The sequence below is a fragment of the Drosophila navojoa genome, chromosome 2 (genome assembly GCF_054131105.1).
Source record: "Drosophila navojoa isolate 15081-1374.11 chromosome 2, UAZ_NAV_1.0, whole genome shotgun sequence".
Taxonomy (NCBI): Eukaryota; Metazoa; Arthropoda; class Insecta; order Diptera; family Drosophilidae; genus Drosophila; species Drosophila navojoa.
The window spans coordinates 2,903,548-3,026,893 of record NC_142890.1 but is presented as its reverse complement, the minus strand read 5'-3'; the positions used below and the strand labels follow the sequence as shown (position 1 = coordinate 3,026,893).

The 123,346-nt window shown below is 39.3% G+C and overlaps 19 protein-coding genes and 1 non-coding gene across 32 annotated transcripts; 7 read left to right on the top strand and 13 right to left on the bottom strand.

The window, feature by feature from the left end:
- Positions 1-1,733: 1,733 nt before the first annotated feature.
- PK2-R2 (Pyrokinin 2 receptor 2) lies at positions 1,734-6,961 on the bottom strand. Of its 2 annotated transcripts, none has more exons than XM_089260650.1 (7): positions 5,812-6,961; positions 5,582-5,747; positions 5,377-5,515; positions 3,386-3,584; positions 3,069-3,283; positions 2,893-3,003; positions 1,734-2,820 (listed from the first exon to the last, which is right to left on the bottom strand). In XM_089260650.1, the coding sequence occupies exons 1-7, from the start codon at positions 6,191-6,193 to the stop codon at positions 2,014-2,016; spliced, it is 2,019 nt and encodes a 672-aa protein (XP_089116776.1). In that variant the 5' UTR covers positions 6,194-6,961; the 3' UTR covers positions 1,734-2,013. The 2 variants fall into 2 exon arrangements, with proteins under 2 accessions (XP_089116776.1, XP_030241994.1); XM_030386134.2 differs by having other exon boundaries at positions 5,383-5,515.
- Positions 6,962-13,479: 6,518 nt separating this feature from the next.
- On the top strand, positions 13,480-21,476 carry PK2-R1 (Pyrokinin 2 receptor 1). 3 transcript variants are annotated; one of them, XM_018111580.3, is made up of 8 exons: positions 13,480-13,721; positions 15,944-16,655; positions 16,756-16,921; positions 18,621-18,753; positions 18,818-19,016; positions 19,523-19,555; positions 20,066-20,289; positions 20,346-21,476. In XM_018111580.3, exons 2-8 carry the CDS (start codon positions 16,190-16,192, stop codon positions 21,129-21,131), a joined length of 2,007 nt encoding a protein of 668 aa, XP_017967069.1. In that variant the 5' UTR covers positions 13,480-13,721; positions 15,944-16,189; the 3' UTR covers positions 21,132-21,476. The 3 variants fall into 3 exon arrangements, with proteins under 3 accessions (XP_017967069.1, XP_089116799.1, XP_089116797.1); XM_089260673.1 differs by lacking the exon at positions 19,523-19,555 and having other exon boundaries at positions 20,069-20,289; XM_089260671.1 differs by lacking the exon at positions 19,523-19,555.
- A 21,420-nt stretch (positions 21,477-42,896) lies between these two features.
- Positions 42,897-48,411, bottom strand: Elp6 (Elongator complex protein 6). Of its 2 annotated transcripts, none has more exons than XM_018112652.3 (2): positions 48,250-48,411; positions 42,897-43,798 (listed from the first exon to the last, which is right to left on the bottom strand). In XM_018112652.3, exon 2 carries the CDS (start codon positions 43,770-43,772, stop codon positions 43,014-43,016), a length of 759 nt encoding a protein of 252 aa, XP_017968141.1. In that variant the 5' UTR covers positions 43,773-43,798; positions 48,250-48,411; the 3' UTR covers positions 42,897-43,013. The 2 variants fall into 2 exon arrangements, with proteins under 2 accessions (XP_017968141.1, XP_017968142.1); XM_018112653.3 differs by lacking the exon at positions 48,250-48,411 and adding an exon at positions 45,425-45,612.
- TRNAI-AAU (transfer RNA isoleucine (anticodon AAU)) lies at positions 44,141-44,214 on the bottom strand. The gene has a single exon. It is a non-coding gene; the product is annotated as a tRNA-Ile (tRNA).
- On the top strand, positions 45,757-49,805 carry Dic1 (Dicarboxylate carrier 1). Of its 2 annotated transcripts, none has more exons than XM_018112650.3 (3): positions 45,757-45,881; positions 48,711-49,136; positions 49,206-49,805. In XM_018112650.3, exons 2-3 carry the CDS (start codon positions 48,739-48,741, stop codon positions 49,648-49,650), a joined length of 843 nt encoding a protein of 280 aa, XP_017968139.1. In that variant the 5' UTR covers positions 45,757-45,881; positions 48,711-48,738; the 3' UTR covers positions 49,651-49,805. The 2 variants fall into 2 exon arrangements, with proteins under 2 accessions (XP_017968139.1, XP_017968138.1); XM_018112649.3 differs by having other exon boundaries at positions 45,785-46,102.
- Positions 49,806-49,949: 144 nt separating this feature from the next.
- CheA87a (Chemosensory protein A 87a) lies at positions 49,950-50,947 on the top strand. The gene is made up of 2 exons (XM_018112575.3): positions 49,950-50,219; positions 50,558-50,947. The coding sequence occupies exons 1-2, from the start codon at positions 49,998-50,000 to the stop codon at positions 50,873-50,875; spliced, it is 540 nt and encodes a 179-aa protein (XP_017968064.1). The 5' UTR covers positions 49,950-49,997; the 3' UTR covers positions 50,876-50,947.
- Lip3 (Lipase 3) lies at positions 50,868-52,268 on the bottom strand. The gene is made up of 3 exons (XM_018112572.3): positions 52,149-52,268; positions 51,367-52,086; positions 50,868-51,299 (listed from the first exon to the last, which is right to left on the bottom strand). Exons 1-3 carry the CDS (start codon positions 52,230-52,232, stop codon positions 50,919-50,921), a joined length of 1,185 nt encoding a protein of 394 aa, XP_017968061.1. The 5' UTR covers positions 52,233-52,268; the 3' UTR covers positions 50,868-50,918.
- Positions 52,269-54,206: 1,938 nt separating this feature from the next.
- LOC108659582 (uncharacterized) lies at positions 54,207-54,924 on the top strand. Its single transcript, XM_018112574.3, has 2 exons — positions 54,207-54,573; positions 54,633-54,924. Exons 1-2 carry the CDS (start codon positions 54,233-54,235, stop codon positions 54,847-54,849), a joined length of 558 nt encoding a protein of 185 aa, XP_017968063.3. The 5' UTR covers positions 54,207-54,232; the 3' UTR covers positions 54,850-54,924.
- A 731-nt stretch (positions 54,925-55,655) lies between these two features.
- LOC108659573 (uncharacterized) lies at positions 55,656-58,613 on the bottom strand. 3 transcript variants are annotated; one of them, XM_018112565.3, is made up of 8 exons: positions 58,506-58,613; positions 58,059-58,441; positions 57,519-57,944; positions 57,220-57,348; positions 56,622-56,931; positions 56,464-56,561; positions 56,262-56,391; positions 55,656-56,197 (listed from the first exon to the last, which is right to left on the bottom strand). In XM_018112565.3, the coding sequence occupies exons 1-8, from the start codon at positions 58,591-58,593 to the stop codon at positions 56,079-56,081; spliced, it is 1,683 nt and encodes a 560-aa protein (XP_017968054.1). In that variant the 5' UTR covers positions 58,594-58,613; the 3' UTR covers positions 55,656-56,078. The 3 variants fall into 3 exon arrangements, with proteins under 3 accessions (XP_017968054.1, XP_017968055.1, XP_017968056.1); XM_018112566.3 differs by having other exon boundaries at positions 57,519-57,911; XM_018112567.3 differs by lacking the exon at positions 57,519-57,944.
- Positions 58,614-60,379: 1,766 nt separating this feature from the next.
- mRpS21 (mitochondrial ribosomal protein S21) lies at positions 60,380-60,918 on the bottom strand. The gene is made up of 2 exons (XM_018112579.3): positions 60,622-60,918; positions 60,380-60,560 (listed from the first exon to the last, which is right to left on the bottom strand). Exons 1-2 carry the CDS (start codon positions 60,766-60,768, stop codon positions 60,444-60,446), a joined length of 264 nt encoding a protein of 87 aa, XP_017968068.1. The 5' UTR covers positions 60,769-60,918; the 3' UTR covers positions 60,380-60,443.
- Positions 60,919-60,978: 60 nt separating this feature from the next.
- Droj2 (DnaJ heat shock protein family (Hsp40) member A4-like) lies at positions 60,979-63,758 on the top strand. Its single transcript, XM_018112571.3, has 3 exons — positions 60,979-61,196; positions 62,110-63,245; positions 63,338-63,758. The coding sequence occupies exons 2-3, from the start codon at positions 62,145-62,147 to the stop codon at positions 63,446-63,448; spliced, it is 1,212 nt and encodes a 403-aa protein (XP_017968060.1). The 5' UTR covers positions 60,979-61,196; positions 62,110-62,144; the 3' UTR covers positions 63,449-63,758.
- Positions 63,759-64,640: 882 nt separating this feature from the next.
- On the bottom strand, positions 64,641-67,767 carry LOC108659572 (WD repeat-containing protein 36). Its single transcript, XM_018112564.3, has 3 exons — positions 66,472-67,767; positions 65,967-66,404; positions 64,641-65,899 (listed from the first exon to the last, which is right to left on the bottom strand). The coding sequence occupies exons 1-3, from the start codon at positions 67,634-67,636 to the stop codon at positions 64,716-64,718; spliced, it is 2,787 nt and encodes a 928-aa protein (XP_017968053.1). The 5' UTR covers positions 67,637-67,767; the 3' UTR covers positions 64,641-64,715.
- Positions 67,768-68,362: 595 nt separating this feature from the next.
- On the bottom strand, positions 68,363-75,454 carry CCHa2 (neuropeptide CCHamide-2). Of its 4 annotated transcripts, none has more exons than XM_018112576.3 (4): positions 75,229-75,454; positions 71,309-71,389; positions 68,833-69,068; positions 68,363-68,769 (listed from the first exon to the last, which is right to left on the bottom strand). In XM_018112576.3, exons 2-4 carry the CDS (start codon positions 71,382-71,384, stop codon positions 68,662-68,664), a joined length of 420 nt encoding a protein of 139 aa, XP_017968065.1. In that variant the 5' UTR covers positions 71,385-71,389; positions 75,229-75,454; the 3' UTR covers positions 68,363-68,661. The 4 variants fall into 4 exon arrangements, with proteins under 4 accessions (XP_017968065.1, XP_017968066.1, XP_089121831.1 ...); XM_018112577.3 differs by lacking the exon at positions 75,229-75,454 and adding an exon at positions 71,966-72,317; XM_089265705.1 differs by lacking the exon at positions 75,229-75,454 and adding an exon at positions 71,853-71,929.
- A 1,832-nt stretch (positions 75,455-77,286) lies between these two features.
- GILT1 (Gamma-interferon-inducible lysosomal thiol reductase 1) lies at positions 77,287-80,343 on the bottom strand. Its single transcript, XM_018112573.3, has 4 exons — positions 80,141-80,343; positions 78,226-78,360; positions 77,779-78,138; positions 77,287-77,704 (listed from the first exon to the last, which is right to left on the bottom strand). The coding sequence occupies exons 1-4, from the start codon at positions 80,198-80,200 to the stop codon at positions 77,522-77,524; spliced, it is 738 nt and encodes a 245-aa protein (XP_017968062.1). The 5' UTR covers positions 80,201-80,343; the 3' UTR covers positions 77,287-77,521.
- Positions 80,344-80,727: 384 nt separating this feature from the next.
- Dpm3 (Dolichyl-phosphate mannosyltransferase subunit 3) lies at positions 80,728-81,304 on the bottom strand. Its single transcript, XM_018112578.3, has 2 exons — positions 81,038-81,304; positions 80,728-80,977 (listed from the first exon to the last, which is right to left on the bottom strand). The coding sequence occupies exons 1-2, from the start codon at positions 81,185-81,187 to the stop codon at positions 80,843-80,845; spliced, it is 285 nt and encodes a 94-aa protein (XP_017968067.1). The 5' UTR covers positions 81,188-81,304; the 3' UTR covers positions 80,728-80,842.
- Positions 81,305-81,453: 149 nt separating this feature from the next.
- On the bottom strand, positions 81,454-82,798 carry yellow-e3 (L-dopachrome tautomerase yellow-e3). The gene is made up of 3 exons (XM_018112570.3): positions 82,427-82,798; positions 81,994-82,369; positions 81,454-81,932 (listed from the first exon to the last, which is right to left on the bottom strand). Exons 1-3 carry the CDS (start codon positions 82,796-82,798, stop codon positions 81,454-81,456), a joined length of 1,227 nt encoding a protein of 408 aa, XP_017968059.1.
- A 2,768-nt stretch (positions 82,799-85,566) lies between these two features.
- Positions 85,567-93,386, bottom strand: yellow-e (L-dopachrome tautomerase yellow-e). The gene is made up of 4 exons (XM_030386131.2): positions 93,254-93,386; positions 86,814-87,507; positions 86,622-86,754; positions 85,567-86,554 (listed from the first exon to the last, which is right to left on the bottom strand). The coding sequence occupies exons 1-4, from the start codon at positions 93,263-93,265 to the stop codon at positions 85,768-85,770; spliced, it is 1,626 nt and encodes a 541-aa protein (XP_030241991.1). The 5' UTR covers positions 93,266-93,386; the 3' UTR covers positions 85,567-85,767.
- A 7,653-nt stretch (positions 93,387-101,039) lies between these two features.
- Ir87a (Ionotropic receptor 87a) lies at positions 101,040-104,128 on the top strand. The gene is made up of 3 exons (XM_030386133.2): positions 101,040-102,568; positions 102,628-103,156; positions 103,215-104,128. The coding sequence occupies exons 1-3, from the start codon at positions 101,223-101,225 to the stop codon at positions 103,731-103,733; spliced, it is 2,394 nt and encodes a 797-aa protein (XP_030241993.1). The 5' UTR covers positions 101,040-101,222; the 3' UTR covers positions 103,734-104,128.
- A 2,118-nt stretch (positions 104,129-106,246) lies between these two features.
- On the top strand, positions 106,247-108,105 carry Act87E (Actin 87E). Its single transcript, XM_030386146.2, has 2 exons — positions 106,247-106,402; positions 106,621-108,105. Exon 2 carries the CDS (start codon positions 106,642-106,644, stop codon positions 107,770-107,772), a length of 1,131 nt encoding a protein of 376 aa, XP_030242006.1. The 5' UTR covers positions 106,247-106,402; positions 106,621-106,641; the 3' UTR covers positions 107,773-108,105.
- A 587-nt stretch (positions 108,106-108,692) lies between these two features.
- yrt (erythrocyte membrane protein band 4.1-like yurt) lies at positions 108,693-114,876 on the bottom strand. 3 transcript variants are annotated; one of them, XM_030386143.2, is made up of 10 exons: positions 113,908-114,875; positions 113,193-113,340; positions 112,948-113,124; positions 111,693-112,734; positions 111,496-111,630; positions 111,236-111,355; positions 110,997-111,151; positions 110,732-110,934; positions 109,861-110,487; positions 108,693-109,670 (listed from the first exon to the last, which is right to left on the bottom strand). In XM_030386143.2, exons 1-10 carry the CDS (start codon positions 114,136-114,138, stop codon positions 109,512-109,514), a joined length of 2,997 nt encoding a protein of 998 aa, XP_030242003.1. In that variant the 5' UTR covers positions 114,139-114,875; the 3' UTR covers positions 108,693-109,511. The 3 variants fall into 3 exon arrangements, with proteins under 3 accessions (XP_030242003.1, XP_030242004.1, XP_030242005.1); XM_030386144.2 differs by lacking the exon at positions 111,236-111,355 and having other exon boundaries at positions 113,908-114,876; XM_030386145.2 differs by lacking the exon at positions 109,861-110,487.
- Between the last annotated feature and the right edge of the window lie 8,470 nt (positions 114,877-123,346).

The window sequence follows — 123,346 nt, the reverse complement described above, 5'->3', positions numbered from 1 at the left end:
GCTGCGGTCAAAGTGGCTTCTAATGCTGTCAACTATAAAATGTTGCCAGCAACTGTGCCACACGCGCTGCACTTTATGAATTTGCGAAACATTTATTCTGGCTCACACTCGGCGCCAGCCACAGAATTGTGCTCTGTCGCTTAATTAATTCCTCGCTAACAATTAAAACTAAATGTGACACAAAGTGCACAGCTGGCACTTTGTGCATACCTGCACCGGAGGGTCTGAGAGGAGTTGCTAGCTTGATATTAGAATGTAAGGCAAGCAGACAATGACTAAGTATGTTATCTAACTGGATTTCCATTGCGATAGAAACAATTAAATAACGTAATCAATGGAGTTGAGTTGAGTTTTCTTCATAAGGTTTTACCCACTCTTCGTATTGTTTTCTGTTGAATTAATAATCAGCTGAGCTGAACTGCCTCTGCCTTAATATAGAAAGTTTTGATAGGGTATGGTAGTCTTAAATAAAAATAATGGTAAAAATATTATTATTATTTAGTTTTCTCTACTTTCTTTGTAAACGAAGTGAAGGGGACCGTTGCACCTTTCCATGTAAATTGCATTCAAATGACTTTGAGCAACTTTGCAACTCGAGGCAGCCGCTCAAATTTTATTTGTTGGTGCCCCGTCAGGGAGAAGAGGATACGACTATCAACTCTATTGCTTGACACCTGATATTTTCTGTTAGAATATTAAGAATGTAATAAAAAAGCTGGCTCTCATTTCGATTATATATTCGGATAAGTTTCAATTGATTCAAATAACTGATAGATAAATTTTTAAACTTTGTTTAGCAATTTAGTTGAATGTTTATTGAGTTGAATTGAATTATTACTTAATTGAGGTAAATGCTCAGCTCGACTCTTTTTTATATAAATCAGCAATACATACATCCTCACAAACTGTCCTTCCAGGCCAACATGCTGCGTCATAGAAGATGCAAAAGTCTCATGAGTATATTCCCTTTACAATGCCCCCACATCGTACTTCCATATCAGTATTGCAATAGTCCTGCATCTCTGCTAAGAGCCAAATACTTATTCATATATAAACAGAGAAAAAACTAGCACGAGTCACTGCACGGCTACAACAAGCTAGAAAATCCTAAAGAAATGTAAATTTACTAATTAAAACCAAATCCAGCATTAATAAAGCCGCCGAATGGCGAGTGGAAAGCGAGGCAATGCTCTCAGCATAATCACTTATTTAGCCACTAATCTCTTTGCTTCAATTTCACATTAATCTTCACAAATTTTGCTCAATTTTCGTTTCAATTAGTTTAAAGTATTTTGGCTTTATGACTCGCTCGACGCGCCGACTGCAATTTGGCCGCAGTCGAGTGCGGGTATATGAGAGTCGAGTACTCGAACAGCTTGCCTAATGAGTTGTCGTAATTAGTCAAGGGCATGGACATGTCACACACACACACACGCACACGCCCACACATGCACGCCATTTTATAAAAAATGGCTGATGCGCATTTTACAGCTGTCGCTTGGCTAAGCCACTCGAAAAGTCTAGACCCAAAAAAAAAAGAAGTGAAGAAGGAGCGAATTTATGCGTCCGATAGACATCTTAATTACTGAGGATTAAGCTACAGTGGCTGCTGCATTCACAGACTTGCATGAAATTCATTAGTCTGTGGCAGATAATTTGCTTGCTGCTAAGATATAAGAGAGAGAGAGAGAGAGAGAGAGAGAGAGAGAGAGAGAGAGAGAGAGAGAGAGATATGTGAGTTAAAATGCGACTGCTTTATTAAGAGAAATTGAGACACATGCAAGCAGATCAGAAACATAACGAGTATATAGTATACACATATATATATTTATATGACTAAGTATTTGCTAGGAATTGAGTTGGCTCTAAGTTGGCCACAAATTGGAATTATTTAGGTTTGTTGTAGTTGCTGTAGTATTCATGCTGCTGCTGCTGCTGCTGCTGCTGCTGCTCTTATCACAGTTACGAGTACCTGTCCTTTATCTGGAATGGACTGACTGCCTGACTGGCTGACTAATAAACGGCACTTGGCGTTGATGCCGCACTTGTCTGGCCATCAGCAACATGGTTGCTGGCGCCAGCCTCCTCCGCCTGCTGTTCCTCCTGCTCCTCCTTCTTCTTCTGCCTGCCACGCCAATTCAATTTGGCTTTGAGAGCCTTGAGTGTAGTCGAGCGTTTAACCTTCGCCTTGCGCACTTTGCCACTGCCCGTTGACTTGGCCACAGCAGCAGCAGCTGTCGTCGTCGTCGTCGCTGCTATTGTTGTTGCTGCTGCTGCTGCTGCTGCTGGTGTTGAGTCGCTGGTAGTTGTCTGCAGCTGGGGCTGCCGTGTGATGCGCGTGAGCTTAACACGCGGCCGGGACAGCCCCACAGCAGCCGCCCCGCCCACAGCACTTGATTGACAGCTCAGCTCGTCAATGGCGCCCATTGCCGAATGCGAGCCCTTGCCATGCCGGGCAGCCAGCTCGTAATGCTCCTCGGGCCACTGCAGGTCCGCCTCCAGCAGCGAGTGGGCATCGCCCACCGAAGACAATTGTGAGATTTGTGTCTGCAGCGTGCGATGGGGATGTGGATGCATGGCTGCGGCAGTGGCTGCTGCGCCCACTGCCGCCGCCGCTGCTGCGGCTGCCCCTTCCCCTCCTGCCACACGGGCGGCAAACAAGTCCTGTCTGCTGCGGCTCTGCGTGCTCAGCAATGTGGCGTGCGAACTGTTGAGCGACCCTCGCTGCAGGCGCTGCGAGCTGCGTGCGCCGCCAGCGGCAGTCCCGTTGCTGCTGCAGCCGTTCAGTGTGGTCAGCGTTGTGGTTGTGCGCACGCTGTCCTGCAGGGGGATAAAGAGAGCCAATGGCGTTTGACCAACAATAGTGATTAGTGCATTGTAGCGTGTGCTTACTGTGTGCAGACGCAGCGAGCCCGTTTGATTGCGCCGCAGCGCGCTGTAATTGTGCGGCAGGCCGTGACCCTGATGCTTGCCCGAGAGTCGAAATTGACGAGCCAGAGTGACCTGCAGGCCAGAGGGGAGAGTTAAACGCGGGTCCATACACCTGCTGACCGCTGAGCTCCACTCACCTTGAATGCCTCGCGAAACTTGTGGCTCATTATGTTGTACAGCAGCGGGTTGATGCAGGTGGAGAGAAAGTAGAGCACGCCGGATGTATAGTTCAGTACGTTGAACACGTCGTTGAACCACTGCGACTCGACGCCAAAGGTGGACCCATACACGGCCATCAGGCGCTGGGCATGGAAGGGCGCCCAGCAGATGAAGAAGGCAACTGCCACAGCCACTGCAAAGCCACCAAAAATAAAAGTATGAATGAATTTGTTAGTTGTCAATGAGTTGATGGCCACGCAACAGCAGCAGCATCCATAGACACCCACTCACTCACCCAGCATCCGGATGACGCGCGTCTGGGCGCTGATGCCGCGATTAACATCGTAGCTGCGACGCGGCAGCGCCTGGAGCAGACGGCTGCGCTTCAGCTTGATCCCGATGAGCACGTACAGCACACAGATGGCCGTCATCGGCCCGCCAAAGAACAGAAAGCCGGACACGGCGAAGACGTGTGCAAAAAAGTCGTTATTCATCTGTCAAAAAGTAATGACAATGTAATGCGATGCATAAGTATCTCTGCATGTCTCTCGGCTTAACAAATATACATATGCGCATGTATGTGTATATATGTAAGCAACAGAGAGACTGGATTAATGAGAAACCAAAAGTTATATGCTGAGTGCCGATAGTTGAATGCCCTTGCAGATAAATACAGTCGACTCTCGTTATTTCAAACCCACGATATATCGAAACTCTCAATTATTTCAAGTTATCACGAAAAAAAAAGACTATGCTCAAGTGGATGAAGATGTTGCTGTTTCAGGATCCCTAACAGATGCGAATGAGAGGAGCAACAATGAAGATGAAGACCATAGATTAGAACCTTTGGAAGAGCTGCAAGAGCCTCGTTGGATAACTTTATAAACTTTTGTCTACAAAATTATTGCAGAGTCTGAACAGCCGCAATGTGCAAAACCCATAGAAATGAGTTCTTTTCAAAGATTAATTAATTTGAGCAAACATAGCAAATATGTAAAATGCCAGCAAATATCGAAGCAAACCCGTATAAATGATTTATTTGCAAAGATTAATTAATTTAGGCAAATATTGCGAATGTGTAAAATATCAGCAGTTAAATGAATTCCCTTGATAACTCGAAGCTTTATTAATTTTTTCTCATGCGATAAGTCGTAATATGTTAAGAGTCCCAGTTTCGGAATAATGAGGGTCGACTGCATAGAATAAGCAATAGAAATATAAATATAATAGAAACATAAATAAAACGAGAAAATAATCTTGAATTATTGAAATTGGAATTCCCTTAGAGTAGGGTAGTGTAGTAAGTGTATGGATATACATATACGCAAATTATATACTATGTATATTAGCTTGGCAAATATAATCGGCTAAAGATGAAAGACTATGTTGAGGAAGCACTCAAATCCTATCCTATATATGTATATTTACACCATTAAATTCTTTCACTCTTCCTCTCCTTATATGATATACTCGTCTCGTTTCGATCAGTTTCTACATTCTTGTGCATGTTTATAAGCTTGATATTGCTTAATTTAGTGACTTTGCATAGTAAACACGTGTCGCCTTGAAGAACTAATTTTAATATAATGCTGTAGAGGTCCAATGCTAATGAACAATAATTTAATAGTTCGCCAGCCGAAACAGAGGGTCATAAATAATGAATTTAATTAGAAATGTAAATAAACTCAAATGATGTTGTAAAGTGGTTCCACTTAAGAGTCTTAAAGAAGATAAAAGAGAGACTTGCTGATATAGTTTATGGAGGCACAATCGTTGATATACAGCTGTCAGTAGCTATAGTGAGTGGTTGTTCATACAAACAAGGAATAAACATCTATCTTTACTTATAAGGGAGTTAAATATGTGATAACTTTTAAGTAACTTTTTCTCGCCCTTATTTGATATCAATCTCAGCTATTCATACTGTTATAAAATATATAGCTATTTAGAAAAGGAAGAGGCAATTATAATCCATAAGTCTTTATATATAGTAGATCTCAAGATCTGTGTATAAATACCAAGCTGTTCAGGATGATTAAGAAGAAGTATTATTGTGAATAGTTTTGAAGCGTTAGCTGTTTACTTCGTATTACTCCTTCCATTAGACATTACGCCCTATGCAAGTAAGACTCTAATCTTTAATCCAACTAAGGTTCAACAATCTTTTGCCTAATTTTATGTTTCCCTATAAGTATTAACGCCTCTTCTTCTTCTCTTGCTTCATCTACCCCAACTCTCTATTAGAGTAGATTGAAATGTCTTTGTAGTAGTAGTAGTAGTACCAACATTTACCGTACATGATGAGCCCGGACTCTGTGTGACCACGGAGAATTGAATGGCCTGCGGCAGGGCGAGCAACAGGGCGGCTATCCAAATGGCAAAGATGAACTTGATGGCACGCGACAGCTTGGACATGGTGTGCTGCCTGGTAGGAGTTGACATCAATCAAGTGGCTAGCAAGCGGGCGGGCGGGCTGGTCAAGGCCACTCACCTGAACGGATGGCAAATGGCAATGTAGCGCTCCACGGTGAACGAGGTGATGGTCAGGACGGTGGCATTGGCCGCCGTCTCGGACAGCACGCTCTCCAATATGCAAATGCCGTCTGAGAAGGGATAGCTGTCTGGGTGCCAGAGGTTGTACAGGTCCTGCGGCATGCCTGCAAGCCAAAGGATTAGCCAGCTAATTACAATCACAATCACAATAGACGGCATGCTACCGACCCGAGCACAGCAGTATGAGATCCGATATGGCCAAATTGAATAGATAGAAATTGGTGGCCGTGTGCATGAAATTGTTCCGCGAGATGACAATGCAGGTGATTAGATTGCCCAGCACGCCCGCAATAAAGATGAGCGCATAGCCAATGCTGAGCGTGGCTAAGAGACCCATGTGGGTGGCCATTGTGTGCGAGCTTTGGTTCGTCAGCAGATCGTGCGGCTCCAGTCCCTGCAGCAGCTCCGTCAGATTGTCCGCTGATATGTTCAGCACTTGGGTTAAATTCAAAAGGAATTTCTCACTGTGAAACAGTTGCAGATCAGACAAAAGGGGCATGGTTGCGCCCATGCTAGACACATTTGCGCTGCCCGGCAACATGGCGGGCATAGCTGTGTCTCTCTCTCGCTCTGTGTTGTGTGTGCGTGTGTGTGTGTGTGCCTGTGTGTGTGCTTGACAGCTAAGATGTCATTTGTATGCTCTATTGGACTGAGTGAATATGCAAAGTAAATATATATATAGATATATGTCAATTGATGTATTAGATATGTAAAATGCAATTTTAGTTAAAGTCAAATCTTTGCATATATATATATATATATATATATGTATGCCAAATGCTGAAACAATTATATTATGTCTGCCAGCTGCAGAGCCAATAACATTTTCATAATGCGCAAAGTTTGCACATTAAATTTTCATTAGGCAGCGGCGCGTGGCAATTTCGTTGATATTCATCAATTAAATATTAGCCAGGTAAGGCTGGAGTGAGTCGAGCAATTCGTAGGATCTACAATATCCCTCAAAGCACATTTCCATAACAAATTGAGATTTGATTGGCTAGCAACGGACAAGGTCGTTGTTGCTAGTGTCCAGAATAGGAGTTAACTTTTTGGTTTTTTGCAAATCAACAACAAAATTTATTTCATTTTTTAAATTTTATGTTACTTTTAACATATTTATTTCTTTGTTTTGCTATGTTTTCAAATGTTATGCGGCAGGCAGGCATACGTTATTTTTCAAGAATGTTGTCGAGTTCGATTTTAGCCATATAAATGTTTGGGCCAGAACAGGTTTCGTTTGTATTAGCGGTTTATTTATTTTTATTATTGTTGTGTTTTATTAATTACTAATATAGCGAGTTGTCGTTATTTATTTCTGATTCGGCATTATTTTGTGTAGCCCATTGATTGGCCGGGCCTTTCAACATGGCCAGAAAGTCATATCATCGCCTCCATAAGTTATGCAGCGACATTTGTATAGTCGATTCACTGGAATTAGGACTTGGATTTTGTTTTTGGAAAGTATTTGCATATGAAATTTTATTATATTTGCTTATTTTTCTTAAATTTGGTTAAATTTGCACTAATGAGTGGACAACTTCAGCTAGATATTTCAGATAATATTGCTTTCCGAAAGACTTCAAGCCAAGCGTTAACAAATGCCAGATGTCAACAAAAAGAAGAACAAAAATGATTTTAAACAAACAAAAATATTAAATGGAAGTTTTTGATTTTTTTTTCTTTTTTTTTAATGAGTATTGTTGCTATTTATATGACTTCTTTATTTATTTTTATGTGTTTCAGAAAGAAAAAAAAAAAACAGAAAATATTTTTAAATATTTTTGTATGTCTTTTAAATTATATTTTTTATATAAATATATATATATTTATATATATACTTTTTTTTTGCTTAATGATGATTTAATGATTTTTTTTTTTTTTCAATTCGATTTGCATTTCTTTCTAATGGCTGCTGCAAATATTTTCGTATTTATTCACTGATTCCCAATTAATTATGAATTCATTTGTTGCTCTTTTGTTGTAGTTCGTTTTTTGGTTGATGCTGGAAATCGTTTGTGCATTTAAAACACGTTTAATTGAAATTTATTAAATGTTGCCTGCCACATTTTTATGCATTCAGCTTTTTGCATTCGTCTTTTGATTATTTTTTATTGCTTTGAACTGCTTTTGATATTGTTTTGAGTAACTCTGCGAGCAATGCACTTTGTTGATCTGTTTCGTCTGCTTCTTCTTCATTTACATACATTATACATATACTTATTCACTTATTTGGAATATGGCCTGTATGCATGTATGTACATATTAGTAACAAATCGCTAAAAGCACGATTATTAACTTATTAACAGGCTTTACGGCCAGACATTAATTAAACAGTTTTGTCTTTCTTTTTAGGTATTGGAATTTGTGCGTAGCAAATTGAAAATTTTCAAGAATTTTGCATCATTTATTTACTTATTTGTTGATTGTTATTACTTGTTGTTTTTCGAATATATAGCGTATACGACGCGTCACGTTTCGTTTGCGTTTCGTAGCCGGGCCACGAGCTGGTCGACAGCGACAGAACAACTGCCCGCAGCATCCGTTTAACAGCGACTGAATTTTGGTTGGCCCCAAATTCTCTGGCGGCAGATGTTAACAGTGCGACGCAACAGTCGCTGCCGACGCTGGCAGCACAGCAAGAACTACCGGTTGCTTTTAGCCAGATTCTGCGACGGCGCTCTCTTGCCCGCACTGCTGCCCTCTCTCTCTCTCTCACACACTGTCCGTCTCTCTCTATATAAAAATGCAAATACTTAATATTGTGGCATGCACTTAATCTTATTTAGGGTCTGCTTTAAGTGTTTGAGCCTGGCTGATTACGTGTTCTCGAGTCCTGGGCGCATCCAGAACCTCACTAATGATGACCTTTAGCCACACTAATGACCACAATTCCAGCCAGCTTGACATAGATTCAATTAACTATAAACGACTTCATACTAAGCTCATAAATGTTTACGCAGTCAGAAGCCCACATTCCTAGCCAATGAGTTGTTAAAGCGAACCGCATTACAAATTTACAAAATTAATTATGCTTCGATTATGGCTGATGCCTTAGAGTGATTATTCATTAAGCGCGTGTATAAATTTGTGGCAATCTATATACATACATATGTATTTTAGTATCTATAATTAATTTTAATTATTTTTCTTTTGCAGAGACGTTCGAATGCTCATTTACCCAAACGGGTATATTGGATTGGATTGGAATATATATGTATCTTATAGCATTTAGATATTTCAGTTATTCAGAGGGGTGGTAAATGGGTAACCCACATAAATATATAAATATATAAATATATATAATCGCCTTGTCAACATGTGTTCGAACACATATAGTCAATACAACGACATATTTTTAATATCCACCAAGCTATAAAAAAATCAACGGTTGAGATCTTACATTTCTTGACTTAAAATTATGTAGATATGCCTCTTGTAAGTTGGTAGAGTTTTCTTTTCCAACTGCATTTGCAGGCTGAGTATTATGCAGTCGATGATACCCGACTGTAACATTCTTGTTTGTTATCATAAATATTTCACTTTCATTACTTTTCTTTTAAGTTGATATGCCAGTGAAAGTCAAACACTTTCCTAAGAATAAACCAAATTCTATGTAACATTCTATTAACATTGTTTAAAATCCACAATTGAAAACAATTAAAATTTTCCAGAATTTTCTACACGAAAATGTGACTGAAAGGTAACTGAGACTTTAAGCGCCGAAAGCAGCAGCAGATCAAGTTTTTAATCTCCTTCGCCAATGGCAGCTATCGAAATTGAAATATAAGAATGCCGTCAGATAGACAGAGAGAAACGAGGGAGAGAGAGCGAGAGATAGGGAGGCTGAATTGTTGGCCAGTTAAATGGCTAACTGAAATTGGCGTGTGCCCATTTTATGGCTTGTAGTTGGTAAGATTTTATGAGCCCGCTGGGCGCTTGTTAGCCCAGTCGGTTTAATGGGCGTGTGCCAGGGAATCTATCATAGCTTTACGGCTCATAAAAGCTAAGGCCTAGTTCCCCTAAACGCATAAATGTTGTTATTTGATGCGATTGAGGAATTGCGTGCGAATGACAAGGGCAAATAAATCAAATTCATTGCCTGCATTCGATATCTCAATCCCTATGCAAATAGTGCATAAACAAGAGAGGTGCGAGGGTGATGGGGCGCTGTCACTTAATCAAAAGAAAAGGCCTAAACAAACAGTAGGCGCTACAACAGTTGAGATAGATGTTTAGCAGCTGACACCATACCCAGCAGACAACGGCATGGCTCCTGCATCCTCTTCAATGCCAAGGCAAACAGCGACACACAGCAGCAGCCCAGCACGTGCCAGGAGACCCACTCAGGCCGCCCGAAAAACAGCAAATTGTCAGCTGTCGCCTTTCAATTTTCAAGTTGTGCTCGGCTTTTCTTGCGCTCAAGTCAAAGAATTCGTTTGTTTTCTTTATGAACAACAGGCATGACATCAGCCGGAGCAACCGAACGGGGTTCACGTCGATGTTTTTCTTATTTCTATTTCTATTTCCATTGTTGTTTTTGTTTTTGTGTTTTTTGTGCTGTTTTCTTTTTGAAGTTTGGCCATTGTCGCTGGGCTCTTGGATCGCAGTTGGTGCAAGTTTCCAATTCATTTAGTTTTATTGCAAGCCAAACCACGGGTCGGGCCAAAAGCCATTCGCAGTTCGACCAACCCGTTGGCCATTGCTCCAGCCAGCTTATCGAGCACGCAACGCACTTAGCAAAGGTATATTAAGATTAGCATAGCCTAAACTATTTACAAGTATAAATTTCATGCGAATTGGGCCAGTTGCTGAAATTGAGTCAGTCCTCCAGATGCGTTGGCCTAGTGTAAACAAGTTCTCAGAACCTATTTGTCTCATTCTGTTTCAATCCTTTTCCAGGAAGTCACAGCTCTAACTTGATGTTGTCCTCTTAGAGATGAAAATGAAGGCAGCTGCTGTTGCTCATTGTGCGCTTTGTCATTTCTTCTGTTTGTTTTCTCTTTAAGTTTCCCATGAAATTAAAATGATATGCATATTCCAGTGGAGTCAAGGGTATTTGGCATGACAGGCAGTTTTAATTGTTTTCTTTTTTTTTTGAGGGGTATAACGTATTTTCCTTTTTCTTATTCATTTTCATTTTGTTATTTTATTTTCGATTTATTTGACCCAGGCACGCGTTGGCAACAAGTCAACGTCTTGGCTTTTTCTGGCTAATTGTACTCTTCGATTAGCCATTGAGCCGCGCATTAGACGGCCTTGCCCAAAACTCAATTCCACAAAAGAAAAAGTCGAACATTCTGACAGCGGCTTCATTTGATTAAAAGCCTTGTCCGCAGCTGGCATTCGGGGCGTATGAGTGATGAGCAGAGAGACAGACTGAAGCAAAACGGAACAGCTGTGGAATTTACAATGCAAAGTTCATTGAGCTCGCACACACGCTCGATTCAATTACAGCTGAAGCTCCTGCGACTGTGCCCAACTTGCTCAAATTATCGTCCCCACTGCACTCGTCCATCAAGATAAGCGCCCCTAGAGCAGCCTCCCGTGCTGTGGTCGACCCTCCTTGATTTAAGCCCAGCCATTTAGGCAGCTCACAGCCCACGCTGCGCCCCCCACATGGGCCACATGCGCCACATGTGCTCTATGCTAATCAGTCTCTGCCCGGCCTGACCACAGACTTTGTCGCAGCAATTACAATTGAATCGCCGGCCAGTGGATGTTGGCCAAGGTGGCGCAATACCCAATTAAATAGTGCGAGCAAATGTGAGCATTTGCTCTGGCTTATCTTATCTGCACATCTCATGAATAATCCATGGCCGAAAAGCAGATTATTGTCTGTGATTATTTGCGCCACATTCAGCTCAGATGTCCTTGATGCGATTATACTTCTGAATATATGTATGCCAGAGCTGTCTGAGAGGGCGTATATGATATGTGATGATATGTGATATGAAAACATGCGTTTGCTAAGAGCATTGTGGTATCATAATTAATTTTTGGCACTAAATATGAAAGAAAATGAAGTTGAGGGTGAAGTTTTATTATGATTTATAAGATAAATAGATAAATATATTTTTAGAAATTTTGTTATATCAATTAAATATTTTAAATATAACTACAGCCAAACTTAAATATAAATGTTATTTTAAATACATATTTAAATTGATGTGTATATATATAAAAAAAATTATCAGTAAAAACTTATTATAATTATCAGTAATCTAGCTAGAAATCTACCTCCAAAATGCTTACACAAAATATCATAAAACCCTTATCGAGTTTTTGCTAAGTTTTATTATGATTTATAATATAAATAGATAAATATATTTTTAGAAATTTAGTTAAATCAATTAAATATTTTAAATATAAGTACAGCTTAACTTAAATATGACTGCAATTTTAAATATATATTTAAATTTATGTGTATTTATTTAAAAATAATTATATATGCATATATGTACTACTGCCCTCAGTAATCTAGCTAGAAATCTACATCCAAGCTTACACGAAAAATCATAAAACCCTTATCGAGTTTTTGCTCTGCCAACTGCAAGGTTTTGCTTCATATCTATGCCTAAATTCGGCTCTATGCGTAAGCGTTAACCGCACCATCTTCAATTTTATTACACCTTTCAGCACTTTTTTTTTATCTGCAGTGGCCCGCCCCTGCCTCTGCTCGCTTTGATCAAATGTTTATTTACATGAGAAAATGGCGTAAAATTTTCATTTGATAAATTTATGCTTGAGCTGTTTGACTCAAACCATATTCGGGGCGTAATTATGAGCCGATGACAAAGTGTTCCACCACGGTATACGCCCTTGGCCATAACCATAAAGCGCATGGCCATAACAGAAGCAGAACAAGAAACTGGCGAAATCCGCTTTAAAGCCGCAAAACGACTTGCCACGCTGCTCAGCGCGGGGGTGGTTGGAGGGGGCGGCGTGGCGCCTAAGTAAATACCAAAAATCTATGGCCGGTCAAAGCCAAAGATTAATATGCGGTCGCCAGTTGTCCTCAAAAGTCCTGCCAAAGTCAAGGGAGAAAAAACAATTGACATTTGTTTTGGTATTTTGCGGACATTCAGACAGACAGACAGACGCTGACGACTGACGACTGACGGCTGTACGATTTAGAAGCCAGCTGCGGCTTGGATTTCGCGTGAGTTTTGATTGTTTCGCTGCGTCTCGAACAGTTGCGGCTGTCTGGCTGGCCCGCCGGAGAACCAGTTGAACGTCAATGGGCGGCGCCTTGGCCAATAAATATTAAAAGTAACTGTTGGCGACTTGGCCCATTTGCCATTTCAATATAATGCTAAATATGTTTGTTCCACTTTGAATTCAATTCCATTCCATTTCATTAAATTACCCACCATTTATGGAGCTGGCGCTAAATTGCGTATACGTCACGTTAGACGAGGGCCTAGCTTACCATCTCTATCGAGGCTAGGTGAAATACATGAATTTATGAATGAAATTATGCTACAAAAGCCATTCAACAACGACGGCGACAGCAACAGCGAGAGCGAGAGAGCAAGAGACGCCTAACAGGACGCGACGCCGCTGTTAGCTAACAGCTGTTAAGCCTTGACAGCCGAGCGTCAACTGCCGTTGCAATAGCCACACGGAAATTCAGTCTAACATTGACTGCGCTGCCAAACGGACGTGTGGCGAGCCGAGAAAGAGTTGAGCTAAAGTAAAGCCGAGTAAAGCCGCGAGTTTTGAATTAACTAAATAATGTAAGAAAACTTCTATACATATTTGTGAATAAGAAAAAACTCATAAAATGAGTTCAAGTCAATTAGCACAATTAGATTAAAACTCTTTAAAAAAAAAAACTTTGAAGTTTGTGATTCTCCCGCACAAAGTCATAAACTGCTTAAGTTATTATCGCGGAAGCTGCCTTTGACTGCAGGCATTGGCAACGAGCGTCTAGCAACAGCGCCGAGTTTGGCTAAGGATGTAAGGTGATATCAACAATTGTTGCCTTCGGGTGCGACTGCTCGCTGATCCAACTTGAGTGACGGCAAATCAAATCAAACCGCTTTTAATGGCCTTTGTCATTTGAACGCATTTGGGTGAGCTGAATTCTCATTTAGACTTAAAGCCAGCGTTTGGGAAACTTTTAAGCCGCAATAGCTGGCATGACCTTGCGCAACAATCAAATGGCTGGCTGAAGACAGGAAATCGACAGACGGACACACAATTATTACAAATCGAACTCAAGTATTTTGGGCAGCAGACAGAGAGAAAGAGCGAGAGAGAGAGAGAGAGAGGGAGGGCAGAAAGAGAGCATTATTTATATTGGGGTTTTTTCGGTTGGCCTAGCCGACATTTACGCCTGATTGGGCTAAACTAAATTATTCCATCAACAAATATTTACAACGTCGCAATATTTCCTCAACAACAAACAGCAAATGTCCTTTTGCATATACATGCATACATATACACATAAACATTTCATGGAACGGGTTCCACAGCAGAACAATCAAATTCCACGAAAGATTTGATTTTGCACATGTGCTAATCAAATTTGCAGTTATGCAAGCGGAAGGCGCTAAGTGATTGTGCTTCATGTGAAATGCATTATAGGTATTTATGACAGATTTTTATTGAATTTTAAGTGAACGACAATGTGTATAATCTCGCTTGATTCCCAGAACGGAGACAGAGAAGCCAAGTAAATGATAATCCAATTGCATTGTTAACAAACTTTGAATATTGAACTATTTCTCTTGGTCAATAAATCAATTAGATATCAAATTAAAGCCGTAGAAAAACTTTACTAATCAAATTTTTCACAAAGTGCAAAGTCAAATTTCTGCACAGTGGAACTTTAGCTATTTTTTGGAATTTTCATTGGAATATTTAAATGGCTTTTGAAAGAAAATCCTTGCAGCTTAAAAATGAATTTTTGCACAGGGCGTTCACAAGGGGCTTCAAGGCTTTTTCTTCAATGGGAGATATGGGAAAGCATGAGCTACGATTTTTTTTAGATATAGATGGCTAAATAAATTGTATTTATTTTTATAAATTTTTTTTTTATTTTAATTAAAATATTTAGTTTAAATTTTTAAATAAAAAAAAATTATTTTCGAAATTGACAATCAAAACGAACAGCTGATTTAACTGAGGTATACTTGAGAGAGATAACAATCTTAAGCCACGAAAAATTATCCTAAAATATAAAAGTTTATAAAAAAAATGTTTGTGAATAAATTGATGAAGAATTATATTTTTAATATACATCTTTCCTTTAATAAAGCAATCAATTGATAATTTCATAACTCATTAAAAATTAAAACAAAGTCTATATAAGTATTTAATAATATTTCCAATCAATAAATCCAACTTCAAAGCATTAGAAAAATTAATTTTTGCGCCGTCTTAAGACTTTAATTAACACCTATCCAAATATATACATATATATAGCAAGCATTAAATATACGAAAATTGTGTATTATTAGCCTAGCCATTGATGATTCCAGGAATCATTTGGCTTCACCCCACTTCAGTTAACATCTTTGCGGTTTTGGTTCGTTTCCAATCTTAGGGGGGATACTTGAAGAAAATGCTACCGGACGTTAGCTAAATGTATGCAAAAGGTATTCCGAAACAAGGCTGGCAAAGAACACGAGCTGTAAATATGATTAATACCAAGAGGCTCGTTGGCGTGTGTGGTTCAAAAGTTCGCTCGACTCCTGTGCTATGGCCATGGCATGGCTGCTGGCAGCTGTTAGATTTACGTATGCATATTGTCAACGTGCCAACGAAAAATAATGAGTGAATTATGAGCTCTAAATGCCATTTATCAGAGATGCTGTAAATTGCGTATACGTATTCGCATTAAGCCCCGGGCTTAAATTCATCATCATCGACCGATCGTATTTTACCTCGTGTTCCGAAAACTTTTGCCTCACTATGCTGACCACAAATACCAGAAAAGTTTTCTCCGTCTGCCAGCAAAGAAAATTGTGTATGGGGGGTGGGGGTGGAGGTCCGAAACTATGCCAACAACTCTTGCCCCACAGCTATGTGAAGTGGATGCTGCCTATTTTTAGTCAAACGAAATTGCGAATAAGCCATAAAATTTCCGCATGAATTTCTATCACTTAAAGTGTCTCGCATATTGCGCAGTTGTGATACAGCCAGAGCCAGGTGGCCAGCCACCTGTTGTAATCGGGTGCGAGTCGAAGCCGCAGGAGTCGCAGATAGGCCGACATGTTCCAAGTATTTTTGGAAAACAATTTAAATTCATGCTTGAGTCTAATGACTTTTAATGTTGTTGTTTGCTTCACAGGCGAATGCACAATTTTTGGCTGTTTTTTGTTTGTGCGGCTTAGGTTGTTGTTTTTATTCGGGGCCTGTCGTCTGGCTGCCGAGCTTATCAGCCATGTGCACAGCCAGCACGTCAAACATAACGATAAGTGCGGACAGCAGCAGCAGCAGCAGCAGCAGCAGCAGCAGCAGCAGACTATATTAATAACAGTGTTGGCAGTCAACACCAAACCAAGGGCCGCGGATTAATTGACACAGCGGCGACAGCATGAAGCAAAGCGTTGACTTTGCACTTGCCAGCAGCAGTGACGACGATGATGGCCTCAATCAATCATTCATGGCTCATACGTTGCCAAATGCCAGGCCCAGTCTCGGTCCGAGTCCCAGCCCCAGCCCGGAGCTGTTGTTGCTGCACAATGACAAATTCCTAACACATGTCGCCCAAATGCTCAACATGACGACCGAGAATCTAACAAATCTGCTAACGGCAAATAGCACAAATGGCACAACGGCAACGGCAGCGGGGACAGCGACCACAACTATCGCAGACAACTGGGAGGAGTCGCCTACGCTGCTCATTTTCCTAACTATTTGCTATGCCCTAATCTTTGTGGCCGGCGTGCTGGGCAACCTGATCACCTGTATTGTCATTTCGCGAAACAATTTCATGCACACGGCCACTAACTTCTATCTGTTCAATTTGGCCGTCTCCGATTTGATTCTGCTCGTCGCAGGTAAGTGCGAGTGGGAGTGGGCGTGGGCGTGGGAGTGGAGTAAATTCTATGTGGCTAACGTTGCGTATGCTTAATGTGCTGCTTCCGGCCATCTCGTTAGGCATACCGCAGGAGCTATACGATCTGTGGTGTCCCGACTCGTACCCCTTCACGGACGGCATCTGCATCATAGAGAGCGTACTCTCCGAAATGGCAGCCAACGCCACGGTGCTAACCATCACGGCGTTCACCGTGGAGCGCTACATAGCCATCTGCCATCCGTTTCGGTAAGTGGGTGTGCGAGTGTGTGAGTGTGCGTGTATTGACCCTAAGATAACAACTAATTAGCTACGGCAACAGTGGCTCATGGCTGTAATTTATATCCCCTAACATAATATAGGCACACTTAATTAATCCCAAAATCTATATATAATATTTATTGCTTTTTACCACTTACAATATTACATGACGAAATTATTTCATTGACTTTTGGTATGCCAGTAATTAAAGCCCAACTAGTCGAGATAGTCGAGGTAGTATCCAGTGCATCATAAATGCCTTTAATATACTCACTTTTTACAGTAGTTATCAAACATAATGAATATTGATATGAGCAGCGCTATCTTCCAGCGATTATTGTTGTTTTCTTTATTAAATGAAAACCAACAGCACATTCAATTTTTTTTTGTCCCTTTTTGTGTTTTTACTCCTATTTTATCTGGGGTGACCTTTGCTGGTTTTCTAGCCGCAGGGGCTTGGAAAACTTTGAAAAGTTTTTCCCCATTTTCATTTGCACATTTCAATTAGAAAGACAAACAATTTGCTATTTTCGTATCTATTTGTAGTTTTTGCATTATATATAAAATTAATTTGTAGTTGATCAGATTGATATAGAAAAGAGATAGGGAAGATATATAGATAGTTAGCTTAAACTAGTGTATGCAGTATATTCTAATGTAATATTCATTACTTCTGCTGCATGCAATATATGTAATTTGATATGAAATATTAAAAAAAAATACCTAAGTATTAAATTAATTTAATAACTCTGTTTTAATCCGAGAGATATTAGACTTAAACAACTTAACAGCTTTACGAATTTTTAAAATGATTTGAACTATTTTTTTTTTTAATATTGTGTATTGTTTACTTGCAGTATAACAAGCCTTAGATATGGAACACAGGTTTTTTTTTTAATTTTTTTTTTTTTAGCTATTTATATGTACATAATTCTGTTAAATGATAGTTCTGAGTATTGTTTACAAGCTTTAATAGAATTTCCCCAAAATGTGAACGCATTAATAGGTCAGGGGCCCCACCCTGTATATTCTGGTCTGTTTGTTAATGGGAATGGGTCTCAGGAAAATAGTAGCAAGCGTGAGCTTTACTTACCATTCCTTTCCTTAACGTCTGTTCCTTTCGCTCGTAGCTCCACAATATGGTGCGTCAAGCTCTACTTCTCTGATTATAAATAGACTTATGTAGGTGTTTATACAATATTTAATATTTAAGTACATGTTAATTACGCCCTTGGTCTTATTATAGTCTGTCGAGGCTTTGTAAAGTGTTCTTACGGAAATTAAAATATATCCAAAAATAAAAAATTTCCTTTGTTGACTTGTTGGTTTTTGATTGTAGACTGGCTTCAATATGTCAAAGGGTTAAGTCTCTGAATATAAAGACAAAGTAAAGATTCAGCTCACTTCAAACATATAAAGATGAACTTGCTTTAAGCTCCTCTCATATTAATTAAATTAATGTAGTATAAAGCTGCCATAATTTAGGAGTGTTTAAGAACTGTAGCGATTGAAGTAACTAAGTACTTTTTCTTTTGACACTTAAAAAGTTTATGTTTTGTACACACACACTCACACACGCACACTCCCACACACACACACACAAGCACTCAAAGTTTCATTAAGTGTACTTCAGTCATGTAACTGTCAGTTCTTGGGAGCATAAATTGAAAAAATGAAACACTTACAGGCAACACACCATGTCCAAGTTATCGCGTGCCATCAAATTCATCTTTGCTATTTGGCTGGCGGCCTTCCTGCTGGCCCTGCCACAGGCCATGCAGTTCTCGGTGGTTAACCAGGGCGATGGCTACTCCTGCACGGTGGGTACAAGGCTGGCTTAATTGCCCATCAAGCCGCAACTTTACTTGCCATTCCGTGTTGCAGATGGAGAACAACTTTTACGCGCATGTTTTCGCCGTCTCGGGCTTTATATTCTTCTGCGGACCCATGACGGCGATCTGTGTGCTCTATGTGCTGATTGGCATGAAGCTGAAGCGTAGCCGTTTGCTGCAGTCGCTGCCGAGGCGCGCCTATGACGCGAATCGTGGCCTAAACGCGCAAAGTCGTGTCATCAGAATGTTGGGTAAGTGCGGGCCAAGTTATCCGTTTGATTGATTGATTGATTGATTGAAATCAGCAGACATTCTGCTCTAAGCACGTTGTCGATTTATTCTTTATGCACTCAGAGAAAATTTGATTATAATATTTTTTGTTTGTTTTTTTTTTTTTGTTTATTGTGTTCAAATTGTTGTAAATAATATGAAATAAAAAATAAAATATATTATTGCAAATTTTATTTTTTTATAATTTTTTTTTTTTTTTAAATTCATTTTGCTATCATTTTCCTTGCATATGTGTAAATATTTATTTGATTTACTGCACTTAATTAATTATTTAAATTTTGAAAGTACAGGAGAAGTATTTATTTTGTACAAAATATCGAACTTTGGGATACATATATTTTATATAATATATTATATAATAATTTTGGGAAATATATATTTTATATAATATATTTTATTATAATTATTATTCGATTTATATTTATGTTGTTTTATGTATTTAATTTATTTTTATATTCATTTTTAGGATTACAATTTTCAAAGTACAAAAAAAAATGTTGTAAGTTAAAAACTTATCAAAATATATTATGTTTATATATCAATATTAAAAAAAATAAATAAAATTTTTTTATTTTGTCAGAAACATTCTAGCAGATAAAGTTCTGGGAATTTTATTATATACATATGTAGTTTTATAGTCATTCATGTGTGAAAAGTTCTTTAGTTGAAAATTAGGAAGAACCCAATCAAACAAATTGACTTCAGAAAAGTGGACAGAAAAACTAACTTTTTCTCTGAGTGTAGCAACGCGCAATAGTCACACACCCTCTCAGACCCTCACACTTGAACCCTCACACACACACACACATACACTGATTACACAGCTAGAAAAGCGAAACAAAGTTGGCGACGCACTTTGAAAACTTTACGCAATGATGCGCATACGCCATGTGTGCCGCCATACACTTAAAACCCTTACCACCATGCGGCACCCGCACGCAGCCGCCCACACCGCAGCGAGACCGAGGCCACCCCAAGTATTTGATAAACCATTCTGCCCTCTTTGCAGTAGCTGTAGCCGTTGCCTTTTTTCTCTGCTGGGCGCCCTTCCACGCCCAGCGCCTGATGGCTGTCTATGGCGTTTCGCTGATTAATGTCTGCCGCTGTCGCGATGCCTTCAACGACTATTATCACATACTTCACTACACATCCGGCGTGCTCTACTTCCTGTCCACGTGCATCAATCCGCTGCTGTACAACATTATGAGCCACAAGTTCCGGGAGGCCTTCAAGGTGAGTGCTGCCGGCAATCTTTGGTGTTTTTCTTTTCCCCCTAATGTGCCTTGCAGATTACATTAACACGTCAATTCGGTCTGGCCCGCAATCACCAGCAGCACCAGTACCACCAGCACAACTACAGTGCTCTGATGCGACTGCAGGGATCGATGCGGCTGCAGCCCGTCAGCTGCAGCAACAACAACAACGCCCTCGAGCCATATGGATCGTATCGTGTGGTGCAGTTCCGCTGTCGCGATGCCAACCACCAGCTGTCGCTGCAGGACAGCATTCGCACGAATACGACAACCACAACAATTAACAGCAGCAGTTTGGCCGCTGTCGGCGGTGCAGGAGCCAGCGGCAGTGGTGGTGCTGGTGGTGCAGCCGCTGCGGCTGGCAGGCGTCTACGCAAACAGGACCTGTACGCGACGTCGACGGGCAGCGCCGTGCCGCACCGCCTGCTGCAGACGCAGAGCTCGCGGCCAAGTGATGCCAATACGCACGCATTGCTGGATCCGGAAGTGGTTGAAGTGGCTCGCAGCCATTGTGCGCCTGCACGTGCCAAACGCACGCTGCTGGCCACAAATAACGGCGCGTTGCTGGTGGCAACCGCCCAGTCCGCAGAGGAGCCGCCGCAGCCCGCCACGCGCCTCAAGCTGACGCGTGTAATCAGCCGGCGGGACGAGCCTGGTCTGCCCGACCAGGAGGCGGCGAGCACGGCTACAATGGGCGGGGGAGGCGGTGGGGCAGAGGTGAGCAAGTTTCCATGGCGCAAGAAGCGCAAGAAGCAAAACGCGGCCAACAACAATGAAACGGTCAATGGCAGAACTGGCTATGCCACGCCCAAGTCGCTGTGATAAATGAAAGGCGCCAGCGCTGCAAGTGTTTAGTTAGCAAATAAATCTTTATAAATAGTTAGTTGCCCGATAGTTATCTATGTATATATATATCGATATAAATGTACAGTGTGTTAATGTTAACTAATAGTTTTATTTAACTATCGTAGCAGAAAAGATCGATTAGGGGCTTCGAGGCTTGGGATTTGCCTTGAAACTTGTTTTCTTACATCTTTCCAGACTTAAGTACAATTCAGATATAAAGTTTAACTTGTCTTACAAAGCGTTATAAATAAATGTTATACATATATTGGACGTTGAAATCTTTGAGGCTCTTGTTTTTATTGCTATTCTTATGGGATTCTTATCAGGGCTGTGCATAGCTTACGAAATTTAGTTTTGGCGTGAATATTTACAGAAATGTTTATATGTGTATGACCTACACTGTTGTTGCTATACATATATCATATGCTAATATATCTGTGTGTATTTTATTTATGACATACATACATTTTAAATCTCACTTAACACTTAATTATGATTATTAGAGCAGCAAAACTGAATTTCACTTATTTTAGCTAGAATTTTAGCCATGTTCTAGTTATTTAATAATTAAATATAAAAAAATTAAATATATCCAAATATTTTTAAAAATACGAAAAAATATTTATATATGAAATAAATATATGAAGGATATAAAAATAAGTGAATTCTTTTATTAAGAGCACATTTATGAAAAAAATATGAAAAATATATTTCTATTTATTTAAAAAAAAATATATATATATAATAATAATATAAATATAAAAAAAAAATATTGAAATAAATTGAAAATACATAAATAACAAAACAGAAAAAAAAATGATTATTATATAGAAAAAAATTTTAAAAGTATATTGAAAATACATAAATAAAAAAACAGAAAAAATATAATAATAATATAAATAAAAATAATAATAATAATAATATAAATATAAAAATATTTTTAAAATATATTGAAGATACATTTTCAATATTTATTCTTTTTTTACCGTTTCTTTAACTCAATTTTTTCTCTCTGACAACTTTACTTGCTGCCATTTATAGAGCAACTCAGGCTAAGGTCAGAAAACTTGTTTGCATGGCAATTTATGGGCCAATAAATGATGGCGACTGCATTAGCTGGGCCCAGACGATTTATGCCCAGCTAATGCGAGACTGCAAGTGACGAACTGACTACGCAACACGCAAGTGCTTAAGCACCACACATAAATTAAGTGTTTAAGCGGCAACAAGTATATATACCACACATAAGGCTCTGCACATGCAACCAAAAGCCAAGCCAAGCCAAAAAGAAATGAAATGAAAGGAAGACAAATGGAAATAAATGAAAAGGCTTTTCCTTTTATTAACCCTAAATACACTGCCAGCAGCAGCAGCAGCAGCAGCAGCATCCAGCTGCAAGCAAAGATTCCTCGAAATCGAAATCGAAAAGAGAACTTCGGTTTTTTAGCTTCTTCTCTTTCAAGAGTTTTTCACTTCAATCGTTTTTTCTTACTTCTTATGCAGCTGGCAGTTACTTTTTGCAAAGTTTCGCTTTGTCTTGCTGCCCTTAGGAAACACATAAAGCAATGGGATAAGCCTTAGTACTTGCACTTGGCAGCTGGCTAAGTGCAGGGCAGCTAAATCAAGTACATCTACACCTTCATCTACTTTACACATTTTATATTTTTTACTGAGAAAACAGCGTACAGGAAATCGTAGGGCAACAATAGCTGCTCTTAAAATAAACATTCACAAATAAAATATTTATAAAGTTTGTGCCTCCAAATGAAAAATGAGTTCAAAATTTAACATATTATCAAATGATAACATCCAAAATTGACATAAAATTTCAATAGCAAATTTATGGCGTCCACTCTCTAGAGAGCCCGGGTCGCGAGACTCCATTTAACAGTTGATTAACTTAACATAAAATCAAATTCAGTTTGCATATTGCCAGAAGCAGTTCGTAAACCTTCTGGCTTCTGCCATCGGCTAGGTCTGTTGGCAACATGTTTTGTCCATTAAATTTATTTTTCACTTTTGACAACCAGTCAAAATGTGAGCGATATTGAATGGCAAGCAAAGTCTTTGAACTGTAAGACATTTTAGCGCACAAAAAAAAATCGCTTTTCCGGTTTGTCGTTGTCGGAATCGCCGCTTGACTGTCTGTGTAATCAATCAAAATGCAGAGGAGTCACAAAAATTAAAGACAAAAACCTTAAAGGCCTCTCTGCTCTTATTTATACCCATTGAAACTGATAGAAGGTGGTTAGATTGATTTTGTTCATGAAATATTATATTTAGAAGAAGATTTCTTGTAAATGAGCGCTTGAGCTAACAAATTGTAGACATCCTTAGTTATCGATAAATATCGATATTAATTATATATGATATAGGCTCTGTTACTTTGCATATTTTCCAAAACAGATCAGTCTAAGGTATCTCTACATAAGATAGACCCTACTACAGCTATTTCATGAAAGCTAGAATGTCTTCAAAGGCAGTTAAGCTTAGTTAAGCTCTGACTCAAGTCAGCAACTCACAAAATGTATTTTACGTGGCGTTTTCCCATTAGGGATTACGGCTATGGTAGGCATATTATACTCTCGGACTCTTGCGACATTGATATTACTTTTAATATATTCCAAGGCAGTCAGACTGAAGATGTCTTCTAGTAGCAACACTCGTCTTATTTCTAATAACTAAAATAATTTCTTAAACATTTCAAGTCAGTTCATCTCTCAGATATTCGCAATATTCGAATTCTACCCATAGGCTAAAATGCTTTAGAATTCAGTTACACTTAGGGTATCTCACAGAAGAATATACCCAACAAGGCCAGGGTATCTGTCAGTCGAGTACACCCCAGCAGCAGGCGCTCTGCTGCTGTAACGGCGATTTGTGTGGCCTGTTCAAGGCATTATGCACAGACAGCCATGGTCTATATGTATGTATGTATATATGATATCTGTATGTAAATGATAAAAAGTCTATTACATTGTTTTCCATTGTCGTCTGGCTGCACGCACGAGTATAAAATTATGAGAGTTTTGTATCTCTTCATAAGCTGACATGCTCAAGTACAGATTTTAATCCCACATCCTGTCAGTTAGTTTATATTTTTGAACAATTTTGCATTTTTTCTACTTTTTCTCTGTGTTTTTATGTTTTTTGTGGCTTTTGTCTGCGCTTAACGAGCAAGAGGGTAGCCGCAGGAAAGGTTTTGAAACTAGTTGAAGGACTCCAGCGACAGAGAAGGGCTCTAGAGTTCATTTCGACCAAATTAAAGTGCTAAGCTAAACAAATTTGGAATATGCTAAGCAACACAAATGGCTGGGCAATTAAAAATTTATACTGAATTTCGTCGGCTTGTGGGTGAGCTCATCAAAACCATATGTATCTGTATGTATGTGTGTGCAATAAAAAATAATAGAAATATATTTTCACATATTTGCACATATCTAAATATAGTATATATGTATGTGTATACTTATTATTCAAGTTTTTATGCACAATAGACAGCGCACAGTATTGATGAACCCAATTGGTTTTTATATTCAGTCAACGAGGTCAACCACTGCCTGCCTGCCTAGGGATATTTACAAAACTATAACGCATATTTCCACCATATTTGAGATGATATCTGTAATAAATATCCCAGCCATTTCGGATGATATCTGTAGTATTTGCCAACACTTCTATTCAACTGCAGTCGACTGACATTTTCTATAGCCTACTTTTCTGCGCATTGTTGCAGCATTTTAATTAAATGGCAATCACAGAGTTTTCAACTAAACTCGACGCTTCAGCCACGGCATTTATTATTTATTAAGCCACAGAGTGCATTGGCATCAACAGTTTGATTGTTTGATCAGCAAGTGCGCAGTGGAAATTGCTTTTGTTGCCGACATGAATGGGAATTTTAATTGAATTTAACAGCTACTTGTTACTATATTAGCTATCAAATATCAAAATTTATTCCATTGAATTGGTAATTATTCTTCATGACAATATATTTATTGTATTATTTTTAAGGGCATTAAGCTAATTATTTTTTGTTTTTTAAATTGTTGGCACTTTGCATAGCAATTTTAATGGAAATTATTAGCTAATTATTTAGCAAGTAATTATAGCATAAGCTCATGAACTTTTATTTATATTGTAATGATGTGCCAATTATTTTATTTGGCAATATATTTATTATATCATTTTTTTAGGGTAGTTAAATATATATTTTATATTATTATTAATATTTTAAACAATTATTAATAAATTTAAATATACGGTTTTAATTGTATATATATTTGTCTTAAAAATTTTAGATATATCATTTTATTTGTATATCAATTTTTTTTGTATATTAATTATTTTATATAAATATTATATTACATTTTAAAAACTATAATTTTTTATATTATTTTATATGAATATTTTTATTTTATTTAAAAACAATATTTTTTTTGCATATATGCGTATATTTCTCTATGCATTACATATATATATTTATATATATTTATTTATTATTATTTTATTTTTTCGACAGCTTATCTTATATTTAAAGCTATTTTAGGATTAAATTTTTTGTAAAGCCTATTATTAACTTTCCCTCTCCATAATATATTTATATACATATATATACAACGAAAAAAAAAGTATTTATTTTTATAAAAAAAAAGACGTGAGCAGTTGAAAACTGAAGAAAAACATTGTTGTCAAGCTGGCAGCTGGCAGCCGCATCAAATTTCGGTAGCAATTTTTGACAACAAATTAAACGCAGCCCTCGGTCACAGTTCAACAAACTAAAAGTGTTTGTTTTATGGCCTCCATGTACTCGACACAACCACAACAACAACAACGAAAGCAGCAGCAGAGGCAGCAGCAGCAGAAGAGGGCGAAACAAAAGGGCGAAATCGCCAAGCAGACAGCTAAAGATTAGCTGCAGCTTGTCACAAATACAAACACACACACATTTATATATATACATATATAGCCACAATCAAGCAGAGGACCAAAAATAACTCGAATGGCTTGTACAATTGCAGCCGTATAATAAAGACTCTTAGCCTTGACCAAGGACCCATGAACTAGCATTCAACAACCATTCAAAAACCCAACCGCTGCTCAGTGTTGCCCGTCAGCTTGATGTCTCTCTCTCACACACACTCTGTCCCTCTCCCTTTCTCGCCGCACATAATAATCTACTTCAGCTTCTGACTGAAGCTTAAAGACTGCCTTTAAACTATCGTTTGACGCACTTGGGAGATCAATGCGTGGCATTCGTAGCGGGACTTTACTGTCCGACTGCCCGGACTGGCGGAACGTGTCTTTTGTAATCCGTTCGAGCTTTGTTTAAGTCCGACGCTGCCATCGACTCGAGCATTCAATTGAAATGCATTAAGCAAATGAACACGGCGCAAAGGATTCTTGATTATTAGCGAATCCTCAGATACATGACAATTCAATTTCAGATTCAGCAAACAACGTGGTCACTGTGCAGCTTTAACAATTGTTTAGCTGGATTAATTAGAGACGGCGGACAATGGTTTCGATAATTTATTGGCTTATTAAAAGTTTATTAATTAGCGCTGCTTTCTCGAGCCGGCCACAAACTTTTCGCACTCACTAATGGCACTGAGTCAACTAGAAAAACCAACTGCAAACATGCCACGAAAAGCAAACAAGCAAATAAAAAGAGTTTTCGCAAACAGTAATAGCTGCAAAATACAATAAAGGGGCACAAACAATATAACCAGAGCAAATAAAACTCGCTAGCAGCAATAATAAATGAGATTAACTGAAAGTTGAACTATGAAGTAAAAGCAAATATGTCGAGTTCTTTTTTATGACCTGTCTAAAAGCACATACACAAATCGAAGTATGCAGCAGCAGAAGCACTCTGAATGTTATAGTCGACTGTAAACAGCTGCGGAATACCCATACTGGGCAGTAAAAAATAAGGTCAATAGCTAGCCTTATGTAGAACTTCTTGATTTTAGCCTGAAAAAGGCTGAACAATGCTGAAATATAAGAGAATGTTATGATTGATCTATCGAATGAGTGAAGTTCTGTGTGACTTACTATAGAGTATATGCATGGAGTTATATTATGGGTTTTCTGCAGATAAAGTATATAGAAGGAGTCAGGGTTAGATCTACTCTACAGATATTTTCATATTTTTCACGAACTCTACAGTTTAAGATTTATTTTATTTATTTTTTATTTTATTTTATTTTGTTGTGGAATACCCTTACTACACGTTAATCTGTAAAGTCAAAGCTAATCTTGGCAGCACCTCCTTCCCAACTCTAACAGACATAGCTCTCGCTTCGCTATCCAACTGTCTCATATTCAAATCTATCTTCCATTATAGAGATACTTTTATGCCGCACAGTTTGAAAATATTTTATATGTCAAATTGCAAGTCATTAGCTATCAGCAGAGCCATAAATAAAAGCGCTTATGTTGTAAGTAATAATGTAATTTCTGTTTTGCCACGCCCCAATGGGCACGTCCGCAAAATGTAAGCACTTTAGTAGATAAGGGTGCCCATAGAAGTATTCACAATATATGCTCCACATTACAAATCTCTCGTAAAGCAGGCAGATGAAGCGACGCATCAATGGGCAAAGGGTCAAACGGACGAAGAAACGGCCCAAAACGGATATTGCACAAAACCAATATACCCCCTAAGCCCACTTGAAATGGAAACTAAGGTTTTGTGAAAGGCAGATGAAGGCGTGGCCATAAAGTATTTACTATAACGAGGAGTTGAGTCGATCTAACCAAGCTCTTGGGTTCATCTATCAATGGATGAGTTGGCTATTAATATTTAGAGAAACTGCGGGTATCTGCTAGTCGTTTACTCCCTACTGGAGCACACTCTCAGCAGTACGAGCATAAGCACTCTCTTGACTACAACTCAATTAAACTGCAGCTGTGGCATTCAGCTGCCAATTCTCTTGAATAGTTGAGCTGCCTTCAATGCAAAATTGTGATGCAATGCGAGCATAATTAAATGCGACAATTTAATTGAAATTGTCAATTAATGTCAACTATTTAATTTAATTGCATTTTTTTGCAGCATAAAAACTTGTTAATTTAATAAAAAAAAATTATTATTATTATTTTTTGTTTTAAATAAAATTTACTCCGAGCACTGCTCTTTAAAGAGTCAGGAAAAATGCTCAACAAAAATTATTTAAATTCATGATTAAGCATAAATTAGGCATTAAATGGGCAGCAATAAAAAATAAATACATCTCTTAATTCAATTGCATAAATAAGCTGAATTTGTCTAAAAGTAAGTTGTGCCCGCATTAACATAAATTTTGAACTATTGACCACAATGTACAGACCCTAATCTAAGTACGTGTGTGTGTGTGTGTGCGTGTGTGTGAGAATAAATTTCACACAAATTGCCATAGAATGGAACAACAAATGCGGCAAAGCATTTGAGTTATTTCGATGGCAGAGGCAGACATGAAAAAAAAAAAAAGAAAAAAGGTTAATACTGTTGAGTCGGATGCCGAGCCGGGAGCGCTCGTTAAAAGCGACATGTGTCTGCAGTTCGCAGGACATGTCTATGTGTATATATATATACATATATGTATGTGTGTGTGTGTGTGTGTGTGTGTTTGTGATGGGAGCCACATCCGTTTTACAAATCGCACAGAAACTGTAATACACGCAAAACGAATTCTGAGCTGACTTCTAATGTGAATGTTGTTGTTTGTCGTTGTCTGTTGTTGTTGTTGTTTGTTGTCGTCTATTACCCAATAGACGTATCTTACGGTCTGCTGGAGCAGCAGAAATGCCCGAGCAGAGGACCACACTATGGGCACTGCGCCTTGGCTCCATTGTAATGCTTAACGTTCAGTTGGCCCAAACGCTGCATGTGGCCCACATTTGCATGGCTGTTAGAGTCGACGCTAATTGAAATGATTTCGGTGCGTTTCGATGCCTCTCGATGCCCTGGCTTGTGGCCAGCCAAGCGAAGGCAGCGCCAGACGTTGCCAAAATTAGCAGCCAAGTGAAATGAAAACGGAAAAGCAAACACGCGTCACACACACACACACACGCACACACACAAATACAAGTAGGCAATTAAATGCCATTTAATTATAGCTGAGGCGCTGACAAACTGATTCAAAGTGATTTCGTGCTGTCTCCACCTTATAACATATATCTATGGCTCTATCGTGTATCGTATATCAAAACCTGAGTTGAAAGTTCACGCCAGTCAACGTGACCTTTCCATCAGCGCCAAGTGCCAGGCGGCCACAAATCAAGTGTCGGCCGGGGAGGGGGGCAAAAACTGGACACGCCCACAAATCGCAGAACAGCAAACACAGCCGGGGCATAAATCAGTGCTGCAAACAGGCAGCCCAAGTGAAACACAAGCAAAAATCGCAGAAAGCGAACGCCTCAAAGTATGCCACGTTTACTGCGCATTATGCATTATTTACCGCACATAAATTGTGATAATAATATGGGAATATGGAATATGGGCACAGGTAGCATGCATAAATTATTTAAAACTGATGTCAACAATAGGCAAATGAGTTCGAACAACAACAAATAGAAAGCCTCAGCATTAAATCAATTGCAAACACAAAAACAAAAAACAAATAAAAAACAAAAATAAAATAAAGGAACTTGATTTATGCAGCAACGACTCCGTCGCGACAAGCAAATCAACCAATGTCGCTGTTGTTGCTGCTGCTTCTCAGATCGATTTATTCCAATTACATTAAGTATATATGGATATACACACATAATTTAAAATATTCTGCCAGTGGGGGACTTAAGCGAAAATATATGTTCTATCATTATTTTGATTTTATTTATCTATTTTCATTTGTTTTCTTTCGCTTTTACGGTTCCCAGTCTGCGTTCCGTCTAACGGTTTCGCTGTTAAAATCGACTTAAAAACTAAAATAAAAAATATATAAAAATATATAAATAAATTAAATAAAAAAATAAAAATATATTAAAAAATTTCTTGGAATAAACTAAAATTGCTTAGAATAAAATAAAAACTAAAATAAAAAAAAATATACAAATAAATTAAATTAAAAAATAAAAATATATTTAAAAATTGCTTAGAATAGAGGATATTAAAATGGAAATAATTAAAAAAAAAAAATCAAAAATAATTCTGTTTTTTTCTTCCGCCTGTTTAAAAACAATCACTGTCTATTGATCTCTTAATATTATCTATTGTCCAATTAAATTATATTATTATATATATTTATATTACATATTTCTTTAGTATTTTTCCTTTCTGATTCTATATATATTTTGAATTTATTCAAATATTTAATTAATATTAAAACGGTCTTTAAGAGAATACAGGTGACTCAAAGATCAAATGATGAAATCAAGTAAATATTGCAATATTACATTATTAATATTATGGGATTTTACTCTTAGCTAACTAGACTAAATGTGTTATTAAATTATGAAATTCATGCATAGATTCTACACTTCATAACAGCTAAAATAATGCATTCTCAAATGTAAACAAATATTTTAACAAAATCTTCAAGTTTCAGAGCTTGATGGATTTTTAAAATCTTAATTTTTTTTTTTTTTCAACAATGAATAAGAGTTTATTATTTTTTTATAACATTTTTTAAATATAATATCTATAATATCACAATTTTTAATTTCCTCATATTTAGTGTTTCAAATTAAATAAATACTAATATTTAAAATACATCATATTCATTGTTTCAAACTGAAATAGATGCTTAAATTGAGAACAATTTAAGCTGAGCAGCTCTCTCTCTCTCTCTCTCTCTCTTGTGTAATTGAATCATTTTCAGGTGCTCGAGCACTCAGCAACTGCTTGGCACTTCAAGTCACACTTCGGCAGTAGCCTGACACCTAGACTGCAGACAAACCACACACACACACACACAGAGACCACACACACGTGCACACACAAACACAGTTACAACTTGCTAAGACAATGCATCATTTGTATTATGAACAGTTCGTAAATTAGGCGTCTAAGCAAGCGCAACGAGACGAACCAAGTAACTCGAGTGCCAATTGGGAGTGAGACAGATAGACCGAGGACAGGTAGATAAGGAAAGACAGGCAGACAGAAGGAGAGAGAGAGGGAGGGAGGGAGATTTGAGGGGTAGATGTGCAACCGCAGCCTGATGAATAGCGCAACTTCGCTTCCCCATTGGCATTGCCAACTTTTGCCTCTGCCTTTTCCTTGGCTCGTCGGGGACTCGTATTGTGCGCGGGAAATTGGAATATAGGTATGCGTTCCGTTACACATACATATATTGAAGTGAATATATTGCAGCTGCTGCCAACTGTGGCATCCACGAAATGAACAGTCTAACTAAGTTTTGCAGCAGCGTTACCAAGCAGTTAGTCCAAGGCTGCGAGGTGGGCCACAAATCTCTGTGGGAAAAAAACGTTAGATGATAGAAAATTCTAAAAGAAGTATGGAAATTGTGTGATAAATTTTGGAATTATAATAAGAACAATAAGTAGTTAGGGTTTCTTTTATTTAAATTCAAAGCAATTTGTAGATATTTTGAAGTAAAAGAAACCTTTCAAAATGTTTTTGGTTTTGTAGAACTTAGGAATCAACCCTTGCATCATTTCAATTTAATTTATCACATTGTCCTCGAGTGCGTTAACATTGCAAGCCATTAGCGTGGCTATTATGTGGGCCAGCTCCCCGCTCCCCAACCATCCAAGTCTCCCCTTCGATGCGGACACACCTCACAACTTGCAAAGTTTACTTTTTATGGCGACGGTATGTAAACTTTGACACTTGAACAATTTTGGACGGCGGGCAGATAGAGCAGCTGCCTGAGGCAGTGCGACTAGCAGAAGGATCATTGGCATCCTAACCAACACACACACACACGCACACAATTTGCATAATTTGGTGTTAATTGAAAAAGTTAGCTTGGCCACAAATCTATGAATGCGGCCAGAACTCAAGCTGCTTAATATACGACTGCAAATGCTCTGATTAATTGTGTAATTGAGCCCACGAAATGTGATACTTGCGCCACGTGGCTAACGGCTGGCGGCTGGCGGCTGACGGGCGATTCGGGATGGAGCTGTTGGAGCAGTTGGCAGGACATTTAAGTTATGTCTGCGTAATGGATACATTTCAACTGTCTGCTAGCGACGGCAGCGTGAGACGGGAGCGCAATGATGATGGCAGGTGAAATTTCGGGCAAGTTCTAGAAGAAAAGTGAAAGAATGTGGAGACGAAGAAGAAGGTGAAACAATTTGTATATAAATAAATGAATATCAAAGGACAAGCGATTTTTTTTAATAAAGATGTAAACAGTGTGTATTTATTATAAATAAAGGAGTATTTATATTTAGGTATAATATACATATATGATCAAATTGGGAATAATATTATAAAAATAATTGCAAATAAAATAAAGAATTAAAATAATTTGTAATTCATAAATAAATGCTGAGTGTGAACGACACAAAAAATATTTAAAAGAAAAAAAAAAAAAACTTAAGTTCAAATTTTTACAGAAAATATATACAACCATTTTCATGCAAAAAAAAAAAAAAAAAAAAAAAAAAAAAAAACACATTAAAATTTAATAATAATACTAGAAAAAAATATAATAATAAAGCAGTAACATTAAATGCTCGATAACAAAATTTAGTAATACATCCTCATAAGGGCACATGCATACAGGATGGTTCATATTCGAAGGACCCAATGGGCAGCTCTATAAGGCTGCCCATTGTTTTATTATTATTTATTTTTTTTTAATGTGGGCGGGTGTGAGAAGCAGTACCCTGCGAGCCAGTAGAAGAACTGGGACTATGTTATTAACAGAATGCTGTTAATAGCATAACATTGTATGGCGCGGGAGGAGCAATTCTTATTAATGGGATCTGGAATTAACAATCCTAATTGGCCGACTTAAGCCTGTACGGCGTATAGTGCCCATCTCTGTAAGAAGATATAGGGTTGCCAGATGTGTCGAATATATACATTTTATACGTATTAACAGAGTCGTGACTGACTTTTGGCCAAACTTGCATCGTGAGTCGTGCTTTGTGCTCAGCCATTTTGATAGCTGTCCATCTATAATATATTTGCTTTTGCTTGTCTGCCCTCTGTGACTGTGTGTGTGTGTGTGTGTGTGTGTATGGAATTAGATGCTAGATGAAGCATGTCATGGCTGTGGCTTTATTTTTCATGTGGTCTGCCAGTAATAACAACAACAGAGCCGACTACAACAACAGCAACAGCAACAACAACAACATTAAATTTGCTTTGCAGTTACATTTAGGCGGCACATTTTGTATAATTTGATAATTTCATTAAATAAATTGCTAGGGGAGACATTTGTTTGCCCAGCTATAAGTGTGTGTGTGTGTGTGCTAGTGTGTTTGTGTCTGTGTATGCATGTATGTATTTGTTGCTTGTGTGGCTACTTGTACATTGGCGTAATGAAAAATGCTCCAAGAAATAATTAAAATTAGTCCAAACAAGTAGAGGAACGGCGCAGCTTGAGGCCAACACCAGCTGGAGGACCTGCCTCAACACGAGGCGAGACGGCGAACACGCTCGTGACTGGCTTACGAAATTTATATTTTCAATGGTGTGTGTGTGTGTGATAAGAGAGTTGAATGGGTCGTTCCCTCTTTTTTTTTTTTTCTGTGTCAATTCCACCTGCTGCCACGTTTGGCTTTAATCTGCTTTAATGTATTCTGCATTAACAATGCGGCTAGGCAAAGTGCGAGAAGCCCTAAAACACTTAAATTCCTTTGTCAAAATGCCAAAAAAAAAGGACATCTAACCTAAAGATACCATGTAGAGAGCTGTAAGCTAAATATTTGCATTGGCTGCTCATAATATGAAATGGTCTATGACACAGGCAATAAAAATATTGGTATTAGAAGCTGCACAGCTGTTTGGGAGCAACCTGACTCAATGCTGCCCTTTAATAATGATTTATTATCTCAAAGATCATGAGAGAACGGAAATAGAAATTTTGGAAAACGATTGCTAAAAACTCAAGAGATTTTGGATATGCAATAATAATAATGCAATAAATATGTATATATAACATATTTTCTAGGAGATAAAGCTGCAATAATTTTACATGAATTTTATACAAAATGAATTACGCATTATAGATTCGATATTGAATATTCTGGAAGACATATGAGTGCATGTTTCATACTCTGCTGTAACTCAACCCATTTTACCAGTCCTATACCTTAATAATAATACAAGACTCTGAAAGAATGTCACTGTTCACTTTAAAGGAAGAGAATAATAGAGTGTGAGAGACAGATAGAGAGAGAGAGAGAGAGAGAGAGAGAGAGCAACAGGAAGAATGAGATATATATAGACTGAGCATTCCGACATGGTTAAAATGCAAACCTACAACCTTCAGAGAGAGAGAGAGAGAGAGAGAGAGAGAGAGAGAGAGAGAGAGAGAGAGAGAGAGAGAGAGAGAGAGAGAGAGAGAGAGAGAGAGAGAGAGAGAGATAGAGAGAGCAACAGGAAGAATGAGATATATGTATATAGACTGAGCATTCCGACATGGTTAAAATTCAAACCTACCACCTTTACAATGATTTTACTATAATATATATAATACCAGAGAATGAGATATATATAGACTGAGCATTCCGACATGGTTAAAATTCATACCTACCATCTCTACAATGCTTTTACTATAATATATATAATAATAGATACCTCGCTACTTCTGTCGCATGCTCATCCTCAATTTCAATATACTCTTCACACTCACCATCAGCTTTAATGAGCATAGCATAAACATGATTCCTGCCAGTAAATCCACAGCAAGTTTATTGATATGTTAATGTGTGTGTGTTGGCTGTGTGTGTGTTTTAGTTTTATGTGTGCATATCAGTCTCTGTTTACCTCTGACCACATATGCTAATGTCTATATACTGTTATCTTGGCTCATTGCCGCCCTTTGCACTGAATTCAACAGGCCAAACTGAGCCAAGCCAAACTAAACCTGGCCAAAAACTGTTGATTTTCACAGAACGTTCAATTTTAGACGCCCACCGACTTCAGCGCTTCGCCTCGAGCCGTGTGCAAAATTTAGTGAAATGGCAAAGTTTTTAGCGAAATTGCAGCCATAAAGTTTGTACGCGGTGTCAGCAGAAGCCAAATTAGCGACTCGTTGAGCTTTCCGAGAATCTTGGAATCTCAGCGTAGGCGTGCGCTAAACAGAGATAGATAGATGAGATGTAATTAAACGCATTTGGTTAGCTAGCAATTTGCACTGAGCCATTGCGGCAAGCCCCAAAATGCAAATCCTCCATGGGTCAGCCCCATAGCCATACCAACCATTGCGGAGCGCCCAGGCAAACGCCTACCAGAAGAAAGCAACTTAACTGGACTCCATGCCCAAGTTATTTTATAAGCAAGTACAAAGCCAGCAAGACAGCCAAAAACTTTCAACTGCTTAAGCGCACGCAAAAGCAATTAAAATTCAAATAAAGTTTATCCAAGAGATTTCACATTTTAAATATGTTCTTAATGTTGATGGGGAATTTACCTTTGGATAGACGTTTGCTATATAATATATGGCAACTATATAGTATTTGAAACCGTTATCTGAATTGGTGAGATCTACATGTATAGGATAGATAGACATCTCTTGAAACTATCATCTGATTCTAAGAGAAATCTGATTTTGAATATGTTCCTTGTGCTTAAGAGGGATTTACCTTTATGGAAAAGTTCTCTATATAATATATATATAGATATATTTAGAAGACATTATCTGAGACTCTACTTTTTAATGTGTTCTTTATGCTGTAGAGGAAGTTACCTTTCAGTATGAGTTGTCTATATAATATATAGATATATTTTTGAAGAGAGAGTTACCATTGAGCTCAAGTTCTATATGATAAAACTATAATTTTCGTGGCGCCTTATCTAAATGGAACTTATTATGAAATGATTGAATTGATTGGGATATCTTTGGTCTAGCTATTTTCTTCGCCTCGCCTCAAACCACCCCCGCCCCTTCCACACGACAAATCCGTCTGGCTGCCACGCGCATTGCCCAACAACAGGTCCAGCACATGCCGTGCGTATGCGTGTGCGTGTGCGTGTGTGTGTGTGTGGTCATACATTTCAATGAGAATGTGCTGTGCCTGGGACGAGTATCAGTTACAGTAAATCCTCTGCATAACATGCCGAACACATTTGGCACGTGGTGCTCGGGCATCGATTTTGGCCTTGCCTTGAATTTTATGCATTTGCTAGAGCAATCAGAGGGACCTGCGCCACTTGTGGCTGTGGCTGTGGCTGCCTGCAAAATGTATTCCCACAAATATAACAAAAACGGGGCCAAACAGCATTTTAATGCAATTCCCCTTGCAAACGAGCGAGCACACACACACACACAGACAATGTAAACGCATCCATATTGTGTCTTTATGATGCTAAGAGGATATTATAAATTTCAACATGAATTGTGCAACGCTTGAAAGAACCTCAGTAAAAATTCCAGATTGTATAAATAGTAAGCATATTGTATTAGTAGTTCTTGATTAGCATCAATTGCTTAGAATTTAAAGCTCTGTTGATGCTGGGATTAGAGATTTGCTAAGCCTTAGAATAAGTGAATTGTATATTTATTTAAAATTGAAAATATTTAGCGAATTTTGTATAGCAATAAAAATATGAATGCCATATTATTAAAATAAAATAAAATGTCAGATAAAATATATAAATAAAAGAAGTGAAATAATATAAAATACAATATTATAGAATAAGATTTTGTATGGTGTTTGACATACAACAAAATTTATCTAATTGATGTTCAAGAATAAAGTTTAATAAAAAAAAAAGAATTTAAAAATTCATAATTTTTATAGCTAAATATATTTCAAGTTTTTTTTATAAAAATATAAATAAATATAATATAAATATAAAATACAATAAAAAATTAAATTGAATATATAAAAAAAAATTTAATAATTTTAAATATAAAAATTATAAAAAAAATAATTTTTATACTTTCATCGTTGCATATATTATTTAAGTAAAATAATATATTAGAACATCAAAGAATATCTAACATATTTAAGCAATTTTTTAAAAAGCATATAAATTTAATTATACATAAATCTTAGAAAATATATTATTAATAATTGCATTAGATCATCAAAGATTATCTAACATATTTAAGCTATTTTCTAAAGTGTATATAAATTTAATTATACATAAATCTTGGAAAATATATTATTAATAATTTCAGCTTAGTAAAAATCTATCTATTGTCTTCAGTATGCTACTGTTAAATTTTACTTCTTCGCAAAGGTATTCAATTTTTGTGGCTTATAAAAACATATTCCCTGTTTGAATTACGAGCCATTTCTGTCAATGGATATTGAAATCCAAAAAATGTGACAAGCCTGGACATGCGTTAGGATTGCGGCGATTGTGGATTGAGGTGAGCAAGCGCTGCTCTACATTATCATGGAAGACTCTTCGCCCACTTGCATACCAAAAATAAAGAAGAAGATGAAATTCCATTACATAGCTGTGCGTAGGTGTAGAAGCACTTAACGCAAACTCCTTCGCATGTGCAGCTAACACACAGCCCGAGCCACAGACCGCAGAGCACTTTGTGCAAGAGCCGCTTGGCAGGCTAAATAGAAATGAGCAAAAAATCGAATATCATTGAAAATTTACGTTCAAGGGCGTAAACAGGCGAAAGTCGACTGTCAAATGTTGAATAACCCACTTTCCCACTTTCTCTCACATTCCCTCCTCACATTCAGTGAGTATTTAAAAGAACAATCATTTCTAAAGTCTATGCACGTTCGAGCGTTAAAGGAACCTACATATAAGTACTAGCATGGCTTTAAAAGCCACATAGACAGGCTGCCAGCACACACACACACACACACACACACACACATACAGCGACACTATGTGTTTTTCCGCTATGCATTTTATAATTGTTGAAACTGTTTTACAGTGTTTTTTTTTTTTTTTTCATTACTTTAATATAATTTGAAACCCTTTTAGGCTTAAGCACTTTGTGCTGGCAAATAAAATAAATAAGAAGCTGCCGTCAAAACCTTTTAGCCCAAACAGCGAACCTTAAAGCGTAAATTGTGGCCGTTAAATAAATATTACGCATACGCCATGCTGTGCCAGCTGAGAAAAATTATGTGGATGTGGATGTGAGCGCGACACAATGGCGATATAAATCGGCAGATGAAAAGACTCATACATAGTCAAAAAAAAAATAAGATAAAATCTAGTTGATGCTGGATATGTGTGTGTGCTGGTGGTTTTTTAAGAGCGAAATATATTCAGCTCTGGACCATACTAATATGCTGTTATTATCAGTGATGAAAGGGTAGACAGCGCACTGGGCCTATACAGCTGAACATTTGACAATCTGTCAAATGTTGCGTATACGCAGCGCAGTTAATTGAAATGAGAGAGAGAAAGGGGGAGGGAGGGGGAGCAACACAGAAAAAGTTGTTTATCAGCTGTGTTTCAGCCGATTAGCGAATTGCCAATCATTCGTTTCGAAGCGAACTTCCATGGAAATGTTTTTGGCCACAGAGCGCACTAAGCAAAGCCGCTAAATTCAATATTAAATTGTGTGCAGAAATCTTGTTGGCAAATGCTAAATTGCTTGACAAAACAGTTTCCCTAATTGTCCGGAACCACCAACGAGCGAGAGAAATAGAAATGTGAAATGTGCAGATCGAGATAGAGAGGACACTGGCAAACGTTCAATGGCAGCACCCAGATGATTATATGAAAATGGCGCAAATTCTCTATTCACTTTTCGCAACTTTTATCCAACTCGCTGATGCCCAAAAAAGAAGATGAAATAGAATTGGCAAATGGGGAAAAAACAAAAATTGAAAAGTAAAAATGTACGTGCTTAATTTCTCAACTTTTCGCCCGAGTCGAATTCAATTAAACAATCAAATGCAAAATGTGAATTTCACTTTGTTTCAAAAGCAATTCGACCATGAAGTGAATTTGTTGGCTTAAAGCAATCCGAGTTGGCTTGAAATACGCAGAGCTGATTTGGTTTGCCTGAAATACTCTAAAGTAAACTGAGTTGATTTAGTTTGCTTGAAATACTCCAAAATAAACTGCCTTCGGCCTGTTTTCGACTTAACTTGTGTTCATATTTTGTCATTTCAAATATCAAATATTTTTGCTTACTTCCTATGAATTTTGCGGTTTGTTCAGACTCTATTTATATTCTTCGTTTTCTCTTGTTGTTGGGATTTACCCGAAATATTTCATTTCCTGACTGGTTCATGCTGCAGGCGTGAATTGCTTATGAAGAAAAAGCAAAGTGGCTTTAAAGCATTTTCTTCACTGTTTGCGAGAAGCAAGCAATTGGTTGACTATAAGATAGCCTACATTTTGAAAATGAAGTTAAAGTTTTATATACATTACGTATTATATTTATATGTATATACATATATCGTTCACTTTATAAATAGTATAAAATATTTGGCTAAGTAACATTATCCAGCTGAATTTTCGGGTATAATATCAGCATATATATTATTGTAATTTTGTAAAACAGAATATTTCTGCATTATAAATATTATCTGAAATTAATTAGAAGTTCTTCTAATTTGAATGTTAGAAATTAATAGGTAAATGGCAAAAAAAATATATATATAAATATATTTATATATATATATAACTTATTTGCCAGAAATTAGGGCCTTACAGCTCTAAAATATTATTGCTTATGTACAAAAGTTTCTATACATTTATTAATTCAATTAATTCAAGTCTCTGAATATCTATATCAATATAATATCAAATTTATTCAAACGATATATCGTATTTCATCAACCCACTTTCTCTCACATTCCCTCCTCACATTCAGTGAGTATTTAAAAGAACAATCATTTCTAAAGTCTATGCACGTTCGAGCGTTAAAGGAACCTACATATAAGTACTAGCATGGCTTTAAAAGCCACATAGACAGGCTGCCAGCACACACACACACACACACACACACCCACATACAGCGACACTATGTGTTTTTCCGCTATGCATTTTATAATTGTTGAAACTGTTTTACAGTGTTTTTTTTTTTTTTTCATTACTTTAATATAATTTGAAACCCTTTTAGGCTTAAGCACTTTGTGCTGGCAAATAAAATAAATAAGAAGCTGCCGTCAAAACCTTTTAGCCCAAACAGCGAACCTTAAAGCGTAAATTGTGGCCGTTAAATAAATATTACGCATACGCCATGCTGTGCCAGCTGAGAAAAATTATGTGGATGTGGATGTGAGCGCGACACAATGGCGATATAAATCGGCAGATGAAAAGACTCATACATAGTCAAAAAAAAAATAAGATAAAATCTAGTTGATGCTGGATATGTGTGTGTGCTGGTGGTTTTTTAAGAGCGAAATATATTCAGCTCTGGACCATACTAATATGCTGTTATTATCAGTGATGAAAGGGTAGACAGCGCACTGGGCCTATACAGCTGAACATAAATTATCGCCTTCTGCTTTTTTCCCGCATGATGATGCCATTGTCGCACAGAGACTCTTTCGCGGAAATATTTTTGTCACTGCCCGAAAGTATGCAACGAAATTTTCCGTTCGCCCATTAAACTCGGCGCTGTCATTAGCTTGGCCCAGACACGCACACACAAATTGATGGCCGTAACGGGTAAACCAAATTTTCCAGTTTTTTCTAAAGTCTAATCAAATTGATGCGAATTGCCGTCGCTGGCGGTCTCTACATATACATACATATATGTATATACAGTATATGTATATATAGTACACCTAGCAGATTTCCAATCAGAATGCCAACTTCCGTTTTGGCTCGCTTCCGTTCTGGTCTGAGCATATTTTGTGATTAAAGTAAAAATCGTTTACAACCTACGTGACTCTCGAGTTGAAAGTTGAAAGCGAACCATAGCCAAGCTCCCGATGCAATTAATTATGTTGCTGACAAAGTTTCTTTTTCTGGCACAGTTCATTGGCAGCATCTGTCGTCGCAGTATTGATTGAGATTAAAAAAAAAGAATGTTTCAAAATACATAAGAAATGAGGCATTTTATTCATGAAACACTTTAGATGTCGAGCAAAAGAATTGAATTACAAGCGAGTTTGTTGTTTTGCAAATTATCATCATTTGGCGGGCAGACAAAATTTCATCAGCTTGTGGGGGCGTTTTGCCCAAATTCAATATTCCGTACACTTGCTGTATACAGCGTACGCAGCGGCAAGATGGGCATATTTGGTTTTACTTGCTTTTTCAGGTTTACCCTCAATGTATTATACCTTAAGAAATATCTGTCATTTGACACTACAGATTAATCAGATATAATAGTTTGGAAGTCAATATGCTTGCTTTTCGGGTTGATTTTCAGTGATAGTTTCAGTATTAGTTTTATGAAAATCATAGGAGTTCAAGTTTCTGATCGACTTTTTTACACAGTAATTGACTTTGCAGTTTTAGAGTCACTTTTCCTAGTACTTAGAAGCTTTAGATACTTCTGCATAACTTGGCAGTCTCATAGGTACTTTCAATACTATAGTTACCTTTAGAGGTTTTAGAGTAATTGTACTTACTGAGTTTTAGAAGAAGTAATAGGCGTTAGCCTTTATAGGTAGTTGCATTTTTATATAGTTACAGTCAGCATAGTCTGAAAGCCATTCCACTTGCAGTTTAGCTTAGTTTGAAAGCCATTGTACTTAGAGTTTAGAAGAAATGCAAAGCAAATTACTTTGTGGTTGCAGTTTTATATAGTTACAGTTGGCACAGTTTGAAGTCATTCAGCTTATGGCTCAGCATAGTTTGGCAGTTACAGTTAAAAGAAATATGTTAATTTCATTTTCATTTAATGTAGTCACAGTCGGCATAGTTTGAAATTCATTCCGTTTATAGCTTTGCATAGTTTGACAGTCACTGTAGTCATACCCAACAGCTAAGCAATTATTTCACTCCAGCTACAATTTGATTCGCTGCTTTTATAGCTATAGTTATACTTACAGTCAGCACAGTTTCAAGGTCATTGCAATTACAGCATGGCCATTCATTGCAGTTATGTTACCACACAAGGTAAATTTGACAGCTACTGTTAACAGTGAACAGTTTAAAAGCTCATAAACTTACAGTTGTCAAGCCTAAACAGTATTTGATTTATTCGCCTCGTCACTCGCACTTTAAGCCGTGACAGTTCATTAACAGTTAACAGATTCATCAGCCAATGACTTTTATACACAGTTTTAGAGTCACACATTTAACAGTTACTGACTCACTGAAGTGACTATGATAAACTGTATATATATATTGAGTTTAAAGAGCGAATAGAGTATTGTGCCGTTGGTTACACCCGCTGGCCAGTCATCCATTTTCACATTGTTTCACATTTCCATCTCCAGCGCATATTGAACAGCGTCCGTTAAATTGTGGGTCCGCTGCTTGGTACAGGATATTTGAACTCTAGTTCGGTTTACATAGTCGCTCGGACCCGCCGTAAAGTCATGTCCAGACACGAATTCATCATATTGTCTGCGTCAAAGCTGAGAGCAGGTCCGGCCGGTCCGGTCGAGCCCGCAGTGACGTCAGCAGTTGCAGAAGAAGAAGACAACGCAATTAGAAGAAACGAACGAACGGACGAAAGTGAAACGGACAAACAACAGATGTTATTGGCACATGACATTCGGACAGAGACGTCTGCCTCGTACGTACGTATATAAACAAATACAGCAAGAGTTGTTGTTGTTGTTGTTGTTTTCTTTTATGTATATGTATGTATATAATATATAGGTATATCAAAATGGGCTTTAATAAATTCCGTACAAAATTGCAGCAATGCGAATTTGGAGGAGCTAAACCTTGACACCGATTTCGCCGGGATTGTATATCTTGACGTTGCGATCGTTGACCTTGTAGAGGACCTCCTTGCGCGTCTGCTCGCAGGAGTAGCTGCCCTCGTCGTCCAGGACACGCTCGATCAGCAGCTTGCCATCGACGTCGCGAAAGACGCCGCTCTTCAGGCGCAGCACCTGGATGCGCACGTTGCCCAGCTTGGCCACGTTGTTGTCCGTGAGCGGGTGGATGTCGCTGTTGCTCAGCTTGGTGATGACGGTCAGATTGTCGTGCGCCTTGGCCAGATCGGCCAGATCCAGGCAGAACTGCTGCACCTGCTGCTTGCTGGCGCCCAGATTGATCAAAATGGATAGATTATCAATCAGTATGGTGTAGCTGCTGCGATTCGGATAGTTCTTCTCCAGCTGCTCGCGTATGTCCTTCACCAGCTGCTCCGTGAGAGTCAAGCCGTCAGGGGAGCGCAGCCACTTTGAGGTGAGGCCAAGTCGCGCCATGTCGCTGAGCACGTCGATCACGTTGAGAGTCTTGCCGAGAAAGATGTTCGAGTTGTAGCCCAGCCGCATGCCCGCATTGAAGTAATGCTGATAGTGATTCTGCAGACAGACGAGCAGCGTGCCCGCATTGGAGATGCGCAGGCGTTGGCCCAGAATGCAGCTAATTAGAAAACTGCCATCGACATTCGATTCCTCGCTGATGTGCACGAATCCTGGCAGCTTCTGTTCGTTCAGACCGCAAGCGAGCAGCAATGAGGTGGCCATAATTCAGATTATGGTTTAGTGGGCAGCTGCAAAGACAAAACACACAAAGGAGCCACTGAAGTGAATATGTTTTTGGTCAATTTATAAATGCCATAAAATGTGTATTCAATTAATTAAATGTGATGCGGGGTCACGTGCTCCGACATGCTTCATGTTGCAGACCAAATGGCCAATTGCCCAAATGGCCAAATGGCCCAGCGGCCAGAATGACCTCCAGACTTTCCTTTTTAATTTATTTACTTTCATTTTGTCACTTCATCATCGCTGTCAGCCGCACACGTGGCCAATAACCCGCCAATCAATGAAAATAATTTATTAAATGTGAAAAAAAAAAAAAAAAATTGAAATACTAACAAAAAATTTCGTCTTGGCCCATGGGGGGATCGAACCCGCGACCTTCGCGTTATTAGCACGACGCTCTAACCAGCTGAGCTAATGGGCCACATGTACCAAGTGCCGACAAAAGCCCATTTCAACGGTAAGTCTAAGACGAATAAAAGCTTTTATTTGAAAGCTCGCACGCGCCCACTCTGCATGTGTAAATATTTTGTAGCAAATTGAATATGGTAAACAAAACTCTGATTGGACTAGAATAGCTAAACGTGTTTCTGCCATTTTTCAGCAAGCAAATAAGAAAAACACATTTGCCTTTGTTATTATATAGGCGACTATTTTGCCATTTCTAGCGTCTAGGCCAATGGTTCGCTTGTTTATCAAGCTAAAAGCGTTAAAAAAAAATTTCTGCAGCAAATTAACGTTCTAATTAGACCTTGGCTATTAATGCGAATGGCTACCTAATAAGAATGCCGTTTGAAATATGAGCTTCGTAATTAATAATAATTATGAATGACAATAAATTTTAAATTAACTCACAGATAAATATTTATTGGGTATATATTATATATATATGTATTTTAATTTATATTTTTTAAAAGGCGCCTAGCAGCTGATTATTACATAAAGGGCATTTCAAATACATAATTTCGACAATAATTTTGCCGCCTAATACATGGACCTTAAAATACCCTGCAGTTCAGAAAACTGTATGTATAATTAATATTATATATTAACAAGTAATATAAGAAATGATTGATTTTCGGCACCTTCTTTATAAATTAGCAACACTTTAATTGATTTTTTGTCTGACGAAATATAGAGTGGAGAATGTTAAAAAACCTTCACCTCCATATGTGATTTCGTCATTTACAGATTTCTAATGAGTATATTTTTACATACACATATATTTGATATCTAATATCCTCATTCACCTCTATTTCCTATTTTCCAAATTCTAATATTATTCATGCCCCTTTACATACATATGCATACAGGGTACAATTGAAAACAAGAGCAAACTTCGCTGCGATAATGAGCTTCAGCCCGACGATGAGCCATTGCAAAGATATGAAAACTTTTCACACACATACAAACATATAGACAACACACTTCTATTGTTTTCAAACATTGTTGTTTCGCTTCGCATCGATTACATTGCAGATAGCTGACATTAACTTTATTATTCTACAATTGTAGAATGGAATCACACACACACATACGCACACACATACACACACTTGCACAGCAGCGCATATACAAAGTGTGAGCGCGTACGTTGGTTATGACAGAAAAGAAAATAAATAAAAAGCTCTCACCAATTTATGTTTAATGAAGGCACACACTGGCGCTCTCTCTCTCTCTCCCTCTCTGTCTCCCACTCCCTCTCTGAAACGCTCGTTAAGTAGGAGTTTGATTGCGACTGCGACTGCCGAAGCGTCTGACAACTGACTAAAGTAAGCCAAGCCCCGCCACACTTCTGAAAAACAGTTGCAAAGTGCCCGCCTTGACCGCTCCGTCACCTCAATAGTGATAAAACAAAATCCAAAAGCCAAACACTAATAAGAGAGAGAGAGAGAGAGAGAGCGCAGAGTGGGAGAGCGCGAGCGACGCTGGACGAAGCTTCGTCTGACGTTCAGTCGACCGTCGACGATACGCTGCTCGATCAGTACGTATTCAGTGCTCAAGCGGCGACGACGTCGTGTTTTGGTGTTGTGTGCGTGGTTAGCGTTCCAGCAGTAAAGCAAGAGAGGGAGAACAGCACTAAGAAACCGGGTAAAGAACGAATCACAATATCCAGACCAGTTTTTCGCCGTCAATTGTGGTAATGATGCGCTGAACTCCCACTCTCTCTCTCTCTCTCTCTCTCTCTCTCTGTCGATTGTGTCGAGTGTGTGTGTGTGTGTGTATTGGTGTTGCCAAAAATATAGAGCTTAAGCAATTTATAGCGGTAAACAACATACGCCGCTACAACATTTGTCTCTCGCGTTTTCAAGGTAAACTTTCAATTAGCTGAGTAGTCAATTTTTTCAATATCAAAATGCAACGATTTCTACTGCATGCAATGAATGTGTGTGTATTTCTGTATATATATATGTGCGTGTGTGTGCTGGAATCTAATTCAATTGCTAACATTTACACAGACATTAGTTTTGATAGCAACAGCGGGAGAAATCATGGCACTATCACGCTACCTGTCGTGATCTACGTCTATGAAAAAATGTGACAATCAGCTGTTTGCAAACACACACATACAATCACACACACGCATACATATATACTATGTACACAGCCGCACACGCCGAGAAATATGTTTCTAGTTGGGAAGGCGCGACTGTTTCCATATTATATGTATAGAAACAAATCTATAAGCATATTTTTCTTATTGGATCATGTGATGTTTTGTTTTGACCTTTGCTCATGGAACATTTCAGTTTATGATCAGATAAACAGCGAAAAGCTCAAAATCTAATACTAATAACGACTTATCAATAGCCGGCAAATCATGTAATCTTTATATCACATAAGGAATGCTAATAAATGTGTTTACATTTACTATGCTGTTAAAAGCTCTTGGATATGTTAACCTCGATACACTGTTATGTATTAAGCTTTCTTTATGGAAGCTGTTTAGATTTCTCACAGAAAACAAACAATGCGTGTTTCCAATCAGAATCCATTTGTTTTTCTTTTTTGGCAACACAAGTGAGGAAAAGAATCGTGTGATTTATTGGCCATTCGCTGCACGTGGCATGGTTCACACGAAATGTCTTATATATACACATACATATGTATATACATATGCATACATACATTCATACAGAAGCTTATGCATATTTGGAATCATTTAGTTTGTTATCACCAGGCGAGTGGGCAACGAGCTGAGAAGTTGATTAGCGTAAAGTCAAACAGGGTCATATTTTGTTGGGTGACTAAGCATGAAAATATGTCAATCGTTAGCTAATAAGTTTTTCGTTAGGCTAAACTTGAAAATATTTGCAACTAAAAAGTTTCCAGTGTAAAAAAAAAAAAAAAAAACAGAATTTCCAATTGCTTTATTAAAGCGGAACAAACAAATGGCAAATTCAAATTGGTTTCATTACAGTAGGCGCTCGCCAATAGGAGTAGTCAGAAAATTTTTTCAGACTTTTAAACGTAAAATAAAATACAGTGTATTTTTTTCAAATTGCGAACACTTATTCGTTTAAAAGTCTTTAATTGTTCCCAACTTAAATATATTACAACTAAAAAACAAAAGAAATTTTTCCATTAAAATTTTAGTTTGGTTACGAAAAATGTTTCGTAATATATTATGAATATTTTTTAAATTAGCGTTATATAATATATTAAATGCAAGCCCCTAATTTTTTTCTGAAGCAATCTAATTAGAAATTGTTTAATATAATCGATACTACATATAATTCCATCTTAAAGCCTGTGCTCTACTTCATTTTAGTTGACATTGTTATTTGGCTTACATATTTCAGAAATTTCAATTTTCACATTTTTTATCAGATTTATATTTATTTATTCGTTTTTGGGAACCAAAATTTGAAAATTTTTAATTTTTTCGAATTTTAAATCGAGCACTTTTAGCTTATTTGACAATATAAAATTATTCGCGCATCGGCAAGTGACGCGTTTGAACTTAGTCCCGCCCACTGTACTTTGCTAGGGTGCGCAGGTCAGTGTGCGTGTGTGTGTGTGTATTCAAAAATGGCTAATCAAGTAGATAAATGCAAACACACACATACAAGGACACACACACGTACACTTAGCTATGCAGCTTGAGGCACTCACACGCACATAAACTATCATACACACACACACACATTGATATCAATTCAATTCAGTTGCGCAAATTGCTTAACTTAAAAGGAAAATCCAATCAAGCTGCTTTGTAAATCGAAATGAAAATAAACAAACACAAATATTCAAATATTCAGAAACTTCCGCCATATGTAGACCAATGTCAATGCCGAAATGAAATATAACCGTTTTTTTCTCGTAATGCGAAATGCATACAGAATTAACTAATTGTACGTCAACAACTTAGCGGAAGCTACGCGCACGTTGTGTGTTTCACGGCATGTAAGCAACTAATATACATATGTTTGTTTCAATATTTATGTAATGTACTTACAAATCGTATGGCACATATGCTGCAAAGCAATTTAATAGATTTGATTGTGGAAAAACTTGCAAATTTGCGCACAAAAAGAAATCAATAAGCGGCACTACACACACACGACTTCACAATGCTTTGGGCAGCATTTAACAGACAGCTGTTCGTGCAGCGTTGCCACTATGTACGCTCAGTTTTCACTGATGTGGCCATTTTGTATGTACGACTAGTGTTGTCAAATGGCTGACGTGATTGAAGGCGCGCGCAACCAATGCTGACGTCATGGCTCAGCTGATTATGCGTATTTTATTATCCTTAGCTTTTATTAATAGTGGCGATGATGTAATATTTTGTAGTTGTTAAGAATGTTGCGCCAACTTGATATTAAAATGAAATCACAATTTCGTTAATAAGTTTAGTGTTAAATTGACAAAAATGTATTTGAATATTTTGCTAATTTGATTGGATTGATTAATTAGCAAAAATTAGAAACAGCAAATCAACAAAATGAGCAGCGACAAGCATGCCCGTTGGTACTTTGGTGGCATTGCCAGCGTTGGAGCGGCATGCGTGACACATCCTCTGGACCTGCTCAAGGTGACGCTGCAGACGCAACAGGGCGATTTGTCCGTGCTGCGGTTGGTGCCAAAAATCATGCAGGAACAGGGTGTCCTGGCCTTCTACAACGGTTTATCTGCCTCGATCCTGCGCCAAATGACATACTCGACGACACGATTCGGCGCCTACGAGGTGGGCAAGGAGTTCGTCAACACGGACACCTTTGCGGGAAAAATCGCTCTGGCCGGCCTCTCGGGCATGATTGGCGGCATCTTTGGCACGCCCGCAGATATGATAAATGTGCGCATGCAAAACGATGTCAAACTGCCGCCCGAGCTGCGTAGAAAGTATGTGGACGAACGAAACAAACTCAATTAACGCCCAATCCAATAATAATCTATATACTCTCTCAACAGCTATCGCTCTGGCGTGGATGGCATTATCAAGGTGTACAAGACGGAGGGCTTCAGGAAGCTATTCTCGGGCGGCTCGACGGCGACGGCTCGTGGCGTCTTCATGACCATTGGCCAGATTGCCTTCTACGACCAGATCAAGTCTACGTTGTTGGCCACGCCCTATTTCCAGGACAATCTGGTCACGCATTTCACCGCCTCCCTCATGGCCGGCGCCATTGCCACGACGTTAACGCAGCCCATGGATGTGCTGAAGACGCGCTCAATGAATGCCAAGCCCGGCGAATATAAGAGTCTCTGGGACATTGTGCTGCATACGGCGAAACTGGGGCCGCTCGGCTTCTTCAAGGGCTACGTGCCGGCATTTGTGCGTCTGGGTCCGCAGACGATATTGACGTTCATGTTCCTAGAGCAGCTGAGATTAAATTTCGGCTACCAGAAGCAGTAACATTCCCGCCTGCAACTAGTCTAAGATGATGTTAATTGCATAAATTGCAGCTGTTGGCCTTTTGTTTTTAATGTATATAATTTGCGACTTTTAGATCAAAATTGAATTTTATGTTATGTAAGCTTTGATCGAATTATAAACAATATTCAAGCTGGGCGGAGTTTCTATCGTTACAAGTCCATTAAAAAAAAAAAATACATAAATTCGTGATTGTTAAAAAACATGCTGGCATTTCCGTTGACACTTTTGATTTCGATCGGGCTACGTGGCGGATGCGCAACGCTCGCATGCAATAGCATCCGTATAAATAGCTCGCTCGCCGCTCGACAATTTTATATCCGATTGCAATGTCTGTGTACTTGGTGCAGCTCTTCGCACTGCTGCTGCTCGGCAGCGGTGTCCCTGTGCAAGGCGGCGAACACAATTCAACCATAGGCGAAATTTCCAAGACTCACGAGGACACGACGATGTTCGTAGCTGACTTAAGAGTCAAATACCAGGAGGAAAACACAAGCGCCGTTTTCAATGGGGAGCTGAAAATGTTGACCAGCCTAGACAACGATTGGAAGGTGAGTTATATGTGTATAAATCAATAAGAATATTTATGCAAAGTATAAATAGGTAAGTGGAAATTCTCATAGTTTTGCAATAAAAGGATCGAGCTTAATGACACTTGCTAACTGCTATAGCACTACATTAGCTTTGATTGTTGGCAACATATAGCTCGCTGATATGACACTGCTTTGACTGCTCATAGCAGGCTGACAACAGCTAGCTGTTATGAAATAATTTAATTTTATACATATAAATTTCATATACAGACATGTACATATGTATATAATTCCGTTTACATATATGTACATATATCTCATCTGAGTAATACATATTTATTAACTTTCATCATCAGGTAAACATAACAATTCTTAAGGCGGATTCACCATCATCGGAGTATAAAGTGCACAAGGACTATCCCGTGATGGGTGTCTGCGATTTGATGGGATCGCTATACAAGAACTTCATATATGACAAGATAAAGGACTATTCCAATGCACCCGATCCAAAGAACTGTCCATTATCTCCCCAAGATTTCCACATTAAGGAGTACACACTGCACGCATCGAAACTGGAGAAGTATTTGTCGACTGGCTTCTATATAGTAGATGCACAACTATTGAATAACGACGAAATCAAATTGGGCTACCAGATGGAAATAGTGATTGCTTAACCAATGCCCTTTAATGCTTGAATCGTTCGATTGAATAAAGAAACTATTCGTAGTTAGACATTTGCTTGAGGACTTCGTCGTACACGTATTTCTTGGCCTCAGTGCCCCAGATAAAGTCCAGATGGGCCCATTTCTCGAACGGCACCAGATAATCGAGCGCCATGTTGGGCAGCTCATCGCGCAGCTTGCGCACATCCTTCAGATCGCACATCCAGTCGTTGGCGCCATAGTACAGTAGGACGGGTGCCTTGGCGTTCTTTAGCTTGTACTCCGGCGGATAGTAGCTGCCGTATTCGTAGGGATTGCGTATCACAGAGTAATCGAACTTGCGGAACTTGCCGGAATTGTGCTCCTGGCAGAAGTGCAGATTCTGATTGACCGAAGCGCCGGCGGGCGATGTAGCCTTGATGTGCTCCAGCAGAGCCTGCAGAGAAATCGAAATGAAGCACGTCATACATCGAGTTATATAGCTGTCCTCTTCTGTCACTTACATAGTCCAATTGCTCGGAGTCGTAGCCGCCGATCAGGAAGATCTCGTTGGCGCACATCTCAGCGTAGGGCGAGGTGGCTTTGCACATCTCAATGCCCATGTCCTGCTTGAACTTGTTGCTGGGCATGAACTCCATGGAGCCGCAGAGCTCGACCATGGCATTCGGCTGGCCCAGAATGGGAGCGAAGGCGCGTGTCAATGGACTCTTCATGTTGCCCATGTAGGCGGCGGGGCCCAGCAGATGGGCGGACTTGATCTTGGCATTGTATTCGGGACGCTCGGACATCATGACCAGGTAGACGGTGGTGCCCTGCGAGTGGCCCACATACTGCAGCTGGCTCTCGCCAGTCACACCCAACACGTAGTCAATCATGGCGGGCACATCGTACATGCCAATCTCGTTCCAGCTAAAGTTCCAGAACAGCTGCCAGGAGGTGGGCCACACTTTGTGCGCCTTGGAGTACGTATTGCCGCGGGCATTGCCCATCCAGACATCGTAGCCGGCATCGGAGAGAATGTAGGCCAAGGCCTTGCCGGGACCCATCAGCACCCAATCGGAGCTGGAGCTCAGCATGCCGTGCATGAGGAACGCAACTGGTCGCTTTCCAGTGTCGCCCGTCTTGGGGGAGTAGGGTATGCGGTGCATGGTCAGAATGTAGTTGTCCTCGGTGACCACGGTATGTCGCTCCATGGGATAGCCATCATCCTTTATGCGTTCGCCCTGAAAGCAGTTGAAATCCAGGAATCACAATTTGACCCAAGCTAACTGTGGATGGGTCTTACGCAATCCGAGATGGGTCTCTTGGCAGCCACAGCCAGAGCAAGCGTGCCCAGGAGCAGGCAAGCGCAAATCAAGTGTCTTCTCATCTTGTTCCTTCGTTCAGTATTGCGCTTAGCCTGGCAAATCGAACGCCTTATATAGGCTGCGCATCCGTTATCGCCTCTATAAGATCTGATATGCCTGCAGCACTATCTATTGATAATATTCAGTCTGTGAGTCGAAATTTTTATTTTCTTACACTGTGTTTACCCCCCCAGCGAATCGAATGCTATGTAGAGCCATGGGTCTAATCTATTTATTTTCTATTTTTGATTTGAGACAGTTTTGTCTCTAATTTACAATTCGCACGATCCTCCGTGCTACTTCAGCACATGTCTGCCTTTATCATCATTATAGTATATACGTATATATATAATTTTTGTTTTATTTATTGAGTTTCTTGTGCAAAAATCTTACAATCGTGTGTATACTATACTCGGGTACTATAAATAATTGATTTGATAAGTCCAATCGTAAGTTCGCTATAAACTCTATACAAATTAAAATCCATCATCAGGACAGCATGACAAAATTGTTTGCTATTTGTCTGCCTATAGGCATAGGTCAATGTTTGATATATATAATATATATTATTTAGACTGTGACGTGATATGACATATAGACTACCTAAAAAAACCCACTGAAAATTTTAAAAACAAAAAACGGCATCACGTTTTTGGTGCAAAACATGCGGCTCTATATCATCCATTTTAATCCAGTGAACTCGTAAATTATAAAAGCATAACTGGTAGACATTAGACATTTAGTTAATAGATGCCTATGATGATTCCATGGCAGATACATTTTTATACCCTGAACCCATTGAAAATGGGAAATCAGGGTATAATGGTTTTGTTAAAAGTATGTAACAGGCAGAAGGAGGCGTGGCAGACCCCACAAAGTATATATATTCTTGATCAGGACGACAAGCTGAGTCGATTTGGCCCTGTCCGTCTGTCTGTCCGTCCGTCCGTCTGTCTGTCCGTCCGTCCGTCCGTCCGTCCGTCCGTATGTATGAACGCGTCGATTTCAGAAGATATAAGAGCTAGAGACTTCAACTTTTTTTAAAATGTCCGTATATATCACGCCCAGATCGAGTTTATCACTAAAAAACGATAACTCATTCCGATATTTTTTTATCGATAAAAAACCTTATCGAAGATCACTTTAAAAATTATATCTCCTGCATCTTTCAAGCTAGAGTCTCCAAATTTAAAATGTATATTAAGATGAATTTTATACAATTTCGGTTTTTGTTAAAATTTACCCCCCACACCTAAATCCACCCCCTCACCCTCATCTTTGTAAAAGTCGTATATCAAATACTAGAGACTTGAGCTTCGGTATACACATACATTTTAACATTATGATTACGTTCTAAAAGTTTCATTACGATCGTACGTCTAGAAATTAAATTATTCCACAAATAAGTTCTCATAATATCGCCAACACTGCAGCGCAACCCAAGCGCAATCGCCTGTATATGTGAGTGTGTGTATGCGTGTGTTTGTTTGTATACGTGTGTGTGTGCGTATTTGTATGTATGCGTGTGTGTGTGTGTGTGTGCGTGTGTGTTTGCTAATTATTTTTGAAATATCAGTTGCTTGTAGGGTCCAGGGGATCTCGTAGTCGAGCAGTCTCGACTAGAGCTTTCTTACTTGTTTAATATAGATTAGATAGAGATATAAATATAAAGATAGTGTAATCAGGTGGTCAGGTTACTATCTATTCTCTGATTCCATTTTAGGACGATAAGATTTAATATTTGTTTATATTTACTGGTTTTGCAAATAGTCTTGATTTATTAAACTTACTTCACTGGAAGTCTTAAGTAGTTGGATATGTGTTTGTCTGCATCTGTTTTCGTATATATGTAAATATACAGCTAACTGGAAGTATCTTGAGTGTCTCCCACCTAGAACACTCCCACTTTCCTAATAAAGTACATAATTAATGTCCAAAAGGACCAGTTCAAAAATGAAAACAAATCTCCTTTGATTTCCTATGCCTACAGGTCATTCGACATGGGTCTAGGTCAGCACTCAACATGCTCCACATACACACAGTCGAGACACGTATGCAATCCGAATTATTGATTTGTGGGAGATACACATATGCATCAAATATGTGGGTTAGTCATGACGACCGGCCACGACCACAACAATCCGATAATTGCGACCTTAAGCAATATGAACAACAAATATTCGTTGAACTGGCTTATGACACTTTATTAGATACTGTTGCGTTGTCGCGGAAGGATATACGAGTGGCCCATTTGGCCCCAATTAACAAAATGAAGCATCAGCAAGTTGTTGTGGACTACTGGACCATGCTGAAGACATCGGCATTGTGTCTGATATTGGCTGTAACGGGTTTTATATTCCTCAGGTATATATGACAATTACATCTGAGTGACTTCAACTTGAATTCCTTTGTATTCATTGTAGAATGGTTCAAACGATCTTTTGGCTGCCCAAACGTTTCAATCAGAACCAGGAACGATTGGAAGCCTTGGCCAAGCAATATAGCGAACAAATGGATCCGGAGGAGCGAGCTGAAATCGAAAAGATGTTCAACAGCGACGAACCCCCAACAGAAGAGCAAATTAAGAAGTTGCTGGAAGGCTCCAAATCAGAGAGCGACGAGCCCAAAAAAGAACAGTAGACCCTAAGTATGCAATACACATAAGATTTTAAAGCTAATAAATACATATCTCGAAAAGAAGAGCAGTGGAAAGATCCTCTAAATCAACTAAATGTAAAGCTTCTATAAGATTTCAGCTGATTAAATATTTATTTGTCATGCATCGGAAAGCTTTCAATTCAGTAAGCGAAGAGTCCAGCTGGCAACAGTAGACACTAGCTATAAAGTACACAGATTGTGTTTGGTTTTTAAACAATATATAGCATATATATTTTGTTTAGTATATCATGTATGCTTTGAAACAATAATTGGTATTACAGCGATTTTACACATCATATATAATATTTATATTTCATAAAACTGAACAATTAACTAAATTAGCAAGAGATAAACGTATAATCAATCAATCAGCAACTGGTTAGCAATGTATTTATTTAGTAGGGTATATGTATGTATGTATATATATGGGTACTTATAATAAGAACAAAAATACATGTATATATGGTATACATATCTATATGTATGTATTGGAAAAAGCAGTTCTATTTGCTACTGATATATGCGGACTTTAAGCCCTTTCCTGCTTCAATTTCAAGTGTTTAAAGGGAAGCGAGCAAACCATGCCATATGAAGAGCCTCAAATAACAAAGGACATTTACATAGATATCATCAACTTCAACCTCTTAAGTTTTCTTCATCTTAATTTTGTTTTGTTAACTAACTCATATCAAATATAAGCAAGCAATACAATACAGATTCAGATTTACTATATTTTCTATATATATATATATATATTGGATTTTTCAAAAGCGCAAGTCTCTCTTTTGTCTTCATTTTCTTTATTTTTTAGGGGTTCCTTTTACCACTCTTCTAAAAATTGTCATATATGTAGTATATATGATGAATATAAAAACGTTTCTTTATCTCGCACTTTCTAGCCAGCCAAAAATATCACGAGAGTTTTTTTTTTTTTTTTTTTTTTGCTATGATAAGAACTAAATTATAAGCCTTTCGATATTTGCCATTTTGTTTGATTTTAGTAATAGATAGAAAGAAAAAATGTTGGACCAATTCCGAGAGAGCGCATTTCTGTCTATGTTGAACAACTTGTGAAACAGAATAATTATATATGTATATATGATCTGTTGTGTATATAACTTAGTTAATATTTCATTCATATATATTATATGTATACATATAGATATTTATATATATACTTCTGATAACATTTAAGAGCTGCCCTCAATGCCCTATTGACTTGTGGTATGCATTGGAAGTCTGAAGAATGGATTTGCCAAGTTAACGCGCGCAGCGGGCAGCAACTCGGGATGTTCGGTCAGAGTATCGGAGAGTGCGGTGAGCAGAACTCCTAAGAGGAAAATGAAAATCAATTAGAAATTTGTTTTTGTTGATAATAATAGAGCCCCACTCACTTAGCACTTTCTTCTGCAAGTCAACGGGAATAATGCCCAGATTGCCCTCGTGTTCCAGGAATTCGGTTAGCTTCTGCAGCTCCTGCTGGGCCTCATCGGAACCATGAGCCAAAGACTGAGCAAACATTACCTGAAGGATAAATGTTACAATGTAGATTATCTCTCTCTCTCTCTCTCTTCATCTGTTTATATCTCCACTCACCTTGGCCAATTTGTAGAGTATTTCCTCCAAGCTATACTCATTATACAAATACTCTACAATCTTAGCACGACCCATGGTTTCATCATAGTCCGTTAGATCTAATATATACATACACAGTTAGCTTTAGTTTTACATAGTGAACTTTATTTTTACCCCACCTTGAGGACTCTCATTCTCCAGGGCCTTCAGCTTATTCCAGAAGGTGAAGCTGTCTAGGGACTTGCCACGTCCTATTTCCGGAGTTACGGCCTCCGAATCGCTCTCCAAGTGTATGAATGGCTTTTCAGTGGTGGTGCTCGTTGTGGTTGTTGTTGTTGTCGATGTGGTTGTCGAGCTGGGCAAAGTGTTGCGCTTCAAGTGATTCTGACGCAGCTCCTCGGGAAAAATGCGATTGGCATAGGAGCGCTGCAAGAACTCAATGCCTAGACGAATATCGCGCAAGAACTTCAGAGCACTCTCTCGGGTGATCTGCGAATAGAAAAGATATAGATGTGGAATATAAATGTATAGAAATAGATAATTGATAGAAGTGTATAGAAAGATTTGTTTAAATTATAGGTGTAGATAATAGGGGGTATAGGTAGATATATAAATATTGAAATGAAATATTGAAGTAGATATAGATAGATGCAAATACATATAGAGTTAGGTATATCAAGTCAGGCCTAGTCTCTGAATATTTGAATCTGATTCAGAAACCCAACTATTCGATATATTCGTAGACTATCAGAATATTAGATAGTTAGATAAACTCACCAAATTCTCATCGATCAGTTCCTCAACAGCTCTAGCCACGCCTGTTTCGTCGCCAGTCCAGAACACATACTGCGCCATATCAAAGGAAGAGTATTGGCCATTCGTATTGCGCAGCAAGCTCTGGGCCGTCTACAAGAAAGAGATCAAGGATAGTTTGTGAATAAGGGCAGATCAGCAGAGCTGCGAGTGGGGTTAACGTGCAAACAAGAGTGGGCGAATGTTGAGAATAGATCAATTTAGGTTGGGTTAGCCAATTCGTTGCCGATCAGTAAAATGCTTTTTTGTGTTATCATAAGAACCTTGGCCGTCATATGTGGCATGCTGGAGCGTCGCTCTGTGGTCTTGGCCACCGTCTCCAGCTGGTCGATCAGTATGTCGCCAATGGTCTCCTTGTTGATATCGTGATTGTGTTGAGCCGTGGGCAATTTATCCGGCATCGAATCGACGTCGGCTCCGTCAGCTGCGTCGGCTGTCTCTTCGGCAGTCTCAGCGGGCTCGCCCGCCACATCTTCGCCAGCTGGCGCTGCTGCGTCTTCTGTGGCCACTGTTGGTGTTGCAGTTGTTGTTGATGTTGTTGTTGTAGTCGTGGGCATTGCTGTTGTTGTTGTGGTTGTTGTTGTTGTGGTCGCTGGAGATGTGGGTAATACCTCGGGATTTTGGCCAAATGCTAGACGCGCTGCACCGTAGAAAGCCTGTTGGTTTTTGGGTGGTTTCGTGGATATACACTTGGATTTTCAAAAGACACATATTGGCTTGGTTTACAAGGGGCATACATACATACAGATACGCATACATATATAGCTATGGGACGGGATCTGGGCAGGGCAATGGCTCTTTACCTTAGCATGGGCGCCCGGCTCATTGGCCGGCTTGGCCGCCGTCTTCGGCTCCTCCAGCTGTGAGCGTTCACCATCGTCCTTAAACGCTGCCGTTGTCGTCGTTGCCGATGTGCTGGTGGTGGTTGTGGTCGACATCGACATCAGGGGCGTGGCCACCTCCAGTTGACGCTCCAAGTCAGGCATCAGAGGCTGCTCCTTGCTGCCCGCCTCCGGCGGTGCAATTACTTTCTCGATGCTCTCCTTGGTGGTGGTTGTGGTGGTGCGTGCGGTGCTGCCATCGTGCTGCCGTTTGCCCACCGCAGGCTGCTCCTGCCTCAGCTGATCCAGTTCCACGACATCGTCCTCGATTTGCGGAAAAGTATCAGAGCTGCGTTTCAAAGGAGCTGCACGAACACAAATACATGAATGTCGTCTCTAAGTACAGTACATACAGTGAGGCGTACTTACAGTAGAGATATGGTAAGAGAGCCGGATAGGCATGAGCCAGGCTGCAGCTGGCAACCAGGACAACAGCCACGAATCGATTGCCAAACATAGCGAGCGTAATATTTCGAGCTGTAAAGGACATTAGACGTAATCAATTTGATTAGCTGCCAACAAAATTTGATTACGCATACAAATGCATGTTTAAATGTGTACGAGTGTGTAAGTGTGTAAGTGGTAGTGTAAAGAGAGTGAAGCAGAAACACACGCACATCAATGCAAATAAATATTGCTAAAAATAACACAAGAAATCGATAAAACAGCGGCAGTAAAAGCGTCCAAAGCAAAGCACAGCACAACGAAAACACCAAAAACAAAAAACAACAAAACAAAACTGAAAAGTTTAATTTGGTAATGGGGAACATTAAATGCCCTTACAGGTAGTAAAAGCAATGCAAGCAACGCTCAGCGAAACATAAACAAGGAAATGGAACAAGAAGTAAATTTTCAATTTGAAGGACGACGATTAAATACACTTGCTAAATAAATATATTTTAAAAATAAAGTTAAAATAATATAACATAATTATGGGCAAACATTATTAAATTAAATTCCATTAAAAGCATACAATTATTAATTAGATTATGTTTATTAATAGTTAGTTTCAAAAATGGTGGACTTCATAGTAGCAAATGAATTTATATATATATGTATATATATGTATATGTATATGTATATGTATATGTATATGTATATGTATATTATATATTAGTATGACCTAATTAAATGTATATGCATATGTACATATATGAGGAAAAATTATTCCATTTGATACTTGATTAAAGATTTAAATACAAGAAATAAAACTTAATTCACAAATCAAATGAAATAATTAATATACGTTTTTTATTAATATACATATGTAAAAATACTTTAAAATAAAGTATATAAGCTAAATTCAACAAAAGATTGAAATCGAGTAAAAGAAATGTGTGTAAAATGTGTCTAGGAATAAAATTATCAACTTATACAATCTCGCATCATAAATTTGTTAACATAAGCAGCATACCCATTGCAAGGGTATTCAAACAAGGTGCCACAACAACGGCAACAACAAGCTTGGGGCTTGTCAATGGGAGAGCAGAATGGAACACGCCAACTTTGATGTTAAGCGAATTTTATGATGTGGTCCCTAACTAAGCCACCCAACCACCGACACTTACACACATATACGCAAGCAAAGAAGAAGCGCACTCGCTTACACATACACACATATACACCCACATATACACGCACACGATTGTAATAGATTGGCCACAAAAGCGAATTATCGATGCATTTGGGAGCACTTAGGCACGTTTTGCGCATTGCAAGCCACTTGCTGTTGTAGATTGCGTGGTTGAGTGGGGATGCAGCATAAGCTGCAGCAGCAGCAGTTAAAACCACAGCCGAAATTATGCTGCAAATGCAACGCAAATCATCACACACACACTCTTGCATATACACACAGCCACTATACATGCTCATGAACTTTACACATATAACAAATATGGCAACGCTTAAAAGTGTGCTATAAAAATGTTTAACGCAGTAGACGCTTGGCAAATAGATATTGTTATTATTATTATTGTAATTGGCACAAATGGAACAAAATTTCAAATTTTCACTTTTACCTCTTGTAGCGTATCAACTGTAAAAACTTGTCCTAACTGCACGAACACAGAGAAGACTCTGAGCCGAGCAACGAATTGCGAATTGTTTGGCAGCAATAGAAATTGAAAGCTCACTCTTGCCGCTAAAGCGCTTTAACACTATGAGGCCAAACTGGCATTTGTATGCCCGCTGCAAGGATAAAAGCTCGATGGAAAGCTTGAGCATTATTGAAGCGTTGCTCCGTATTTGTTTCTTAACTATGTTATGATTTATTTAAAAAACAACGTCACTAAATTAAATCATGTACATTTAATTGCAGCCTGGAAACGGATCCACACGGTTTTTTCGCAGCACAAATTGAATTTTGCGATTCATATCCTCATTGTAGATGGCCTTGCACTTCTCAAAATTAACGCGACGACGCACCTGTAATAATTACAGTCATTAGTTATATTTAAGAACATGTTTATATTGTTTGTATACCCACCTGGTAGGGCTTCTCATAGAAGCGCGTGCGGCGGAACTGATCGAAGATTTCTTCCTTGCCGAGTATGCGGTTAAGAAGACGGCATGCCTCCTCCACATTGTTGTTGTGCACAAACACAGTGCGTGCTATGAATTGAGCGTGTCTCATTTCTAATTCTAATTCACAATTTATTTTATTGAATCTGCGAGTATTCCACTCGAGTTAAATAACCAGGCCGCCGTAGACAGCTGTTTTATGAAGTGTGACCGTATTGCTTGTAGCTGTCGTAAGCTTGCCAGACTGCGCATTTGTGACAGAGTTGCATTTTATCAACGAGCAACTCGTTGCCATGGCAGTATTATTATATTAAAGCAGTGTAGCAAGTATCACCCCTAATATATTCTCGATCTTTCATACAACAAGCGTGGCGCATTCGTACAGCGATAGCAGGCTGCTGAAAAAGTATTCGAAATAGATTTAAAATTATAGTAAAAGTGTAGCTCTTAAAGCGTACTGTAAAAACGGTATACATATATATAAATATATAACTATTAGAACAAATACTCGAATACTCTGTGAAATCCTGTCATAAAAAGGTGAGAGCTAAGAAATGGTTTAATTATTTCCGCAGGCATTTGCATTATGTGTGTGTGTATTTGATGATTAGTTTTTGCCCACTCTGTTAAGTAATCATAGGGAATATAAAATTTGTATATTTGCGTCGTAGTTAGTAAGTGCATTTTGTTATGCCTGCTGCACTATTTTGTAAAATCGATTCAAGTCGGCAACGAAAGCTGAATTTTCTTTGTCTCTACCCCAATTAATATTCCTCTGACGCAGCGTCCTGCGCGGCACATGTTTTAGCGTGTGCACTCATACTAAAGCATATTTATGTGAATGTGTGCGCCTGTCTGGGAATTGCAGCCTGCACAATTGACAAGAGCCTTACGAAAATCGCAGGCAAATCAATAGAAAATTGTACAGCGTTTTCTATTTTTTCTTTTCGTCTCGTTTTCTGCACGTTGCTTTACACCTAGTCATTGTGTTGGTGTGCTTTTTTTCACATTATCGAGTCGTTCGCTTTGTGCCGATGTTCGCACAGGGGCAACGGTTACGGCAACCAGGGCTGCGCACTGCTGACGAAATTTTCTAGAAGTTTATGTACATTTGTATATATGTAAATATGTATGTATGGATGAGTGTGTGTATATTTATCTGCGTCAGAGTGGGAGAGAGACAACGAATTGCAAAGAGCAGGGCAGAGTCAGCTGTGAGGCGTCGAATGTGGTATCCAAAACCGAGCAAAAAAGCATATTGAAATAGAAAATTTCTAGAAAACGTGGGCCCTGTTGTCGTCGATGTCGCCGTGTGCCGACCTTGATATTGCGTTTTTTTTTTCTTTTGAATTTTTGCATGCCGGAAATTGCCATTTATATGAACAAAAAGTGAACAGTTTATAAATATCTGGCAACCCGAGTAATTGCAATGTAATTTCGTCTCTGCTTGCAGTTAAAGTTTGAAAGAATCACCTATAAAGAAAAAATATGGTTAAGGAAACGGGCTATTACGATCTGCTGGGAGTGAAGCCCAATGCAACCCCTGATGAGCTGAAGAAGGCTTACAGAAAATTGGCGCTCAAATACCATCCAGACAAGAATCCCAATGAGGGCGAGAAATTCAAAGCCATATCGCAGGCGTATGAGGTGCTCTCCGATGCGGACAAGCGGCAGATATACGACGAGGGTGGTGAGGCGGCCATCAAGAAGGGCGGCGCCGATTCCGGCGATTTCCGAAATCCAATGGACTTCTTTGAGAAATTCTTTGGTGCCGGTTTCGGTGGTGGCGGCGGCGGCCGCCGTCGTGAGCGACGCGGCAAGGATGTCGTCCATCAGATGTCCGTTCAGCTGGAGGAGTTGTATAATGGAGCAACGCGCAAGCTGCAGCTGCAAAAGAATGTGATTTGTGACAAGTGCGAGGGACGCGGTGGCAAGAAGGGCAGCATCGAGAAGTGTGTGCAGTGTCGCGGCAATGGTGTCGAGATCCGTGTGCAACAGATTGCGCCCGGCATCGTGCAACACAATGAGCAGGTATGCCGAAAGTGTTCCGGCAGCGGTGAGACCATACAGGAGAAGGATCGCTGCAAGAACTGCAACGGACGCAAAACGGTGCGAGAGCGCAAGGTGCTGGAGGTGCATATCGAGAAAGGCATGCGGGATGGCCAGAAGATAGTATTCGCAGGCGAGGGCGATCACGAGCCCGAATCTCAGCCGGGTGATATCATAATTTTGTTGGACGAAAAAGAGCACTCAACATTTGTGCATGCGAACACGGATCTGATGATGAAAATGCCGCTCCAACTGGTCGAGGCTTTGTGCGGCTTCCAGCGGGTCATCAAGACCCTCGATGATCGCGATCTGGTGATTTCCACACAACCCGGCGAAGTTATTCGACACGAAATGACCAAATGCATTGCCGAGGAGGGTATGCCCATATTCAAGAATCCCTTGGAGAAAGGCACGCTCATCATACAATTCGAAGTTATATTCCCCGACATGCTCAATCCATCAGTTATCCCGACGCTCAAGCAGTGCTTGCCACCGGCGCCAGAGATTGACATTCCAATTGATGCAGAGCATGCAGTTTTGGTAAGTCAAGGAGAGAGAGAGGGAGAGCGAGAGAGAGCTCTTCGAAGAGAAAGTAAGTCGCTAACTTTACTATTTATTGTTTTGTTTTGCAGGAGGACTTTGATCCCAAGCAACGACGCCAGGAACACCAGCGCATGGCCTATGATGAGGACGAGGGTGGCTACCAATATGGACCACGCGTTCAACAGTGCACATCTAGTTAAGCGGCTTACACTTACAGCAAATTAACTAACACACAACAGAAATAAACAACACCCGTAAATACAAGAATCTAAGAAATAAATCAAATGTCTGCGTCCAAGGTGAATCTGGAGAATATCCACTCGCCAACCCCCTCTGCGCGTTCCAGCTGTCAACCCAAAGCAAGTCCGTCACTAACATCGTCTGAACTAGCTACTGCCCCCCCCACTTGGCACTCAGCGCGTATATATTCCCAGCACCTGGCACTCCATCCGCATCGACACTGGCATTTGCTGCATTCTTTGTAATATCCCAAACTAAAACTAAAAGCAACACTCGCAAATAATTAACTGAAATTTATACAAACACACACACACACCCATATATACACTAAAATGTATCCAAATTGAAGAAACAAAAATTTCAAGTTATATATATATGGCTTAGAATCGGAAGACGCTCTTCAGACTACGAGATATGCTAATTACGATATTTAGGTATAAAAAGAATACAAAAGAAAATACTTATCAAAAATATTATGCACTACATTTTTAACGCGTGGTTCGAAAAACTATATATAAACATTGTTTTATTCCGTTTATGTTGAGTTGGATATATATGATATATATGAGTTGACAATAGGAGAAGCCACCACCATGAAATACGAAAATAGAAATGATACAAAATTTGAATCAAGTCGCCACTAGAACCGCATATTTACAGATCGCGATCCAACGCGTCTAGGAACAAGTTTAAGTTATTTAATTCCAGCCTAAATAATAAAGCGTTAGATTAAACGGATATGATAAATAAAATAATTAATACACAATTTCAACTTTAAAACTATATGTATGTTATGCCTTCGCTTTTCTTTCAATGGTAGCGCATGATGCGTTACGATACTGCATATTATCTAAGGCGGTTATCAGTCTGGCGTGACTGGCATATGATTCATAGATCTGGCTCATTTTAGGATATTAGTACATTAAAGTGACTAAAATGTCATCTATAATATAAAAATGGGCTTTAAAAATTTGATTCTACAATTGGAAAAAGTTGATGTGATTTGGTTTTCACTCCATTTGACAGAGGGAATGATGTATGTATATAATATCAAATATGTATGGCTCAACCGAACTTCGATTGAGGTTTTCGTATGCTGAATTCTAAATTTAAGAAATTCCAGTTCGAGCTCGACATTTGAAAATGCACAACGATATAATTTGTTACCAATTTATTTACAAACATCTGGTAAAACGTAATTTAAGAGACTTAAGATTATAGACCGAGTTAGCGAGCAAAGTTGCGTAGGGCTGCGACGACGCCTGTGCCGTAGATCAACTTGCTCTCGATGCGCTCCCAGGCCGCCTGTTGGACCTGTGAAACGCTGCGCAGCGACCTGACAAGCTCTGGGGATTCGCTTAAGCTCAGGCCGTGGGAGCGCAGATAAACGCTTAGATATGATTGGGCCAATTCGAAGTTTTGGTTCGTGCCAAACATGTGATCGACGAGGCTGAGGAACTGCAGCATAGCGAGCTTGGTGCCACCGGCATCGGGATGCAGTGATTTGATCTCGAAGTCCACCATTGACGGACCCAGCTGGGTAATGTGCTGCAACACAGAGTCGAAGTCTTTGCTTGTGGCCGTCGCCTCCAGCAGCTTGCCAAAGGCGGTCAGATTGTTGAACGAGGAGACCTCGAGCACATGGGATTGCTCAGAGTTGCCCGTTTGCTCATTGGACACATCGAACTGTAGATCTAGGCCTGCGACAGTGGGCAGGAAGAAGGGCGCCTGTTTGGGTGCTTTGGGCGGTGCCTTCGGCTTGTTGCGCTGCTTTATCAGCTCCAGGTCGAGCAGATTCTGCCAGCGCGATGCCGCCAGGCCGGAGAGTGTGATTAGCTCGGGCGTCAGCTGCTTGGGCGTTTCGTATTGGGCATCAATCTGTTCGCCCAGTTCCACATTATCGTTAGCGTCATCGATGCCCATCTCCTGCATGGCATCGTCAAGATCCATGGCATCGCAAATGCTAGCGGGCAGGCCCACATACGGCGCCGGTTCATTCGGATCCATGGAACGCAACGAGATCTGGTTGAACAGCGTCTTGTTGGCCCACAGGTAAATGCCCAACAAACCGACATGGGCGGTGGCCAAGAAGTCACCAGTGGGCGACATGCTTAGGGAGATGCAGGGCTGCTCCACCTTGAAATGATCAATCATATAGGATGAGGGTATGTCCCACACCTTGATGGTCGAGTCCATGGAGGCTGTGATGAGCCAACGGCTGTCCGGACTAAAGACCATATCGTTCAGCTTTGCAGTGTGGCCGACAAACTTACGGATCACCACACGCGTATCCATATCCACCACGTAGATCTTAAACGATTCCAGGCCAATGGCAACCATGGAGCTCTCGCGATGATGTCGCATTTGAGCAACGCCATCAGCTAGTCGCAGCACGGCAACTGGCTTCGCAGCTGCGTAGTGATTGGGTGAGAATGATGAGCACGAGGCGGAACAATGATTTACGAGGCAAACACTCACCATTATTCTTGAATGGCCAGAACTTAACCAGACCCTGTGAGCAGCCCGAGACCAGATACTGATTCAAATTGTCGCACGCCAGGCCACGCACAGCTGCCTCGTGGGCCGAGCGGAAGCCACCGTAGCTCAAGCGATGCTGCCCAGACTGCATATTAAAGCGCTCCACGTCGCCGGTGCTGTAGCCAATGATAACAAAGTTGCCGCAATGCGACGCAACGATAGATGTGGTTTCCGCGTCGAAATCGTTGCGGTTCTTATTTTGAAACTGCTTTGGCACCAGCCGATGATCGCCCAAACGGCCCCTATAGAACGACCAGGTTGTGGTCTGTATGATGCCCACATGTATTGCGGCAATGTTGTCCCATTCCTTTTCGCGTGTCGCATCCGCAGTGAACTCTTGAATTGGCGGCATTTTGCCCTTGTCGAACGCAAAGCGATCTATGGAATACAACAAAAAAATTCAGATTTAGCTTTGATTTGATGCTTCAATTGCGTCCTAACATACTCTTCTTCTTGGTCGCCCTGGGCTTGTAGGTGGCTCGACCCATGCTCTTGTGCAGCGACTCCGATATAGTGGAGAAGACGCGCAGCGTGCTGTCCTCACCGGCGGACAGAATGGAGACACCCCTACTACCATGATAGCGTATGAATAATGGAGGCTTCGTGTGACCTTCACGCACGCGCAGCATTCTGGCGCCGCCGTCGGACATATCGAACACGAAGATTTTCATTGAATTGTCCGGGGATGTGGTGAAGACCACCGGCTCGCTGGGCAGACAGATGGCCGTCGTTACACTCTTCTCGTGCGCCTTCAGCTGACCAGCCAATTTGCGCTCCTCCAAGTTCCAGAAGGCCAAGTGCCCACGGGCGCTGGCGGAGACCAGAATGGGTGGACCATCTGTGCGGAAGGACAACTGAGTGACCACGCCCCACTCCTGCTTGAAGGTGATGAGCACCGTATCGAATTTCAGATTCAAGACCATTATGGTACCATCCCTATGGCCAACGCCCATCACATCCAATGCAGGCGCCGGCTCAAGGCAAGTGATGCGCTGTGAATGATGCCTCATTGTGCACAATATGGTGTTCTTCTTAATGTTCAGGACCTTCAGCTGACCCCGCTGCGAGCCGAGTACAATTTTATTCACATAGGTGGGCGGATGGGCCAGAGCTGTGATAGAGAATTCCTCCTCATCGAAGGGCACATCCAGATAGACATCGTCGGTGGGTATGTTCCACACTTTGAGCACATTTTTGCGATCCACAGCAATCAGGTTTCGTCCAAAGGGCAGCAGCAGATGCACATCAGCTTCATGGCCCCGGTAGACGTGTCGTATGTGCTTGCCCGCTCGCCAGGCGTAGATGCACTTGTTGCTCGCCGCATAAGTGTGGGCCCTGTCCGCAGCCAGCGCCGTAATCTCGTCTGGATGCAAGCCGCTGATATGCAGAAGGCGCATGTGGCTGGCCGTGTACACCTGAAAGGAGCGTCCAATACAGGTGATCAGCAGCGTGTCCCGACGACGTAGCACATAGCGCGTCACTGCCGGCACCTGGTTGCTGACATAGCCAAGCGCTCGATTGCGGCGAAATATCTGGCTGCTCTCCTTAACTATTCCGCGTGGTTCTCTCTTCTCCTCGACCGGGCTATCCTTTTCACCCAAATGCGTCATTTTATTTGTTCACAACTTGCGTTCTTTTAGATTTTAATTATGCTTCAGCGATTTTCATGTTTACCCGCAACGACTGAGCACGTGTGTTACTTTCAATGTTTCCAAATCTGAAAGCAATGCAATTCAAACTGTGAATCAATGTTGTCATAACATAACAGAGCAGTGCACTCAAACTGTTAAGCTGTTCATTTACACAAACTGACGCCAACAGCGGCCAAAACTTTGTGATACGGTAAAATTAAACATTTTAAAATAAGCCGTTGCAGATGATACTCCTTATAAATAATATATATTATCCCACAATATTTTTTGCAATATCCCAAATATATACTTTCATTTACTCAATTGGCACTGTTACATGCTCAAAAACAATTATTAAACAGCTGTTCCGGATATCGATAACAAATGGTGGCAGACAAAATATTGAGTAGACGAAGTTTCCGTTAGTATCAAACCTCTCGTAAATGCTTACAAAATTAAAAACCTTTATTGGATTAATTTTTTAGTTTGATTTTATTAAATAACCATAAAATATATACAATAAAAGCTCTTGTGATAAGTTGTACGATTTTTTTTAAAATTGCGTTTTTAGTCGTATATATTTTTTTACGCGTATATTGTATTGAACTGATAATAAGTATAATTACATACTACACATATATATATATATAGTCTTTTGCTTTTCACACACATAAAGTTAATAATTTAATAAAAGCAATGAAACACTTTGCTATTTTAGCCATTCATCTTGTATTTTATTCAAAAACTTTTGATCTTTCTTTTTACCAATATATACACTGAAATTTTTACCAGCCCTTAAAAACTTCAGTAAATTTTTTTTGTGTTTTTTGTTTTGTTTATACAGTTTGTGCCAATAGCAAGAAATCGAGAATCGCACTATGTGTAGACATCGATGAAACAATTTTAATAAACATTCATTAGGTAATAGCGTTTGTTGTTGTTGTTTTAGTAGATATTGTTGTTCTGAAAAGTGCTTAATTTGGTTCACTGTTTTGTTGTTCAGCTTAGTTGAGCGCATTCAGCGCGCCTTCCCGGTTAAAACTTTCGCTAGAGCTCGAGAGCGGATAATCCAGCTCACCCAGACGAGGCACAGGTCGATGCGGACGGTTAAACTGCACGAAATCAAACAAATTAGGCTTGCTCTAACGATTCGTATTTATTCAGCTTCAATTTACCCAGGATTTCATGATTTTATAGAGCACTTGTCGAGATGGATAGTCATCGAATTCGGTTTCTGGTGGCTGTTCATTTGGCGCCAGCATCGGCAGCAAACCGTTTGGACGCACAAACTCTTGGTCGAGGCCAGCGGCATTGGCATTGGCATTGGCGGCAGCTGCACCATTGCCCGTTGCACTCAAGGAGCGCTTTCCATGTCCGCCGTAACAGACGTGCCCATAGGCCTGACAGCCCTCTGTGAAATGCAAAATCGTAAAATCAGAAATTCAGTAATTGGTAAAATCACAAAATGAATTAGTCGCCATCTACTTGGCCAGCAGATTGCAAATGCTTCGAGCTATAGCGGTAATCGATATAAGGCCCACGCACACCATGCGTGTTCCAGCACGCTTACGAAAACATGTTAGATTATGCGACGAGCAGATACCCTGTTGTGAATTACATACGAATATACGGCATAAGGTATACGATTTACGATTTACTGTACACGGTATATGATATACGATATGCGATATACAATACATCATATAAAGTTTACGATACGAGATTTGCGATATACGATATAAATCGAGAATTTATAATTAGAGTTTGTTAGTTTACTTTAATGGGAGCTCGTAGTGAGAATTCTGTCCTTAATTGAAATAATATATATTATCTGTATATTATCTGTATATCAGCTGCTGTAGTTATGGTATAATGATAGATAGATATGCCTAGATGAACATTGTTTATATGTATATCTCTCTATATACATTTATAAGTACACATATTCATCTTCGTATTTTTGACTGTTGCAAACCTTTCCTCAAACACATCATATCCTCTTCTACCCAATTGGCTTAGGGTATTCGAAGTTATTAACTGCGACTCGCTTGCAAAGTTTAAACCGTTTTGGCTATTCCCTCGTGCAGGAAGGCCGCAAACTTTGTGCCCTGCTGTGAAGAACATGTGGAGCCCTTGTGTGTCCCCAATAACTGGGAGAGTGGAAATCTTTAATCGCTCGCCAAATGCTCTGGAGAGACGAACGTTTGATAAGCATTTGACCTTATACGATATTTTATGCTAGACAATGATTTCGTGTTTTTATTTTGAGTTTGATTTTATTCGTTTTTCGTTTTTTGTTTGTCTGCGCTTGTTTTCGTGTGTTGACTCGTCGTTGCTATTTTTGAGCTTCCGCTCGCACAGCGCCAGGCATGGGACTTCGCATGGGAGTTGAACCTCTGTTCCTGTCATTCGAACAGAATGTTCTTTATACTTGTGATTTTTGGTAGCTTGGGGAAGCATTAGCAACATATTGTTAACACACATTAAATGTCATTGGGCTAATCTATGAGACATTTCAAAATAAAAGTTTTGAATGGGAAAATAAAATGCGTAAGCAAAAGATTCAATTGAAAAGCGCTTAAGTCCTGTTCGAGAAGAGCTAAAATCTAAGTATATCAATTTGATTTTATGAAAGCGTTGTAAATAAGACGAGGAATTCCCAATTTCTAAATAAAAAATTTTAATTAATCTTTGGTTTCATTTGGCTATAAAAAATAGTCAACAATTTTGAAAGCTAATTAAGAATTTCAGCTTGATTTATATTGATTTATGAAAATAGCTGAAGTCATTTTTGAGCAAACAGAAAAATTGAACGATTGATTAAATGAATTTTAATTTAAATATTGCTTCATTATTAAATATTAATAAAAATTTTAATTCAATCTTTCGTTAAACATATATCGTATAGAACAAGTTTATGAACATAGTGTGAACTATTTATGAAGAAATGAAAACTTTATTAATTAATACAAAATTATATAAATTACTTAAAGTAGTATAAAATTAATTTATTGCATTTATACTTATACACTTATACAAAAAAATTAATTTTATAGTTAATATACATTTTTATATATATAATAATATATATTTTATGCTCTGCAGCTTGATTATTTTCCTCTCATAATATTTTCCATCTATATCAAAGAGTAATATACATATACAGGAAGCATAAACTCTCCCTATTGCTCATTTATGAAAACATGCGTGCATAATGAAGTAGAGCGCAGAGAATGTTGCAGGTGCATGTGGCTGTAGCTGTCTCTATTGCACACCTTTACCCACCTGTCCAATCGTCCGCAATTTGATGAGGCGGCAGCTGCATAAACAAAGCCACAAAGGAGCAATATCAATGGCAACGCCGACGACGATGTCAACGACGTGCAGACGCCGAAGCTGCTGTTTGTTTTCCGTTAAAGTTAAACTGTAACAATTGCAGCTGCCAGCCATAACCTGTGTGGACAGGTGTGTATGAGTGTGCATGGGTGGGTGGGTGTGTGTGTGCGTGTAAGGACTTCCGGCTGTCGGGCATTTATAGGTTTGTTGTTCAATGCGCATTGCCATAAGAAGAACTAAAGTGGCTTGTGTGAGAGCAATCTACGCATACCTTGGCCAATATTTTCAATAAATAAAACAAAAGACAATACTCACTTTTAGCCTGGCTCTGTTGGGCGGCCAGAACGACGGTGCAGATGACAACCAGCAGCAGTGAAATTGTGGATTTCATATTAACTACAATAAAGAGAGAGAGAGAGAGAGAGAGGGAGGGAGTGAGAGAGCAATACAAACATCAATTAAAACACTTAGTTCTGCTTAAAGTTCTCTGGGCGTTTGGGCGTTACGTGCGTCTACCTGTTGATGCCACTGACAATGGGCTGCAGGGCCTGCGGATATGCCGCACTAATTAGAAACGCACCGCACACAGTTCAAAACACACACTCATGCACACACACACACACACACTCAGGCAAGTCACATGCATTTACTAAGTATTTAATCCGGGGCACAAAAACTTTTGAGCTTTGATTTATGTTTCATCCACATACAGGCAATTAGTGCGCGCGTGTGCGTGTGTGTGTGTGACAACTTAAGCAAATGTGCGTTTATTACGTGCTTTGAATGTCGAATAAAATGAAGTCATTTCGAATTTGCACGATTTTCGTATAAATATATATTTATATGGAAAGGCTTTTACAATATATTTTGAAGCATTCGCCATCAATCATACGACATGTGGACCCGAATATATTTCTAATATCACTAAAACGCAGCAAGTCGCGTGTCGACATGTATATTGCGAAAACTCACCTTAGCTCGCACTGATTAGTTGATTTTAAAAATATATTTATTGAAATTTAATTGCTATATTATAAATGTATATGTATGATATATATATGATAATATAAGTATGTATATATTTGTTACTTTGGAACTTTGTACGTTTTCATAGAATAATCACAGATAAAGTGGGGTATTTATTTTTTTTTAACGGAATTTTCTATTGAATTAATATTGAGTATTGTTGTTTTGGTTTGGTTTGGTTTGGTTTTATTGGTAAAACAGCATTCGACTAAGTTAATAGCAGCTGCTAGCGGTATTCAATTCACGATTTCACATTTTCAAGCGCTGCCCGGCGACTGCTCAGGCGTTCAGCTGTAGCTTTATAATCCCATTAATATATATATGTATGTATATAGTATATATATATGTATATTGCTTGACTCTTGGCTCATTGATAAGCCACATAATGCGTCGCTTTAATCGCAATTAAAAATCATGTCAGTCTTTGCAGACTTGCTTGAGATGGGGTTTATTTTTGAATTATATTAAATTTAAACATTCATAACAGATAAGTGTATGTGTGTGTGTGCGTGTGCGCGCGTGTGAGTGTCTGCAGTAAAAATCAACAGCAACTCCCACCCACAACATGCTGGAATAACAATAATATTATTGTTATTACTTTGTTTATCAATCTGTCATATGTCAACCAGCAAATGGGACGCAGCAAATGAGCAACGAGGAGCCTCTGCAGTCGGCGCCTGACGCCGTTCGCTTATCAATTTTCCCAGACCCGATTGTCAGCTAATAACGATTTAATGACCTGCTGCTGCCGCACTGTCAAAAGTACACATAATATCCGTTGCTCTGCCTAATATAAATCAATTTCGCAAAACTTTCCACACACACACACACACACATGCTCACACATATATATAGCCAGGTGCTGATTCAGTAGAATCGCTCGACGGACGCGTTTACCATCTGCCCAAAGACAAAGTTCAGTTGCATTCGTTGAGCCATGTTTTGTGTTCCGTGTGAAATTTTTCCTAATCAGCAGGTAGCTGATAATTTACACACATACATTATAAATTTATATAATATATATTATGTTTGTTATTAAGAACCGCGCAGCTTTTAAAAGCGTGCCTGTGGCATGGCGTTACGGTTGGAGCTTAAAGGCCTGCCCGCTAAGCTGCTGCGAGTCGCGTTCAGGCCGAGCTGATAGCCGACTTCAGAGCAAGCTAACCCGCGAGCTGATTAGAATAAAACAACAAAACACTCGCCTCTGACATAAAAGATGATTGCGATAAGCAGCTACTACTACTACATTGAAAGTTAATTAGATGCCCATTCAAGCTATTTGCCCTTTTCTTTTGCGGTCTGCAACTCGGAAACTCTTGAGACTTACCTCGACCTGAAGTGACACTAAAAGTGAAATAAATAGTTAAAGAAGTATAGTATTTTGAATTTGATATTAGACTCAGGCAGTAATTAAAATGCATTCCGAATTCATATTACTTAGCCTAACAATAGAGTCAAGATTTAAGATTCAAGCTGAATTTGCTGGCTTTCTATGTAATTCTAATGTGTTTCCTAACGAAGCTTATCAATTTGTCAATCATTTTACACCACGTTATTTTTATTTTTATTTTTTTTCTTTTATAGTCCTTTTTGCCTTTGCAATTTCCTAAACTTTTCTTATGCAATTTCTTTTCTCTTCATATTTGGAGTTGATTCGGTTTTTACGCCCGTTTAGGAAGTGCAGTATATAATCTAATCAATTTACCCTTTCTTACTTGTAGTCGATCATTTAATATATATTTTGAAATCTCCTTGGTTCTTTAAAAAGTCTTTATAATAAAACTATTGCTGATTGACAATGGCCAAATCAATGCTTTGAGTCATTTAAGAAAATTTTCGTACATTTCCACAACATTTAAAATTGAATTTCTTTAAGAATATGTTAATTTTCGAATTACAATCGAGAAGATAAATAAAAGCACATAAATACTAGAAAAGCGAAAAGTATGGGAATTATATGTGGAATCATCAAAACTTATAAACACTTAACATGTGAGGCTAATAAAAAATATATACATATATAAATAAATTTGTGAAGGCCTAAGTAAATATTTTTTGGCTCTATCTAAAAAATTAATTAATGAAATGCATAATATACTCTTATAGTAACTTTTCGATTCTTTAGCAAACTCTAACAGCATCTGAGATATCACCTAGAGGTATTCGTAAGGTACGTTAGGCCACACTTGTTAATACTTCAGCTTGATTTGCAATATAAGCTTAGATATATTTATTTAAATTTATGTAAACATGTAGACTCATTATCAGGAAATTACTTTCTCTAAGTGGTCTGGCTTGTAAATTCTTCAACCTGTTTTGATATAAGATATTTAAGATATCTTATGAGTTAGCATAAACAATTAATGGTTAAGTATATTAATCTACAAGTTTATCCAAACAAATGCTTTTCTTTCACTGCTTGGAACCTTATAAAGTTTTCTTTGATAATCCAGAAAAATATTTGCCAAAGTTTAGCTAATCCTTGATACTCACAAAATTAAGTTTACCTTGAACAAATTTACTCCACGAAGAGCATGTGCATACATGTATCTATATACATACATACTAAATAGAGCTCTATGCAAAGTAAACAAATTGCAGGGCATAAATCGAGTTAAACTGTTTGCAGGCAGGACGCCAAGGAGCTTCAGCAAAAGGTACAGCAAATTATATAGTAATGCTCGCCGTTTTAGGCACTCTCAAGTCTCGAGTCTTCATTTATGCAGCTGTTCGACAGAAGCTGTTTTGGCTTGGTAAATCGAGGGGCCACGTTCATAAACTTTGAACTTTGGCCAACGAGTGCAGCCCGTGGCGACTTATAAAAAATTAATTAAAGCTGCCAAGTGGGAGAAGTTAAGCATCGGCATCAACGGCCAACAAGGAACTTCAAATGCGCACTAATCTAATTTGAATCAATTAAAATTGAACAAATAAACATGGCCACAAAATATGACCAAAGGGTCTCCTCAAAATTGGGTGTATATATGTGTGTTTGTGTGTGTGTGAGGGCGGAGTAAAGTTTGCCCATTAAGTAAGCGAAACATAAATTATAAATTAATTATTCAATCAACTAATATATAATGCATATGATTTTTTTTAAATATATTTCTGAACCTAAACATATTTTTGACATAAATTAAATATTTTTATAAACAAATTTTTTAAGTTTATATTACTACAACTTTCCAAGTTTCTTAAATTTTACTTACCAATTTATTAATTTTAATTTTTTACTTTGAACTTTTGAGTATAAAGTTGTACTTCACACAAAATCTGCTAACACAGAGTTGCCACCTTTTTTTTTTTTGTTTAATTAAATTTTTAAAAACCTATTTTGCAGTCTAACTGGGATTGTTAACAATAAATTTGAACTCTTTTGGTTTTAGCGCGTTTTTGGTGTTGATGTCGCTCGACTGAAAGCCAAAATTCGTTTGATGCCGTTAAGAGCAAACGGCTCTGCTTTATACCGCAGGACGAGCCCCAGCTCTGTGTGTGCGTGTGTGGGTGTGTGGGTGTGAGTCTGTCAGTGTAGGTGTGTGGGTGTGAGTGTCGCTGCCTCGCAGCCAATCAGACGCGCGCGCTTAGCCGAGTGACACACGAAGCGTTGCCAACCGCCGCCTGGCTGTATGCAATGGCTTTGGATGCCACTAGTTCTGCGTGGGTGCTGCAACCATTTGAACGCCCAAAAATAAAGTCCGGGACCATAGGCATGCCCCGTGATAGGGGCTAAAGAGCAGCCGCGCTGCGTCTATTTCGAATTAGCAATGGGCACAGATTTATATATATGTACATATATATGCAATCAATTGATATATGATATATATATATGTATACGCGAGAATGACGTCTAACCCGTAGATAACTTTCTTAACTTTGCCAAACTGCTGCCGCGTGGGCTGTCTTGATGTTAATTCAATTAAATTGCCTTTGATTCACTTTACATATATGTACATCAATTTATGAATACCTACATATATATGTACCTATGCATGTATATATTGATATACATATATGTAGCTTGACTTGTTTACAACAATTATTTTCAATTGTTGCTAAAGCCAAACGGCTTATCGCCTGTAGAAAAATTACGTCGATAAGCAGCTGTTGCCACTGCTGTTGCTGCTGCCCCCAAACACAGCGCAGATCAAAATATTTGACATCAAACAGTAGCTGGTGCTACGCCCCTGCATATACATACATACATACATACATATGGAGCCCTCCTCTCTATCAATATTCATAGAAAATGGCTTATTGTGCATTTCCGTAGGGCTACCTAGTTTACTAATAAACAAATCTAAGCGTATATTAATTATATATACATAAATATACAGATATGGGGTGAAGGAGCACGTCATATTAATAACACTTTATTTGATTAGTGAGAATTTCTTTAGGGAGAGAAAGAGAGAGAGAGAGAGCAGAGTGAGAGTGAGATAGAGAGAAATAATCGAACACCTCACTTCATCATCACACCAGAGAGAGAGAGAGCGAGAGTGAGATAGAGAGAGATAATCGAACACCTCACTTCATCTAGTATTATATTGCCAAAAAAGGACAGAAACTCTATTTTTTTAGCTTAGCTTTTATCAGCTCGGCCATCATCTAAAAAGAGCATATGGACTTCGAATCATACAAGGACACACATAAGATCTATTACAATTTAAAGTTCAAAGAAAGTCTGTATAGATGCTAAAGACTTATAAAAAAAAATAATAATAATGATTAAATTCATAAATTCATAATAAACCCTTTATATCCTGATCTCTCAATTTCATTTGGTTCAGGCCAGGTTAAAAAATAGTTTTATGATTGAAAGAAATTCTCGAAAGCGGCACGAATCATATCAAATTTATAATCATATTATTAGTTTTCATTTTAAAAAAATTCATAATAAATTAAAGAAAATATAAAAACAATAAATACTTTATAGATATTTCAAAGAAATTCTAAGTGTAAGAAATATGTAAATAAATAACTATTATATGAAAAAATAATTGAGAATTTGTATATTATTTTTCTTAGAATATCAGCTTAGCGTTACGTTAACTGCCAGCTGCCTCTATTAAATGATTCATCAAGCTACTACAACGCGACTACTCAACTCTCAAAAATGGAAAATACAAATTTTAAGAATGAAACCTTGTTAAATAAAAACTTGAAATACTATTAATAAAGTTAATCAGGGCGGCAGATGAAGTCATATAAAACTAAATTATTAAACAATCGTCGACTTCATATAGAAACTCCAAGTAAAAATTCATCACTGAATTTTCATAGCTACAATTTAATAGATTTTCAGCACATTGATAGATAAACACAATCAAAATACAGTTTAAAATACATAAATCTTTAATTTGTTAAAGCTCCAATTGTAATATTATTTGATAAAGTTTTGTGTAAATGCTAGAGCTAACTGCGGACGGATTTTAAGTTGGGATGTAAAATAATAAAGTAATATACAAATTGCGGAGATTCAAATTAGATATTCATGTCGAGCACTTAGTTGAAAAGCTGACGCATGAACCAGATGCCCAAAATGGCGCTGAGAAGGGAGCCAGCGCCAGCGAGACCCATGGCGCCGTTGTGCTGGGCACAGATGCGGGGCTGGGGCGCCGACACATATTTGCAGAGCGTGCCGGCAAAGTTGACCTGGGCGCGCTCATTGACTTTCTTGTCGAATTGCTGCGATAGGTCAAAAGGAGAATCAATTTTAGTCGCTGATATGATTTGGGAGCCTGCGGCTAGCCGGGGCCTACCTCATTGAACAGGATGGTGGGCACACTGGTCAGCGGCTCCTTCAGTCGCTGCGTGGTCTCGCCAGCCTTGCGCAGCAGGATGCTGCCATCGGTGGTGTTGGCACAGGTCTTGATGTTCTCCCAGTTGTTGACATGGTTTTCCGTAGCGCAACGCTGGCCGGGGTACACATTGTCGGGGAAGTTCTTGCCGGCGCGCATCAGGCAGTTGATAAAGTCAAGCGTTAGCGATTCGCGGGTGTACTCCACCTGATAGGAATTGGCCTGAATGTGCTCAATGGCGCAGGCATGCACCTTGTTGCCGTAGCACTCGTTGGGGCCGTGGTGGCAGGTGAAGGTCACCTCCGAGCCTTGTGTGGTAAACTGCGTGGGAAATGCAAATGAAAAATGCAGAGTTTCAGTTAGTTGGTGTGCCAGTGTGACAAATGAGGCATTGTTCCATTGACTCACCTGGGACTTGCCAAAGGGCACAAATGTCAGTTCGACGTGGTCACGCAGCTCGCTCTTCATCGCCGGATACAGTTGCTCCGTAATAAACTTGGCGCTGTCCGGGCACAGGGACTCATAGTAAACGGCAACGGGCACCTGGTAAACAATGCAATACAGGTGTGAGTCAGACGTATATACATATATATGTGTGTGGGTATGTCGTATAATGCACATGCTTCATAATGTGATGTCCATATTTTGTGCCTGGCAATTTGCATTTCTACTGCAAATGCAAAACAGTTTCGTTTGACTGAGCACAGCCAAAAATTGAATTCTGTGACTCGAACAAAAGCAAACAATGGTTTCAGGGTATAAACACAAAAAAAAAAAGCTAGGCTTCATTTGTTCTCTATGAAAGAGTATATCATAAATGGCCAAATTTATAGTCTTTATATTTTCAAAACAAATTTTTCTATATACTTTAACCATACTAAATAAAGCTGCAATTAAGATCATCGCGTTGCCAGACTGCTAAAAATATCTCGTGATTATCTATATACATATATACAAATACACACATATTTGTACATATACATGCACATGTGTAAAATAAAATAATTTGATTTAAATAATTTAATTATCAAGTAATATGTGAAAATAAATATATTTATGTATATGAAAATATACATATATAAATAAAAATAAAAATAATGCTTGACAAAATTTTCTTATATAATTTTTATTTATCTATCTATCAGCAAGTACAATATTTATGTATGTATGTATATACTATATATCAATAAAATGAAATGGTATATATACATATGCATGTACGTTAATTCTCTGCAAAATTTGAAGTTCAAGTCTCTGCACGCAATTGTATGCATATATACATATACATAAATACATACATATATTAATATATGTATGGCAAATATTTTTGTTAATTATATTTTTCTTTCTATTCCCAACATCTGGTTTTTATGTCTACTTAACATATAGCTCCACAGTTTGCCATATTTTACTTTTTTAAATTTCAATAGAGGTTGCTATTTGATAAAAACAAATGAGTATACAATCTCATATAATTTATATATATTATCCATAATCTTTGTGAACCTAATAATAAATTTTTTAACTTTAAATTGCGAAATTTTGCATGAGGCAAATTACAACTTGTCGTGACTAAGTCGACAAATGATGCGCTTCAAATAAAATGTTTATTTAAAAATGCCAGCGCAGCCGCACATACACATGCACAAATAGATACTACAACTCTGTTTTCAGCAAACAAAATTTGCGTATAATTCCATTGTGTTCAATTTGTTGTTTTTTTTTTTTTTTTTTTTTTTTTTGCCAGACAGAAGTTCTCATAAGTGCCAAAGTCAGCGCTGTCTATACTGGAAGCTCATCAGTAGAACTGTTATGAGTTCCATTCTTGTGAACAGCAGCAGCAGCAGCAGCAGCAATAGTAACAACAGGTTGTCTGGAAAGGAGCTTCCAAGAGTGGCCGGTGGGCAAGCAGACAGCACCGGTCCCCGCATGCATTACACTCACACACACACACACACACATTTAAATACAATGAAATGGAAACTGGTCGGCATTAAGAACCGGTTTTGGCTCTCAAAACAAAAACAACAGAGAAAATGAATTTATACAATTATTTATGCATGTATGTATGTATATACGCATGTGAATTAAATATTTTCCAGCTGCAGCATTTTCCATCATCAGTTCATTCAACCCATTTTTATAGGGCGCGCCACTTGTTGCTGTGTTTGAAATGGGCGCGAGGCTGCTTCTTTTTGATTTTTCTTTTATTTAAGACGGTCGACCCTGACCCAGTACATTGATTTTGTTGAAATCGCGAATTTCATTGCTTGCATTTTAATTTGATAGTGTGTAAGTTTTGCTGTGATTATGTAAGACTTACCTTAGCGGCGCTGCACACAGAAACAGCCAGGCAGGCCAATAATATAATCTTGTGAGTCATGCTTCTTGATTTCTTTTTATTTTCGTTTTCTGACGGTTAACGATTTATGTTATGCTGACACGAACACAATTAAAGCGCTAGTTGTTGTGAACGTGCTGACGTCTAAGCGTGAACTGTTTCATCGCTTCGCCTCTTGGTTGGGACAGTAACAACAGCGGCTTCACGGCTTTCCAGTCTGAGCGCGAGAGCGAACGCTCACATGCATACGTAATTAGAGTTGGGCTTGGTCCTATAGAAGTATATGTGTGTACATGCATATGTGTGCATGCATATTACAGTTCACAGATCGTACGCAGCTAATGCATAGGTCCAAAGCTTAGTAGAACTGCACTAAAAAGCACCGTAATTCAATTAGAGGGGAGCTTTGTGTCTCTCTTGTTAAAGGCACATCAGCATTGGCGCTCTCTGTGGAAAATGCTAATTAGCATAGCGCAGCTAATTGGATCGTGTTGGGCTCAATTCGAATGGGAATTGAATCATGTACTGCGTTCATGCTGCACGCAGATCTCAGGGGATAAAAGTTTGACTTACACACCGAATTTCTCTTTATATTAAATGGAATTACAGATTACAATAAATGTTTTCAGCTATAAATGTATGTACATGCAGATGTCAGTTTAATTAAAAACATTCTCTGTGGCATCAATCGCGAAACTTGAATCCCTTTGCAATCAAATCTTTACGCGCCTCCAATATCTCCAATTGCAATTCCTTTGCAGCCAACGGGCAGTCGTTAAATGTGAAAGTGCGATACAGCACAATCCATGCGGAATATATCTAAAGGTAAATAATGTTGGGTTAACCAGAAGTATGCCAGGCATTCTCTTTGAAACTTACACCAAATAGAACTAGCAGAACAAGCGGTAGCAGCTGAATATGTAGCAAATATTTGGTTGTAAATGATGTTTGCACTGTTCCCAATACAATGCTCAGGTAAGGCACCGCGAAGAGCGTTGCATAGAATAGCCAACGCTGAAGATTTGTCATGTTTAACGCTAATTATTAATACAAATATAGGAATTCCAAATAATCAACACGCCTCTAATGCAACACGTAAACAAGCGACCGGCCTAGTGATGACCGATAAATCGATAGCAGTGAAATCGTTATTCACTTCGCCACAAACAGCTGACTGCGTGTCGTGACAAGCAGCTAATGCGTGCAAACGAAAATTTAGTTGAAATTTAAAATGTGATTTGGAATCAAAGAGTAAATTTATTAAGTTTAAAACTAATACATATTATTAGAGGTAGTTACAACTGCGCGGCGCCCACTGTGCATGGTCTATTTGCCAGTAAGTCAGCTGTACGACAGCCAACAATTTGAAACTTAATCGCGTCTTCTTTCAAGGAACCGCCCACAAAAAGATTCGGCTCACTACTCAGTGCCCACAGTTCATTCTCTCCCTTTGAGTTCAGATTGATTTTGAGGCCAGTTACAAATTTAAGCTGCAGCGGATTGTAGGCCACTGCGCGTATATCGTCTGCAGTGTAATTCGAATGCTCGTTCCAGCTGATCAAAGCACCCAGGCTGATGAGGCTGCAGTAGAGATTCCCGCCACTGTCCATTACCTCCGATTCGCACTGGGTGCCACGCGTGCCCAGGACGCGAAAATGCTTGCTGATCGCCTTGCTCGAGGGCTGCTGCCGCCAGATGCTCTCATTGTTGACCACGTGCAAGGGAAGGGCTATCTCATAGAAGCTATTCAGTGTATGGAAGTACAAAAAGCGCTCTGAAATTAAAGGGAAAGCCATTGTAAAAATATGTTTTCACGATGAAGTGAATGAGACAACCTGCTGCATGGCGTGGACTCAAGCTCACTGTGAAAATGCCAGCGTGGGCGTTGCCAAATCGACGCACTCCCAAGGACGGCTGCATGGACTCGTGCTCGATGCGCCAGGATTTGTCGGTGAGCGCATCAAAGACAATCAGGCCATAGCCCCAGGCGTCCGCTATATAAGCCCTGCCACCCAAGCATTTGCTCTCAGCCAGATCCACGACCATCGCCGTAAAAATCGATACACTGGGCGTGTACATGTGCGGGGCCAGCATGGTACGCTGCACCAGAGCATCTTTGACCAGATCGAATATCAAGATTTGTGGAGCGCACAGCTGCAAGGAGTTCACTTGACCCGAATCCACAACCCAAAGGCGCCAGCACTCATCAATCTGCAGGCGGAATAGATGTTAAAAAACGTCTAAGCTCAGGTCTTAGGCTCAACTCACATAAGTCCTGATGGCCGAAGTGATGCCCGAACAGTTGTTCGCTGACTGATGCCATTCCAGGCTGGGATAGGGCTCCAGGCGGGGATTCTCAAGCACTTTGTTATCAGCCGCTGCCACGGTGGCCAGCGTAAATGGCGTGCCCGTGCTCAGGCGTGGTATGGTCAGAAATGTACGATGACGCCCCTCGTCGCCATACTCAATGTCCAGATCGACGGGCAGGAAGTGGCTATTGCTGCCCTCATCCTGTCCCAGGCTCAGATTGCTCCACTTGTGCAGCGTGTGCAGCTGCTTGATGCGCAACTGTTGGGCACTCGCATTGGCCAGAACTAGGACTAGGCCCACTGCCAACAGGACAATGCTGACACGAAACATTTGAAGAGCTCGTAAAGCAGAAATGAAAATCTCGTCTTAGCTGCTCAGGCGATGCTGCAACACTGAGGTGCAGCCGCAGGTAGGGCCCATGTTGGCCTGGCTAGTGTTAACAAACCCTAAAAGGGGCAAAACAGTCGAGAGCCCTATCACAGGTACACACACACACACACACGCTCACACTCATGCACGTCGAGTTTATTGCCGTTAAATACTTGTGAGATTTATGGACACCTTTTCTCTTTCTGTTTACATAGACGCATAGAACACGCACACTTCATGCCACCTGCATCCAGCCTCCTTGGCTCACAGCATGTTAATTGATCTGCCTCTCGCTCACTCCCGCGCTCGCTCGCCCGCTCGCCCGCTGTCTGCCGGAAAACGCTGTCAACCCGCAATTTGAGTGTAGGCTTAACCACTTCTGAGCCAACACACTCCAAAGCCATCAAAGCCAAACCGGCTGCAGTTGGTCGATCTTCGGGTATTTGGGATCGTCGTCAGTGAACTTGCTTTTTCCACGCGCCGGAATTTCGTTTGCCATCACATGTTTTCATTTCTGTATCAGCGTGTTTAATTCCATGTTTTCATGCCACTTACATTCCATTTCGCAAGGAGTACACAAATTTGTGTATACCCTGTAAACAGTGAAAGTGGCACTTGTAGCTGCAGCTTAAGCAATAGCAAACAAATGTGGTCTGTGCGAGGGTATTAAAAGAGGTTGGCAGAATAGAAAGTATTTATTTAAATATTCATTAAAATATTTTTGGCAAACACTTTAAAGCAAAGATTAAAAAGTTGTTCCATAATTTCTAATATTTTTCTTTTTATCATTTGCTTACAGAGTATCTACTAGTCAAACAGCCAAAAACTTAGTCCATCTTAATTGTTTTCTTTGATGTTTACAGCTCAGGCTGCAAGTGCTTTAAAAAGAAATTTTTGAAATTTGAATGAACTTTCAGCTATGCACATAAAGCGGACTTTGCACGCATGAATGAAGCTGAAGCTGAATGCTTGCGATTCTCAACCAGTTTAAGGCTCGAAGAGAGCGGAAGTTGCCTCAAAGCAAATTAACAATTTTTATTTCTCTTGCAGCAACTCTTTGGAATTTAATGTCATTAAAGTTTTGGAAACGTTTAAAATTATGGCCTAGTCGATCAATCAATTTACGAATCGGCTGCATTTTTTGCACTTATTTTGTATCAATTAAGTCGAGCCAAAGACCAAAACCAAATGAAACTTAAGTTCAGATTAGCCAAGCAGAACCGAGCCACCATAAGCGAGAAATCGCCTGAAAGCGTTGCCCAAGATAGAAACAAACAAAATATAAAAAACACAATTTCATTTGAGAACTGGTTAAGCCGTCGTCGTTTTACGGCTCATTAAAGTCGGCTTTGAGAGCGCCCGAGTTCAACTTGTCAGAAACTGTAATTTAATTATGTAATTAAAAATTTGTTTAATCAATTTATTATGACTTCAGCTGGCAGCTGTTAGTCAGATATATAGTCAAATATTCAATTACCAGCAAAATTGAAAAGGTTTTTAGATAGTCAAATTAATTGTAGTTAAATACTATGAATCAAATGTCAAAGTCGTGTTTCGGCCAATCAACTTCTTTGACATTCATAACTATCTACAAATTGGCTTCATACTGAAATCTAACTTTGTATTAAAATCTGTTTTATATATGCTTACAAAATGCTTTAATTAGTTTGTAATTATACCATTATTAGATTTAATATGCGATATGAATCTTTAAGCTAAGCGAGAAAGTATTCATAGAAGGATTACACTTTTTATTTTTCTACAAAATTTCATACTTTCTTAGGACAATTACTCAACTTTCAGGGTAGTATATTAATATATTAGTGTCCTAAGAATGTATGAAATTGTAGAAAAATAAATAGTGTAACTTTTCTATATATTTTCTATAAGAATTCATTCTAGTATTTCTCTAAGTATTGTCTTTAAACATTTCATTAAAGTATTTCCTCTATTTATTTCTTCCTATACGTTTTTCAAGTATGCCTCCCAAATATGTAAGTATTTCTGCTAATTATGAGGTTTCACAAATATGTGCTCCAAATATGTCTGCTAAGTATTTATATCATGTATTCCCTTAAAGTATTTTGTCCAAGTATTTCCTGTATTTATTTCTTCCTGTAAGTTTTTCTTCTAAGTATGGCGCCCAAATAAACATTTAAACATTTCACTTAAGTATTTCCTGTAAGTATTTCTGTAAGTATGTTTCCTAAATATGTGCTCCAAATATGTCTGCTAAGTATTTATTCCATGTATTCCCTCTAACTATTTTCTTTAACTATTTCCTGTAAAAATGGCATTAAGTATCTCCTCTAAGTATTTCTTCTCAGTATTTCTTCTATATATGTCTTCTAAGCATTTATTCCCAATATTTCCTCCAAGTATTTCCTCTTTAATGCTGAATAATCACGCACTCTACTTCACTCTACTGCACTGCTCGACTGACCTGCACCAGGGCGACTGAGGAAATGCTACAACTGTTGCCCTTTATATAGGGCGACTTTCACTCAAAAACTAAATTGCGCTCAGCCGAGCTTTAAGTGACCAATGGGAACACTCTCTGCTGCTACAAGCATTCTTGCTTCGGTTTACTTATATAGAGACACCAAGTATTACTGATGCATACATAGAGAGAACTTAAGCGACCCTCTCTAGCTCATCTAACTTCTCTCAGGCCTTTCTTTCTCGACGCACTCAGTCAATAAAATTAGTCAATCAATCAAATTTGTAACTTCTTTATGTATTTATATATGTGTGTGTATATTTGTTCATTGACATGAAGAGGACATGTTCTTGAATTAAAAACCAATTATTATAGAACATCATAAAATATTTACAAACAAATCAAAAGAGAGGCGTAAACAAAAATTAAAATAAATTAAACAAAATATTTACAGAAATACAAGAGAATATACAAATACAAAATAATCCGTTTAGGGATAGTAGAAGCCACTGTGGCGTAGGCTTTGAGGGTAGGGCGTGGGCGCAGCTGCAGGCGTGGTCACGGGGCTGCTCACCAGGGTGTCCAGATAGGAGCGCTGATAGTTGTCACGTGTCGCCTTGCTGGGCGGAAAGGCCTCGCCCTGATTGAGCGCCGTGAATGGATTGCGTAGTCCATAGTTGACAAAGCCCGTGTTCTCGAACTTGTACGGCGTCTTGGTGGTCAGGGGCGTGCCGAAGGCCGGACTCGTAAAGTACGTCTGCAGCGCATTCGTATTCGCCTGCGAGTGCACGTGGATGTTCGTGTGCGCTGGAGCATTGTACAGGCTGTAGTGGAGCAGGCTATTGTGCGCTGGGGCTGTGGGCAGCGGCAGGGAATGGCCTAGCAAGGGACTCTTGACAGTTTTGCCCTTGACCTGCGGCAGTTCGATGCGTAGGATGCGATTATTATACTCGTTCGGATTGAGGTTCTTGAGGAAGAAGCGATGGAACTTCGAGGATATGGCATAGATGACGCCCGGCTCTGCTCGTGTCGTGGTCAGGTCCGCCACAAACTGCAGCCGGTCGACATCTTGGGCCAAGACAGCTTGCTGATTGGTCGCCGGATTCCAGGAGGCAATGGCCGTCTCGGTGAGCGGACTAAAGATCAGGCTGCTATCATAGGGGGACACTGCCAGGCCAATGCCCTGCGACGACTTCTTGCCCACCAGCTTGACATCCAGCATTTGGCCGTTGGGCAGCGGTCCACTGCGCAGCACGTCCTTGTGCACCGAGAAGACGCTGGATGGGAGATGGGATTATACAGACATATAGAGATTGCATATACCTAAATGGACTCAAGTCTTACCGATCTGTGGCCAGTGGCTGGAAGTAAACGATGCCCTTCTTCTCATCGAATGTCAGACCCACAACGCCGTCCATCAGCACAAAGCGATCGTTGAGTATCTCGGATTGCGCAAAGTCCGGATCCGGGTACATGGCTACGATTGACATACGTGTAAGACAAGTTCAGACTTGAATCTTTAATTATATTCGGTACCTGGATGCGAGACACGCCAGGTGACATCCTTGCCGCTGTCGTACACAATAATGCCCGGCTCAACGGTATCCGTTATGTAGATGAACACATCGTCACAGGACGTGGCCGTCGTCTCATCGATGACCATGTTGGTGAACAGGGTCTCACCGCGCAGCACTTCGGGCGGGAAGTCAATGCGACGCACGACGCGATCCGTGTTCAGGTCGACAACGAGTATCTTGGGCGGGCAGGTGGACTCGTAGTCCTCCAGGGAGCGCGAGATGCCCGCGTCGAGCATCCACAGCCGATTGCAGGAGTCGATGCGCAGTCGATAGACCGAGGTGAGAATCAAATCGCTGCAGTTGAAGTTCGTGCGCGCTGTGTTCGAGAAGGACCAGTCGGGGAATGCCTGGAGCGTGGGTGAGTCCCCGATCTTATCCTTTGGCACCCAGCTGACCGTCGATGGCACGCCCGAGAACAGTTTCGGCGTGGCCACAAAAATGCGATCAGGCGTGACGGCTAGGCCCGTGATGAGCACATTTTCCGGATTATAAAAGTTCGTATCGCCGGCCCGCATTTGCTTGGGAAAGTTGTAACGCAGCAGCTTCCATTGCTTCATCACCTGCAGGCCCGATGACTGGGCGCCTCCAGGCAGCTGGCAGAGCAGCCAGCAGAGGACGGTGGCAAGCAGAATCCGTTGCATGGCGAATCTCGGCTAAATGAGGGGAAAACAAACATTTAAATAAAAAACTCAAATAATTAGCCATAAACAACGTGAATACACTTGCAATTCAATTGATTTTAGCCAATTCGATGTGGCCAATAAAGAAACTATTAAATGATTCACGCTGGAAATTTCAATAAATCAATCATTTAATATGCCCATCAACGCCAAATCTACGTTAAGAGTTAACAAATAATTATTGATTTCGCAATCATTTGTAATCAATTAATATGAAATTGAAGCGCGTTAAAAAAGATTATTTAATTTATGTAAATACTTGGTGAGGCTTTTATCAAGTATTTTTAATTGAAAAGTGATTTCTGAGCAGACGATAAATTTATATAAGCGAATAAAATAAAAATAATTTTTTTTCCAAGAAAAAATATGTATATATTTCTATAATTAGTTAGGCAATTTTTTTAAGTGATTGCAAATTAAAATTAAGTGCGATTTTGTCGCCACTAGCTCAAAGCAAAATTCTTTCTATTTTAGGATAATATTCTTTGTCAGTAAAAAATGTTGTTTTTTTCTTCAAATTCAAATTTGTAGTATCTTGTGAGTAAACTAAGTCTATCTATTAATTTGTAGATAGATAGACTTACAAACTGATAGATAGACTTAGTTTACTTAGTTTAATAATGTGGATTTGACATAGGCCAATTGGTACATTGTGGTCCCAACAGGGGCAACATAAAAACAACTCTTCCATTTGAGTGCTATCCAGAGAATTTTCTCTGTATTTTGTTCATTGAACATATAAACAAATATATACATATATATATATGTATATGGAGTCTATACTATACAAAAGTATATATATACATATTCATATATAGAGTTTCACATATGTAAATGGCTTTTGTGAGTTACGGAATCCCTACATTTATATGACGAACCATATACATATGTATGTATAAACCAAGCTTGCTATCTTGACTATCTTGAGTATTTACAGGGCCAGCCACGCCTTCCTCTGCCTGTAACAGACATGTTTAATAAACAATTACACTCTGAATTGTCATTTGGAATGTGTTGAGCTGCATGGATATAGCCAGATGGCTTAGACTGGATAGTATAGCCTGCATAGTATAGTGCAGCTGTCGCTTGTTCTCATTGAAAGTTTGCCAGATGAATGCCATCTATCAGAGACTTAATTAAATCCAATTCAAATCGATGCATAGCCAATGCTAATTTCAATTTCAATAAACCCATTCAATACATGAAGTAGAGCTTACTGGATTACTCAGGATTGTATTGTATAAATCATATAATATATGCCAAGTCATTTCTTGCCCTTTGTTAACATTTTTATATATTATTATATTATATAGTATATGTAGCCAATTGCGGGCATTGCAGATTACAATTGAAGTTGTCAAGATATTGTATTCAAATGGGGCTTGTCTATTGCTTAGCCTTGTTAATAGCTGGTCTCGCATGCGCAGCTGTGATTGCGATCAAGACGGAGCTCTATGATTAAGATTGAGCAGTTGTTGCTGAGGTGAAATATATATATATATAATGTATATTAGACACACACATACATAGAGTGCTCTATTTCATATGCATAAGCGGTATACTACGAGGGTTGTGGCTTATATTTTTAGGTTGGTGGGAAAACTTGCGATCATATTTAAATTGGTTTTATCGTAGAATTTATATCAGGTGAATGTATTTCTACAGCTCTTGAGTTCCCATAGCAATTCCCATGACATTTCATATACGCATATGTCGAGCCACTGCAACACCACATCTGTAGAGACCTTCGCGAGATCCTGCGGCGCTTGACAGCAATATTTGCTTGCAATTACTTTGAACGTTTTTCTTGTGAGTTTCGGTCGAGTGCAACAGCAATTGATAGATGTCACGCATTGATTGATGCTCTTTTAACTACATAAACCAGTTTACTGTTGGCCAAAACTGAGCATAGAAACTTTGATTGATATGATTTTATTGGTCAATGATATGCGGCTAGCACAATATATTATGTATATGCATATATATAAACATATTTCAAATAATGGAGATGTTATCTGAATTATGATAATTCAAATCAAGAATAGCATTAAATTTGTCTGCTGCTATACAGTTGTTATCCATTCAGAGGCAAGGCAAAAAGAGAAGAACAGCAATAGACATGAAATACTAGCTCTATTAGCTAGCTTTTTTTTTTCTCTTTTTCAAGCTCTTTCTCTCCAAATATAAACAGAGCTCTGTTGGCAAGCTAATGGCCAGCCAATCATCATTAGCCACACTCAATAACTCAATATGCCCATTCAGAAATTCACACGCAATATAAGGCAAAGCAACACCTGCTGGCCATTAAAAGTTTGGAGTCGACCCTCGCACATAACGTGCATAGCATGCGCCAGAGTTGAGCATAAATTTTTACTGACAGTTCGTTTTGCTAGGCGCTCTCTGGCTTGGCAGCTAAACTAAAGGCGTAGCTTTATCAAATTGACAAACGTAAGTTTTATTTTTCGTTTCACCTAATCAATTATACATATACTTGATTTATGGCTAACTGTAGTCGTCTAGCCCACACGCACACACGCGCACACACACGCACACACACAACATGCTTATAATATTTTGGTAATTTTTCTAGTTTTCACTTTCTTTTGGGTAATTGCGTTACGCTTGGCGCTATCCGAAGATAAGCTAATCAAAACTAGTTTAAAACTGTCTCGTGCGAAAACTTGATATAAATTATGTAAAAAATGTCAACAGTTAATGAAAAAAAAAAAGAAAATTTCTACTCTATTTTTTTTTTTATATAATTAAGAATTATGCAATGTAAAACGGAAATGCGAACAATTTCATGTTGTAAATAAAATAAGTCATAATAATCGTCGTACCGCCTGACATTGGACGGCAAATTAGGCCTGCTGTCAAGAGTTGGCCTTCGGGGGATTTTGATGACAGCCGATTAACAAGATAGCGCCATAAAAGCGAAAGGGCTTACAATGCGCATAGGTCTCGGCTGTCGCGGCTGTCTCTGCTGTCTCTTCTACAACAATAAATGGCATAATTCATGTGTTGCATGTCTGAACTTTTCATTTTAAAATTTGTAAATTGTTTGATTGTTATGAAAAATAAAATAAAATTCATCGCAACTCGTTTTGCTGAACTCGTAACCGGCATTCGTTATAGTTATAATCTTGTATAAGCCCGCCAGCTAAACAGCGAGCGCGTAAAGGCCAAGACAGAGGGAGAGAGGGAGAGAGAGAGAGAGGAGGGATCAAATATTGCATTTATACTTTCAATAATGGCTACAATACTTTACTGCCGGAACTCCTAACACACATTCGATAAATAAGTTATAAATTTATATACGAGTATATGTAATGTAGGCTTATTCCCGAGCGTCGCAGCTTGTTAGCCCAAGACACACAGAGTCACAGAGACAGAGACCAAATTGAGTTCAACTATTTCTTGCAGCACTTGCCACTCGACAGCTAACTAGAGTTGAGCTCCCTCTGCCCCTCTTATACTCCCCCCCACTCACTCTTGTCTTATCTGTAGACATTCTCACGCGTTGCACAATGGCACAGACATGCAGATAGCTGTGGCAGACAATGTGGCAAAGTGTTTAATTGCTGCAACCGGAGCATTCTATATGCATATAGCGCCATGTGAGAACATAAATGTGAATCACTTGTTTTTTTGTTTCTCTCTATATCTCCTCAGTTTTTAATCAAGTTTTGAATTTGATCTAATTAAGGGTCGCACGGAAGCGCCATCGTTACCAAATTAACACGTGATTGCAATAAAAATTGCCAGCCACAAAGTTGAGCTCAGAGGCCAAACGTGATGAAGCTGAGCTTCACTGCTTCCTCATAAACCGAGCAGAGCCGTAAATGTAAACGCTAGTCTTATGGTAGATATAAAAGACGGTGTATAACTCATATGTATGTATGTATATGTATATTGCATTTGATGAAAGTTTCAAATGAAAATTTGTGTTTTTAGTTCAGCTTTGCTTTGAGTTGCTTTAGCATATATTAAACCATAAAGATATAGATATATGAGATGTTTATTGGGGAGATTGAGGAGATAAATGAGATTAGTTTATAAATGAGTTTTCCAGAACTCTCACTTTACACAGAATGTGTATAAAAGGTATTTCTGGGGTATTTCTAACAAGGACTGCCACATTGGATACTCAATTTATGATTTGTAAGTCTTGTGATTCAATAAGCCTACTTGATTTCTTGAAGATCTGAGACAGCATCTGCATAGCTCACAAAAGAGGTGCTTGATCTAGTAAGAGAACTACCAAAATATAATGATCTCAACTTGGATATGTTGATTGCACTATTACAATAGCTACTAAAGACTGATTATATTTTATAAAATATTATATAAAGAATGCAAAATATTATTTCACAGATCGTAAATATTATAAAGCTCTAGAAGTTATAGTCATGGATCATTTTTAAGCATTCAATCTATATGTTTACTGCATCATCAGTAAGCTAAATAATATATTTGACCAAAAATCTAGTTTGTCTCAAGCTCGAGTTTAATGAACTAAACTTGATCTTCAGCAATTTATTTCGGCTATTATTAACTAATTATTAATTAATAATTTAATATTTTGCTGCATCTTTTTCAAAAAGCTATATAATCTAGATCATCAAATTTCTCTGAGCAACTGGTTTGGTTTACGATTGGGCTTATAGAATCAAATACAACCAGTTTGTCATGCTGATATATAACATTAATTATATTATAATATAATAACAACATAAACAATATAATTATTTTATATTATATATAGCAGCTAATAAGATAATGTCATGGAAACCAGTTTAGCCAGGCAATAATAACAGATGAGTAAGTGGAGTAATTGATTGTGCAGATTTAGAATATATATAGAGAGACATGGCTATATATTGAAAGTATATAGAAAATATATACATACATATATATGAAATGAAGAGTATATATATATGATATATAGCACATAAACATAGATATATATTTCTCTGTGAATGTGTATGCCCTTGCAGAATTTTCTTAAGCAATAATTCTATTAGATTCCACATTCTATATTGCATATACTGTATTATCTGATATAACTGTTTCACACACACACACACATGCACCCAGTATGATATAGCCAAGTTTGGATGCCAACACGATCTCGATTCACACTTGGCGGTGGTGATCGATTGGCAAAAGCAAAAGCAAAGGCAAAAGCAAACAACACGCGTTGCTGGCCAACTTAATTAACAGAGTTCTCTCTGTTTTGGCCACGCAAGAAGTGCAGCACGGCAGCCGGTGTGCACTTTTGGCCAATTGCTAAACAAGGCTATTGGCCAACAGCATACCCTTGGCTATGGATAGCTTAATTGCATATACGTATCTATTTAGATATACACATAGACATTTGTTGCAATCGATATCCGCGACTCTTGTAGAATGCAATACGGATATGGTGAGAGTCGCTGGGAGTTTGGCTATGGCTCGCACACTGAGCCGCACACACACTGTGGCGATTTCGATTCAAATGCACAATCCACCGCACTGCACACTTTAACACAGAGACGCATGCCAATTGCCACTTTAACCGTTGAGGACCGTGCCCCATGCCGCAGACGAGAAATGCATTCGCGTTCGTTGCCTAAGTCTTTTGTTTTGCTGGCCAATTTGTTAGCGGTTAGCGGCTAGCGATTGCTGGTTGGCTGTTAACGTTTTAGCATTTAGAGGTTTTCCCCTGGCATTAGCTTACGTTGAGGCACATTCAGCGGGCTATACGAATTCGCTTTATCTTATTTTGTTGTTGTTTTGTTTTTGTTTTTTTCGTGCTGTTCGCGACACGTCCAAGCGTTGCGATTGCCGTTTTGCGACTGCGCTCGTATCACAAGCGCACCGAATTTTATAAGAGCTTTTTTTTCTTCAAATCTCAAATATCAAACAGCAAAGCTGCTCGTCGCGGAGTCGAGGCAGAAGTATACCCTATAGGGTGCATATACTATATAAGCGGCGTTGCTTGCGATGCTAAAACTGGCCTTAATTAAGTGTTTATTAATTTTTATAGATATTTATTTGAATATTTATTGTCAATGCGAAATCAATTTATTTATATTTTTAGTTTAATTACTAAAAGTTGGATTGCATTTATAAATATTTTTATATAAATATATGTATATGGGAATTTATATTATTTCCCAAAAGGCAATTAAATGACTTCATTATTATTAGAATTGATTGTATTTATTTATGTATTTAAATTTATATATGTATATATCAATGGGAATAAATTAAAATGCAAACAATTCTGAAAAAGTTGTTAGAGCATACCTTGAGCTATCTCTTTTAAATACATAAATAGTTCTTCACAATGATATTTATTAATTGATTTATTTACGTAACATTCAATGTTGTTAAAAATAAAAAAATAACTTGGAATTAAAATAAACCAATTGGCATTATTAATTTAACTTTAACATTGAATTTATATTATTTTAGATTTAATTAGTGTTTTGTTGCGAAAAGCAATTCGCATAAAAGAACGAAAGAAATTTCAAGTTCAGGTTTTTATGGGAACACATTTGATGACCTTTTGCGCTTAGTCAGGGAGACGTTTTCTTTTGTTCCATTTCCTGTTTGAATGCAACAAAATGAAAAAGGAATGAAATGTACTTGAATGAAAAATATATACGTTGTATATAATATATATATTTATTATAAGAATCAAAGATGCAAACACTATTGTCTCTGCCTTAAGGCCTGGAGAGTGTATAGTTGTGTGATTATTGGAGTTAGAGCAAGTGACAAGATGTGTATGTTAAGCCTATTAAAGACATGACAAATTACACATATATATATGTATATTCATATAAATATATTCATATTCATTCAAGACTTTTAACTCAACTCTTAATATTTGAGAGTCACAGATATATACATATATACATGTAGTAAAACTCAATTATCTGTTTCAGTCAAAGATTAAGAGCCAGGAATAGCAAAAAAAGAAAATACGAAATAATATGAATATATAACTCTATATGCCCACAGCGTGTCTACCTCACAGGGTATATTATGATAAACGGCGGGGCAATGTCGGGCGCCATAAAAAACCGCCTCAACTTCAAGTTGCAGTGGCAATTCCGTGCTCTTATATTTGTTGACACGGCTATTAATCATACGCTCTGTTGGCCAGTATTCAAAATTGCAGCGACTTTAAACTCAGCTAAGCTCTCAGCTGACAGCACATCTTCCGCAAATTTGCATGCAACTAGTGTGTGTGAGTGTGTGTTTGAGCATGTGTTAGTGTGAGCGTGTGCGTAACTAGTTTATCTAGCTAACTTGCATTTACAAGTTCATTATCGCAATTTGGCAATCAAAGCTCAATTCTGTCTGTTTGAACTTCTTGATAATCGATATTTGTATTTATATACTATCTAGCCAATCTGGTTAAACAAATTAGGCCCACACATCAGGCAGTTGTATGACATACAAGTTGAACGAGCTTCACAAAATTATAGCGAGCGTTTATTATTTTATTTTAATTATATCACATTTATATTTTTATATTTTAAATGCTCTTATGGAATGCGGCGCATTTAGTCCAGAAAAACAGAAATAAATATTTAAACCAGTTTATTTTTACTTATTTTTAAGGAGGAATTCTGATGATGCAAATCTCTCTCCAGCCTTGAATTCGGGCTTTTGTTAAAATGACAGCTTAGGACACAATTGCAGCAATTAATTAGCTTTATATAGAGCACTTATTAGGTAAGTAATTAAATGTAGTACAACAAGTCAGTTAAGCAGTCTGTGAAGGGACTTGAAAGCAAAGCTTTCAAATTGATATATGACACTATGGCTGCGCTTTAAAAACGTTAAGCTCTGTCATTATATTGTTTTAGTTATTAAGTATGAAATATGCATATATAAACAGAAAATATTTCATTTTAATTTAGCTAAATTTGCATGCATCAATTATTCTAGCTTAAAATGTTGATAAGTGAAGGAAAAGCTTTAAAGTCTAAAATTTATTAAAATATGCTCGATTTATTGAAAAAAAAAATTAAAAAAAAAAATTATATATATATATATATATATATATATATATATATATATATATATATAAACTTATCTCATGGCTTGGCTACTCCTTTATGCAACTAGAAATACAAACTTAGGATCAGCTTTATTTCTGAACTATATTTAAAAATCTTTTCTTTTTTTTTTGGCGTAATATGCCGAATATTCTGATTTTATGTCAACGACTTATGATGCAGTTGAGAGAATTTTCAAAATATATATAACAATTAAAAATTACTTATTTGAATAACGAATGACGATAATAAAAGCTTCGTGCAAAAATAATGTAAACAACTTTGCAAGTAATTTAAAAAAAAACCTTAAAAATGCATATAAACATATTTAGCATATGTTAATTTGATATTAAAAACCATGAACTGTAACGAACCTATAAATGGCTTAGATACAAATCCTCAGGCAGGTGTACAGCGACTGGATGTCGTAATCCATAGTTGCGGGACATGTGCAGCGATTGAGACTGGTGAAAGCCCAATCAGAGCCTGGCTGGACGGCAACAACAACTTGTTTGCCCAGAGACGGAGGCGAACCCAAATTGACAGCTGAAAATAACGAAATACATGTTATAGAAATCGAAAGTAAGAGAGTCCAGCACACCGCTATAAACAATATTTATATAGTATATACACTATATATACCTTATGTGTTGGCTGGCAATCTTAAAGAGCTTTTAATTGCAGCTTTTGCTAGGTTCTGTGACGTATTCGATGAGGACAGCTGCAGCTAATTCGCAAAAGGGGTTATGCAAAACAAAAAAAAAAAAAAGACAAAAAGAAAACATTAAAAATAAAAAGCAATTGTTGCGGCCACTAAAATGCATGGTAACAACGGCGACAGCAGCAGCCGCAACGTGAGCAACCAGAGCAACGACAGCGACATTTAAACTGGTTTACGGCGCCAGAATTAGCCAAGCTGCTAAAGTCACAGCAGCTCTTGTGGATTTTTTGGGCACTAGTCTCAGCATGTAGCACGTTAGCTTTGGTTGCATGAATCACACACACACACACACACACACACACATGCAGCATGTGTCTTTTCGGCATGTTCAACTTTAGCATGTACAGACATTCCCGAAAAGTTCATCTGGTTTGCCTTTAATTGGCCAAATGCATTCACTTCACCTACAGCTATAAGTTATTCAAATACATACATATATACATATACCCAATATCTGGTATTTAGAACTGAATGAGTGCTGCCAAAGTGGCCAAAGTCAAGGTTTGGCTTATCCGGTATTTGCCTATGGTAATTGGCCATATGATATAATGCCGTAACTCAAGCTGCATGAAATTCGACTAGTGCTTTCTGCACTTGACCGTAACATGGTTAGGATTACGATTGCGATGACGATTACCGTTACGCTTACGACATTCGAGCTGGAGCCGAAGGTGGAGCTGGCGTTGTAGGTGGCATCGCCCTATTGCCGCTGGCCGCTTTCCGCTGCCGCCGTCAGTTCTCCTTTCACAACGACAGCGGCAATGCCCTCAAAAGTCGCTCATTAGCTGTTGGCTATTTCGAAAGTCAACCAATTTATAGAGAGACCAGCAAGAAAACAAAAATAAAAATAAAACTAAAAATAAAATATAATCAAGTAAAAAATGCCAAGTCCATGCGAGCCCAGACACTCTAGGCCTGCGCCCAAGCCCAATCGAATGATGTGTTGACGATGCGATTCGATATTAGTAAATGCTCCAGTCGAGCGCCGCCTTAGTGCTATCGTATCTGTCGCTCAGATATTGTGTAACGGTATATGATGATGTACTCATTGAGTAGACAAAAAGCTATAATAACTTTGTTAACGGGAGGAGTGAACTTGACAAATCTATGAGTGTTTTGTAGGTAATACGATAAATATCGATTTCACTCTGCTACAATTTCTATGACACACGATAAGTATCGATTCACAGGTGATTTTTCTTTTCCAATACATACATATATTAAAGGCGAAATTCTTCTATTCATATCAATTGAAGTATTTGTGTAGAGCTCTATAGTTTGACGAATATTCTTTAAAGGTTTCAATAGATACGGGTAATGTAAATGAATAGATGAAGTAGATGATGTTCCCGAAATTTTCAAGTCCTTAGGTATATGCAAGACAAAAGATATATTTTACTGATGTGATATTTTACTAATGCCATTCGTTCATTCCATCAGAAGTTATATGATTTAAATATATATAAGAAAGTTTTAATTGAGGCCAAGAAAGAAGTAGAATGCTAACCAGCCTATCTCAGGCTGATTCAGCCTATTTCAGGCTAGAGTTAGCCTACTTGGAAGTAGTCAAGCCTCTAAAACATCTTTTGCCATAAATTTAGCAATATTATCTAGTATAGTTCTAGCATATTTTCAAGTTTATTAAGTAGTTTCATATTTTATGAGCTAATAATTATTCATGGTAAGCAATAAGAGTCCTAACTAATATACTCATGTCTTTTTGTGAGCGAGTATTACAATGCAAGTGTATAAAAACAATTTGAAGTACGGTTTGAGAGAGCTCGAGCTCGAGTACAGTCTAGTGGTTCCTTCGCGATCAATATACACCCTTCTCTCTCCAAGTGACTCGAGCTGTACAAATACACAAATATTTTTTAGAGAAAATTTGAAATTTAGGCTAAAACAGTTTCAGCTTGAGTGCTGTCCAGTGGTGGCACTCCCAGCCCGAGTGTTTTGAAATCTTTCAGGGTGGTCCGTCCGGCTGTCCAACTGTCCAGCTGCCCGACTGTCTGCCTGTCATCACTCACTTCATCATCATTGCTATTGCCGCTCTTTTTATATGCATTCTGCGGCGCACCAAGCGAATTTTAATAGCCAATCTAATGTGTTGCGGCCAGTTTCATTAATGGTTTCGGCGTGTTGACAAGGTCTTGAATATGTTGAGCATTTCAAGTTTTTTCTTCTGTTTTGTTTTACGTTTTGGCTTTTGGGTTTTTGTCTTTTGATTTGGCTCTTTAAGAATTTTAAATGCCAAATGTAGTGCAAAAACCAGGGACCGTAACGATTATAATTTTTATAGCAAAAAATTAAAAAATAATAATTATTTTTTGATAAATAAAAAAAAATTTAGATCTTTATAATAAACGTAACCCATTTAACCAATTAGAGCTGTTTGTGGCTTTGAAAGACTCCACCTCCGCAAATGAGGTGCGCCAACAGCCGGTTTTCAAATCTCAATCGCATTGTACTTTCAGTTTCAGCTCGATTCCAGATTTGCAAGCTTATTGATAGCTCTGCCTGCATATACCACCAGCTTTACACCTAGAGTTAACTGTGAATACAAAGCGATTTGCTGATCGATCGAGTTTTTGCTCGTTTTTTTTTTTTGCCCAACTGTATAAATTTATACAATGTATAAATTTATACATTGTACTTCTATTCTCTAGCATGAAGGCCAGCACCATGTCAAAGACACCAAGAGCTGCAGGCCCACACACAAGGAGGTGGAGCAAAGTGCGATGTGAATATGTAAACTGCAGTGTTTCCACCGAACAATCAACCAGGCTGAATTGTTAACAGACATACAGAAGTTGATATACTCTAGCCGAAAATCATTTAAGTATGGCCAAGTTATATAATGCATTCGACCCATACACAAAGTGAAAGTCGTTTCCTATTATTTCTTTTATCTAATAAGGCAGCATCCACAACCCGGAATCGAATGGAATATGTGACTCTGTTCAGCTGAGATAAAGGCTTGGCATATCTCGCATGCCCGCATGGTAAGTGTATAGCACACACACACACACACACACACACACACTATATTTAACATATCTTTTAGATCGTGAGCGAACTGCGAAGCGGCTGCACTTCTACTATCAGCAAAACTGCGAAATATACATTTAGTATATTTTATATTACGCTCTGCTCTCTCGACACTCAATGTTAATTAATGTTAATAAACATTGTGCGTTGCTCAATAACAAATAGGTTTTGCGTACGAATGGCTCCTACTGCACTCCACATCGTGTCCATGCTTCATTTTGAGCAACGAGTTTGGCATAAATACGAGTATGTCCTGACTGGTTTATCACGTACATACGTCTGACATCAACTGCCCCATCAATTGCTTGTAAATGGTATCATAAGATAAAGTGCAGAGAGCAGTGAATAATCCATATCAACAGCAGAGTCCACCTGTCGCGTGCTTATATAAGACGCCTTGAGACTTGTCACCTAAACGTGTGTGGATCGTGCACTCTATATAGATATATGTATTACATCTATTACAACTTTGCACTCGCTGCTTGGATAAATGTTTAATTATTTCTTGATTGGACAAGACTTGTATCCGCGATGTTTGTGCTCTTGCACCAAACTCAGAGCAAGCTCAGCTCTGCTGCTATATAATTAAGAATAATTTTATATTTTTAGTATTTCACCTCTGCGCAATTCTCATAAATTCAAGTTCGACATTCTGGCGCGCGTGCCCCGGGCATTAAGTGTTAAATTAAATGATTAAGTCAAGCCAATCTTAATTTACATCTAAACATGTTTACATGACTGTTATTGAGAGTACGTTTAAATATTGCCTCTCTATGCGAACCTCGTAGTTTAAACGAGAGATTTACTCAAAGAAATATTGTTTGATTTTTATTAAATATTTTCAGCTCTGAACTTTTAATATATACACGTATGTACATATTCTCCCCCTCTCTCTCTCTCTCTCTCTCTCTCTCTCTCTCTCTCTCTCACTCCCTCTCTCTCTCTCTGACTCTCTCACTCTAACTCTATTATATTCTATTTCTTTCTGTGTAATCTCTCTCTCACTCTCACGAGCTCTATCTAATTATATTCTATTACTATTCTATTCTCCTGTCTCTCTCTCTCTCTCTGTCTCTCTCTATCACTCGCTCTCTCTCTCTCTCTCTCTCTCTCTGTCTCTCTATTTGTGTTTCTCCATCTCTATTGTCTACAGCTATTCTATTTTTTTCTATTATATTCTACTTCTTTGCCTCTCTCTCACTAAATATCTCGCTATCTCTCCCTCTCTCTTTCTCTCGATTTTTTTCTCTATTTCTATTCTCTCTGTCCCTCTATTTCTACACTTGTTTATCCGAGCAGAGCAACTGCTAGCCGCTCACTCCAAAATATGATACTCGTTCTGCTTGGCAATATTAAAAAACGTTTCTTATGCGAAATGTTGCAATAAGTTCATAAATTTTACGCATATGAGCACTGAATACCAGGTTGACAGATTTTACGTCGTCGTTTTTCTTGAGCTCACGCACTTTTATTTATATTGCAAACCCAAAGTTTGCTTTTCGTTTTGTTGCTCTAGTAAATCCAGTTCTTTAAACATTTTCAACACGAGCGCCCATTAGTGGAGGTGAACGGAAATGTTTGGGAGTGGCAGGACGACTATCGGAGAGCAGCGAACACCTCGAACAGCCGTTATATGGAGCAGCCGATGGCCCGGATGAACTAAACTGGCCATGGGCAAACGCTTAAGCTCTCCAAAATTATCGTGATTTCGGATTGCCGCAGGCCAAATTCATGAGTCGAAAATTAACATTGGTAATTGGATAATAATAACCGGGGGACTCGCAACTCCCTTGTGGCTCGAAGCGCGACGCCAGGCAAGGTGTGCCCCACTTTGGGGCGTGCCGCATTCAGTTGTCGCTCGCATGTCAACGCCACAATTACGAATCTCCAATGCTGGCTCCACTTATGTGGCCCTGCTGCTGCTCCTCCAGCTAACCATTCGCAGAGTTGAATCTCATGGCTTTGGTCTTAACCTGATGCAGCTGCCCAACGAAGACAAGTCGCAGGTGGCATGCGTCTCGGCGCTGTTGCGCAAGTATTTTCACTCCGGCGATGCACTCTCCGGCGCCGTGCTCTGCGTCAGCGTCACTGCGAGCACTCCCGATATCTTGGATCAGCTGATGCTGGCGCTCAATCATCACCAGAGCTACACGTGGACGATTCAGGTGACTAGTCCTCAGGAGAAGCAACAGTCAAAGTCCGATCGACAGCTGTTACATGAGAAGCCGCAATGCTATTTCATCATTGTGGAGGACCTGGAGGATGAAGATCTGGAGGAGACAATCGGGCACTGGCGTCTCATGCTCAACTGGAATCCGTTGGCACAGTTTGTGGTCTATCTGGCGTCGATAGAGGAGACGGATGAGGAGATGACCGACCTGATGGTGGAGATACTGCTCACGTTTATGAGCAACAAGCTCTACAATGTGAATGTGCTGGGCCAGAGCGAGGAGAACAGCTTCTACTACTCCAAGACGGTGTTTCCCTATCATCCGGATAACAATTGTGGAAATCGGGTGATAGTCGTCGATCTCTTGGATGCGTGCGGCTATGAGGATGACGAGGACTCCGACAGTGATAGCGAGGATTACGAAGATGATGAGGAGGAAACAGGCTACAATGAGGATAATGCAGATGAGGACAAAGCAGTTACTGAAAGTTCGCCAGAAGCCGAAGATGATGAATTTGAGGCCGAGACTAAGGCTGACTATGAAACAGATGATGAACAGACTATGGAGGCATTCACGTTGGACAACAGCGCTGAAATCAATGGCCTCAATGAGTCATCCAATGCAACAGCTCGCGCTCAGCCAGAGGCCTCCATTGAGGAATACACTCGCGGCCTATTCGAAGACAAGTTCCCAAGTGACCTGAGCGGCTGTCCCATTAGAGCCGCTTATCGTGGTCCCTGGGAGCCGTACATATTTGTCAGTGCCGAGACAACTGCGCCAGAGGTGGACTACTATGGCGCCGAGGCGGCAGCCAATGACAGCGAGCAGGCCTACGAGGAGAGCATTGATGTGGAGGACTATACGCTGGACAATGGCAGTGAAGAGAGCCATGCAGCGGAGGAGACGGGCGACATCAGCAATCTGCATGGCATCGAGTTTCAGCTGGTGCAGACCATAGCTCAGCGTCTGCACATGATCATCGACTTCAAGAAGAAGAGCAGCAATGTGTTTCATCTGTTCAATCTGCTGATCGATGGGTAAGACACACATTGATCCCAAAATAATCGGATTTAAATAAATGCCTTCATCTGGTCAGTCGCGTTGAGATGATTATTGGCGGCATCGGCGAGGATCCCAGCACTAGCCAGTTTGTCTCCAGCTCCACGTCGTACCACCAGGACGATCTCACCTGGTGCGTGGCCAGGGCCAAGCGCAAGCACAGTCTCTTCAACTTCTTGGCCAGCTTCGATGCGAGTGCCTGGTTCTTGATATTGTTCTTCATTATTTTCAGCTCGTTCGTCGCGCTGCTCACGGAGCACTTGTCCGTCTTTCAGCTCAGTGAGCAGAACAACTATGTGTCCATCTGCCTGCGCATGCTGGGCATCCTGCTAACTCAGTCAATTAATGTGAACTCTCGGCGATTGTCTGTGGCACTGCGTTTGGTCTTTCTGATGGGCTTCTTTTTGTCCTTCTTCTTTAGCAACACCTATCAGAGTTTTCTCATCAGCACACTGACCACGCCCACTACAGAGTCTCAGATAAGCGAAATGGCGGAGATCTACAACCAGCGCATGACCATTATGGTCAGCTCGGAGAATATGCGACATCTGAACAAGGAGGGCGAGGTGGGAGATCAGTTTATCTATTATTATGTATATCCTCTATCTCTTTCTTTTAGTGCAGATCTTCCGGTACATTCGCGAAAAGTTCGAGATCTGCTATAACCTTGTGGAATGCCTCAACTATGCCACGGAGAACGAGCACCTGGCCGTGGTCGTCTCACGGCAGCACGCCCTCTACAATCCCCACATAGAGCGGAATAAGCTCTTCTGTTTCGACCGACGCGAGTCCCTGTATGTCTACCCGGTGACCATGCTGCTGCCGAAGAAATTCCATTTGCTGCCCCACATCAATGCGGTGATCCAGCATGTCATTGAGTCGGGCCACATGCAGAAGTGGGCACGTGATCTGGACATGGTGCGCATAATACAGGAGAAGATCGCCAGGGTGCAGGAGGATGCCTTCAAGCCACTGACCCTGGCTGCATTCCAGGGCGCCTTTGCCTTTGCCGGCATTCTCCTTCTGCTGGCCAGCTTAATGCTTGTCTTCGAGTGGCTCATCCACTGGCTGGTGGTGCGTTGGCGCACGCGTCTCCGGCCCATACGCTTTCTGCATCGTCGCTTGGGCAAGCGGCAGCGCTAAAGTTCAAATATTACGCATACGCCCCAGTGCATCCCAGTATGGCCAGCTCTTGACAAGGGGAAGTGCCGTTGATCAAATTATACAAATTGCAGAGAAATTTTTATTCAAATATATACCATATAAATAAATATATGTTTAAATATGTATGTATGTATGTATGTGTGTGTATATATAGAGCGCATATATAGTATTATATGTATATTTCATATTTCTTGGCACATTATTCAATTTAAAAATACAAAATTGCATTCTGCCGTGGAATGCACGGCAGCGTTGCCGTTGCGGCTGCTTGTCATAATCCAAGCAGTTGTCGACGCTTCACAGTGGCTCCAAAGCAGCAAATCAGAGCAAACATAAAGAAAGATTTTCTGGATGAATGAATATTCACAGAATTTTATTTTGGGTTCTCACAAATTAATTGTATTTCCATATATATAACTCTGAATTTAGTTTCTTCTCAGAAATTTTTATATGTTGCTTTTGATTTGTTTTCTTTAGGGAGAAATTATATAGATAAATAATAAATCACTAGCTTTGCTTATTATTTTATTTATTTATTAATGTATATATTTACTGATTTTTCGTTTATTGATTTATTAAATTAATTAACTCTAAAATTCAAATAATTTTTAATTAACTTATTTTGTTTTTAATAATTAAATATTTTTTATTTATATTTTTCATGTATTTATTCATATATGTTAATTATATTTATTTCATTTTCCACTTCTTTTTCATTTATTTATATTTATTTATTTTATATTTACTTATTTATATATTTTTGTATTTTATTTATATTTATATGATTTATATAAATTGGTTTATCAACCCACAGTGGCTGGTCGTCGTCACCTCCTTTGCTGATGCATCCTTAAAAGGTGGTGGCCTACTGCGCCGACTGCCCCGTACACAAAAATATTGTATAAATATATATATACATACGTATATAATGCTAAATAGATATGTACATAATTTTTTATAAGTATTGTATTTTTAGACTAACACATTTGTTGTGGTATCATCAAATTGGCATCTTTTTGTTGTTGCTGGCCAACACAACACAACACAATTCAATCAGCTGCTGCTATGTGTGTGTATGTGTACGTATATAGAGTGAAGCGGTCGGGCGATCTGCTTGACTGAATGAGTTTTTCTTCATATATATTCATTGAATACTATTTTACATTCGATTTAGAATGAATTGAATATATATAAATATAAAAAATACTTATATCAATGAAACCTTGAGGAAACTAGCCTGCAATTAATTATGATCTAATTGTTCATTGAATTGTTATAGTTTATTGAACATAGTTATTAAATGACATGCAAAATATACATCATTATGGGTTCAGCCTTAAGATGCCACACTGAGTAAATTTTTGAATAAATTTTTAAGCACAAAAACCAATTAATCAATTTCTCACAATGCGAACGAACAGCATTAAATCATCTTTGAGCTGCAGTAGAGCTTAGCTCTACATCAATTAATAACAGGGTATTAGCACGTCGTCTAGTCTCTAGTGTCTCTTTTTGCACCTGTATTATCTAGCCAAACACGCAGAGCAGCTAACTTAAGAAATATGTAAAAATTAAGAATTGAAAAATTCTTTTATAAATAGAATTCCATTCGTATCTGCGCGTCAGCGTCAAAGAATCTTATGCAAAAACGTGAGAGCGCACGATATTTGATTTTTTTTCTCGTTTTCCTTTAAAAATAACATCAACAAAAAACCGAAAGCGAAAAAAAAAAAAAAACGCTCAAGATTTAGTGTAAACAACAAACATGCGAGTTAATAATGATCTACTAGAATATGAGTCTGCCGAGCAAATGATCGAAATATTTTCCTATTTTTACATTATTAATTATATAGATAGTTCAATAATTTTTCAACTTGTAATTTCCTAGATGTAGAAGGCGAAAACTATTAACAATTTTCGACTTGCATGTTTATGATGCCGAAACCTCCACCTACGCCCCCACCAACCCACCTCAATATACCCTACAACCTCTAAGATCCACCCACATGCAAACGCCCAACGAATTGTAGCACAGAATATTTTCGATACTTGAATATTTTGTTTTGTTTTGAAATTCTTTTTTATTTTTCCTAATTGCGTTTGCCCCAACGAGAGAGACAGCGGGAGAGCAACACAGAGAGGCAGACAGAGAGAGAGGGAAAGAACGAGAGAGAGAGCGTTCCAAGCATCCCCATGTATGGATTGGACCAACGTGCAAATGTTGATTAAAAATTAGACAAAACAAAAAATTATATATATACGCCTACGACGCCTCCACGGAGGATCGCCTGTATACATCTGTGTGCGTGTGTGTGTGCATTTGTGTGTGAACAATTTTTGTTTACCCTATGCTCAACGACGGCTGCTTTGGCCTCTCTACAAAAAATATGAAAGAAAAAAAGTATTTTTAAAAGATTTTCGAAAATTTCCCCTTTAGCGAAATGTGCATCCATGTGCTGCATATGTCTGTCCATATGTGCAACTGTGTGTGTGTGCGCTCTTGCGCTCGTATGCGTGTGAAAAATCTGCTCGACTGACGGTCGCTCGAATGGTATAAATATTAGCTCATTACAATCCAGCAGCCACTCGCAGTTCTACAGCGAAAGTGTTGATATACAATTTACAGTTCTTTTTTTCTTTCTTAAACGGTTAGTAAAATTATTTAAAATTAAATAAAAGTCCATTTTTGTAATCAGAAAAAATAATTAATAATAATACAATTGAGCTCTTGAAATTAAAAAAAATAAAATAAATAAATCAATTTAGATCTTTTAAATTTCAAAGTCTTAGTCAAATCTTGTTTGAAATTCCCGAATCCTTTCGACTTGAACTTACCTAATCGTACGCCTTCTGGTATCCTCTGCAGTAAAACAGATTAATCGCCAGGATGTGTGATGATGAAGTTGCCGCATTGGTCGTGGACAATGGTTCCGGTATGTGCAAGGCTGGCTTTGCCGGCGATGATGCGCCCCGCGCCGTCTTCCCATCGATTGTGGGCCGTCCACGGCATCAGGGCGTTATGGTTGGCATGGGTCAGAAGGATTCCTATGTGGGCGATGAGGCGCAGTCCAAGAGAGGTATCCTCACTCTGAAATATCCCATCGAGCACGGCATCATCACCAACTGGGATGACATGGAGAAGATCTGGCATCACACTTTCTACAATGAATTGCGTGTCGCACCCGAGGAGCACCCAGTGCTGCTTACTGAGGCGCCACTCAACCCCAAGGCCAATCGCGAGAAGATGACCCAGATCATGTTTGAGACATTCAACGCACCCGCCATGTATGTGGCCATCCAGGCTGTGCTCTCCCTGTACGCCTCCGGCCGTACCACCGGCATTGTGCTGGACTCCGGCGATGGCGTCTCCCACACTGTGCCCATCTATGAAGGTTATGCCCTGCCCCATGCCATCCTGCGTCTGGACTTGGCCGGTCGCGATTTGACCGACTATCTGATGAAGATCCTCACCGAGCGTGGCTACTCGTTCACCACCACGGCTGAGCGTGAAATTGTGCGCGATATCAAGGAGAAGCTGTGCTACGTTGCCCTGGACTTTGAGCAGGAGATGGCCACCGCTGCTGCGTCCACATCTCTGGAGAAGTCCTACGAGTTGCCCGACGGACAGGTCATTACCATTGGCAACGAGCGCTTCCGCTGCCCCGAATCTCTGTTCCAGCCCTCGTTCTTGGGCATGGAATCGTGCGGCATCCACGAGACCGTCTACAACTCGATCATGAAGTGCGACGTGGATATCCGTAAGGATCTGTATGCCAACATTGTCATGTCCGGCGGCACCACCATGTACCCAGGTATTGCCGATCGTATGCAAAAGGAAATCACTGCCCTCGCTCCATCCACCATCAAGATTAAGATCATTGCCCCACCTGAGCGCAAATACTCCGTCTGGATCGGTGGCTCCATCTTGGCCTCTCTCTCGACCTTCCAGCAGATGTGGATCTCCAAGCAGGAGTACGATGAGTCCGGCCCCGGCATTGTGCACCGCAAGTGCTTCTAAGCAGCACAGCCAACACACACACACACGCACACAACACATCACAGCACAACACAAGCAAAACCAAACAAAAACAAAAATCGACGTCGCTTACGCGGCGCCTAGAGCTTAATAACGATTAATTTTAAGTTAAACCTCTTGCTGCCCTGCCAACCAGTCGGACATAGAAACCAATTGAGAGCTCAATCGGCCAGCAATGAAATGTATTATATTTATATTAATATTTATTGGACGTGTCGCTCCGATGACGAATGGAGAAATTGAGAAGAAAAGAACTATCTAAATTTAACAGTTTACAAATAAATAATAGCATCCATTTTAAATTAAATGCAAAAATCTTCTTCATGGATTTCATTTCTTGATCTCATCTGTATGTTGATTCTATATTTAGTTTACGCAGGAAATTACGGTAATTTCGCACATCCACCCCCAACCATGGTATAAGGTGTAGCTAATGCACACTATATCTAGCTATGGATATATGTATGTACATAAATACGTATGTGTATATATGTATATCAGGCGATATATTTGCGTTGCTCTTCCAAAGTACACACACACATATTTCAGGCAGATGCAACTGTTCGTTCGCCCCCCTCGTCGACGAGGGCTAAAAATAATATTCTGTGAATATAACAACATGCAACAACAACATTACGATGTTTGTCTTGAAAATAAAATTCATGTAGACATTGGGCGTCGTCGTTTGGAAACAACATTAAACAGTGCCTGCCGGCTGTCTTCTAATTGCAGTGCCATGGTGCGACCCTCGGCTGCTGCGAAAATGTCTTGGAATTTCAAGTACACACACACACACATACACATATTTGTGCGTGTGTGTGTGCGCACTTGAACATAACAGGTCATATGGCAGCTGGTGGCTTCCTGGAATGGCCTGCCTAATTGAAAAAACAAGCCCAAAATACTATTTCCGTATATGCACATTTATTAAACATTTAATTATAAAAATGCATTTGTTTTTTTTTCTTTCTCTTTTCTTTTCAAAGATGTATACAAAAAATGAAATGCTCGCTTTGCACTTAACAATTGATATATGGTATATATATATATAGATATATTTATATATATGTGTATATGAGTAGGTGTTCAGTTAGCTGTCATTTAAACCTCATGAGCGTGACACTAGACTTCAAATTGAATACATTTGCATGGGGTTATAGTTTGATATTCAATTCAAAATCTGCGACAATTTCGTTGTTCATTTTGTTTTGTAACTTTTTCTCTGTTTCTTTTGTTAATTTGAATACTGCAATTTTAAAAAATATCTATACATAGATAAATATGTATGTATGTATATGTTTTTGTCACATTTTCTTAGCTATAATATAGAGCGTTGTATATTAAGCAGAAAGACATCACTTTGCTTGATTAAAATTTCCAGTCTATACACTTATCAGTTAGTTGAATACATTATGTAAAATTTAAGTACACTGTTTCTTGAAGCACATTTTGCTCGCTGACGAGACGAGACATATTCGTACATTTAATATTTATGTATATAGTTAATATAATTTAAGGCACATTTAATGGACAGTTAACGATAATATGTTTCGATAGTTGCATTTTGATTGGACCTGCTCTCTCATTGTCTTTAACGTTGTTGCTGCTACGCGGAATGCTTAAAAGAATGTTGTCTAAGGTTTGTCATAGCTATCGTCTTATATATATAAATACGATCATTAAGTCTTATCAATTATAAAATTGTTAAATCTAAACAATAATTACAACTGTGTTGTAATAACGGATTTGCGTATTATGGTCGGCTCCCGTCCCTTAGGCGCTGAAACAATTTCCGAGGAGACCAGCCAAGGTGAGACCATATCCCTGGTACTATTTGCTGGTGGCAGCCGATTGTTCTCCTGCTGATTGTTGCCATGCTTCTGTGGATGTTGATAGAGAAACGTTTTAGATATATGGACATACGTACAGACATTTTAATATGTAATTTGCATATAGAGGCGGTTAATAGTGGGTGCATATTGAGTGCATATATGAAAACAGAAAATGTTAGTTTGCAAGGCCAGTTATAGAACAGATATGGTGTTGCCCAACTCAGTTGTGGTGCCAAACCTTTTCGCTTTGCGGTGCATCGACTTCGCTTTGATTGGGCTGCTGATTCGCCTTCTCTGTCTCCAAGCGCTCCTGCTCGCTGAGCGTCGAAAATAGCAGCGTGCCAGCGCTGGGCATTGATGTGGCGGCAGCGCTGGTTGTTGGGGATTTTGCTTTGGCCTCCGGTTTGCTGTTCGCCGTCGCATTATTGTTTATTATATTGTTAATGAAAATTTCATTAATGAGTATTTCAGCTGCTGAGGCATTGCTCAGCAAGGAGTTGCCAGTTCCACTGGGTGTAGCACCGGTCAGCTCTGTGGCAGTATTGCTGCTGCTGCCGCTGCCACTGCCGCTGCAGCTGCTACTGCTGGGTGTATTAATGCTGGTCACCGTGGTGGCCATGCTGGTGGTGTTTGTATTGTTTATGGTCGGCGGCAGCGAAGACGGCGGCGTCGGTGGCCCGCTAAAGGCCGACACGAAGGTGGCATTGCTGAAGGGTGAATTATTGCTGGCCCGGGCATTAGCGTGGCTATTGATGGTGCTTGAGCTGCTGCTGCCGCTGCCATTGCTGCTGCTGCTGACACTGCCGCTGCCGCTGCCACTGGTCGGCTTCTGTTCCGGTATGCTGAGCGTCAGCTTATCGCCGCCCTGTTTTTTATTTTGTGTGTTTTTTAAGCGTTTACAAAGCCAAGCAAACATCGAAAACATAACAACATCCACAGCAAACGCGCGCACACACACACACACACACATATATACACACACGTACACATATTAAACACAAAGTGCACACACAGCGAATGTAAATAAAACAGAAAATAAAAATAAATGTACAGAAAAAGCATGAAATAAGTGCAAGGCATGGGGCTAACTGGTTTGCTATCCAACTCACCACTGATATGTAGGTGGCATTCAGGGAATCCGGTCCATCGCTGTGTGTATGATTGCTGTTGGTTATGTTGTTATTGTTGTTCACATGCATGTTGGCACTGCTGCTGTTGCTGGTGCTGTTGCTCGAGTGGGCGGCGGGCACAAACATTTGATTGGTCAACTTAGCATTGCCGCCGCTGGCGCCCAGCTCTTCCTCAACGCGAGCTGAGCAAATAAACATGTTTTGGGTGACCATTGAATCATATGAAGACTGAACTTAACCTTACCCTTAAGTATATTGCACTTGATATTGCCCGGCGGCAACGCGCTGGCGCCCACGTTGGCTAGCTTCACTTGGTTGTTGGGCTTCTCGTTGTTATTGGAAAGCCGCTTCAGTGTCTCCGTATTGTGATCCATGTCAAAGGTCTTGTTGATGGTAACCCTAAGAGCAGAGCGAAGTACAACGTTAATTTGGTATTTAGCATGCTTTTCATTTACGGTAAGTGATGTATTTTATTTACGCTACCTGATACTGTTAGCATCATTAATGGCTTCGTTTGCAAGCACAGATGGGGATGGATCTTTAACAATGGACTTAAGTAATGAATCTAGCTCTCTATCTTTATCCGATAAGCCGCTCCTAACACTGCACAATGATATACACAGAATACAGAACATAGCACAGAAATGCGTGAGAAATACAAAACAATGCGAATATTAGTCAAAAGGCAGAGACAAAAGCGATACAAGAGGCACAACGAGGCAATAGACAATTCTGGCACCCACCTGAGCTGGCCTGAGCTAATTGAGGCTTTGCCAAAGCTGCCGTGATGCGAAGTGGCCGCACTTCTAAATGGATTCGTCTCATCAAAGTTCTTAGTGGCATTCGGAGAGTATGGAGGCGTGTACTCTGGCTCCAGTCTACGAAAGTAAAGCAAATGTTTTTATACTTAAAACTTTTTAAGCTATCTTAATTTACATACTTCACCAATAGTCCCGCTGCCTTGCCAATGGAGCCAATCTTGCTGTAGGCCGGATCATCATTGCTGAAGTTGGATTTAAGTGAGTTGCGACCCAGCGAGGGATAGGTGGCGCCCGCATTAATAGACGAACTAATGGAACTACCGCAGGCCGCATCTGGTTCAATAATCGCCGAGTTTTGTATAACAGTCAGAACGGAAGGTGAGGGGGTGACGGGGATGAACGGATCTGCCGAGATTAGCGAGTCGAATGTTTCATTATTGTTCTCATTGCTGACCACGGAAGGAACAACAGATGGAGCTGGCACCGCTGGACCTGCTGCTGCTGCAGCTGCAGCGGCGGCTGCACGCGCATTGACCGTAGCAACGGCAGCTGCGGCCGACTCTTTTTGACGCTCGCGCAACAAGTGCGACTGACGACTGGCGAATCGCTGCGAGGGCCGACGCTCAAACTGTACAGTGCGTCGAGCGCGGCTCTGCTGCGTGGTCTGGAATTCGGTACGGCCCGAGTAACGGAAGCGCGAGCCCATGCGGAAGAAGTTTTGCCGAGCCGAAGGTCCCTTAACAGGCGCCCGCAAACGGAAGAATGTGTGATGCTCCACGGCGCACTTCCACAGATGCTTGCAAGCCTTCTCATTGTAAAGTCGGAAGACGAAGGTGTGCTCCTGCTCGCGGCCCTCGTCATCGTCCTCAATGACAATGAGCGTAAGTTTCTTCTTCTTAAAATCCAATTTGCTAATCTTGGGCCAGAAGAAGAGGCCAATCTTCTGATCACGCTCAAACACCAGAATCCCAGTGGGCGTTAGGCCCAGATGATATTCGCAGCTATCTTTGCCCAGCACAGTGTGCATATCCACGCCGTACATATCCAGCCATTTGGCCTTGTTCAGGAAGGCCGTCTCCGCCTGTGCCGGTGTTAGGCCACGGCATGTTTTATACTCCTCTAATATGGCAATCTCCAGGTCCTCCGTTTGCTCGGGCACAAAACGGAACTCCGACACGGTAGCTGCCGAATGCACCTGATCGTCGTAGTCACCCAACTCCGCTGTTGGTGCAAAAAGAAAAAAATAGCGTTATTTGTGTTTTACGTAATCAGAGAGTATATAGCCATAAAACAACACATTAACCCATTGTACGCTTAGGTCAACCTTTGCACCAACCAAAGGTCACAGCAAAGGTGGCCATTCAACTTTTCAAGTATGCATTGTTTTTAACTTAATATTCTACAACAATTGCCAGCTGAGTGGGAATCACGTACACTGCAAGGCCAGCGCGCAGAGTTCGGAAGCTTTGTCATCCGGACAGTCTAAGCGCCCTTCCAGCAGATCTTGTTTCAGTTGCAAAAAGAACAAATAGCGTGTTAACTCCTCGCGCAGCGTATTCGGTTCCGAAGAGTAGAATTTGACCTTCAAACGGAATGTATACGGTGGTCCAACTAGAATCGAAATCGCATATTTAAATATACATGTATATATAAGATAATAAATATTGCTGCACACTCACTTTTCACTTGCTTCTTGATGGGTTTGGTGGGATCGAGCCAGTGCTTCACATGATTCGCATCCATAAACTGCAGCCCAAAGTAATCCTTCTCAATGATGTCTAGAGCATAGAAGACCTGTTCATAGAGGAAGCTGCCAAGCGCTTTTTTCTGCAATCAATGAATATTTAATTAAAATTTATGAATGCACGATACCGCATGCAATGTAGAGATGTGAGCGTGTCGCTTATAAGATCAAGATATGAGGAATATTAGAGGAAACATATATGTATTTGATAGCATATTATAAAAGTAATTTCTTAAGATTTGCTAATTATGAATAGATGTGTGACGACCTGAAACGATCTTAGAACTTGCTTAAGGCAGAATTCAAAAAGTATTTTAAGATGGAAAATTCGTGATTCATTCTCACTATACACAAATCGTCACGCGCTCATCTCAAATGCAGAGTATCAAGTGTGGCCCTGAACTAATCACGTTTGTTTTTGTTTAAAATTCTTTTTTTCGGGGTTCTTAAATAATGTGCGCTGATCAGCAGTAAATTTTCTGTTTATCACACGTACACACACACACGCGCAAGCATGCAGTGATTGAATTTTTGTACTCCACCTTAAACAAACAAAACAAGACACCCCCTTTACCGCATCAGCGTGCCTCTAATGTATGTTCTGTTGCTGTATGTAGTTTGATAAGCGGAATGTAATTCAATATACTCACCGATAATTCGATGGAAAGGTCAGTATTGTCCAGCAGTATAACACGGCAGTCGATTTTATTTTTGTTTACCACGATACGTTGGGGCTTAATCTGTGAGCCGCTGCTGCTCGCAATGACGCCACCGCCGCTGCCGACCCCACCGCCTTCACCAGCGCCGCCACCGCCCCGCACGTTGCTCGCATTATCCGCATAGTTGTTGCGCACCTTGCGACGACTTAGAAAACGCAGCATTTTTTGCAGTCGCTCGCTTCTACACTATTCTCGGTTTGTCTTCTGATGGCTTGGCGTTTGGCGTTGGGCTTTGCTGCCAACACAGCGTATTGCACCAATAATTCACCTGTGTGCTCGCTTCTTCGTCGTCTGGGAAAAAGCGCAGACATCAAGACCACAGCGCTCACACACACTAACACATACAAACACGCACGCACACCTGCAGAGCACAAGCGAACCGTAGACACCAATACACGCGCGACCTCATACAAATGAACTGCAACTTGTTCTTGTATGGAACAGATACACACATACACACTTGCACGCCCCCCGTTTCCTCAGTCTAACACTAGCGAATCGGGTTGAGCTGGGTCTGGGGCAGGCTTTTGGCGCTCCTGTAGCCGCGCGGCTATATTTCCCCCAAATCACAGTTAGTTACAGCGGCGTCCTCTTTTCCGCTCTGGCATAAAAAACAAGTCCGCCCCAAACACCAAAACACGTTCCGTTCCTTTCGTTCCTGCCAGTGAGAACACCAACACAGACGATAGCAGCAATATATCTTTCTTTTTAGGCGAATTGTTTTTAGCGCGTCGTTTTATAACTTAAGTATACGTGCGTTGTGAAATTGTAATGCAATTGTGTAAATATATTTGTTATGGTGCCGTAAATGATACATTTGCTGTACTTGCTAGCAAAGTTTAATGCGATGATGGTAAAATGCGCAGTGTGACCGAACGGAGGTAGTGTAAAAAAGTAGATTGTTTTGTTTTGTATCGATACTCATCGTTAACATGTTATGTATTTGCTGGTCACATTGTTTGATTTGATTTTTTTTAATTTACAAATTTGCGTTTTCTGAAAGTTAGAATGTTTAAAAATAATTTTGATATTATAGTTTAATATTTGCCATATTCACAAATTTTAGCAATATTATTCTTCTACAAATTTCGCGCCAGTTTTTGTGTGTGTTAGTCAACACTAATTGCTCGCCTGACGACTTATCGATTATTCAAATTTTAAATTCTTGGCGCGCAGCATTAAATAACAGACAAGAGAATAAAATAGGGAAATCCCTTTGGCATTCTATACAATTACTAGCTAACAAATCAACTTACAGTGGATCAAGCCAAAGTCGTAAGAAACAATGCTAAAAAGCTTAATGCGATATAAAATAGAGACAAACTTACGAAATTTTATGATTAAAATAAGCAAGTTTTACTTGAACCGAATAAAAAAAAAAGAAAACTATCAGTTAACTTACATTTACAACGGTCCCACCACAGCTGTAAATACGAAGCACATGAGGGGCTTTCTAGTTGCAGCCGGCATTTGCAAAATCCTTTTTATGGGCAATTTATTCCTTTATTTGTTAGTGGATTTAGGGCTGGAGCTGTAACTGTAAGCGACGCAGTCAACCAACACACACACTCACACACACACTCAAGCAGAGGCAGAGGCACAAGCAACATCCCCCTATTGGTCGCCGTATTTCGAGTTTAAAGGTAAATGGGAGATTTATCGCCAACAATTTCCGTATGCTCATGTGTGCGTGTGAGTGTTTGTGTCGGTTTCTCTTTATGTGTGTGTGTGTGTGTGTGTGTGTGTGTGTGAGTGTGTATGTGTTTGCTTGTGTGGTATTTTCTGCCTTCTTAGCTGTTGGTTCATATTTATATCGAGCTTTTAGTGGACCCCCGAGATGGGCGCCTCGGTTTTCCTTTACAACATTGGCTAAAAGCGTAAACTATGCATGCACACTTCCATGATTAATCTACGTTTATTGGCTATCAATTTTCCCTCGATATGCATTTACACTTAGATGAAAATGCATTTCACAGATATGACAGCATAATTACAGAACGCTTGTTATAACCAGGCGCATGATTAATTGCTGGCTAATAAGGAAACCCGATCGGATGCCTAATAACTAGCCAGTGAGGCCAGCGAGGCCAGCAAGGCCAGCGGGACCAGGCCAAGCCGAAGACGTTTCACTGCTGCTGCTTTGGCACGACGAACGGCTGACCAGTTGGCAACCCGAGCTGGCCATCAACAACTGGCCCAAACAACATGCGTAGGCCGTAATTATGACAGCCAGCTAAATGGTTTGCTTTAATGGGTGTGTTCATAATTAGGAAATGGCCAAAAGTCCCCCCCTCCCCCTCTCTATCCCTCACTCTTTCCCCATCGAAAATAAACGAATGCCAAGAGTTTCCTTTAACCCATATTCATCGATAATGAAAAGTCGCTCACAGGTGTATAAATATTTGTGTGTCTTAGTGTATATATGTGTGTGTGCAGAGTGAACTATGGGCAACTACTGTGCATTTTATCTGCAGTTGAGTGCAAAATAAATTCCTTTTAATTAAAACCGCAGCTCGTGATTTAAATTGCTTCAGGCTGAGGCGTCGCTGGCGTCGCCGTCGTCGCAATTTATTGTTGGCCATCCATAAATCAGCCGTTGGCGACGCGAAGCGACGCGGTGCGGCGCGGCATTCAGCTCGGTTGCCATGGGGGCCAAACGAAACGAAAAGGTAAATTCATTTTAATTAAATAGAAAAAATGTTTTGCTAACGCTAACAAACTGGCCAAAAGGGCCCAAAATGACATCGAACGACTGATATCCAAGCGGCAGAAGAAGTCGAGAGACGGCCAAGGAATTCGAACTTTCCAGTAATTGGCTACTTAAGCTCTCGATTGGTACGGCACGTCGATGGAGGCGAGAACGAGCAGAGCACACTCATTGCAATAAAAAACATCCTCGTGTTGTAAAATTTTATGTGTGATTGTATGTCGCTTTACGATATCCTGGCTGGCGCGCTGCTCTCGACGGCCTCGGCCTCTCGACTGTCGGCTCGTTATTGTCGGCCAAGAGACAAGCACAGGATGCGATGCGATGCGATGCGATGCCAAGGCGTTTGTATTGAGCAGAAGGAGTGGCAGAAGAAGTAGCAGCAACAACAACATCATCAACAACAACAACAACTTTTGTTGTCTCAGCAAATTCTGAGCGGGGGCAGAAACTAAGCGATTGCCGTTTACCTGCTCACCTACGCCCTGGGGGAATAATTCACGGCTATTTGGCAAGTCAACAGCTTGTTTTATTTTGTCGATGAGTATTTTTATGACAAAAGGCGAGAGCAGCAGTAGCAGCAACCGAAATCAATTGAAAATCAATGTTGCAAAAATGACAAAAAAAAAAAGGCAAAACGTGGCAACATCTTGACTACAAAATAATTAGTTGAAGCCGAATTTGTTCTGTTTTATTTTGGAAATGTACAAAAATTATGCCGAGATTTATTTTATTTCATATACAATTTAAAATGTGTCAACTTTTTTGCCGCTACGCGACCTTTTCGTAAAAAACCATATGAAATGTATAAAAAGTTATTTATGCCCTGGGGCAGCTTTTGTTGCAGCGCCATTTGGGGCAACGGTGCTTAGTGACCACAGTCCAAAAACCACCCAAAAAAAAAAAAAAAAAAAAACAGCAAAAAAATGTGAAGAGAAGAAGAAATATAAAAATTCTAGCGGCCTTTTTGTTCCAGCAACTCTTTTTGGCCTGACAGTAGCTTTAATCCTGCCAACGGATGAGAGAGCAAGAGAGCGAGAGAGCGAGCGAGAGCGAGAGAGGAGCGTTTCTAAAACTTTGGTAGCATTGCAACAATTAAAAGTGGCACAAGGGTCATTGAAACAATTGGGCATTGTTATTTAGCCAGGGGATTTAATTTATGCCACTAATTACTTTAAGAGCCTTTTAGCTGCAATCATGCTGCGAGTGCTCTGAATGCGTTGAGTGCGCAGCCACTGAAAACTTCCTTTGAACTTTAAGCGCGGTTTGCTCGCTCGCCGCCAGCTCCTGCTCTCAGCGCTGGCTCCGGCTCCAGCTCCTGCTCCTGCTCCCGCTCCTGCTCTCCCTCCTGGCTCAATAGGCAAGCCGAAAAACAATATGCAAATGAGTTTAACATATATTCAAATATATATTCTTTTCTATGCCACTAGGTAGAAACTAAAGCAAAAGTTTTGCTCAGAGTTTCACATCTTCTAAATTTTTTTCCTGCTTCTTCTTCTTCTTTTTTTTTTCTGGTTTTCTGGCAACAGTTTCGCTTTGCTTGACTGTCTGCGGCTTTTTCGGGTGAGTGCGACTCTGAAATGACTTCAAATGACTTTTGGCCAAGCCGAAGAAACTTGAAAGGTTTTCTGGCTATTTACACTTGATTCGGACATATGTACGCACCAACACACGCGCGCACACACACACACACACATAGTTATACGTGTGTATTAGATAGGTTTTGGCCATGACAGCAAACAGCAAAAACAGTTTGGCATTAGTTTTTGCATTTGGCTCAAAGATTTTACCCTTGGGATGCGGCAACAATAAAACTATCAACTTTAAATTGTAGTTCATATTATTGATGTCTCTGTGGGAGTGTGTGTGTGTGTGTGCGAGAGAGTTTTTTTTTCATAAACATATATATAAATTTTTTAGATTTGCTATGCAAAGCGAGTTTTCCCATAATCAGGACAAACTAAGCATGTTTTTGATTTGAATTCCACAAAAAGTTGAAAGCTCGCAAATTCATTTGAATTTCATTTAAATTATTCAGCATAACGAGCAAGAAGGCTTGATGTACTCCAAAAAGTTTATAAATAGATAGATATTCATATATTTGCCCTTGTTGGGGACGATGAGTTGAATCGATCTGTTAAGGTCTGGCAGTCCATCTTAACAACTATACATATAAAAAAGAAATACTACTTTATTATTTTAGATTTAAGATATTTATGTATATATTTATGTCAACTCTCGATTTAATAACATTTCGATTACTCATAACAAAAACCTGTAATCGATAAAAATCGATTTTTTCACTTCAGTTCAAGCGTAACTAGTGCTCACATGTTCTTTAAGTAAACTCTTAAAGGAAAACACACAGACCTAACATATTTTTATGAAGTGCGAATGCCCTTATAGACTTAGAAATAATATTTTTATTTTAGTCTCTTCATGAGCTCTAAGAGGTAAAATAATAATAAATAATAAACAACTAACAATATAACAAACATATCTAATAATAAATTCTTAATCTTTGCCTGTAGTAAATCACATATAGAAATATATATTTCTGCATTTATATATATAGAACAAGTATAGAATATTCTAAATCTTCAGCCTTCAGAGTATCTTCGAATCGTGCATTCCCCATGAGAGCACTCTGCCATTGTCTTGTGCGTGTCAAACTGTCTGCCAAGCGATTTGAGGCTGAAAATACATTTCAATTTCATTTCAAATGTAACCTCAAACCAAATTAGTTGTATGGAGAACAGCTGAATGCTAACCACATTTAAAAATAATTGATTATTGGAATATGTTACTGCAATATTTTTGCCATTGCAATTTCAATTGAACAATGCAGCTCGGATGCATTAGGCTGCACTTATAAATGCGGTTTACGAGCCAAGATCTGGTTGTTTAAGCAAAATTTTTGTATGACTCACGAGCCAGAGCTGAAGACAAGAAATCGGCTCAATCGGCTGGAATCGAAGCACTTAACAGTGTCGTGGACGCAACAACAACAACAACAACTACGACGACAACTTGCCACATGCCACACAGAAGAGGCACATTGTTCATCGGCCAGGCGAGAAGCGAGAAGCGAGAAGCCGCTCATCATCAATGTGCAATATTTTGCTTATCATGCATTTTGCTTGGTCCACTATCTAACGAGTAGCACTAGAAGTGCTTCACACACAGACAGAGACAGAGCAAGAGAGAGAGAGAGAGAGAGAGAAATAGATAGAAAAAAAAAGTAGTTCATTGAGCAGCACAATTTGCTGATTGTTGGAATTTTTGGGATAGGAAATGAAAACCGAAACTGAAACTCATTTAAATCAATATTTTGTTGAGCACGTATGCAGCAGCAATAACAGTCGAAGCACTGGCCATAGCCACAGTAGGAGTAGCTCTAGCTGTAGCAGTTGCTAGTGCCAGTTGTCTTTGGGGTTTTGCTATGTTCTGTCCTCTGAGAGTCTGTGTATGTGTGTGTGTGCTGCTGCTGCTACGGCGGCATCAGCACAATTGTCAAATGTTGTCTTGCTGGCCATACGCTAACCACAAATGCCCCGAAAACCAAACCCCAGCCAGATGACGCCAGCATGCAAATGTCTTGTAACATTGTGCAGAAAATAGCCTTGACTCGCCCAACCACCAAACAACGCCCACTAAAACACACACACACATACACACACACACAGTCGCAATTATATTTGCCTTAGGTCTGCATTAGTTCGCTGAATGGTTTGGCTTTGCGTCCGGCTATTGGTTATGGTCAAGCCTGCTCCTAAGAGTCATTTCCGTTCTTTACCAAACCATCGACATACACACGCGCACACAGACAGACTCACACCCATCCACACACACACACACACACATGGACACCGCTGAGGTGACAGACTCCCGCTTTTCATGTGTTTGATGTGTGTGGTTTTTGTGGCAATCGCTGTGATTTGTTCAATTCTCTTTGCCACTGAAAAAAATATATGTATTTATATAGATACACTCGTATATATGTATGTATGCGTGTGTACATTGGCTAGCTATTGCCTTACTTATATCTCAGTCAACAATTTATAAATTAAATTTAGTTCATTTTAACAACGATTTACTTTTAGCTCAGCGTGTAAAACGTTGTTTGTCTCTTGCTTAGTTTTTCCACAGCTGCTGACGCAGGACTTGTTGCCCAAAATGGAAACGTATCTTAATTGAATATTAGTGTACAGTTCCATGGCAAACTAACGGCATCTGCTTAGCTATGCAGAGGTGGACTAGTGAAATTGAGACTTTATAACAATTAACACAGGTATGCCATACCTCATTTATATTTATTTTTAATTTTGATAACAATGCAAGTAATTATTTTTATTTTATTTATAAAATATAAAATATGAAAGAAATGTATATTTAATTTAACTTTATTTGACAAATATAAGGTATTATTAGGTAGTATTATTAATAAATATTTGTATTTTATTTATAAATTATTTAAAAATTAAAAAAAAAAATTTATAATTTTATTTTAATTTTATTTATGAAAATAATTTTTTCCCAGTTAAAATTAAAAAAAAAATAGATTTTTTTTATTATTTTTATTTTAATACAATTTAATTTTTATTGTATTTTTTTTTATATGCTTTTATTCCTATTTTGCTTTTATTTATTTTTATTTATTATTATTTTTTTATTACTTATTTAATTTATTCGAAGCATTTTTATTTACTTTTTATTTTTAATTATATTTATTAATTTATTATTAGATCAGCCTTTGATTCTCGTTTACAGAACTGTTAAATAATTTGTCAGCTTAGTGCAATCGCAGTAGCTGTTAACAGCAGACAGATTTTAACATAAATTTTAATATAAGCTGCTGTTACAGCCTGCTTAGGAGCTGCTCAGTCTTTTAATGGCTCCTGTAACAGCTTCTATTGCAGCTGCAGTTGTGCAATTGAATTTCCATGGCTCTATGGCAATGCTCTAATTTGCTGTCTATGCATAAACTGTATATTTATAACGCCATATATACAGCTTAGCAATGTGTAGGTTGGCCGGTTCCTGAATATCGGTCAATAAGGAAGTGTTCTAGTGATAGAACGGACAGGTTTTTCAATACAACTTGCCAGCTATTGTTCATAAGCACACAAACTATGAGCTAAATCAAATGATTATTGTTCGAATTATATAGAATCATAGAATCGATACATTCTAATTTGGACAGTTCGTTAGCATACATATATTATTATAGTTGTATTTGCTTTAATGATACTTAAATATGCTTGGGAATCATACGGAAAAATGCACAACTTTCTATGCACGAGTCCATTATTATTTTTAATATTATATATATTTTTATTTTACTGTTCTCACCCTCACAGCAAGTTAAGAATTTTATTCCTTTGCTGCTTGTTAAGCTTAATAGTCTTTTAATTACGTCCATAAATAACAGCTCAAAGCATGTTAACTGATGTGGCTTATTATTTATAATCTTTAACTTAAACTTTGACTTTCAATTCTGGGAAAAATATTTATTTTTATAGCTCATGGTCTGGTGCTGAATTCTTACAGCAACTGAATGCGCTTCAAGTGAACTTTTAAATTCCATCTATGGAGTAAGACGATATGTTTAAGAGCAACTACTTTGGCTTAAGCAGGGATAACAATTTCGCAACGATTTGACTTCAGCTGACTTCAACTGCTTTTAAGCTATAAATAAATTTGATAAAAATAAAAAAGAAGCAAATAATGAAGCGCCATCAAATGGGGCACAGCTCGTTGAGTAGCATTAAAATTAAAGCAAACGCTTGACACAATTGTGCTGGCTTCCTTGGCAATTGCACGAAGATAAATTTCAACTTTTTATATTAGCAGGAGTAGCAGCAGCAGCAGCAGCAGAAGCAGCAGGAGCAGCAGCCACATCTACTCGATGTGCTCATATTCACGTATTTAATGTTGTTACCACGCATTTATCTCATCTTTTTTACTTCTAGCCATGGAATTTTGACTGGCAATTAGCAGCGTTGCCAATGACGCCAAAGATAGAGACTTTTCCTTTCTTTTCTTGATTTTATTTTTTTATTTTGCGTTTTTATTTCTCCATTTGCCTTTTCACGTCTGGCTTGGTCCTTGCCATCGTCCTGCTGGCTCTTTCTTGTGTGTGTGCGTGTGTGTGTGCGTGTGTTTAGCTTTTATGACAGTTTTTTCTTTATTTTATTGAGCGACAGAGTTTTCTATGACATTTTTGACGCTTACGATTTGAACATTGTCTTAATTGCTGCTTTATGATGTGTGCGCTCAAATGACACGCAGTATTTGTTTGGCTATGATTATGATTTAGTTGGAGTTTGTATTGGGCTCGGCTGGGGGGTATGTGCGGGGAGTATGCGTGTGAGTATGTTTATGGGTCTGGGTTCGAGTTTCCAGTTTCCAGTTTCGACGCTCAAGCGCCATAAAGATTAAACAGCAGTGAAGTAACCATTTCAGTCATTTCTACTTTTGCACCCGTCTAACAACAGCAGCAGCAGCAGAGGCGGCAGCAGCAGCAGCGGCAGTCATAAAACACGTTCGCATATCATCTTGTAAACTTCTTTAAATATTTGTTACTTACGATTGTACATAAAACAAATTGTTTACAGCGCAATCATGTGTGGCAATTGAGGCAGCTGCTAGACCGCAGACAGA

What these genes read in the sequence shown, in the direction of transcription:
- PK2-R2 (XM_089260650.1), bottom strand. Translation starts at nt 6,193, where the DNA reads ATGCCCGCCATGTTGCCGGGCAGCGCAAATGTGTCTAGCATGGGCGCA. An exon ending in TCTCATACTGCTGTGCTCGG is followed by an intron (nt 5,748 to 5,811) that starts GTCGGTAGCATG and finishes TTTGGCTTGCAG; the next exon opens with GCATGCCGCAGGACCTGTAC. An exon ending in GCTCGCTGCGTCTGCACACA is followed by an intron (nt 2,821 to 2,892) that starts GTAAGCACACGC and finishes ATCCCCCTGCAG; the next exon opens with GACAGCGTGCGCACAACCAC.
- PK2-R1 (XM_018111580.3), top strand. Translation starts at nt 16,190, where the DNA reads ATGAAGCAAAGCGTTGACTTTGCACTTGCCAGCAGCAGTGACGACGAT. An exon ending in AAAGTACAAAAAAAAATGTT is followed by an intron (nt 19,556 to 20,065) that starts GTAAGTTAAAAA and finishes CCCTCTTTGCAG; the next exon opens with TAGCTGTAGCCGTTGCCTTT. An exon ending in AGTTCCGGGAGGCCTTCAAG is followed by an intron (nt 20,290 to 20,345) that starts GTGAGTGCTGCC and finishes TGTGCCTTGCAG; the next exon opens with ATTACATTAACACGTCAATT.
- Elp6 (XM_018112652.3), bottom strand. Translation starts at nt 43,772, where the DNA reads ATGGCCACCTCATTGCTGCTCGCTTGCGGTCTGAACGAACAGAAGCTG.
- Dic1 (XM_018112650.3), top strand. Translation starts at nt 48,739, where the DNA reads ATGAGCAGCGACAAGCATGCCCGTTGGTACTTTGGTGGCATTGCCAGC. An exon ending in CCGCCCGAGCTGCGTAGAAA is followed by an intron (nt 49,137 to 49,205) that starts GTATGTGGACGA and finishes CTCTCTCAACAG; the next exon opens with CTATCGCTCTGGCGTGGATG.
- CheA87a (XM_018112575.3), top strand. Translation starts at nt 49,998, where the DNA reads ATGTCTGTGTACTTGGTGCAGCTCTTCGCACTGCTGCTGCTCGGCAGC. An exon ending in GCCTAGACAACGATTGGAAG is followed by an intron (nt 50,220 to 50,557) that starts GTGAGTTATATG and finishes TTTCATCATCAG; the next exon opens with GTAAACATAACAATTCTTAA.
- Lip3 (XM_018112572.3), bottom strand. Translation starts at nt 52,232, where the DNA reads ATGAGAAGACACTTGATTTGCGCTTGCCTGCTCCTGGGCACGCTTGCT. An exon ending in AGAGACCCATCTCGGATTGC is followed by an intron (nt 52,087 to 52,148) that starts GTAAGACCCATC and finishes AACTGCTTTCAG; the next exon opens with GGCGAACGCATAAAGGATGA. An exon ending in ACTCCGAGCAATTGGACTAT is followed by an intron (nt 51,300 to 51,366) that starts GTAAGTGACAGA and finishes ATTTCTCTGCAG; the next exon opens with GCTCTGCTGGAGCACATCAA.
- LOC108659582 (XM_018112574.3), top strand. Translation starts at nt 54,233, where the DNA reads ATGCTCCACATACACACAGTCGAGACACGTATGCAATCCGAATTATTG. An exon ending in ACGGGTTTTATATTCCTCAG is followed by an intron (nt 54,574 to 54,632) that starts GTATATATGACA and finishes TATTCATTGTAG; the next exon opens with AATGGTTCAAACGATCTTTT.
- LOC108659573 (XM_018112565.3), bottom strand. Translation starts at nt 58,593, where the DNA reads ATGTTTGGCAATCGATTCGTGGCTGTTGTCCTGGTTGCCAGCTGCAGC. An exon ending in AACTGATCGATGAGAATTTG is followed by an intron (nt 56,932 to 57,219) that starts GTGAGTTTATCT and finishes TTCTATTCGCAG; the next exon opens with ATCACCCGAGAGAGTGCTCT. An exon ending in TACTCTACAAATTGGCCAAG is followed by an intron (nt 56,392 to 56,463) that starts GTGAGTGGAGAT and finishes TTTATCCTTCAG; the next exon opens with GTAATGTTTGCTCAGTCTTT.
- mRpS21 (XM_018112579.3), bottom strand. Translation starts at nt 60,768, where the DNA reads ATGAGACACGCTCAATTCATAGCACGCACTGTGTTTGTGCACAACAAC. An exon ending in TCTATGAGAAGCCCTACCAG is followed by an intron (nt 60,561 to 60,621) that starts GTGGGTATACAA and finishes TAATTATTACAG; the next exon opens with GTGCGTCGTCGCGTTAATTT.
- Droj2 (XM_018112571.3), top strand. Translation starts at nt 62,145, where the DNA reads ATGGTTAAGGAAACGGGCTATTACGATCTGCTGGGAGTGAAGCCCAAT. An exon ending in ATGCAGAGCATGCAGTTTTG is followed by an intron (nt 63,246 to 63,337) that starts GTAAGTCAAGGA and finishes TTTGTTTTGCAG; the next exon opens with GAGGACTTTGATCCCAAGCA.
- LOC108659572 (XM_018112564.3), bottom strand. Translation starts at nt 67,636, where the DNA reads ATGACGCATTTGGGTGAAAAGGATAGCCCGGTCGAGGAGAAGAGAGAA. An exon ending in CAGGGCGACCAAGAAGAAGA is followed by an intron (nt 66,405 to 66,471) that starts GTATGTTAGGAC and finishes TGTATTCCATAG; the next exon opens with ATCGCTTTGCGTTCGACAAG. An exon ending in CTGGCCATTCAAGAATAATG is followed by an intron (nt 65,900 to 65,966) that starts GTGAGTGTTTGC and finishes ATCACTACGCAG; the next exon opens with CTGCGAAGCCAGTTGCCGTG.
- CCHa2 (XM_089265705.1), bottom strand. Translation starts at nt 71,883, where the DNA reads ATGATTGATGGCGAATGCTTCAAAATATATT. An exon ending in CGAATGCTTCAAAATATATT is followed by an intron (nt 71,390 to 71,852) that starts GTAAAAGCCTTT and finishes TCTTTATTGTAG; the next exon opens with TTAATATGAAATCCACAATT. An exon ending in CCAACAGAGCCAGGCTAAAA is followed by an intron (nt 69,069 to 71,308) that starts GTGAGTATTGTC and finishes TGCATTTCACAG; the next exon opens with AGGGCTGTCAGGCCTATGGG.
- GILT1 (XM_018112573.3), bottom strand. Translation starts at nt 80,200, where the DNA reads ATGACTCACAAGATTATATTATTGGCCTGCCTGGCTGTTTCTGTGTGC. An exon ending in CTGTGTGCAGCGCCGCTAAG is followed by an intron (nt 78,361 to 80,140) that starts GTAAGTCTTACA and finishes ATTGTTTACCAG; the next exon opens with GTGCCCGTTGCCGTTTACTA. An exon ending in CCACCATCCTGTTCAATGAG is followed by an intron (nt 77,705 to 77,778) that starts GTAGGCCCCGGC and finishes GACCTATCGCAG; the next exon opens with CAATTCGACAAGAAAGTCAA.
- Dpm3 (XM_018112578.3), bottom strand. Translation starts at nt 81,187, where the DNA reads ATGACAAATCTTCAGCGTTGGCTATTCTATGCAACGCTCTTCGCGGTG. An exon ending in TTCTGCTAGTTCTATTTGGT is followed by an intron (nt 80,978 to 81,037) that starts GTAAGTTTCAAA and finishes ATTTACCTTTAG; the next exon opens with ATATATTCCGCATGGATTGT.
- yellow-e3 (XM_018112570.3), bottom strand. Translation starts at nt 82,798, where the DNA reads ATGTTTCGTGTCAGCATTGTCCTGTTGGCAGTGGGCCTAGTCCTAGTT. An exon ending in CTTCGGCCATCAGGACTTAT is followed by an intron (nt 82,370 to 82,426) that starts GTGAGTTGAGCC and finishes TTCCGCCTGCAG; the next exon opens with ATTGATGAGTGCTGGCGCCT. An exon ending in GAGTCCACGCCATGCAGCAG is followed by an intron (nt 81,933 to 81,993) that starts GTTGTCTCATTC and finishes CTTTAATTTCAG; the next exon opens with AGCGCTTTTTGTACTTCCAT.
- yellow-e (XM_030386131.2), bottom strand. An exon ending in CTGGCGTGTCTCGCATCCAG is followed by an intron (nt 86,755 to 86,813) that starts GTACCGAATATA and finishes TGTCAATCGTAG; the next exon opens with CCATGTACCCGGATCCGGAC. An exon ending in CAGCCACTGGCCACAGATCG is followed by an intron (nt 86,555 to 86,621) that starts GTAAGACTTGAG and finishes TCTCCCATCCAG; the next exon opens with CGTCTTCTCGGTGCACAAGG.
- Ir87a (XM_030386133.2), top strand. Translation starts at nt 101,223, where the DNA reads ATGTCAACGCCACAATTACGAATCTCCAATGCTGGCTCCACTTATGTG. An exon ending in TTCAATCTGCTGATCGATGG is followed by an intron (nt 102,569 to 102,627) that starts GTAAGACACACA and finishes TCATCTGGTCAG; the next exon opens with TCGCGTTGAGATGATTATTG. An exon ending in ATCTGAACAAGGAGGGCGAG is followed by an intron (nt 103,157 to 103,214) that starts GTGGGAGATCAG and finishes CTTTTAGTGCAG; the next exon opens with ATCTTCCGGTACATTCGCGA.
- Act87E (XM_030386146.2), top strand. Translation starts at nt 106,642, where the DNA reads ATGTGTGATGATGAAGTTGCCGCATTGGTCGTGGACAATGGTTCCGGT.
- yrt (XM_030386143.2), bottom strand. Translation starts at nt 114,138, where the DNA reads ATGCTGCGTTTTCTAAGTCGTCGCAAGGTGCGCAACAACTATGCGGAT. An exon ending in AATGATGCTAACAGTATCAG is followed by an intron (nt 111,152 to 111,235) that starts GTAGCGTAAATA and finishes CTCTGCTCTTAG; the next exon opens with GGTTACCATCAACAAGACCT. An exon ending in CAAGTGCAATATACTTAAGG is followed by an intron (nt 110,935 to 110,996) that starts GTAAGGTTAAGT and finishes TTATTTGCTCAG; the next exon opens with CTCGCGTTGAGGAAGAGCTG.